General features: G+C 40.9%; 1 protein-coding gene across 1 annotated transcript; it reads left to right on the top strand.

The window, feature by feature from the left end:
* Positions 1-71,103: 71,103 nt before the first annotated feature.
* ALPK2 (alpha kinase 2) lies at positions 71,104-131,927 on the top strand. The gene is made up of 10 exons (XM_063453949.1): positions 71,104-72,503; positions 91,343-92,702; positions 97,391-97,538; positions 106,199-106,326; positions 106,422-106,457; positions 114,337-114,611; positions 115,860-115,948; positions 126,898-127,115; positions 130,940-130,988; positions 131,704-131,927. The coding sequence occupies exons 1-10, from the start codon at positions 71,160-71,162 to the stop codon at positions 131,915-131,917; spliced, it is 3,861 nt and encodes a 1,286-aa protein (XP_063310019.1). The 5' UTR covers positions 71,104-71,159; the 3' UTR covers positions 131,918-131,927.
* The last annotated feature ends 12,252 nt before the right edge of the window (positions 131,928-144,179 follow it).

The raw sequence follows: 144,179 nt of genomic DNA, 5'->3' as shown, positions 1-144,179 counted from the left end.
GTAATCTAATTGCAGTTGCCTGCCTGCCAGCGTGTGGGTCAGGCTCACAGCGTATACTGTGGCCACTTACCTAGTGCCACCACTCATATCTGGTGTCACAATAGCTTGCATTTAAAAAAAAACAAAAAACTTTTTTGACTGTAATATAATAGCAGTCAGTTTCCTCCACACGTGTGCGTTTCAGGGCCTGCCAGGACACAGTGTCACAACAGTAGTGTACATTTAAAAAAATATATATATTTTTGACTGTAATAGATTGAATAGCAGTTAGGCAGTTAGTTGTCTGCAAGCTTGTGTCAGGCCTACAGCGTCTACTCTGCCAACTTCTGCCAGTGCACAGTGCCACTCATATCTGTTGTCACAGTAGCTTGCACGCATAGTACCACTAATCGGAAAAAAAATGACAGGCATAGGCAGGCCACCCTGCAGGGGCCGTCGTGGTCGTGGTGCTGTGATTCCCTTTGGCCCTAGAATAATGCCCAGTGTTCAGAGACCACGTAACCTGAACTCGAAAAGTTCTGAGGACATAGTTGACTGGCTAACACAGGACACCCAATCTTCTACAGCTTCCGCTCGGAACCTTGACGCACCATCCTCCTCCAGCTTAGCTTCGGGAACCTCTCAAGTTACCACTCGCCCGCCTGCCGCCACCACCAACACTAGCACCACAGCCGTTTCACTTGATCTGTCAGAGGAGTTATTAACACATCAGTTGGAAGAAATGAGTGATGCACAACCATTATTGCCAGAGGATGTAGATAACAGGGATATGTCTCAGTCAGGCAGCATTACACACATGGACGTACGGTGTGATGATGATATGTCATCAGTGAGGACAAGGAACGGGACATGGCTAGCTTGGTATCCAACCTTGTGCAAATGGGGAATTTGCGGTTGTGCAAATGGACTTTTTGCGGTTGTTTGCGGTGCGTTAAACGGGGAGTTTGGTCTGTCACTGTGAAGCGGGAGCATAACCCTTACACTACCTGATCGATACAACATCATACCTGATGTTTTAAAGCACGTTATTCCAAACAATTTTGAAATGTTAGGTGATTTATGCCCTTTATGGATTAAAACCAGACTCTGCATCAACTATGTAATTTCCATGGGAGTTTTGCCATGGATCCCCCTCCGGCATGCCACAGTCCAGGTGTCAGTCCTCTTGAAACAACTTTTCCATCACTATTGTGGCCAGAAAGAGTCCCTGTGGGTTTTAAAATTCGCCTGCCTATTGAAGTCTATGGCGGTTCGCCCGGTTCGCGAACATTTGTGGAAGTTCGCGTTCGCCGTTTGCGAACGGAAAATGTTATGTTCGCGACATCTCTATTCACCATTACTCCATATTTCATAAATCACTATTTTGCTTTTTGTTTTTTTCCCATTTTATGTTTCAACGGAGGAGGAGTCTGGTACACTAGCTATATACATTGGATGGGAATAATACAGTTCTAAGCCCTTCATATTGAGCGAAAAATATCAAAAATGTCAATATCAATAATGTGAAAAAGGCCTCTGTCATGAAATGACAGCATTTGGGGTTAATAAACAGGTACTTAATACAGTGGCCAATTAGTGTATTTTTAGTATAACTTTCTGATTTAGACTTTACAGTAGATTTTTACTAATTACATGTGGTGAGGTATACATTTATTATTTTGTCTATAACACAAGATGTGTTACTATGTACAACACAAGAAATAAAATCAGAGTGGATATTAAGCAAAAGAGAATCTGAAAAAGAAAGACTGGATATGGTGAAATACGTAATGTGATATATATAGACTACAGAAGGTAGAAAACTTACAAGATGTCAAGTATAAATGGGCCTGTCTCCCCCAGGGGTATCTCCAGATGCTAGATATGTTAAGCAAACACAATATATATCCAAACCTTTATCTAAATCAATAATGTGATGGAAAAACACTTATCTTAATAGATAGTGGTAGCCTTCTCCAGGAATATCCCAGACTATATTCCTTTTTATATGGTACGAAAAAACAGCAAGTGTGTTGGAGAGAATGGCTGTAGATCTACAAACAAAATAAGGAAACACAAAAGGAACAAATATACACTGTTATATGAAATAATCACACGCGCAAACACAAATTGCACTCTCGAGATGAAGTTGAATAAATCGCAGAAGGGTGCCTCCCCCAATAGTATTGGGGAGCTTAACCAGGACGCCTTTTCCTGTAGCAATATGCTGCAAATATGGAGAGCCGGACTCAGGATTCAGGTGAAAAAAAAATGCTGTTTATTAGATCAGGTGTATATAAAAAAATAAAAATAAAAAAATAAAGCTAAAAAGCAAATAGATAAAATAAGTTGCTTAGGAGTAATCCTACATGTTTCGCCCCAAAGGACTTCCTCAGGAAACCTCCAGATAATTACAGCAACAATTTACAAAGAATAAAAAATAAAATGAACAAGCAAAGTGGCAAGATAAAATCAAACACTATGCAGTAGAAAGCAGTATACAACCCTCCCCCAGGGCCGGATTAACATAGGGGCTGATGGAGCTGCAGCTCCAGGCCCAGGCCCATGAAATAGGCCCACTTATTAAAAAAAAAAAAAAAAAATGTTGTTTACATTTTTTTTTTCACACACTACTCTTAGGGATTCCACCTGGCTTTTATTTTATTGGCACAGCCAGTATTTGAGACTGCCTGGCTGGTGCCAATATTGCAGTGATACTTGCAATACAAATGCTGGTATTTTTCTCAGTATAAATAAGAGATTACTATGCAATACCAGCACTGGCCAGTAGGTCACTGTGTGTGGAGACAGGCAGGGATAGGAAGTTCCAGCATATCCCTCCCTGCCTATCTATACTCACTGATCTGCAGGGGTGCAGCTACAGAGAGTCCAGACAGCAACTCCCACCCTGCAGAGACAGCCTACAGCTCAGGGAAGTAAGGGATGGGGGTAAAGGCTGCAAGGAGACATACACTGAGACACTAAGGGACATTGGGAGACATTATGGCACAGACACATGGGGACACAGTGTCCCCATGTCTCTCAGTGTCCCCATGTATTCCAGCCAGTGTCCCTGGTGTCTTAGTGCCCCCTAGTCTCCCAGTGCCCCCAGTCTGCCAGTGTCTCACTGTCCCCATGTCTCCTAGTGCCTCCATGTCTCCCAGTGCCTCAAGTGTCTCAATGTCTCCATGTCTCCAAGCTAGTGTCCCTAGTGTCTGTGGCCCTGGTGTCTCAGTGTCCCCATGTCTCCCAGTGCCCCCATGTCTCAATGTCCCCATGTCCCCCAGCCAGTGTCTCTAGTGTCTGTGTCCCTGGTGCCTGTGTCCTCATGTCTTCAAGTGTCCCCTATTTTCCCAGTGTGCCCATGTGTCCCAGCCAGAGTCCCCTAGTCTCCCAGTGTCACTGGTGTCTCCGTTTCCCCAGGTCTCCCCGTCTTCTTAGTGTCCTAGTGACATGGGGACCCTGGGATACATGGGGACACAGGGAGACATGGGGCATTGAGACACTGTGATACATAGGATCACTTGGAGACCTGGGTACACGGCACTAGGGGACACTGGGAGACATGGGGGCACTGGGAGGAATCCATCTATACAGCAGAATCAAACTAAGTAGTTTTTTGGTGATTTTACAGCATTTTCTCTTATGTCACTCCTTGTGATTATCATCATGTGATGTCATCCATACATATTTAATTATGCAAATTAGCAAGGCCGGTATGTTTTTCCAAGAAAGGTGGCAACCCTAACTACTTTTCACATACTCGTACTTAAGTATGGAAACTTAAGAGGGATGTATGGGAACAAAACTTGTGTGGACTGGCTGACAATGAATATGGTTAAAGGGACACTATAGTCACCAGAACAACTACAGCTTATTGAATTTGTTCTGGTGAGTAGAATCATTACCGTCAGGCTTTTTGCTGTAAACACTGTCTTTTCAGAGAAAATGCAGTCTTTACATTACAGCCTAGTGATAGCTTCACTGGCCACTCCTTAGATGGCTGTTAGAGATCCTTCCTGGGTCATGGTTGCCTAAAATGCATCCAAACATTCAGTGTCTCCTCCCTCTGCATGCAGACACTGAACTTTCCTCATAGAGATTCATTGATTCAATTCATCTCTATGAGGAGATACTGATTGGCCAGGGCTGTGTTTGAATCATGCTGGCTCTGCCCCTGATCTGCCTCTTTGTCAGTCTCAGCCAATCCTATGGGGAAGCACTATGATTGGATCAGGCCACCACTTCTAATAATGTCAGCAGACTGCTTGTTTTTCTGAGTTTAACAGCATGCAGAGTTACAGATTCAGGCTTAAATACAGTAATATTTTGCTATATTTATGGAGGCATGAGGGGCCAGATGGTGGTGTTGACACTATAGGGTCATGAATTCATGTTTGTGTTCCTGACCCTATAGTGATCCTTTAAGGTAACGCTGACTTTGGTCTCTCTAACACTGTGGCATGTTCCCTTTCTTCTACACTCACTACATACAGCTTTTCTCTGTCCCTGACTATATACCAGGAGCTTCTGCCTGCTAGTAAGAAGGTAAGGAGACAAGTGGACCAGCGAGTGCTAGGGGACAGTCCTTAGAAAGCGTTGAGCGAGCGCATCATTAGATGCATTTATGCCAAACTCAGGGTGCTGTCTGCATAGTATGCCCTTAGTTGGCCAGCTGCATGATTGACAGGCAGCCTGACATGCATTCATGCCAGGCTGGCCTTCTAATTCTTTGGGCAGACATGTCCTCTTTTTGGGCATGTTCGCCCCTTTTGGCACGTTACGTGATTTGTGTCAGTGGCACACCCTTTTACCGTGCCCATTGACTTCCTGCTTGACTGTACACTGCTGTTAGGAGTTATGGATTTACGTGAAAGATGAAAACATAAATAGTGAGAGATTAGCCTAGGCCCTAGGGTATCTGTTTTCTTATAGCTGCTGTTTTCTTTCTCTCCAGCACCATCTCCATCAGATACATGACGCTTGGCAGTGTTTTATTGTTTTTGGTCGATAAGATTCTGTAATTAGGCCCGTCATAATTGTCAGCACCAGGCCCACTGGGCTCTTAATCTGGCCCTGCCCTCCCCCCTGAGTCTCTCTTTATAAATGGCTCTTGTTGATAGTTCATAGGGTGTTTCCTCAAATTTTTCAGCTGTCCGTTATCTCGTTTGATGATATTCCAATCTCCCGGTCTGATCAGCGTTTATTTTCTGTTTCCGCACGTCACTTCCTGGGCACATTGTAGTGACGTTTGCGTTCCATTTGGCTGTGATCTTGCGTTCCACCTACGGTTTTTCTTCCCTGTTGGATCTATGTAATAGTAAAGAACTAACAGAAAATAAACAGAAAATAACTTGTACACAGTATGTGTGTATTCAGTGTTTCTTTCTCTGCCTCTGCTTCTTCCCCCCAACTCCTCTCTGTTGGTGTCCCCCAAGGTTCAGTCCTTGGTCCCCTACTGTTCTCCATCTTTACTGCCTCCCTTGGTAAACTCATTAGCTCCTTTGGCTTCCAATATAATTTCTATGCAGATGACACGCAAATCTACCTGTCCTCTCCTGATCTCTCCCCGTCCCTCTTGACTAGTGTATCTGACTGCCTCTCTGCTGTTTCTAGCTGGATGGCTGCCCACTTCCTTAAACTAAACTTGACCAAAACTGAAATTCTGGTCTTTCCTCCCTCAAGTGTTGTTACTCCTGTGTCTGTCTCCCTCCAAGTCAACAGTGCTACCATCAGCTCCACCACGCAGGCTCGCTGCCTAGGTGTTCTCTTTGACTCCGACCTCTCCTTAAAGCCTCATGTTCAATCTATCGCTAAATCCTGTCATTTCCATCTCAAAAACATTGCGCGCATCCGCCCCTTCTTAATCTTAATGCCAGATGCGACTAAGGTGTTGGTCCATTCCACTGTCCTTTCTCGCCTTGACTACTCTAATCCGCTTCTCAGTGGTCTTACGTGCTCCCAACGTGCGCCGTTACAGTCCATAATGAATGTGACGGCGAGGCTCTTCTTCCTGTCCGCCCGCACCTCCCATGCTTCACCCTTCTGTCAGTCCCTACATTGGCTTCCTATAAAATATAGAACTCAATTTTAAAATTCTGGTTCTTGCTTTCAAATCTCTACATAATGCTGCTCCCACCAATCTATCCTCCCTTATACACAAGTATGTCCCGTCTTACGATCTGCTGAAGACTTACATCTATCTTCTGTCCGTACTTCCACCTCTGATGCTCGCCTTCAAGATTTCTCGAGGGCTGCACCGTTCCTGTTGAACTCACTTCCCTCCTCCATTAGATGATCACCCAGTCTCCACTCCTTCAGAAAATCGTTGAAAACTCACTTCTTCATAAAAGCGTATCAATTAAACTGTTAATAGCTCCCGAGTGATTCCTCTTCTGCAACTGTCACTAGTCTAATACTATCCTTACCTTTTTGTGTCATTTTACCCCACTCCCTCTAGCATGTAAGCTCATTGAGCAGGACCCTCAACCCCTCTGTTCCTGTGTGTCCAACTTGTCTGGTTACAACTACATGTCTGTTCGTCCACCCATTGCAAAGCGCTGCGGAATTTGACGGCGCTATATAAATATCATAATAATAATAATAATAAAGAAATTGTTTCTTGTATACCATATAATACTTTATATCTGGGGAGAGCTTCCAGTTTCGGGTCCCCCTATGTAACATAGACCTAATGCTCAAATAATTATAAAGTTTACAGGAGGATTAAAAAACTAAATTAAACAAGAAGCTATTCTTAAAGGTGTATAGGTGCAGGTAAATTCCATTTGGGGATGGGGAGTCTTTTACCCCCACATAAAAATACACATTGTAAAAATGAATTGCAATGGAAAAACAGTTCACTAGAAAATATGTATTAGGAGAAAAGAAAAATTGAATGAAAAAATAAAATTAAAATTAAAAATAAGATAAAAATAAATATAAATATATAAATATAAAATAAATATAAAAATAAAGAGGGGGCGGGGCTGGACCGTGGAGCTGAAAGGAAGCCATCTCATGCACCTCCGGTCCTAAGTTTGAATAAACACTGATTTTCTGTCCACAAACTGACTATTAACCCTTCAAAATAAGATATCTGAATAGAGTAACCTGCCAGCATCACAAAGAGACCAACCGGCGGCTGCAGATCTTACAAAAGTGAGGAAGCTGAAAACTCGGGCCTACATGATGGCATGAACCTGCGGCCTATTGCTGTGCCTGGAAGCACTCTGCACATGCTCAGTGAACGAGCATGATATGAAAGCACCTGTCTCTCCTAACATGCAAGAGGCGACCGGAGAGAACACGCTGCGGCCCCGCCCCCCCCCCCGCACCGGCCCCGCACCCCCCAGGACCGGGGGGGTCATCTCGGTCACCTTTTAAATTGTTTAAATTGTTTCCTGTTTTGAAGATGCAAGTTTCCATATACAGGCTTGCGGTTACCAGCCTGCAATTACGGGACGTTGGATGCAGCTCTGCCAGTATGTACTCAGCCACTACAGGGGAGACAAGACATACATTGTGGAGCCCCCTACTTGCCTTGTCACGGAACGGATTAAACGACTCCTAACACACTCACCCAGGAGTCCGCCCAGAAATCACTCAGGAGCTGGTCTGTGGGGGGCCGCATGGACTAAGCTTAGGAGCAGTGGCCGGCGATGGAGGGGGCCCATGGAGGCACCCTGTCTTACTTATTGAGACTCCACCGGGACAGTGAAGGTGCAGAGGCCGCCCAGTTAGTGTACTCTAGGAGAGGGGGGTCTCATGGACTGGGGGTACCTCGAGTGCCCGATATACCGAGAAGCTCGCGGGTGCCTGATGTTGATGCACTGGGCAGAGCCCCACAGAGGCTTCATACTACACCTCACATGTGACACACTCAGGCAGGGTTAGTTCCCACCTAAAGCAGGAAGTTATTTTTACTTACTTAATTTTATTTCCTTAATTACTTACTTGTGTTTTCTTTTCATTTTTGATTTATATAACCTGGCCGCACGTGCTTGGACCAAGATCCCTGGGGTTCACAAGAGGACCTAACCGGGGATCTTCACGTAGGGCCCTATCCCACAGGCCCCTCTACAACCCCGAGGGCACCCTTCCCATCTTTTTTATTTCCCCTTCTCTTATACGAACACATCATGAGTACCTGAAGCGCTAGAGGGAGTTATACTTGGTACAAACTGAATATGGAGTCTGGGCTATGGCTACATAAGCCTAACAGTAGAATGGAGTAGGCCATACGCCATAGTTAATGACACCGTTTTTGCCACAAGATAAATCATAAGAACCCAGGGACTCCCAGGTGGCGATAAACAGAAGAGCTGCTTCTTCTTTGCTGCATTCTTCTTCCCGCACGTTAAGGCACAATGTTCATAACTGTAACCCTGTAAACTGATTTAGTTTTTTGGAATATACCCTTTATAATTGCAGGAAAACACACAGGAAATAGGATAGAGCAAAGGAAAATGAACAATCAGACATACCGTATATACTCGAGTATAAGCCGAGTTTTTCAGCACATTTTTTGTGCTGAAAAACCCCAACTCGGCTTATACTCGAGTCAATAGTCTGTATTATGGCAATTTGCATTGCCATAATACAGACTGGGGCTGCAGAGATGTTACTTACCTGTCCTGCAGCTCCTGTCAGCTCCCTTCTCCTCTGCGCCGTCCGTTCAGCACCTCGGTCAGCTCCCAGTGTAAATCTCGCGAGAGAGACTTAAAGTGTGAGCTCACAGAAGAGCTGACCGGACGGCGCGGAGGAGGAGAGAGCTGACAGGAGCTGCAGGATAGGTAAGTAACATCTCTGCAGCCCCCACAGCCCCCACTGAACTACCAGGGAAGGAGAGCCCCCCTCCCTGGCCAGCTAGCAAGCAGGTAGGGGGGACGAAAATAATTATAAATAATAATACAATATAAATAATAAAGTAATATTAAAAATAGTAAAATAAAAAATAATAATATCAAAAATATTAATAAAACAAAAAAATTATTAAAATAATAAAAAAAATATATAATAAAAATGCCCACCCCCCACCAAGGCTCTGCAACACACACACTCACACTGCACTCATACACACACTGCATTCATACACACACTGCATTCATACACACACACTGCATTCATACACACACTGCATTCATACACACACACTGCATTCATACACACACACTGCATTCATACACACACACACACACTGCATTCATACACACACACACACACTGCACTCATACATACACACACACTGCACTCATACACACACACACTGCACTCATACACACACACACTGCACTCATACACACACACTGCACTCATACACACACTGCACTCATACACACACACTGCACTTATACACTGCACTCATACACACACTGCACTCACACACACACTGCATTCATACACACACTGCATTCATACACACACTGCACTCATACACACACACAGCACTTATACACTGCACTCATACACACACTGCATTCATACACACACTGCACTCATACACACACTGCACTCATACACACATACTGCATTCAGTATATACACACACACTGTAAATAAATATTCAATATAATTTTTTTAGGATCTAATTTTATTTAGAAATTTACCAGTAGCTGCTGCATTTCCCACCCTAGTCTTATACTCGAGTCAATAAGTTTTCCCAGTTTTTGGGGGTAAAATTAGGGGCCTCGGCTTATATTCGGGTCGGCTTATACTCGAGTATATACGGTACATAAGCGAAACACTGTGGGCTGACACTCGCCTTTAAAGGTTAACCTGAAAACTTACATAGCTCATACAACTTGGATAGCAGGTGGGCATGATGCACAGTTGCAACCATGCAATTTTTCTACATACTTCCCCATACCGACTATTAGTTATCTTTATAAGACATGAGCTACTAAGCCTGCTGTACTTATATTAGTATTAATTTAAATACTTAAAGTTAGCACTGATAGACTTACATATATATTAAATACTCGTTACTCTTGAGTTCATTAAGCACATCTTCATAAAAATGCCCACTTATTTTGTAATATCTGTCAACAATGTCACAGTATGTCATATTTAACTGCATTACATTCACACCCTTTATTATAAACGCGTGTATGCAGATATGACACCTGTAGTACTCTTCATGGATGCGTTGGTTTCCAGACTTGTAATGATATCATTGCTATCACAACTGACTTTACTGCACTGTAATGCTGCAATATTATAGTACAGCAGCTTATATCGAAACAAGCCCACTGTTTATGTATGCAAAATTATGTGAATAAAAGCCTTTCTTGAATAAAAAAAAAATTAAAAATTAAAAAATTAAAAAATTAACAATAAATAAATAAAAAGTAAGATATAAAAATGCTAAAATGAAAATAAAAATAAAAATAAAATAAAATAAAAATACAAAATAATAGAAATAAATATAAAAAAAAATGAAGAAAATGGAAACAATGAAAAAAATATATATAATGAAACAATAAAAATGAAAAAAATTACTCTTACAAATAATGGACCCCATGTAGTTTCTAAATGTTACTTTAACCCCTTAAGGACACATGACATGTGTGACATGTCATGATTCCCTTTTATTTCAGAAGTTTGGTCCTTAAGGGGTTAAAAAGACGGATGGTAATAGCTATGTCCGTAGACAAAGCTGCCGCAATTGTAGCAATTTGGCAGATTTCCAACAACAAGCCAATATTGTCAAAGATAAATTGATTTCCAAAGGGTATAATAAAAACCACCTTAAGAAAGAAATAAAAAGGGATGCGGATATAGATAGAAACTGTCTGCTTATGGACAAACAAAAAGGTACTAGTGGAGCAAATTATAAAACTAATACATTTGAATATGCTTTTCTAACAAAATTTAAAACAGACCATCATAAAATTAAGAGAACGCTGTCCAAACACTGGCACATTTTGAAAGAGGACAAGATTCTGGGTCCCTTCCTCACCCAATATCCTCCTGTGATTTTTAAGAAAAATAGAAATCTAAAAAACTCTCTGGCCCCAAGTTATAGTATCAAACCAAAAAATCAACTACCCACTAGACTATCAGTGTTGGGCTTCATAGGTTGTTTAGACTGTAAAACTTGCAACACCACTTCTATCAATATAGGAACGAAAAAGGATTTCATGAGTGCAACCACGGGCAAGAGCTGTAGGATAAAAGAAGCCATCAATTGCCACACGGACTATGTGGTATATTTATTACAATGTCCGTGTGGCAAACAATATGTGGGCAAAACCAAAAGGAAACTTAAAATCAGGTTAATGGAACATCTGAATAACATCAAGAGAAAGGTGATAAACCATACTGTCCCCGTACATTGTAATGGTTGCCCTTTGTTTGACTGGAAAAAGTTACTTTTCATTGGCATAGAACATATTAAACCACATTGGAGAGGGGGAAATTTGGATGATATGTTAGCCCAAAGAGAGACTTTTTGGATACACCAATTGGGTACACTTGAACCAGAAGGGTTAAACACGGATATTGATATAATTAGTTTTTTGTAATGCAATGGATAACAGTCCCACCTTACATCCTCATTTATTATTTTTATTTTTATCATTTATTCTTTATTCTTTATTTTTATTTTCATTTTTATCTTTATTTATATTTATATCTATTTTTATTTATATTTATTTTATTTTTATTTTTATTTTCATTTTTATTGTTTCATTACATATTTTTTTCATTGTTTTCATTTTCTTCATTTTATTTATTTTTATTTCATTTTTATTTTTTATTTTTTTTCATTTATTTCTATTATTTTGTACTTTTATTTTATTTCATTTTTTATCTTACTTTTTATTTATTTATTGTTTATTTTTTAGTTATTTTTTCATTTTTAATTTTAATTTTATTTCTTATTTTTTATTTTTCTATTTATTTTTATTTATATTTATTTTTATCTTATTTTTTATTTTTCTATTATTTTTCTATTCATTTTTCTGTTTTATATCTATTTCTTTTCTCCTAATACATATTTTCTAGTGAACTGTTTTTCCATTGCAATCAATTTTTACAATGTGTATTTTTATTTAGGGGTAAAAGACTCTATCCCCAAATGGAATTTTCCTGCACCTATACACCTTTAAGAATAGCTTCTTGTTTAATTTTATTTTTAATCCTCCTGTAAACTTTATAATTATTTGAGCATTAGGTCTATGTTCCATAGGGGGACTGGGAACTCGAAGCTCTCCCCAGATATAAAGTATTATATGGTCTACAAGAAACAATTTCTTTAGGTTGCTATATACACACATACTGTGTACAAGTTATTTTCTGTCAGTTTATTTTCTGTCAGTTTATTACTATTACATAGATCCAACAGGGAAGAAAAACCGTAGGTGGAACGCAAGATCACAGCCAAATTGAATGCAAACGTCACTACAACGCGCCCAGGAAGAACGGCGCACCGGAAGTGACGCGCGGAAACAGAAAATAAACGCTGATCAGACCGGCAGATTGGAACATCATCAAACGAGATAACGGACAGCTGAAGAATTTGAGGAAACACCCTTGGAACTATCAACAAGAGCCATTTATAAAGAGAGATTCAGGGGGGAGGGTTGCATACTGCTTTGTACTGCATCTCATGAGTGCAATTTGTGTTTGCGCGTGTGATTATTTCATATAACAGTGTTACGCTACATTTGTTCCTTTTGTGTTTCCTTATTTTGTTTGTAGATCTACAGCCATTCTCTCCAACACACTTGCTGTTTTTTCGTATCTCCAGATGACTGGTCCTCTTCAAAGTGAATCCTCAAAGAATAAAGGAGAACAAATAGTGCAATATGTATAAAAAGATTGACAATTTAATTCAAGGTGGCACTTACATATCAAAAGTGACAGCAAGCCTATCTCCACTGTCAAAGTGGAACAATAGATGTCCCTCCGATCCTGAGAGATCCTTGGAGATAGAGTGCTGATCACTGGACAGCCATACCAATAAATTTGCATAAATGAACACAAATAAAAACAATATAATAAATAAAAACAATGAATGAACAAAAGTCAGAAAAAAAAACTGCTCATCCAAATCGTTTCGCCATAAAGACTTCCTCAGGGATATACGTTTCCTTGTGCTTCTCCCGGTTTAAAAAGCAGTGTGTTAAAGACTTTCAGGTGTTTCTGATCCGTTGCGTGTGTTCCACTGTGGACCACAATGTCAAAATCTGGTTTCAATAGGGTCAGGTGCGTTCCTCCGTGAAACGCTACCCGGAACTTTCTGTTCATAAATGAGGATGGGGTTATCAGAGTGCATACACGTGGGATTTATTATTTTGTTAAGAAGGCTCGATTTCAAATAATTGCTGAATGTATATTCATTACTAATATATTTAGCATTATTCAAAACTGTGCATATGGATGAGAGCAACACTGTAAAAAACACTGTGTGAAGATCTTAACAGGTATTTTCAAGAAGGTATCACCTTTAATGTTTAAATTCTAATGAACAGAAATGGGTATTAACTGTGTGATTATAAACGTAGTTATTAAGCGTTTATTGTCAGAAGAATTGATATTTATTCATCTACTAGGTTTCAATAACATTTGTATGCAAGTTGAGACATCTGATGAAGTTTCAGTATTGTAAGTAAATTAGAATTGTTCATCTGAGGATAGGTTGTTTACATGCATCAAGGATCATGAATATTTGACATGGTGAAAACAAGCCTGCAACTCTCCCTTAGGCACATTATGGATGCCCTCGCTGTGTCTATAGTTCAAGGACAAAATGTTTTAGCACAAAGTGCTGTAACCCTGAAATTACAGAATTATACAGAAAGGGGAAACTAACAGAAGAAAGAAAATGAAAAGAAATGAATATTGCACTATTCATGGCATGTGGAAATAAATGTATTCTGCAGCTGGAATTAGTTTATAACTATGTTAGTGATGCATTTAATTCCATTCTTATGTCAGACTGTAAAAAAGTGTAAACAATCTTTTATATGTTAAAGGGACTTCATCTCATTGAACTTCTCTGAGTGCAGTGTCCCAGTCACACTTAGCCCTGCAATATAGAACATTGCAATTTTTGAGAAAGTTCAATAATTGCATTGCAGAACTAAGACTGCCTCTAGTGACGGTCAATCAGACAGCCATTAGAGGCACTTCCTGGTGACTTACTGACTGAAGCAATGTTTTCCTATGGGGAGGGCCTAATGCACTTGCAGTACTCCAGGGCTCGAGTCCTGCAGGAACGCGTGGGAACGGCGTTCCTGCACTTTTTTCACAGGAGGAACGCCGTTCCCCCTGCAGGCACTCAGGGGGCGGCAAAAAATGCCGCCCAAATGCCCTGTGTTCCCCCTGTCATGGGGGGGGCACCTGATTGCCCCCCCCCCCCGGCGGGCTGCTCTCCCCCTGTCACACGCGGCGAGCGAGGGAGCTGTGTCCTCTCTGCTCCCTCTCGCCGCGTGGGTTGTCTGCTGATGCAGGGAGCCGGAATATGACGTCATATTCCGACTCCCTGCATCAGAAAACGGCGCGCGGCGAGAGGGAGCAGAGAGGACACAGCTCCCTCGCCGCGTGTGACAGGGGGAGAGCAGCCCGCCGGGGGGGGCAATCAGGTGGCCCCCCCATGACAGGGGGAGAGCAGCCCGCCGGGGGGGGGGCAATCAGGTGGCCCCCCCATGACAGGGGGAGAGCAGCCCGCCGGGGGGGCAATCAGGTGGCCCCCCCATGACAGGGGGAGAGCAGCCGCCGGGGGGGGGCAATCAGGTGCCCCCCCACATGACAGAGAGAAAGCAGCCCGCCTCACTGCAGCCCCACTGGACCCCATAGACCCATCCATGCCAGCTTTCCTAAAAGGTAGGGAGGCTGGGTGGGTGGGTGGGCAATGTTAATTTTAATAATTTGTATATGTATGTCTGTTAGTGTATGTCTGTTAGTCTATGTATGTGTGTGTATGTCTGTTAGTGTATGTGTATGTATGTGTGTGTATGTCTGCTAGTGTATGTGTGTGTATGTCTGCTAGTGTATGTGTGTGTATGTCTGTTAGTGTATTTGTATGTATGTGTTTGTGTATGTCAGTCTATTTATGTGTGTGTATGTCTGTTTATGTCTGTTAGTTTATGTGTGTATGTCTGTTAGTGTATGTGTGTGTGTCTGTTAGTGTATGTATGTCTGTTAGTCTATGTATGTGTGTGTATGTTAGTTTATGTCTGTTAGTGTATGTGTGTGTTTGTGTCAGTGTGTGTGTGTATGAGTGTATTTACGTCTGTTAGCATATGTACGTGTGTGTGTATGAGTGTATGTGCTTCTGTTACTGTTTGCGCGTATGTGCTTCTGTTAGTGTATGCACGTGTGTGTGCGTATGAGTGTATGTGCTTCTGTTAGTGTATGCACATGTTTGCGTGTATGTGCTTCTGTTAGTGTATGTTTGTAAGTGTCTGTCAAATCAGTGAGAGTCTGTTTGTCATTTAGTGTGTGTGTGTGACTATTAGTGTGTGTCTGTCAGTGTGTTTGTGTGTGTCTCTCTGTCAATGAATGAGTGTGTCAGTGAATGTGTGTGTTTGTCACTGAGTGTATGTGTTACTGTCAGTGTGTTTCTGCCAGTGTGGGTGTCTGTTAGAGAGTGTGCTTAGAGGGACACTATAGGCACCCAGACAACTTCAGCTCATTGAAGTGGTCTGGGTGCAGCGTCCCAGTCTCCTTAAACATGCAAGTGTAATTATTGCGGTTTCTCAGAAACTGCAATAATTACCTTGAGGGGTAACTCGGGTGGTTAGGTGACCAAAAGTCGCCTAACTGATGCTGGACGTCCTCACCCTGTGCATGAGGACATCCAGCATCTGCTAAATACCCATAGGATTTTAACCCCATCCGTGTCGAGTGGGGGAGGGGAGGACATGAGGGAGGGGGGGCACTATAGGGAATTATAGTGCCAGGAAAACAGCTTTGTTTTCCTGGCACTATAGTATTTCTTTAAAAGGAGCAGGAAAAGGTGGAGTCTAAAGAGGATGGGGTGGGTTCTTAATCAGGAAGCGGTGCGCCCTTGACAGGAAGGGGTGGTATATTTAGATTAGGGGGTGCTCAGGTATAGTCATGCCTAGGGCAGCACAAAATTTAAATACACCACTGTGTGAGTGTCTGAGTATGTGTGTCTGTGAGTGTCTGATTGCATGTGTGTGTCTGAGTGTATGTGTGTGCACGCGTTTATATATGCATACGAGTGGGTTTTTTTTTTTTTTTTCTCCCCAGGACCCCTGCAGTACTCGCCACACATGTGCTTTAGCACCTCTCCCCCCTATTGAAGGAGGTGCAGTGCCGACCCAGTGCCCAGGGACGTCATTGCTGATGTCGGGTCAGTGACTAAAGGTTAAAAACCTTTAGCTGCTTGGGGTGTGGGCTTGAGGCAGGGTGGTTAAGAGGGCTCTGGAGTTTTAGGAATACATAATTGTATTCCTAACAATATAAATTCCCTTTACAGGGTTGGGTATAATCTGAAGGGTGATGTCCTACGTCAACAGTCATTTCAGTATTCCTTTAATTATTGCCTATTGTTTGTAGTTATTACTAATTTTTTAAATAATACTTTAACTGAAAGTACATTTTACAGGTGCTGGTTTGACAATGACAGAATGCAAAGGTACACACTGTTTCAGGCAACCACATCCTATCAATGTTTTTCTTTAATATTTAAAAAAATATATTTCTATAAATAAAAAACTCTATATACAATACTTCTGTTTAAATTTAGATTTAAAAAATAACTCTATTTGTTTTACTATTCATTTTGTACAAATAAGCATTCTCACATTTGTGTTGCTTTTGTTACTCGTGCTCTTTTGCATAAAGCACATTTTATGTTTTTTTTAGAGTGTTTAGTATTTTTATTGCATTGTTTTTATTATCTGGCATTATCCAGTCAACATCTGGTCTTTCCCAAAACTAATTTGACCATGTGTCATTCTGTCCATCAAATTGTTTAGAATATTATAAATTAAAAACAATAAAGCTTTATACAGTTTCTCTCGTTTATAGAAGAAGTACAATATTTTACGGTCACAGCTTGTTATTTAAAACCAAAAATAAAAACAGAACATATCATGATACTGTTTTGAAAGGTCACTCAAGTTAGTGATAATTGTACTCGTGAGATATCATGAATGTAAAGGGCTCACTGGTGCCTCCCCTCGATGTTGGTGAAATATGCCAGAATCAACACCTTGACCTTCTTTCACCTCCTACTTGTAAAATAAAAGGATTATATCACTTGACTCTGACACAGGTGTCAAGGTATAGTGGTATACATTTATTTAAAAGTTAATAGAAGACAACATGGGTCATACGCATTTCATCTATAACATAGACTTCCTCAAGGACATGTCCAGTAGAAACTGAAAAAAGGTACAATACCTCTTCCATCCCCTATGTCCGTATAAAGTGAGGTGCATTGGTCCTTCATTGGTGGATCCATCCGTGTGTGTTCCTCACCTGAAACAGATACTCCATCAGTACATACTCTATTTAACTGTGTATGTGTGCTAACAAGCTTTGTGCTACTCCTAAGGTGTGTTTACGTATTGGCCCCTTCCGATTTTTTTTCTCCAGACAGTGCTCCTGCTTTCAGGTGGCGATAGGTCACTAACCCTTTGAGCTTCTGGGGTCTTTGGTTGGATGAGAGACTGAAAGAATACAAGCCTCATGGGTAGCTTCCAAATATAGATTATCCCAACAACACATACATAGTTGACTATATATAAGTTGGCCATTGTTTATATATTGTATAGTCTCTCCAGATTACCACAATGCATTACCTTTTAAGTGTACATTCTATTATTATCACGTTACAGAGTCCATAAACCCCAGTCATCCTCAGGAGACACATTTGGGGCACAATAGAAACCCTATAGATTTTTTGTTTTACTCTTTTCTGTATGTTCTAAATTTAGCACACAATCTGCACAGGGTGAAAGGCCATCTATCACTACACCATATTTACCTATATTATATTACAAAAAAAAAAACACATTTTCATATGTGTATTTTTTAAACTGAACATTGAACAAAAAACTAAAAAACATAATATCTGACATGGGAATCAAGAATCAGAAAACAAGTTGAAGAATCCGAAGGTTGGAATGTTTGGTAGAAAGGAGCAGTGTGGGCGCGTAGGATGTAAGGACAGACAGTGTTTAAGTACAAGGCATTTTTGTAATGTTGCTAAATATTTTGATGAGGTTGTATGACAACACAAACATTCAGCTATACATAAACATGTTCAGTCCTTCTAAAGTTTCAATCAGATAGAATTATAGTGTTTTGGCACTAGTCAACTGCAAAACATCATATTTTCTTTTACTGAATAAAGAACTGAATATTTCCATAAAAATTACATCATACATAAAAAGGAAAACAATTGTATTTTGAAATCTTTGTCTGCTTGCTAAAATTTGATTCCAATGAAACCCCAATAATACTAGAAGAAGGCCAGTACAGGGCTGGATTAACCATTAGACAGCTAAGTCGGACGCTTAGGGCCCAGGCTCAGACAGGGCCCAATATGGTGGTGGACCTCCTACTACCAGCAGGGAGATCAGGGAGATCAAAAAGATATTGTTGCACAGCCCTGAGCCCTTGCTTTGGTTGAGGAAGAATTGTGGTGTGCACCGATATTGGGTGCAGACCCCTTTAAGATCTTGCTTGGGATTCCTCAGCACTTCTAAAAGGCTCAGACCACCACAACTGGTGTTCTGAGTAGCAGCACTGCAAGGGAACTCTTAAAGTGGTCTGCACGGGATATTGATGCAGACCACAATGCTTTCCTACTGGACAACCAGGTAAGGCTCTCCATTGGATCACCAGGGAAAAGTGAACAAGAGCAGGGCAGACACATACTCAGACAACACACACACACAACGCTCAGCCCCCACATACATCTTTCGCACACAACATTTAAACACTACACCTACTCCCACACATATACAGCACTTATTCACCAAACACACACACACTAACATAAACAGAACCCAGAGCTCTAGGAGGCAACCCCAGTCTGGTACTCTGCTTAGGGCCCTGGGCAACCTTAATCTTGCTCTGGGCCAGAGAGTAGGCTCCTGGAACTCTCTCCGTCCCATGGCGGTGAAGAATAAATATTGCCAGATTCCTGCTTTCTAACAGGTTAAGCTCTTCAGCATTACAGAAGCACAGTGGCACAACAGGCGTAAATCCCATCAATAATAATTGCATCATAAAGGAGGTAACCCATTCAATATTAATGTATCCCCAATAGAGTTTTGCCCCCTTATGACAAATCTAATTTACTCCAATGATTTACGAAGTAATATACTTATTGCACTTCATTTTTGCTATACTGTTCCTTTACTTTCCCCTCTTGAAGTGTGCTGCAGTTATCTGATTTAAAAGTGAGCAGCATTGAAATTCTAAGAAGGGCTTCATTACTAGCAAATGTATCCCAAAATCTTAAAGGAAAACAGTCATAATTTTTGTATTAATATTATTATTCACAATGAAATATTACTTATATTACAGTGTGCGTATTCATTTGCAGTGCGTGCGTTTAAACGAACATCTCTATTCAGGGCTCATCCTGGCATACATTGCTCTTTGGGGGTATGACAGTGATCACCTTTAAATCCTGTTTGGTCTGAAGCATGACTTATCCAACCTAAGGCCGTAAAGGTAAATGAGAGCTATGGCACAATCGATATGTGCAAGATATCTAAAAAAATACATGCATCCTATCACTGGCCACCTATTTGAGAGAAATAGAAAGGTACATACCAGCGGTGCCCAAAAGAAAAGCTTTTATATTAGTACCTGGACTGGAGGAGGCAAAGGGGATGAACAGACAGGTTCGGTGAAGAGAATTTTGGGGGTTAATTAGTTTGAAAATGGTTTATACCCCTATACGGTAAGACAAATGAAGTTGCTATAATGTCCAGAGCGGTCCTTTATTTAATTTAATATGCCCGCTCTGCTTGCTGCTAAGAACGAAAAATCCACCCACATATCTAAACTTTCTAAATGTGCACACTGCACCAGTCATTCTGTATTTCTAGAGGAACATGTGGGTTGCAGGGATGCTGTATATCGCATTCCCTTTAGTACCATATTTTGCATTTATGCATTAAGCCCCATGAATGATTTTAAATTATGACGGCACCCTACACTTTTTTTTTTTTTATTTGACAATTTTTTTTTTTAATTTGTAGTTAAATGTAAACATAAGTAAAATAGGGATACAGAAGAAAAGGGGGATTGGGAACATTCAACATCATGTTTGTCAGACCCCAGATAAGCAGTATACGTCACCAGATCTAGTCATACAGGCACATAGTAAATTTTGACAGTTCGACATTGTATTTATATATATTAATTCTGTTCCTGTTATCTGAAGGTATCGTGTATACCATTTTAAGTTTCAATGTACATGCATAGTGATGGTGGTGCCGGTGATATGTCACAGTGATTATGTTCCTTCTAATTTGAGGGGCTTCGAGTACAAATTATGTGAGAAGGGTAAAGAACTGTTAGGGGGTAGGGGAAAAAACAAAGGGTAAGGAAGAATCTGTTTAGTTTGGTCGCAGAGTTGGGGATCAATTCCGTCTAGACTGCGATGCACGTAGGTTATGATTATGAGGTTGTGGGATTGCTTATGTGGTGCCTATTCTTCAACTCCCATTTATTCCATGCCAGAACCCAGTTTTTCTTTGTTTGCGCTTTCCTTGCTGCTGTTTCATATCGTTTGGTAGTTTCCACCACCTCTATACAGTTTTTTATGCAGGAGGCTGTGTCTTTCAACCAGTTCCTACCTATGGCAGTTAAGGCTGTAATAATGATATGGTATTACAAGGTATGCGTCCGGTTTCTGTAGTGTTTTAGTAACAGATAAGATAGTGGGGTATGCGGTAGCTTTACGCCTGTGGTGTCCTCTATGAGGCCTGAAACGTCTAACCAGAATTTTGTCAATTTCATACATCCCCACCAGATATGGGTCATAGACCCAGGCTCCGCACCACATCTCCAACAGACATCCGGTTTGGTACGATCCATCTTGTGTAGCTTTGAGGGCCACCTATACCACCGGTATAGGAGCTTCCTACTTATTTCTATGTGTGCTGTGTTTAATGTGAGCGTTTTATGTGCTCTCTGTGTCTGAAGCCATTATTCAGGCGTCAGTGTGTGGTCAAGTTCCCTTTCCCATGTTTTAATAAAGTTGAGCTTTTCTGTGGTGATGCTGTGTTCATGCAATCTATATAGAGTGGACAGTAGTCGTGGTGGTGGTTTGTCTGCCATACATAAGTGTTCTATCTCGTTAAGCACATAGCCCCGTGTCTGGGAGTTGTCATAGTACTTGGTTACCCATGATTTCAATTGCAGGTATGAGAAGAAGAGTGTGGGAGGCAGATTATATTTGTTACATAGCGTACCATAATCGCTTATATGGCCCTTTGTTAGTACCTGTGATATGTAGGACACTCCAAGGGAGTTCCATGTTTTATATTCAAATCCTGGGATCAAAACATTTAGTTCCCGGAGTTGAAAGTTTTGGGAGAATTGCGCCTTTTTATTTTGTTTTTTAACCAGATTGTCCCATATTTTGAGTGTAGCTATTGTTGTTGGGCATATGTTTTTGTAGTGTGGCCTTTTGTCTACAGTGATCCAGGCTAGAGTGTGTAGCGGCATTCCCTCGGTGCATGCCGCTTCTATTTGGTTCCACGCCAGTGGTGTTTTGTGGTAGTGTATGTTTACAAGTGTGCTTATCATAGCTGTCTCGTAGTATCTTGAGATGTTTGGAACCCCCATTCCGCCAAGTTTGTATAAAATCTCTGCTGCTGTTCTGGCTTTTTTCCCACCCCATATAAATTTATTTAGAGAGCGCTGGGCATCCATGAGAAATAGTTTTGGGAGAGCTGTAGGGTTCTGAAAAGGTATTGCAGACGTGGCAACACCATAATTTTTGCCGCTGCAATTCTGCCTATCCACGACACATATTTCCCCTTCCAGCCCTGCATTTGATTTTTTATCTCCCGGAGGAGCTTCTCATAGTTGGCCTGGTACAATTTACGTGTGGTTGGCGTGAGTGATATGCCTAGAAAAGTGAGGTGGTCGCGTCTCCAATCATATGTGTATTTGATTTGCAGATTTTGGAGCCTTGGGATTTGTATGTTGACGCTTATGGCCTGGGTCTTGGTGACATTTAGTTTGTAATATGAGCAGTTGCTAAATTGCTGTATTACTGTTTGTAATGTTGGTAGTGATATTTCAGGTTTAGTCAGGGTCAGCATCACATCATCAGCAAACAACGTGATTTTGTGCGTTATATTGCCAATTGTTATCCCATGTATGTTTTGGTTTTCCCTGATGTGTTGAACTAGTGGTTCCAGAGCTAGGATATACAACAGTGGTGACAGTGGGCATCCCTGTCGGGATCCGTTCGATTTTTGGAATTAAAGAAAAGAAAAACGTTACCTGCGCTTTCTCCTTAATCCCTATGTATATTTAGACAAATGGAGGTCATTTAGTTGCTCCAATGGCCATTGGAGGGAATGCCCGCCTGCCAACGTCAAGGCAGACCCCCCTAAGCGGGTCCTAACACTGACCCTTCAGCCTGCTTCCTTGAGCTTCTGGCAAAGATATCTCTAATGAGACAGAAAGGGGTATTTTTTATATACACCCCTATACTTATTAACCCTTAATAGGGAACACATGGGATGGGTAGCAGCATTGTAACCAGGCTGTGTGATACAAAGTATTTACTTTGTATCACACAGCCTGGTTACAATGCTGCTACCCATCCCATGTGTTCCCTATTAAGGGTTAATAAGTATAGGGGTGTATATAAAAAATACCCCTTTCTGTCTCATTAGAGATATCTTTGCCAGAAGCTCAAGGAAGCAGATTAACCCTTAATAGGGAACACATGGGATGGGTAGCAGCATTGTAACCAGGCTGTGTGATACAAAGTATTTACTTTGTATCACACAGCCTGGTTACAATGCTGCTACCCATCCCATGTGTTCCCTATTAAGGGTTAATAAGTATAGGGGTGTATATAAAAAATACCCCTTTCTGTCTCATTAGAGATATCTTTGCCAGAAGCTCAAGGAAGCAGGCTGAAGGGTCAGTGTTAGGACCCGCTTAGGGGGGTCTGCCTTGACGTTGGCAGGCGGGCATTCCCTCCAATGGCCATTGGAGCAACTAAATGACCTCCATTTGTCTAAATATACATAGGGATTAAGGAGAAAGCGCAGGTAACGTTTTTCTTTTCTTTGGTTTTTACTATATATTGGGGCTGATGTGTGTTGTAGTCCTTGCTGCTTAAGCGCAGGACTTCGATTTTTGGAATTGTCTGGAAGCGAAGCCTCCATTTACCACCTTCGCAGTGGCCGAGACCAGTGTGAGAAAGCGTTGTGGGAAGCGATATTTCTCAAGTATGGCTTCAAGGTATCCCCAGTGCAGCCTGTCAAATGCTTTTTCAGCATCTAGTGACAGGGCTACACTAGGTTCCTGGGTTTGTTGGATGGTGTGAATGAGGTCAATTAGTTTTCTGGTTCCATCGGAACCCTGTCTGCCCCTGACGAATCCCACCTGGTCGTCTTTTATTAGAGATGGTAAAAAATTCCCCAATCTAGTTGCATATATTTTTGCCATTATTTTTAGGTCTGTATTCAATAATGAAATTGGGCGTAGGTTTTGGCATTTGTGTGGTGGTTTACCAGGTTTGGGTAAAGTTGTTATATGTGCAATCAACATCTCATGGGGAGGGATTCCGGTGGACAGTATATGATTGTATAAGTTCAGTCTTATAATATAGGTTCGTAAACCCATCTGGGCCTGGGGATTTTCCTTTAGGAAGCATTTTTATCGTCTGTTGTATTTTACTAAGTGTGATGGGTTTTTCTAGTTCTAGTTGGTCATCCGGTGTTAGATTATTTATTTTTACTTCCCTTAAGAAGTCCGCTATGTTAGATGTGAGAGGCTGGTGTGTATTGCCGTCGTTTTTTAGGTTATATAATCCTTCATAATAATCCGCCATCATATCGTTTATGTCATGTGGGTTATACATTTTGTTTCCCTGCTCGTTGAAGAGGAAAGGTATTTTGGCATTCTGTTGTTTTTGTCGGAGTGTTGATGCTAGTGCCTTCCCTGCCTTATTTCCTTGTGTATATGAGTTGAGTTTTAGTCTGCATGATGTTCACTGTCTTTAGTATATGTATTTCATTGATTTGTTTCTGTCTGTGTTGTACGTGTTGTTGTCTGTCCGGTGATGGCTGTGAGATTTGGGCTCTAGTTTCATCTCTAAGGGATCTAAGTAGGTGTACATACTCCTGATTTGACTTGCGCTTGAGATAGAATGCTCTACTTATGAGATGTCCGCGGATAACTGCCTTATGAGCCTGCCACACAGTGGCAGGTGAGATATCAGGGGTGGTGTTTTGTTCAAAGTATGATATTATTTCTGCGTTTAGCGTGTGGCTAAATTCTGGATTTTGTAAAAGAATGTCATTCAAACGCCAGGGCGTTGTTCCTCGGAAGGCAAAATTATCTTTGATTGTTAGCCAGACAGCAGCATGGTCTGACCAGGTTATATCGCCTATATCGCTATGGATTGCATGTGGTAGTAGATCACCTGTGATTAGTATGTAGTCAATTCTAGAGTATGTGTGATGGACAGGCGAGTAGAATGTAAATTCCTGGTCATCTGGGTGTTGTGTCCTCCAGATGTGATAGAGTCCATATTCCGAGAGTAGTCGTGTTAATGCTGCTGTTTGTTTGCATACGCTTTTATATCTAGGTGATGTATGTGGTAAAGTGGTGTCTAATTTGGGCTGTAGTATATGGTTGACGTCACCACATATAATTTGGGGAATGTGGGTCATAGTCGGCAGTTTCGCTAGGATCCTGTGGAGAAAATTCTTCTGATTATCGTTTGGCCCATAGAAACTCGCTATGAGATATTGTATGTTGTTTATTTTGCAATGCAGTATGATAAACCTGCCCTGTGTATCTCTTTTAAGTTGAAGGAGTTCAAATGTTAGGGATTTATGAATGAGTATGGAGACTCCCCTAGATTTGGAGGAGTATGTTGAATGATATTGTGTTGGGTAATCTCTGTAGGCGAATGTTGGGACTCTGTTGTGTACAAAATGCATCTCCTGCACACATTGTATATCCATTTTGTATTTTTGTGCTTCTTCCAGCAGTAGTCTGCGTTTATGCGGTGTATTTAACCCGCGGGTATTAATTGATTGTACTTTCATCTACTAAGTGCGGATGTGAGATGATTGCTAGGCATTGAAGCATACAATTTATTGGTCTATTGTTCATGGCAGGATGTGGTGTCGTGGGAGCTTGCATTAGTGAAGTAACAATTATGTGGTATTGCAATGTTATGATATGGGGTCTCATTTTTTGTTGCATGTTATATCTTGTGCGTGCGCTATCTAGTTCTGCGTTGGCATAGATGTTTCCTATGTTTTTTGTTGATCCGATGGAGGTATTTACAAGGGATTTAAAACTTGGTGGGGGAGGGATAACTATGTACATTATGTCTCGTTGTGAGACAAGGTGTGGATTTGCCACACCATGGGGGTTGGAGTTGATTTTTATATCCATTAACGTGGTCCATGGGCTGTATTTAGAAGTCACTGCATGATGCGCTATGTTTGGTTTGGTTGTATATAACTGAGTAGTACAGTTATGGAGTCGGTTCTCTACCCACATGTACATTTCAAATGTAGACCCTCGCAGGATATCTACGTTCTGGACAGAGGGCGGCCGCGTCAGGCCCGTTGCCAACGGACCCCAGCAGGACACCCCTATGGTTTGGGCGTGCTTGTCATCAGTTAGGGTGTCATGGAAGTTATCTTCTTGTTGGAGGCCACTGTGTATATAGCGAAATTATAGCTAGTCAGTGTGTTACGGCGTCCCTATAGTTGCTGTTCGGGAAGGGGTCAGTCAAAGGGGACATTCCTCACTAGTAGCGTGTTCATGTTAGGTTGTGTCAATGTCTATAGAGAATATATACCTACATTAAAGCCTGAGCATTCTCTTATCTAATGGCATATTACATTACAGCTCCCCAGTCCCTCCCCCTCCCTTCCGGCCATTCCATATTACTTCCCTTCCGCCACCCTCTTCCCCCCCTCTTCTCTCTTTTTTAGAAAATTTTAATAAAATTAAAATTAAATTGAAGCAAAATTTGAGAGAAAAGTTAAGAGAGAAGCAGAAATAAAGCCAAGTCTCTCAGTCTGTATGTCTTTGTGGGTTTCCATGTGGTTTGTCATGGTACTTGGTCCTCCATGTAGGAGTGCCTGAAATAGTGTATATTGCTTACCCAAGATGGTCTCCTACTAGAGATGCAGCCCTGGACCCGGGTCTCCCGCATCGGTTCCACTGCTCTGCATTGCTTCGCCACAGGGGATGTTGGGAGCCCCGGATCCAACAGTCCAACCAGACTCGCACAGAAGCCATTCCCAGCCGGAGATGCGGCTCCAGACCCGGCCCTCCCGCACCAACAACCCTGCTCTGCACCGCTTCGTCAGAGGGGGCTGGCGGAAGTCCCAGATCCGGCGGTCCACATCGTTCAGTGGGCTCATCTAGTCTTGGACCAGGCCAAAGCAGGTTTGTGGCTGTTTTAAGAAGAGTAGTTCCTTATGGGTCGTGTTCGTTGTGGGTGTAAGCTACATAGAGTATTTTGTCAGATTTTGCCGTTAAACTAGGGATCGTCCGGTATTTAATGTTTCTTTTGGTTCATTGTCCATTCTGCTTTAAGCTTTCTGTTTGTCTTTGGTATGTTCTGGGGGTCGGGTGTTAGTTGTATGTCCCAGCCTTGTAATTTCTGCTCACCATCTTCTGGTGTTTGTTTCACCGTCGTTTTTCCTTCTTTTGTTATGATGAGTTTAGTGGGGAAACCCCACTTATAACGAATGCCATGCGCTCTCAGTGCCCCTGTTACCTGGGAGAACTCCTTCCTTCTCCGGAGCGTGGCTGCAGAGAGATCCGCGTATATCCGGACCGCGGCATAATTCTCTGGCGGCCTGGCTCGTGTTTTACAGCTTCTGAGTATATGCTCTTTAACATGGAAATAGTGAGCTCTCAGTAATATATCTCTTGGGACCGTAGGAGGGAGATGGCGCAGTTTTGGGATGCGGTGCATCCTATCTATTAACAGCACATCTGTTGGTATCTCGGGTGCATGGGCTTTCAAGCAGCCCCTAATGTAGGAAGGCAAGTCATCGTTGGTAATTTCTTCAGGGACTCCCCTTAGTCGGAGGTTGTTCCGGCGGGAACGATCCTCCATGTCTGTTAATTTCTCTTGCATATTCTTTAATTGTGTGGATAGTTGTTCCACATTGGTAGCTAAATCATTATGTGCTGTAGCAAATTCGTCATATTTATCCTCCATGTTTGTTGTCCTCCTCCCCAGTTCCTGTATATCTTTTTTCAAGGAATCTGCGGTATGTTGCCATGTTGTTATCAACTTGTTTGATAATATTTCCAGAGCAGCTGAAAGATGTGCCTTTGTGATTTGTGTGTCGTTTCTTTGTGTGCTGAGTCTTGAGCACTGCTTGCCGTCGTTGGATTCAGGATCCTCGGTGTCAATTGAGGCCGGTTCCGCCGGAGCCGCAGACGTCGTTTTCTGACTGAAAAAATTGAGTTTTTCGGGTTTTGCCAAACCCCTTTTGTTTTTATGTTGTCACATCCTTGTTGAGGGTCGCTGGATGCAGTTTCTGTTAGTAGGATTATCGCGGATCAGGTGCCCATATGGCGGAGCAGATTTTTATGCAGCCATCTTGCTCCACGTAGGCCACGCCCCCCGGCAACCTACACTTTTAATGTTATGTATCCTAACCTTGTCTCGTGTAAAACTGATTCTTGTTTTTCATCTCTAGTTTCTAGTACAGATTTTTAGGTGTGTTTGTGTTACATCTTTTATCTTAGGATGAGAGTTACAAACATTATGTGTTGATATTAAAAGATTGGAAAAATGTTACAGGAGAGGGAATGGAAGAGGCCACCTGCAACACAGGTACTGTGCGAGTCAAGCTTTTGAAATTCTACATGAAAAGAATATATCTCCTGGAACAGAACACCGTGCGTGCAAAGAGAAGATTAAAATAAATAGTGAGAATAGATGCTAATTGAAATATCCACTAATATATCAAGCAGATTTTATAGCATAAAGAAGCTTAGGGTTAGCAGCTGTCAGCCCAGATCAACAACCTCTATCCCATCATATACTTTCCATATGGTGCTTTTCATGCCAGACTCTCAGCTGAAATGTTTGCTTACAGATGAGCCATTTCAAGAATTTAATTCTTAGATTCGTGTTAAATTAGCATGCCAACTGTCCCTGGAGTCATTTTGATTACAACAGATTAGAATATTTTTGATAGGCCGCTAAAGTTATTATTGTTCAGTGACTAAGCTCATCTCATTTAGAAATCCATGTATATTGATGATTCTATGCTGCATACTACCATCTATGTTTGCAGACAATTATTGTATTTGCATCATATCTGATATTTATCGACATCTTAATTCTGTTGATGAACTGGTAATGATGTCCAAACAGGGCCGGACTGGGAGAAAAATTCGGCCCGGGCATTTTTTTATCCCAGCGGCCCACTAAGAAGGGGGTGGGTCAGAGGAGGTGTGTTTTGTCATCACTAATGACAAGCACGCCCCCTCTCAAAGTGAGCATGTTGGTTCAATGCTCTTCCAGGGCAGACCATGCGCAGAGCTCTGCTGAAGAGCTCTAGCATGAGAAAAAAAAAAACTGTATTTGTTCTGCACAGTGCAAGCAAATTTAATAACATGCTTGCACTGTGTTTCCTTGCAACTTGTCTCTGGTGTCTCTATAACTGGATACCAGGAGACAAAAATGCCAGGAAAGAGTATTGTGCATGTGTTTGGAGTCTGCTTGTGGTATTGCGTGTGTGTAGAGTGAGCTGATTGTGGTGTGGTATTGTGTAATAAGGTTAGTTTTAGACATGTTGTGCCTGTGGTGTAATGTGATGCATATGTGGCTAGGGGCTGTAGAGAATGTATGTGAAGGGGATGTAGCATGTGTGCAAACAGGCTATAGAGTGTGTGTATAGGTGATGTAGTGTTTGTAGAAAGTGTGTGTTTAGGGGTGTAGTATGTGTTTGCTTACAAGGAATCTAGTGTGTGTGTGTGTGTGTGTGTATAGGGGATTCAGAGTGTATATGTTAAGAGTGTAGTGTGTGTGTGTGTGTGTGTGTGTGTATAGGAGTCTAGTGTGTGTTTGAAGGACCCAGAATGTGTAGGAGATCTAGTGAGTGTGTATTTATAACGGATTCAGAGTGTATATAGGGATCTAGTGTTTATATGTGTGTAGATGATCCAGAGTTGGGTAAGGGATCTAGTGTGTGTCTGGAATGTAATGTGTTTAGGGGTGCAGTATGTGTGAGGGGTGCTGTGTGTGTGTGTGTATGTATATATATGTGTGTGTTTGGAACTATTGTGTATGTGTGTGGTGCAGTGTGTTGGGGGGGTTCTGTGTGTATGTGAGGGGTGCAGTATGTGTGCGTGATGGATGCTGTGTGTGAGGGGTGCTGTGTGTGAGGGTGCGGTAAGTGGTATGTGAGGGTGCGGTAAGTGGTGTGTGTGAGAATGCTGTGTGTGATGTGTGTAAGAATGTGGTGTGTGAGAGTGCTGTGTGTGACAGTGCTGTTTGTAATGTGTGTGAGAGTGCTGTGTATGATAGTGCTGTGTATGATGGGTGTGAGAGTGCTGAGTGTAATAGTGCTGTGTGTGATGTGTGTAAGAGTACTGTGTGTGATGTGGGTGAGAGTGCTGAGTGTGATGGGTGTGAGAGTGCTGAGTGTGATGGGTGTGAGAGTGCTGAGTGTGATGGGTGTGAGAGTGCTGAGTGTGATGGGTGTGAGAGTGCTGTGTGTTATGTGGGTGAGAGTGCTGAGTGTAAGAGTGCTGAGTGTGATGGGTGTGAGTGCTGAGTGTGATGGGTGTGAGTGCTGTGTGTGATGGGTGTGAGAGTGCTGTGTATGATGTGGGTGAGAGTGCTGTGTGTGATGGGTGTGAGAGTGCTGTGTGTGATGGGTGTGAGAGTGCTGTGTATGCTGTGGGTGAGAGTGCTGTGGGTGAGAGTGCTGGGGGTGAGAGTGCTGGGGGTGATGGGTGTGAGAGTGCTGGGTGTGAGAGTGCTGAGTGTGATGGGTGTGAGAGTGCTGAGTGTGATGGGTGTGAGAGTGCTGAGTGTGATGGGTGTGAGTGATGGGTGTGAGAGTGCTGAGTGTGATGGGTGTGAGTGATGTATAAATGTTAGAATGGATTTTGTGTGTAAAATAACAGGCATTATGTCCCCCCCTCCCTTCTTACCTTTAGCCTGGGAGGGGGGGACTGGTTCCTGGGACTGGGAGGCAGAGTGGCAGTGTTCCCTTGTGGTCCTCGTGGTGAGTGAACTCTAGCCTGCGGGCTAGAGCTCACTCTCGCGAGATCCGGTCGTTGCCATGGCAACGCTCCGGATCTCGCGAGAGGAACCCGGCGGAGCTGCAAGTTAGAGCTCCGCCGGGTCCTCTCTCCGGGCAGGCTGTCTCCCTCCCTCTCTCCCCGCCGGCGGCCGCATTGGATAGCATGTGGGCCGGTGAGGGAGATCTTTGATCTCCCCACCGGCCCGACATGGAATACACCGGGGCCGGCGCTCGGATAGTGCCGGCCCTGCATAAACCGGCAGGGGAAGTCCTGGGACCTTCCCCTGCCGGCCTCGGCCCCACGGCCATCGCGGCCCACCGGGCATTTGCCCGGTGTGCCCGATGGCCAGTCCGGGCCTGTGTCCAAATGATCACAACACAACCATTCTGATACTTTTCCACCAATTTAACTATTATCTATATAAAAAGAACTTTATTCTTCATGTAAAGTACATACGTTTCAGCAGTCCTGATCTTGCGAAGAGACACTATTGACACTTTAACCATTGAAAACTAGAAGAATTCAGCACCTCATACAACTTGAAAATTAAATCGATCAACCGAATATATGCATGATTTGACCATGTGAACACAATGTTAACTGATGATTCCACATCAATCAACTAGACCAGGGGTAGTCAACCTTTTATTACCAACCGCCCACTTTTATATTTTTGTTAATGGTAAAATTTCCTTACCGCCCACCAGTGCCACAGTAACAAATTTTATAGCGCAAGTGCAATTATTTTGTAATTTTACTACATATGTACTTAAATTTATCTCCCCCCCCCTTTTTTCTATTTTCTATTCTACTTTTTTTTCTATGTGTGTCTGTAAGGTGCTCTGTGTGTGTAAAGGATGTGAAGGGTGTAGTGTGCCCTGCGGACCTCTGCGACTGGGTGCCCGCCATTTGTTGCGGCCCCGGCACGCACGGTAGAACCGCTCGGGCCACATGTTAAGGGGCCCATCGGGTGACCTCTGTCAGAGTGCCGTCTGGAGCCGTGGTGTATAATCCTTCTGAAAGAGGTCACTGCCATCAGGGAAACCATTTCTATGAATGGGTGTACGTGGTCTGCAACAATTTCTAGGTAGGTGATACATGTTAAAGTAACATCCATATGAATGTCAGGACCCAATATTTCCCAGCAGAACATTACCAATAGCATAACACTGCCTCTGCCAGCCTGCCTTCTTCCCAAAGGTAATTCTGCTGCCATCACTTCCCCGGGTAAATGGCGCACACAATCTCGGCCACTCACCTGATCTAAAAGAAAACATGATTCATTAGACCAGGCAAACTTCTCCCATTGCTCCATGGTCCAGTTGTCAAGCTAACATCCCCAGCACTAGGTGTGCAATATCTGGGCTCCATGTGACTAGCAGGAGGACAGTGCACAGCAAGATCCCTCTTGCCAGTCACTTTATGTAGTGTGGCCAAGCAGACAGCAGTATGGGATCTTATCCATCCTCTACTTAATGTGTCAGGATGTGCTCACTGGGAACAATTGACAGCTTCCTGTTAGACCATGACACAGAATATCCTCTACAGTGGTCTGCTCTCCTTGCTAAAAAAATAGGAGGGAGGAGAGACCACAAAAGAGGGTGTGAAAAAAGAGACACACAAAAGGGGTTGTAAGGTAAAAACCCGTAGAGGGGCTGGGGGAGAAAGAGACACACAAAGGGGCTGGGGGAGAGATACACCTAGGAGCTGGAGGGAGAAAGATACACACAAAGATGCTGGGGAGAAAGCAAAACACAGATAAGAAGGAGGGAAAGAGAGACACACAAATGGGCTGGGGGGAGAAAGAGACACACAACCAGGATGGGGTAAGAAAGAGACACCCACAGGGGCTGGGGAGAAGACACACAAATGAGCTGGGGGAAGAGACACAAAAAAAGAGCTGAAGGGAGAAAGAGACACACCAAGGGGCTAGGGAAAAGAGACACACAAAGTGTAAGGAGAGAAAGTGACATGCACAGGGGCTAAGTGGAAAAAGAGACACACAAAACGGCTGGGGAGGAGAGACACACAAAAGACGATGGCAGGAGAAAGTGACACACAAAGGAGAGGGAGTAGAAAGACACACACAGGATCTGGGGGAAGACACACACAAAGGGGCAGAAAGGAGAAAGAGACAAACAAAGGAGCTGGGGGAAGAAAGACAAATGAGCTGGGGGGATAAATATACACACGCAGGGGTTTGGGGAGATAGACACATGCAAAGGGACAGGGGGGAAAACACACAAAGAAAATGGGGGGAGAAAGAGACACACAAATGTGCAGGTGGAAGAAAAAGACACACAAGAGGGCTGAGGGTAGTAAAAGACATACAAAGGGTCTGAGGGCAGTAAGAGATCCACAATGGATCTGGTGGAAGAAAAATATGCACAATGGTAGTGTGAGACAAACAAATGGGAAAATGTTGGATACGATACACTACAGGGTGTAAGAAGTAAAAAAAAAAGGTACCGTATATACTTGAGTATAAGCCAACACGAATATAAGCCGAGGCCCCTAATTTTACCACAAAAAAAATGGGAAAACTTATTGACTCAAGAATAAGCCTAGGGTGGGAAATGCAGCAGCTACTGATAAATTTCTAAATAAAATTATCCCCCAAAATTACATTAATTGAATATTTATTTACAGTGTGTGTATATAATGAATGCAGAATGTGTGTGTTTGTATGAATGCAGTGTGTGTATATAATTCAGAGTGTGTGTTTGTATGAATTCAGTGTGTGTATATAATTCAGAGTGTGTGTTTGTATGAATGCAGTCTGTGTATATAATTCAGTGTGTGTGTGTATGAATGCAGTGTGTGTGTATATAATGCAGAGAGTGTGTGTTTATGAATGCAGTTTGTGTGTATATATATATAATGCAGAGTGTGTGTGTGTGTATATAATGCAGTGTGTGTGTATATAATGCCGAGTGTGATTTTGTGTGAATGCAGTGTTTGTGTACATGATGCAGAGTGTGTGTGTGTTTGTGTAGTGTGTGTAATCTTGGTGTGTAACCTTGGTGGGGGGAGGGCATTTTTATTTTTTTAAAATTTTATATTATTAAATATATTTATTTTATTATAATATTATTTTAATATTTTAGGCATTTCATTATTTTTGTCCCCCCCTCCCTGCTTGATACATGGCCAGGGAGGGGAGCTATCTCAATCCCTGGTGGTCCAGTGGATGGGCTGTGCAGTGGGGGGAACGGAGCAAGCTGTTACTTACCTTTGCAGCAGCTGCTCCAGCTTCCTTCACCTCCGTTCCGTTCAGCTCCCCCGTTCAGCTCCCCAGTCTAAATCTCACAGTCTGCGTGCCGCGCGGAGCGTTGCCACGGTAAGCCGTGGCAACTCTCTGACAGCCGCGGCTCTCGCGAGACTTACACTGGAGCTGAACGGAACGGAGGTGAAGGGAGCTGACCGGAGCTGCTGCAAAGGTAAGTAACAGCTTTCTCGAAGCCCCTAACAGGACCGCCATACTTGTAATGAGCCCGCCAGACATAATAAAGACAGTGACTCGAGTATAAGCCGAGTGGGGCTTTTTCAGCACAAGAAAATGTGCCAAAAACTCAGCTTATACTCGAGTATATACGGTATTAAAGGGATACTATAAGTGCCAGGAATCAGGGCCGGTGCCAGGATTTTTGGGTACATAGGCGAAGATGCATTTTTCCGCCCCCCCTCTAAAATTAACATCTTCACCTATGTGCCTCCTAACCAGCCCCTCCCTCTTCCCCGTCCCTTAGTGTTCCTCTCCCCTCCCCCCTCCTTTCCCTGTCCCTTGGTTTTTCTCTCCCCTCCCCTCTCTGTCCCTCTTAGCGGTCACACTCCCCTTCCTGGTATGCCTCCTACCTGTCTTGTAGCATTGCGGAGCAGACCCTCTACAGGAGCTTCAGTTTTCTGTAGCTGGCTGGACTGACAGGAAGTGCTCTCTCAGTGACCAGGTACAGGAAACAGAAGCTCCTGTACTGCGCTCCGCTCCGCCACGCTACACTCACTAACAGCCACACACACTCAATGACAAACACACAGACGTCACTGACAGACACAGACTCACTGATCTGACACACACTCATTCATTGACAGGCATACACTCAATCACAAACATAATCTCACTGATTTGACAGACACTCACAAACACACACTCATACACTGACAGACACACACATTCATACAATCATTCACAGACACACACACACATACACAGACACACACATACACAGACACACACACAGAAACACTCACAGACAAACACATACACAGACACACACTCACAGACAAACACATACACACACAGACACATACACACACTCACACATACACTCACAGACAAACACATACAGACACACATATACAGACACACACTCACAGACAAACACATACACACACAGACACATACACACACTCACACATACACAGACACACACTCACAGACAAACACATACAGACACACATATACAGACACACATATACAGACACACACTCACAGACAAACACATACACACACAGACACATACACACACTCACACAGACACACACACACTCACAGACAAACACATACAGACACACATATACAGACACACACTCACAGACAAACACATACACACACATACACACACACACTGACAAACACATACACACACACTCACAGACAAACACACACTCACACATACACTTTCAGACACACACTCACAGACACACACACTCAGACACATACACACACACTCACAGACACACACTCACAGACAAACACATACACAGCCACACACACACACACTCACACATACACTTTCAGACACACACACACAGACACACACAAACACATACACACACACTCAGACAAACACACACTCAGACAAACACACACTCACACATACACTTTCAGACACACACACACTCACACATACACTTTCAGACACACACAAATTAATAATAAATATCCACCCAGCCTCCCTACCTGGAGAGAGCTGGTGTGGATGTGTCCCTGGGGTCCAGGGGGCTTCAGTGCAGCGAGCGGCAGCAGTTCTAATGAGAGGCGGCGAGGGAGCTCTAACCTGTCTGCTCTGCTCCCTCGCGGGCTGTCTGCTGATGACGGGAGCCGGAATATGACGTCATATTCCGGCTCCCACAGAATCAGCACACAGCGCGCGAGGGAGCAGAGCAGACATGTTAGAGCTCCCTCGCCGCCTCTCATTAGAACTGCTGCCGCCCGCCGGGGGTCCAGAAGGTGACCTGGCAGGAGGGAGCGCTTCCCTCCTGCCGGTCACCGAAATCTTGCGCCCCCAGAGCCGGTGCGCCCTAAGGCGGCCGCCTGTGCCGCCTTATGGACGCGCCGGCCCTGCCAGGAATACAAAGCTGCATTCCTGCCACTATAGCTTCCTCTGCCTCCCTCATGCCCCCCCACCGCAGTCAGTAAAGGGTTAAAAAAAACTTTATTACCTTAACTTATCCCAGCATCGATGTCCCTCGTCGTTGGGTCACTGCTACACTTCCTCCAATGTCCCGCAACGAACAGGCACTAATGCACATGCGCAGCGAATGCCACTCGTGCATTAGACCTCCCCACAGTAAAGCGTTAAATCAATGCTTTCCTATGGGGAAAATCTGACGCCGGATTTCCTCATGCAGAGCGTAAGGACGTCCAGTGTCAGTTACCGGGCCATAGGTCCGTTAGGATCAAGGAAGCACATTCAGTGCCTATCTGGTAGACAGCTACTGGAGGCAGACTTAGTGCTGCAATGTAAACATTGCAGTTTCTCTGGAACTGCAATGTTTAACATTGCAACACTAAGTACAATAGGGACAATGTACCGAGACCACATCAATGAGCTGAAGTGGTATGGGTGCCTGTAGTGTCCCTTTAAGTGATTAAGAGGTGAAGATACAATTTTTTGAGGGGAGAAATGGCAAAACGCATCTCTGCCTGTATAGCCCAAACTCCTTGCACCAGCCTTGTTTACGAGTGCATGGCTAACATGCCCCTAGCTTTTCCTAGAACATATATTGTGGTCTCTGGAAATATCTGTCTAATTTCCTATTACACATGATTTGCAGATTTCCTAGTATATGGTTTGCTGGTTTCTGTGATTTCATGAAACATGCCTAGCAGGCTATTGTAACCTTGTTTGAGCAGGGTCCTTATCAACCGTTTGTTCCTGTAACATTCTGTAATTATCTAATTTATTGTTAAATTTCCCCCTTTATAATATTGTAAAGCGCTGCGGAATAAGGTGGCGCTATATAAATGCCAATAATAATAATTACCTGGACATGGCTAATAGTAGCCTTGTTCGACACAGTCATTATATACAGACCTCCTCTGTTCAAAAGAACAAACAAGGTTGTCTGCAAGCTTTTTGAAAATGAAAGAAGGACAACGAAGACAAGTTATATGTAGTAAAGTTTTGCTCTGTTAATTGCAAAAAAAAAAAAACACAAAAACAGAATTTTAACTTGTAGAAAACAATATTCCTTTAAATATGTATCACTAAGCAGAGTAAAATGCATTCAATATTTCAATCATTTTCTGTGTAAGTTTACACTCAGGGAAGCACGCATGTTAAAGGTGTCAATTACATTTACTTGGCAAATAGATAAAAATAGATCAAGGCACAGCATTAAAGGTTGTATCCTCCATCAGATATCTTTATCAAAGTCTGCTCTGATACAAGGTAAGTATAAACAACACTTAACTGCTGGAGATAGAGCCCTGATATCAGCAATATGATGCATGCTATTCCAAATGTCATGGTTGAAAATGGAATTAATCAACAAGTGCTTCACTTGTACTCATTTGTAAAATGGATAGAAATTTTATGACCTGTTAGGAAATGTGAACTGGGAGTAAGGATGTAAGGGAATGCATGAATTCATTAATATATTTGTTAAGTCATTGGAAAGTTACCTTTGTTATTTTTGTTTTTTAAATATTGAATTTGTACGGTTACGTTTTTTTTTTTTTACCTTTAAAAGAGTTTAGAAAAAAGATTTTGCAAAGACAATTTGTGGATTTGTATTGCAAAACCCTATTCACAAGTTTCTATCACTGACGATATTAGAATGATTATAACATGATGTTATTACGTTTAAGTTAATATTGTTTTTCAAATGAAGATTTTATTTCTTCAGATATTATGTTATGCGTATATAGATAGTATATATCCAAATATATAAATGCTGACTGTAATGTACTAGCATTCATTTATTGGGCTTTTAGATGATAGATAGATAGATAGATAGATAGATAGATAGATAGATAGATAGATAGATAGATAGAAAAATTCAGTAAGCGGATCCTTTTTTTGTAGCACTTTTGAATTTTTTTTCAAACCCCTTCAGCACAGAGGATGATGTTATCAGTGTATTAAACTCAGTTTGATTGACATGGTGCAGTGTAGGGGCCCCTAATCTCAGAACAGCGTCAGGACATATATGTTCCAGTCTGACCTAGATCAGCTGGCTAGCATCTGCTGTTTGTAGCTGCTACCATTTAATTCAGCATTCTCAAAATGGTGATATGATGGGAAAGGAGCTGAGGAAACAGAAAAGGTACAGTTTTCACTCCCCAGGTCCTCTCCCAGCCTTTCATTATTGGGTGAGCGCTGAACTAACGGTGACAACTGTCGGTCTGCAACTTGGACCAAAGGTGGGGAGATATACATTTTACTCTGTAAAATGGTCTAGGTCTAACCACCTTCTCTATAAACACCATAGGCAATGACAACCCATGGCAGTGTCACCTCGCTATGTCACTCAGCGTTAGTAAGTTCCAGTGATATATAGTGCTAATAAAACACTCTACATGTCTCTATGTGTATTTCCATCTTCCTGTTATCAGACCTATTTACTACTCAGTGGATTTTGCACAAATGGACCTAAGGATTATTAATTATTTGCCCGCTGGCTATTAGTGCTGCCAGTGGGCAAATAGTTTTGGATTTTTAATTCTAGGCCCAGATTTGAAGCAAAATGAACTTAATTCGGGCAATATACAGACCCATTCAGGGCTGACTTACCAAATCCAGACATTGTTAAATAGCATGAACAATTACCGTATTTTGCAGTCCGAACGGCTATTCGGACTTAAGTTAATGATCCTGTATACACTGGTCCTATTTTATCTTGCCCTCTGTTTTGCAATTTAGGTCAGTCTCATCCTATATTCAGCACTGTGATAGTCTATGGCTGGCATTTCACTCTACACAACTTATGTTTCATGTTGTTATTCTATGTGTCTATTCAATATTGTGCTTTATTTTGTTCTTGATCTTGCAAGGAATATCACCACAGACGTTTTTTCACTATGTGAGTATTATACTGCCCTACATATGGTTTTGTTATATGAATGCTAGCCTATGCTTGGTTTAGAATTACTAAGAATTACTAAGATTGGCTAGTTCACACAACTCTTTTCACTATAGGAATGTCAGTAACTTTATGAATGCTAGTTCACTCTATGTATCGTATCATTATATGATCTCTCTAGGCATCGCATCAATACATAAATATCTTCTCTTGATGTATCATATGATATCAGTATATATGAATGGCACCTCACTCTATATATTGTACCCTATGAATTTCACTTCACTCTATGAATCGTATCATCATATGAATGTCTCTTCTTTAACTTTCTTATATCAATATAAAAGGAGATAATCATGTAAATAAAAGTATATACATACATATATGCACCAGAATCTTGTTTGTAGATGAATATCTTAAAAAAAGAGACAGAGATAACAGAGATAACAAACAATCTAAGAGTAGTATATAGATTTAAAGTTGGAATAATATGTTTCTATAGACAGCTCACTCACACTTTCAAGAGCTATATAGAGCTCTGACGTTGCTCTTGAAAGTGTGAGTGATCTGTCCATAGAAACATATTATTCCAACTTTAAGTCTATATACTACTCTTAGATTGTTTGTTATCTATTTGTTAAGATATTCATCTACAAACAAGATTCTGGTGCATATATGTATGTATATACTTTCATTTACATGAGGTTGTATTAAACCATAGGCGCAGATTATCTCTTTTTTGCTTGTTTTTTTGTTCCTATATTTTCATAAAGTTGGGGAAATTTTGTGTGACGATCTGCAGCACCTATCCATCATTTAAGAAATATTGAGCACCTACACCATACTTTCTGTATCATCATATGTATGTCTCTTCTTTTGTTGCATCATATCAATATATGAATGTTTCTTCTTTCCTTCATTCTATCGTATCATCATATGTATGTTTCTTCTTTTGTTGTATCGTATCAAAATATGAATATTGTCACGAATGTACCCTACTCCAAGTTTTCTCATGTCTCAATTCTGGCAGTGAAAGTGGTGCTATATGTCTGCACTCGACACCAGAAATAATGATAAAAATCTCCCTTAACAATAACCACAATTAATTATAACAATATAAATATCATAACACTGCCACCATCAAGACAGTTTATAAATGGGGTGCCTTGGTCCCCCAAGCAAAATAGACTTACAACCCACAAAATACAATTTAGCACAAAATCTATGCAATTTAAAATTACCAATAATTTGGTCTAATTAGGTAATTTGAGTCTTTACCAGACAAAAGCAGGACCTAATAATAGAATATGTATTATGAACAAAACAATAGTCACAGTGCATACAAAAAACAGTTGACAAATTGATTCCACCAAAACAGATAAAAACAAAAAGGAGAATTAACAGAAAACCCAACAAGTCACTTGTATATAGGGACTCTGGCCATTGTTGTCATTTCCCCAAGGAGAAAAGGAGATAATCCTAAATTGGTCTTTCAGACAAATTTACTAATACTAAGTAAAAACTACTTAGTATTAGTAAATTCTGCCCCTACTCGATATACCGTGAGTAGGTGCATGTCTAGTAAACAGCGAGCAGCCTGTGACTGCTCACTGTTAAAAAAAACAAACAAGTGTCCCCCCTCCCAAGCCCCCATCCATACCGCGCAAGTGGGGGCTTTTAAACTGAAGGGGGGACCTATTGCCCCCCCGGGCCCCACCAGTGGCGTCTCTAGGATTCATTTTTAGGGGGGGCACAGGGACAAAAGTAGGGGGGCACATTCAACCCCGCCCTCGCCGCAGTTTGACCCCGCCCCTGCTGCATGAAAAGCCTCACCCCCGACAAAATGTGTTTTTGTTTTTTTTATAATCCCTGGTGGAGGATTCATTATTTTCCACCAGGGATTATTAAAAAACCAAACACATTTCCTTTGATACAGAAAACAGTATAGATGTGGCGCTCAAGGGTCAAATAGGTGGATGGTGCAGCCAAAACCAAGTATATCACCACTATATATACTTAAAGAAACATGCACAACCAAAAAGAGGTAAAAGCGCACACACACACCAACCAGGAGTGATTACCTTAAATCGGACAGATAGGTATCTCCTCCTTTATATACAACAATAAGTTTCTCTATTGGAAAATCCCTATACAAGAAATATAAACACAGAGAAGAACATAGTGCAACCTGTATATTATATATAAAACAAAGGGAAATTCTGAGATGAAATCACTCACACTTTTATGAGCCGTTTAGAAGTAGGCTCAGGACTTATGCAACTTTCATGTCACTTAAATGGGACATGTGCATTTCCTTGAATCCTCAGGCCAGTTCCCCTTAGGTCTCAATGATCATCTAGTTTGGAGTCAGGAGTCAGGAGCCAGGAGCCAGGAGCCAGGAGTATCAGGATAAGTAGTTTTATTTTAACAAAATTGTTAAAAAGATAAATAATAAAAAGCAGTATTGCAACACAACGCGTTTCAACCAACTGTTTGTGGTCTTCCTCAGGTGCTCTTCCAAATCACAATGGATGTATCACAGTTTATATAGGGGGTAATATTACATGCTTAATTGTTAAATCAGAAACATATGTATAGGTAATTACCCATATATGGTCCGGACCGGATGTGGTCTGCCACCTCCAATATGGCTGCACATCCGGTTCGGAGGAACACACAAAATCAAATACAACAATGCATAAGTAGCAATAAAGCACAGTATTCATAGTAAAAGCCATCTCCCATCGTAATCAACATCCATGATATAGTAAAATCATGTGTGACTACGAAAAGGGAGGTATTGGGAGTCATATCGGTATTTCGTTGCCCCACTTCCGGTCACGTGTCCAAAGATGGAGTCCGTCCGTCGCGTCACTTCCGGTGACGTGTATAGCAGCTGAAACCGTCCGTGTCACTTCCGGTTTCACAATTCAATAGCGAAAGGAGCTCTCTTTCTTCCTCTAAGGGTATAGTCATGTCCATTCTTAAATTGAGGATAAGGTGGCCATCTTAAGAGTGGGCAAACAGTCCTCATGCAAATATATGCGTTGCAAGTGGCAAGTATTGCATACAAAGAAAAAGCAAAATAAAAAACACATATTAGTTACATAATTAAACATAAATAACTATATCCCTAATGATACTCATTAATGTAAATAATAGGGAAACTCCAATATAAACTCAAAAATGGTACATAAACCCAATGCAAAATCACTATGCAAGGGCAACTTCAATCCTATATATATATATAAAAAACAGCTGTCCAGCAGATTCTTGATCCCCAACTAGACAGAACAGAAAATCGAATTGTCTCCAATAAATAGATAAAAACTATAAAACCCAATAAAAAATAAAAAGGGCCATAGAGATAAAAACTATATAAAAAATAATAAAAATATTAGATGACGTCAGTTATAGCAGCTTGTTGATCTCAAAATCGATATTTAGACCTTTTGGAGCCAGGGAACGCAATTCAAAAATCCATTTTGATTCCTTTAAACTAAGGGCTTTGGATATGTCCCCACCTCTCCAGTGCCCTACTACTTTTTCAATAGCGAAAAAACTTAGAAACTTGGGATCCGAGTTATGGTGTTGTGAGAAGTGTCTAGATACACTATGGTTCGGAAACCCTTTCTGAATATTTCTAAGATGTTCGCTAATCCTTATCTTAAGTTGGCGGGACGTCTTCCCCACATACTGGTATCCACAACTACATTGTAGGAGATAAATTACATAGGTGGAGTGGCAGGTAATTAGAGTTTTAATCCGATACTCTTTTTTAGTGACTGCAGAATGGAATTTTTCCACTTTCTTATTATTACGTCTTTGGGTGTTGCAGCAAGCTCTGCAAGATCCACAGTGGAAAAACCCTTTCTGTTCTTGTGTCCAGTCACTCAGAAAGTTTCTCGGTACTTCTGTTTTAATAAAACTAGATGTAACCATTTGTTTGAGGTTTCTCGCACCCCTGAATATAAATTTCGGCTTATTCCCTACATATTGTTTAATGTCTTCTTCATGTTGTAGGATATGCCAGTTCTTGTTAATAATTTTCTTAATTGCACCTATGTTACTAGAAAAGTTAAAAATAAAAGGAATCTGTTTGTCCTGTTCTCCTAAATTATTTTTCCTTTTGTATTGTAACAGAGGGGACCTATCCATATCACCAACTTGATCTATTTTTTCTTGTAGATCGTCACCATCATACCCTTTTTGTGTTAATTGGTTTTTCAGTGACATAGCTTGACTGGTATAGTCTTCTTTTTTGGTACAGTTCCTGCGTATCCGGAGGAACTGTCCTTTCGGTATATTGTCCAACCAGGGACGATGGTGGCAGCTATCAAGTTCAATAAAACTGTTCACGTCTACCTTTTTAAAAAAAGTTTTGGTCATTAAGACCTGGTCTTGAATAAAAATGTTAAGATCTAAAAAATCCACACTCTTTCTACTCACGTTCTGAGTAAGAGAGATCCCCCACTCATTGTCATTAAGATAAGTAAAAAACTCTGAAAAAGAATTTTCAGGTCCTTTCCAAATAATAAAAATGTCATCAATATACCTCTTATAGAGGACCAAGTTTGCGCCAAAATCATGTCCCCCGAAGACGAAAGTACGTTCCCAAAAGGACATAAATAGATTCGCGTAACTTGGCGCAAACTTGGTCCTCATGGCAGTACCCTTGATTTGCATAAAAAACTCCTCCTCAAACCAAAAATAGTTATTGTGCAAAATCATACCTATTCCCTCTAAGATAAAAGTTTTCTGAAGTTCTCCATATATCTCTGCAGCCTCAAGATAAAATTCAACAGCTTTACATCCTATATCATGTTGAATGATTGTATAAAGACTAGCTACGTCACACGTTGCAAGTAAATAGTCATCTTGCCAGCTAAAGTCTTTTAGGATGTTAAGTAGACTCATAGAGTCTTGTAAAAAGGCTGGAGTTTTTTTCACTAGAGGTTGAAGGTGGTAATCAATATATTGGGATAATGCTGATAAAACTGAGTCGATCCCGGAGACAATAGGGCGTCCTGGGGGGTTGGACACATCCTTGTGAATTTTGGGCAATATATATATAACCGGGACTCTCGGATGTTCAGGGAGAAGGAAGGAAAATTCTTTTTGATCTAAAATACTATCCTCTAAACCCTTCTCCAAGAATATTCTCAAATTATTTTTAATTCCTTCTAGGGGGTCTTTCTTGAGTTTCACGTATGTCGTTATATCGTTTAATTGCCTATATATTTCCTGTATGTACCAACTTTTTTCAAGGATGACTACTCCTCCCCCCTTGTCTGCCGGTTTGACAACTATCGATTTATCCTTTTTAATTGAATCTATAGCGGTTCTCTCTTGAAAAGAGATATTTTGTTCAAATTTGGTGAGGGGCTTGATGTTATGTATATCTGCAAGACATGAGTTCTCAAAAACCTTAATGGTATCTGTTTTGAGAAAAGTGGGAAAAAAATCTGATTTTTTCTTCAGATCAGTGTGGATAATTCCCGAATTCACACTCACTGAAGCAGAATCAATCATTACTTCTGGTGTGATGGAATTTTGTCTGTTAAAAAATTTTTTAAGACATAATTTTCTGGTGTACCGGTTGAGGTCAAGAAATACTTCAAATTTATTTGCTGGACAGCTGGGTACAAATTTAAAACTTTTAGATAAAATCCTTTCTTCAACTTTAGAAAGGACTCTATTAGATAAATTAAAAATCTTTATCTCACATCCCTCTGCCTCCTTTTTCCCGGCATAATCTCTCCCTCCTCTCTTTCCTCTTCTGATTTTCTGGTTCGTTTTCTTGGGGTTTCTTTTATCAGGGTTTCTCTCCCCATTCTGTTCCCTAAAAAAACATCCTCCCTAGGTTCTGTTCTAAGGGCCTCAAAGCGATTTTTCAGAGGTATGTATGGAGAAATATCTCTAGGTGGACTTCTCCTCCTATTGAGAGAGGTCTTCCTCTCCCTGAACCTGTTCCATCTCTGTGGGAGTGGCGCATGCTCAGGGAAGTCGGACCTCAATCTTTCAGATTGTGAGGTCCTCCTAGGTTTCAGGGATGTATTTTCCCGAAAATGGGGCTTGTTTTTATAAGGCCTACGAGTGTCCTCAATTGGAGAATGAGGAACCTCGTTTCTGGATCTATAATTCCCATAAGGCCTAGAATGCTGTTGGGTATCGTTATGCCGATGTTGAAAGGAGGGTTTCCCCCTGGCTCCTGGGGTCCTTAAACTCTCCTTTTGTCTCTGATGATTATTCTCTTTTCTAGGTTTGGGTAACACCCTGACCTCATTATTAGCATAATGTTTTTTTAGGGAACAGAATGGGGAGAGAAACCCTGATAAAAGAAACCCCAAGAAAACGAACCAGAAAATCAGAAGAGGAAAGAGAGGAGGGAGAGATTATGCCGGGAAAAAGGAGGCAGAGGGATGTGAGATAAAGATTTTTAATTTATCTAATAGAGTCCTTTCTAAAGTTGAAGAAAGGATTTTATCTAAAAGTTTTAAATTTGTACCCAGCTGTCCAGCAAATAAATTTGAAGTATTTCTTGACCTCAACCGGTACACCAGAAAATTATGTCTTAAAAAATTTTTTAACAGACAAAATTCCATCACACCAGAAGTAATGATTGATTCTGCTTCAGTGAGTGTGAATTCGGGAATTATCCACACTGATCTGAAGAAAAAATCAGATTTTTTTCCCACTTTTCTCAAAACAGATACCATTAAGGTTTTTGAGAACTCATGTCTTGCAGATATACATAACATCAAGCCCCTCACCAAATTTGAACAAAATATCTCTTTTCAAGAGAGAACCGCTATAGATTCAATTAAAAAGGATAAATCGATAGTTGTCAAACCGGCAGACAAGGGGGGAGGAGTAGTCATCCTTGAAAAAAGTTGGTACATACAGGAAATATATAGGCAATTAAACGATATAACGACATACGTGAAACTCAAGAAAGACCCCCTAGAAGGAATTAAAAATAATTTGAGAATATTCTTGGAGAAGGGTTTAGAGGATAGTATTTTAGATCAAAAAGAATTTTCCTTCCTTCTCCCTGAACATCCGAGAGTCCCGGTTATATATATATTGCCCAAAATTCACAAGGATGTGTCCAACCCCCCAGGACGCCCTATTGTCTCCGGGATCGACTCAGTTTTATCAGCATTATCCCAATATATTGATTACCACCTTCAACCTCTAGTGAAAAAAACTCCAGCCTTTTTACAAGACTCTATGAGTCTACTTAACATCCTAAAAGACTTTAGCTGGCAAGATGACTATTTACTTGCAACGTGTGACGTAGCTAGTCTTTATACAATCATTCAACATGATATAGGATGTAAAGCTGTTGAATTTTATCTTGAGGCTGCAGAGATATATGGAGAACTTCAGAAAACTTTTATCTTAGAGGGAATAGGTATGATTTTGCACAATAACTATTTTTGGTTTGAGGAGGAGTTTTTTATGCAAATCAAGGGTACTGCCATGAGGACCAAGTTTGCGCCAAGTTACGCGAATCTATTTATGTCCTTTTGGGAACGTACTTTCGTCTTCGGGGGACATGATTTTGGCGCAAACTTGGTCCTCTATAAGAGGTATATTGATGACATTTTTATTATTTGGAAAGGACCTGAAAATTCTTTTTCAGAGTTTTTTACTTATCTTAATGACAATGAGTGGGGGATCTCTCTTACTCAGAACGTGAGTAGAAAGAGTGTGGATTTTTTAGATCTTAACATTTTTATTCAAGACCAGGTCTTAATGACCAAAACTTTTTTTAAAAAGGTAGACGTGAACAGTTTTATTGAACTTGATAGCTGCCACCATCGTCCCTGGTTGGACAATATACCGAAAGGACAGTTCCTCCGGATACGCAGGAACTGTACCAAAAAAGAAGACTATACCAGTCAAGCTATGTCACTGAAAAACCAATTAACACAAAAAGGGTATGATGGTGACGATCTACAAGAAAAAATAGATCAAGTTGGTGATATGGATAGGTCCCCTCTGTTACAATACAAAAGGAAAAATAATTTAGGAGAACAGGACAAACAGATTCCTTTTATTTTTAACTTTTCTAGTAACATAGGTGCAATTAAGAAAATTATTAACAAGAACTGGCATATCCTACAACATGAAGAAGACATTAAACAATATGTAGGGAATAAGCCGAAATTTATATTCAGGGGTGCGAGAAACCTCAAACAAATGGTTACATCTAGTTTTATTAAAACAGAAGTACCGAGAAACTTTCTGAGTGACTGGACACAAGAACAGAAAGGGTTTTTCCACTGTGGATCTTGCAGAGCTTGCTGCAACACCCAAAGACGTAATAATAAGAAAGTGGAAAAATTCCATTCTGCAGTCACTAAAAAAGAGTATCGGATTAAAACTCTAATTACCTGCCACTCCACCTATGTAATTTATCTCCTACAATGTAGTTGTGGATACCAGTATGTGGGGAAGACGTCCCGCCAACTTAAGATAAGGATTAGCGAACATCTTAGAAATATTCAGAAAGGGTTTCCGAACCATAGTGTATCTAGACACTTCTCACAACACCATAACTCGGATCCCAAGTTTCTAAGTTTTTTCGCTATTGAAAAAGTAGTAGGGCACTGGAGAGGTGGGGACATATCCAAAGCCCTTAGTTTAAAGGAATCAAAATGGATTTTTGAATTGCGTTCCCTGGCTCCAAAAGGTCTAAATATCGATTTTGAGATCAACAAGCTGCTATAACTGACGTCATCTAATATTTTTATTATTTTTTATATAGTTTTTATCTCTATGGCCCTTTTTATTTTTTATTGGGTTTTATAGTTTTTATCTATTTATTGGAGACAATTCGATTTTCTGTTCTGTCTAGTTGGGGATCAAGAATCTGCTGGACAGCTGTTTTTTATATATATATATAGGATTGAAGTTGCCCTTGCATAGTGATTTTGCATTGGGTTTATGTACCATTTTTGAGTTTATATTGGAGTTTCCCTATTATTTACATTAATGAGTATCATTAGGGATATAGTTATTTATGTTTAATTATGTAACTAATATGTGTTTTTTATTTTGCTTTTTCTTTGTATGCAATACTTGCCACTTGCAACGCATATATTTGCATGAGGACTGTTTGCCCACTCTTAAGATGGCCACCTTATCCTCAATTTAAGAATGGACATGACTATACCCTTAGAGGAAGAAAGAGAGCTCCTTTCGCTATTGAATTGTGAAACCGGAAGTGACACGGACGGTTTCAGCTGCTATACACGTCACCGGAAGTGACGCGACGGACGGACTCCATCTTTGGACACGTGACCGGAAGTGGGGCAACGAAATACCGATATGACTCCCAATACCTCCCTTTTCGTAGTCACACATGATTTTACTATATCATGGATGTTGATTACGATGGGAGATGGCTTTTACTATGAATACTGTGCTTTATTGCTACTTATGCATTGTTGTATTTGATTTTGTGTGTTCCTCCGAACCGGATGTGCAGCCATATTGGAGGTGGCAGACCACATCCGGTCCGGACCATATATGGGTAATTACCTATACATATGTTTCTGATTTAACAATTAAGCATGTAATATTACCCCCTATATAAACTGTGATACATCCATTGTGATTTGGAAGAGCACCTGAGGAAGACCACAAACAGTTGGTTGAAACGCGTTGTGTTGCAATACTGCTTTTTATTATTTATCTTTTTAACAATTTTGTTAAAATAAAACTACTTATCCTGATACTCCTGGCTCCTGGCTCCTGGCTCCTGACTCCTGACTCCAAACTAGATGATCATTGAGACCTAAGGGGAACTGGCCTGAGGATTCAAGGAAATGCACATGTCCCATTTAAGTGACATGAAAGTTGCATAAGTCCTGAGCCTACTTCTAAACGGCTCATAAAAGTGTGAGTGATTTCATCTCAGAATTTCCCTTTGTTTTATATATAATATACAGGTTGCACTATGTTCTTCTCTGTGTTTATATTTCTTGTATAGGGATTTTCCAATAGAGAAACTTATTGTTGTATATAAAGGAGGAGATACCTATCTGTCCGATTTAAGGTAATCACTCCTGGTTGGTGTGTGTGTGCGCTTTTACCTCTTTTTGGTTGTGCACATTTCCTTTGATACAGTGCCATAGTTGCGAACATTTGAAAAAAAATTTCCAAGGACATTTTGCAGCACAGCTAGCAATTACTGTCTGTGTATAATATCCCTGGGCAGTCAGTGCTCTCTGTATAATACAGGGTTGTGTGTATAATAAATTGGGACAGTCAGTGCTCCCCGTATAGTGCTGCTCTCTGTATAATACATGGCTGTGTGTATAATATCCCAGGACAGTCAGTATTCCCTGTATAGTGCTGCTCTCTGTATAATACAGGTCTGTTTGTGTATAATATCCCAGGACAGTCAGTGCTCCCAGTATAGTGCTGCTCTCTGTATAATACAGGTCTGTTTGTGTATAATATCCCAAGACAGAGAGCAGCACTATACAGGAACACTGACTATCTCGGGATAATATACACACACAGATCTGTATTATACAGAGAACAGCACTATAGTATTATCCAGATAGCTGAGCATATACCCCATGTCCCAATCTCTAGACTACTAGTACCTGTCAACAGCAGCTCCCAGTCGTGTGTAACAGGGCTAAAGTGTGCGGCAGCTCACACAGATGATTCAGCTGTAAAACGCACTTGCTGGCAGAGCCAAACTGAGAATCCAAAGCAGCCCTGGAAAAAATGTATGCCATTTCTACAAGTCAATATGTATATATTGTACAGTAAGCACACAAGCTCACTGACATGCGCAAATAGGCTCACTGACAGACAAAACTCTCTGACTCACACACAAGCTTACTACAGACAAACTCACTTGTTTAAACACAAGGCTCACTACAAAGAAGTTCAGGGAGACACACAAGCTCACTAAAGACAAGCTCACTGACACACACATGCTCACTAAATAGAAGCTCACTGACACACACAAGCAGTACCATCTTAAGCTTGATATGGTGTGTGGATAACCACACCTTGTCACCCGGTAAATAGACAGGATTGGCACCCCGTCTCTTGACAGCTTGGACTTTCGTACGTATTGAAGCATTTTGCAGAGCTGAATGAACGGAATCCCAAGTATCATGAATAGATTCCAAACAGGTGTTTAAAGCAGGAATATCCGTGTCTGAGAATTCAGAAGGGAAAACCATGGGGTGATAACCCTGATTTACAAAAAATGGACTATGGTTAGAAGATTCATGAGTCGCGTTGTTCCTGGCGAACTCAGCCATGGGTAAGAGCTCACACCAGTCAGTTAGACTGATTGGCATTGATAAAACAGCGTAAATAGGATTCTAAAGACTGATTGGCTCTTTCTGCTGCTCCATTTGTTTGAGGGTGATATGCTGCCGAAAAGGAGAGTTTGATACCCAATTGTTTGCAAAAGGAACGCCAAAACCTAGAAATAAATTGGGTACCTCTGTCAGACACTATGTTTTTGGGCACTCCATGCAACCGAAAGATCTCTCTCAAGAATATCTGAACGAGATCTTGAGCAGATGGTAATTTTTTAAGAGGAATAAAATGTGCCATCTTTGAGAATCTATCGATGACCATAAGGATTGTGTTAAACCCGTTTGAACTGAGTAGGTCCACAATAAAATCCATTGCTAAATGGGTCCATGGAGCATTAGGTATGGGCAGTGGTTGTAACAGTCCAGGAGGTGATCTAGGAGGAACTTTAGAAACGGCACATATTTGACATGCCCCCACATAATCTTTGATATCGTAGGCCACCAAAACCTCCTGGAGATAGCAGAGAGGGTTTTATGGACTCCAGGATGACCTGCTGTGAGATTATCATGGGATAAATCAAGTACCTTTTTTCTTAATGGAGGTGACACATACAGTTTATCCGGTGGTTTTCCCACTGGTGCCTGAGTTTGATCTGCTGTTATGGCACTGAAGAGTGAAGAAGACACTTTGGAAACTGTGGTGGCAATGAGGCATTCTGGAGGTATGATAGGAAATACCTCCTGTTCAGGAGCTTCATCTGTCTCAATCTGCCTTCGTGTTCTTGGTCCCAGGTCTATAAGTAAATACGAAATTGAATCGGGAAAGGAACAATGAACATCTAGCCTGACGAGAGGACAATCTCTTAGCGTCCCCAATATAAGCCAAATTCTTATGATCGGTAAAGATCAAAAGTGGCTCTTTGGAACCTTCCAAGAGATGTCTCCATTCCTTAAGGGCAAGTACAATGGACAAAAGTTCCCCATTCCCTATGTCATAATTTCTCTCTGCAGGTGTGAGTTTGCGAGAGAAAAATCCACAGGGATGTAAAGGCGCATCAGGACTTTCTCTTTGAGACAGAATGGCTCCTACTCCTGTTTCTGACGCATCTACTTCTAGAATAAATGGCTTGGCTGGATCAGGATGGGTCAGGACAGGTGCTGAGGAAAATAAAGATTTTAACTGTTCAAATGCCTCTCTTGCTTCTTTGCGCCATGATTTGCAATTTGCTCCTTTTTTGGTTAGGTTGGTTATAGGAGAAATTACAGAAGAAAACCCTTTAATAAATTTGCGGTAGTAATTCGCAAAACCTATGAAGCGTTGTGTAGGTTTAAGGCCCTTGGGCAACGGCCACTGTAAGACTGCTTCCAGCTTGCGGGGGTCCATCTTGAAACTGGACGGAGATATAACATATCCAAGAAATTGTATCTCCGTTTGGTCAAACTGGCATTTCTCCAGTTTACAGTAGAGATCGTTTTTCAACAGGGTTTTGAGTACTATTCTCACATGTTCGTGATGTGTCTCTAGGTCTGGGGAATAGATGAGAATGTCGTCTAGGTACACTAAAACAAACATGTGGAGGTACTCTCTTAGGACATCGTTAATAAAATCCTGGAATACCACTGGGGCATTGCATAATCCAAACGGCATAACCAGGTATTCGTAATGTCCCATTCTAGTATTAAATGCGGCCATCCACTCGTGACCGTCCTTAATCCTGACTAGGTTGTACGCACTTCTGAGATCGAGCTTAGTGAAGACTCGAGCTCCTTTCAACCTCTCGAATAACTCTAATTTAAGGGGAATAGGATAGGCGTTTTTTATCGTAATCCTATTCAAACCCCTATAGTCTATACAGGGGCGTAGGTCTCCTTTTTTAGAAACGAAGAAGAACCCAGCCCCGGCGGGTGAGGAGGACCTATGGATATGACCCTTTCTGAGAGCATCCTTTATATTCTCCTCTAAACAAAGGTTTTCTTGGGGGGATAGAGCATACACTCCTCCCTTAGGAGGCATAGTACCTGGTAATAAATGTATGGCACAGTCATAGGGTCTATGTGGTGGTAACCCCTCCGACTTGGCCTTGTTGAACACCTCCTTTAAGTCCAAATACTGCGGTGGAATTTGTGTGGTATGGGGAGGTGCAATGGGAACATTGATGGTACCAATTGGTTGTGGCATCTGCTTTAAGCAAACACCTCTGCATCTCTCACCCCAACTCACAATCTCTCCTTCAACCCAATCTAATTGTGGATTGTGTTTCTGGAGCCAAGGGAAACCGAGTATTATCTGACATGTAGGTGAAGATATGATTTGAAAAACCATCTCTTCAGAGTGTAGAATACCCACTGAGACAGTGATTGGCAGAGTTTTGTGTGTGATGAGAGGCTGGGTAAGAGGTCTTCCATCAATAGCCTCTACTGCTATGGGTCTCTATTTCTGTCTTAAGGGCAGGAGAAACTTTGCAGAAAATTCTTTGTCTAGGAAATTCTCTGCTGCCACAGAGTCAATCATAGCCTCACACTGTACAGCTGTTTTCTTAAAAGACAAGGTAACTCTGACAAGGAAACGGTTCTTAGTCAATTTAGGGGACATATACATCACACCTAAGGTCGGTCCCCGTACGTGCCTTAGGTGCGCAAGTTTTCCGGCCGAACTGGACATGAAAATCTTTGATGTCCCTTCTTGCCGCAATACATACATAACCCTTCATTATGTCTGTGTTGTCTCTCTGCCTCAGTGAGTTTAGCAATACCCAATTGCATGGGTTCAGGATCTGGAGGTAGAGCTTGGCTAATCATCACTGGGTTAGAGAAACGAGGGGCTATGGACAAGTTAGGACGTCTATTACGTTGTTTGTTTTTCTTTCTTTCTCTGAGCCTGTTGTCGATATCTATCATATAAGCAATAAAGTCATTGAGGTTAACCGGACGGTCTTTGGCTGTGGTCTCATCCTGTATATTCTCAGCTAAACCTTCTGAGAAAGCAGCCACCAAACCACTATTGGTCCAGTCAACCTCGGACGCCAATGTTCTGAACTCTATGGCGTAATCAGCTACAGAGTGACTGCCTTGTTTTATTCTCATTAGGGCTTTGGAAGCGTTCTTTTCTCTCCCTTTAGGTTCAAAAGTAGCCTTAAATGTTGTTAGGAAGACACTGTAATCACCGGCTACGGTGTCTCCACTCTCCCATAAGGGGTTAGCCCAGGTTAAAGCCTTTCCTGTTAATTGGTTCATCAGATAGCCAATTTTCGATCTATCTGTAGGGAATGAACCGGGGGAAGCTTCGAAGTGGTACTCAATTTGGTTTAAAAAAACTCTAAATTCTTTAGAATCACCTCAATAACGAGGGGGAGGTGAAAGGGTTATGGACGGTGGTTTATGTGGCACAGGAGCCACTACAGGTGGCGGAACCACAGGTGGTACAGGAGGTGCCTCTAAATAGGCAGTTCTCTGGAGCAAGGTCTGAAATGCCTGGGCAAATTGATCAAGCCTCTGGTCCAAATCCTCCACCCTTTTCTCACAGGCAATCATATGTTTGCATAGTTCTGCAGGATCCATGGCTCTGTCGTAATGTGACAACTACTAGTGTGGTCCAGCACGCAGAAACTATGTAAACATATACATATAAAAGGAAAGGAAATAAAAGGACAGAGCGTAAACCGGACCTTAGAATGGCCGGACTAATACGCTAGAGACAGAGAATGGTCAAAGGGAAAGCCGAGGTCAAGGAAACCAGAAAATACACAATACCGTTTACCTAAGCCAAGTCAGGGAAACCAGAATTCAGAAAAAACAGGGAAAAGCCAAGATCAGGATACCAGGAAATCAGATTCACAAAGATAAAGCATTCTCAGGAAACCAGGAACAGAAAACCACGACTGGGGTACTGGGGTGAGTTAGGGATTTAAATATCCCTCTCTAGGTGTCAGGATCGGGACAGGGATCCAACACGCAGAGTACAGACAGTAGAAAGGTATGTATACCGGACCTTAGAATGGCCGGACTAACGTACGGAGATAGAGAGAATGGTCAAAGGCAAGCCGAGGTCGAGGGAACGAGAAGACAGGTAAGCGAGGAAACAAGCCGAGTCAAAGGGTAACAGAGATAAGCAGAGTAATACAAACAAGCCGGGTCGGAACCAAAAGGATAACTGGAATACAAGAGCGCTGAGTGACTAGACAGGCTAGAACCACGACAGGGCAATGAGCAAATGGAAGAAGCACTGTTAAATACCCTGGCTCAGGAGAGTAGACACGCCTCCGACGAGTCCTGATTAGTTTCCAGACAATTGAGTGACAGGTCGGTCCGGGTTGGCGTCATGACGTCGACTGCTGGGCGTCGTGTTACAAAAGGAAGTGGATCCCTCGCGGCCGGCGTGTAAATGACCGGGAGGACCGCGAGGGACGGAGGAAACAGCCCTTCTGGACGGATAAACTTCTAAGTCTCTACCTCTCTCAGAGGTAGAGACTTCAGGTACCCTGACACTAGGCTCTGATTGGTCAGAGGGTGACCTCTGACCCCAAAACGTGCGTGCGCGTTGATGTTGTGATGTCACGCGCACGTCATTATAAACTTCGGGGGCGGAGCTAGGTTTAGACGCGACCACGCGGTCAGCGCAATTTTGGATTCCGGCGCGACGGGCGGAAGACGTGGGGAAGCAGTTGTCGGCTCGCCAACAAGCAGGTAAGCTCGTGCTGTCGGCGAGGCTGTGCCGGTCGGGCACAGCCGTGCCACGCGGTGGGCCGGCAACCGCGACACCCTATAGTGTTAAAACCACCATATAGCCCCCCCCCTGCCCCTCATACCTCCATAAATATAGCAAAATCTTACTGTATTCAAGCCAGAAGCTGTAGATCTGCATGCTGTTTGCCTTAAAAACAAGCCATCCGCTGACATCATCAGAAGTGGTGGCCTGATCCAATCACAATGCTTCCCCATAGGATTGGCTGAGACTGACAAAGAGGCAGATCAGGGGCAGAGCCAGTATGATTTAAACACAGCCCTGGCCAATCAGCATCTCCTCATAGAGATGAACTCAATCAACAAATCTCTATGAGGAAAGTTCAGTGTCTGCATGCAGAGGGAGGAGACACTGAATGTTTGGATGCATTTTAGGCAGCCATGACCCAGGAAGGATCTCTAACAGCTCTCTGAGGAGTGGCCAGTGAAGTTATCACTAGGCTGTAATGTAAACACTGCATTTTCTCCGAAAAGACAGTGTTTACAGCAAAAAGCCTGAAGGTAATGATTCTACTTACCAGAACAAATTAATTACGCTGTAGTTGTTCTGGTGACTATAGTGTCCCTTTAACTGTGGGATGCAAAAATATGCCAAACTGAAGATAGGCCAAGCATACCTAAATATCAAGTTGAAAAGCTGACATGTACAAGTCTCGATCATGGCCTTTTAGCCCCCAAACAACCCAGCAAACCTATGCATGGGAGATATTACTGTACTCATGAGATGTTGCTGAACACATATTGGGGTGTTCATTGGCAGTGATACATAACAGAATATTTTAATTCATGCCTAAAGTACAATGTGTGTGCAAAAAAACACAAATAAAATTACTACCCAAAAGTTTGACAAAGGCTGGTGGTAGAATTCAGTGCATGAAAAGTGTTAAACACCCCCATTTAAAATACCCTGGGGTGTCTACTTTTCAAAAATATATGGTTTGATGGGGGTAAAATACATTGGCCCAAATAGGACAGGGGTACAGGTTTACTAAATGTCAAAATTCCAAGTTGTAAAGTGGATATGCACACCTGCCAAATGTGGCCTTTTAGCCCCCAAACAACCCGACAAGACTATGCAGGGGTAGTATCACTGTACTTGGGAGATGTTGCTGAACACATATTAGTGTGTTTTTTGGCAGCAACACATAACAGGATCTGTGAATTTATACCTGAATTGCAATGTATGTGGAAAAAAAAATTGTCAGAGAGTAGAGAAACGGGGAGACCACCGAAAGGTTAAGCTTCATCCCCTACCCATTATTAAGGAACCGATTGGCTGAGTAGCCGTCGACCTAATAGGGTCCTTAGCCAAGCCTAGTCCCTCCAGGAAAAAGTATATTTTAACCATTGTGGAGTACGCAACCAGGTACTTAGAGGCGGTAGTGCTGACTAATATCCATGCAGAAACAGTAGTGGAGGCCCTGGTGCAAATATTCTCTCGAATAGGAGATTGTTTTGGATCAGGATACTCGGTTTCCCACAGAACTCATCCCATCATTTATAGAGGTTCTGTGGCATAAAACCGATACAGAGCTCTCCCTACCACTTCCAGATTGACAGTCTGTAGGAGCGCTTTAATGACACGTTGAGGCAGATTCTCTGGTTACCAGCAAGAACTGGGAAAGAGTCTTACCGCACCTCCTGTTTGCATATCGGGAGGTGCCACAATAATCTACGGGGTTCTCTCCGTTCAAACTATTGTTCATCCATAGGGTCAGGGGACTCCTAGACTTGATTAGAGGGACATCAGCCATGGAGTTCAGGGACCGCCTGGAAGAACTAACACAGGCTTTCCGAGATACGTTATGGCTGGTGCAGGGACCCCAGTGCATCTGGTACGATAGGGGAGCCAGGAACAGCAGCTTTTAATAAGGCAGAAAGTGATGGTACTGAAGCCCGTTTGCAATGACAAGCTGCAGACTGCCTGGCAGCCATACGATTTCACAATCCACTACTGCCCCGGAAACAGAATGGCAATGCTGATGAGTCATTACCCCACAATGAACTTGAAAAGTTATCCGTGAGTCCCCGGATCGTGGGGGAACATACTGGCTAATCAGGCTAATGGTTATGTGTGGCGGATACCACCAAACCATTGCTAAATCAAACTAAAATACTATAATGCTCCCCTGGCTATCTGTTCCCCCCTTTCATCCATATGTTTTCAGAGAGTGCCTCTCTCTGTCCTATCCCCAGACCATACAAAGAACCAGAGTATCCAGTACCTTCAGATTGACTTGTCTATGTTTCTCCTGGAATTCCGACTCAGAAGAGAGCAGCACCCTGGTTTGGAGCACTGCAGATGAGAACCATGGGAAATATGTAATGAAGAATATGAGCATCTGCAGTCCCATGGTTAGCCATCACTGTGCTATATATAAACCATGATTGTAGGTTCCATCCTATTTAATAGGCCTTAAATTAAATGTTTAATTTGACACGGCCTGAATTTTACAGGAAGAATGTTACCGCAATGAGTCTTAGTTGAAAGGTTAGCTACTTGCACAGTAGCGCTGGGTAAGAAATAATTTTAATACCACAGTGACTGATATATCTAGGAATAAACATATCAGCAAATGGTTTGCATTGAGAATAAGATTTTTGCCAGTCCAGGATCGCTGTTATATTTCTTGTACCAAACCGACCAGAATTGTTTCTTACTCATCCTGGTCATTGTATTTACATTGTGTATATCAAGGTTTGACCTTTACGATTTATATTTAGCCAAATATAAATCAAATGGAAAGTTTATCTGGATTGCACAATGGGCTCTTATAAATAGGTTCATGGGATTATGTGGATCACACAAGGTATCATTGTGAATTTCCACTGTATCATTTGTAAGGGGCATTGAATCTGCAAAGTGGTTTATTTCTTATTTACATAAATTTTTTTCAAATATATTTTTTAATTACTTTAATATACTAATTTAATTCTCAAATACATGTTCTGGGACAAGTAGCATTCTAAACTAGGGGCAGTGAGCACGGCCCACGCCTGGTGACATATGGCACCTCTCCAGAGCAGGGCGCCTACTGGTGGTGGTTGCCGAGCTGGGAGTGTCTGCTCTGTATGCACAGTCAGACCTTGCAAGTAGAATTCACTGGCGACAGAGAGATGCTGCCCCCAAGTTTGTGCATTGGCTGCACAGCACCCCCGCCACATCTACTAATGCAGCGATGGCTAACCTTGACACCATAAATAGTTTCTGGACTACATTTCCCATGATGCTCAGCTTTTAGAGTCTAAAAGTCTAAAAGCTAGCTGAGCATCATGGGAAATGTAGTCCAGAAACTATTCATGGTGTCAAGGTTAGCCATCACTGTACTAATGCCAAAAACAGAGATGTAACATAGTTCCTGCACTAGAATTAATGCAGGGCTACAATGAGCTGGGCACAACCTGATTCCAGCAGCAAGCCACAGGACACCATGGATCTAAATAAAAATTGTGTGTGAGTGTACAAATGTGAGTATGTATATAAAATTGTGTGTGAATATGTGGGTTTACGCATATAAATTTGTATGTGAATATTTCTGTGTGTATATGAATATGAGTATGTGCGCATAAGAATGTGTGTGTGTGTGTGTATGAATGTGAGCATGCATCTGTATACATGCTAGTGTATGTATATGAATGTGAGTGTATATAAATTTGAGTGCGTGCTTGTAATTTCCCTAAAAAGGGTGTTAGGCAATAAAAAACAAAATTCTACAACTGGGGTGTGGGGGTGGGCTTGCTCAGTACAAATACAATGCCCAGTAATATCCAGATGGGTGGACATTTAATGAACATTCACAGCTGTCACATAAAATCTGGGCACTAATAAATACTGTGAATAGTGTTTGGATTTTTGCCTCCAAATGCTCTGTAATATAGACATATACTTCATTTCAAAAACAATTCTAAAGCATGACATTTACATAAATAGTGAGCTTAAATCATGGTGATCCTTAGGTAATTGAATAATAAATTGGGAAACTCAATTCAAATTTCATTTGCCAGTGAATCTACTCCCGATTAGTTGTGGACCCAGTGACTTTTGGAAACTGTAACATACACATCCCAAATTCAGCCCCAAATTCCCAAATAAATGTGAGGTGATCATGTGACAATTGTCAGTGAAATATATGCTGGTATTTGATCTTAGATTGGTATATTTTGTATTAGACTTGTGCAAAGTGAGAAAATTTGGCTTGGCTGAATAAATTATTCCAAAAATAGAAATTATTTTGGGCAAATTAATTTTGGACACATGTCGAGATTTGGTACCTAAAAACTGATTTGGGAACCGAGTCAGTCAAACTAAGAAGTCTTGAAAATGGGCCAATCAGTGCACTGCAATATAATATTCTGCATGTTTTTACAGTACGCTGGTAGGAGCATTTTCCCTCCATTTGGTTTGCAGATCAACTGAGAAAAAGTAACCAATACAGGGAAAACAGAACAATCAGTATTTATTAAAGGTATTTTTTTTTTTTTACTGCTTCTCCTTTTTCCCCTCTTTTGGTCACTTTCCATTTGGATAAAATTAACATTTTGTAAATATCCACTAGCCATCAATCATCTATTTTTCCCATCTGTGGCAAAAACCACTTCGCCACTGGGGTTTGGAGGCAGGGCCGGACTGGGGATACAAAGCAGCCCTGGAAAAAAAAATCTATGCCAGCCCTATAAGTCATTGCGCCACGTATTGTCACATGTAATACGTACGGCTATGTCTTGCCACCCCAGATGATTGAGTCATACATAAATACATATTATATGTGTGTGTGCGCGTGTGTGTGTGTGCATTCTAGTGAGTGAGCTTGTGTGTGTGTGTGTGTGAGCTTGTCTGTAGTAAGCTTGTGCGTGTCAGAGCTTGTCTGTAGTAAGCTTGTGCGTGTCAGAGTTTGTCTGTACTACATTTGAGTGTGTGTATGCCAATTTGTGTGCATCTGTAAACTTGTGTATTTATGTCAATGAGCTTATATATATATCAGTGAGATTTTTTGTCTATGACGCTGTGTATCAATGAGCTTGCGTATGTCAGTGAGATTGTCTGTGTCTGCATGTGAGTATGCTTACTGTATAATTAAATGTTTGACTCTGAAAGGAATATTTTATATTAGAAAAAACAAATATATACATTGACCAATAATATGTATTTATATATGACTCAATCATCTGGGGTGGCAAGACATAGCCCATTAGATATTATTGGTCAATATATATATTTGTTTTTTCTAATATAAAATATTCCTTTCAGAGTCAAACATTTAATTATACGGTAAGCATACTCACATGCAGACACAGCAATCTCATTGATACACAGCATCATAGACAAACAATCTCACTGATATATATAAGCTCATTGACATAAATACACAAGTTTACAGATGCACACAAATAGGCTCACTGACAGACAATCTCACTGACCTGCACAGACAAACTTATTGGCATACACACACACAAATGTAGTACAGACAAACTCTGACACGCACAAGCTTACTACAGACAAGCTCTGACACGCACAAGCTTACTACAGACAAGCTCACACACACACACAAGCTCACTCACTAGAATGCACACACACACACACACACACACAGACAAGCTCACTCACTAGCAGGCACACACACAAGCTCCCTCACTAGCAGACATATACACACAGACAAGCTCACTCACTAGCAGACACACACACACACACAATCTCTTTCACTAGCAGACACACACAAGCTTTCTCACTAGCAGACACACACACACAGACAAGCTCACTCACTAGCAGGCACACACACACACAAGCTCTCTCACTAGCAGGCACACACACACACACACACAAGCTCTCTCACTAGCAGACACACACACACAGACAAGCTCACTCACTAGCCGGCACACACACACACAGACAGGGCTAGCGCCACCGTTAGTTGAACTAGGCATTTGCCTAGGGCGCCAGCCTGCTGGGGGGTGCCCACTGGAAATTTCCTGGTGGGCTCACCCCGTCTTCGGCCTGTCACAGTATGGCAGAGCAGGCACCTTCTTACCTTGATGACAGGTGCCTGCTCTGCCATAAAATCCTGGTGACCGGAGGAGAGGGGGAAGGAGAAGGCGGCGAGGGAGGCTTTTCTTGCAGCCTCTCACTCCTCCCTCACGTGCCCTCTGTGATTCCGTGAGCCAGAATATTACGTCATTGCGGCCCCAGCATACTAAACGGCGGGCGGGAGGAGTGAGGAGCTGCCCCACACTGGATCCTAGGGAGGTGAGTGGTTAAGTGTCTGTCAGTAAGTGAGTGTATGTCTGTCACTTCGTGTCTGTCTGTGTGTGTGTGTCTCTCAGTGAGTGAGTATATGTCTGTCAGTGAGTGTGTGTGTGTCTCTCAGTGAGTGAGTATATGTCTGTCAGTGAATGTGTGTGTATGTCAGTGACTGTGTGCCTGTCTGTCACTAAGGGAGTGTATATCTGTCAGTGAGTGAGTGTATGTCTGTCAGTGAGTGTCTGTCTGTGTGTGTGTGTGTGTGTCTGTCTGTCTCTCAGTGAGTGAGTATATGTCTGTCAGTGAGTGTGTGTGTGTGTCAGTGTGTGAGTATATGTCTGTCAGTAAATCTGTGTGTCTATCAGTGACTGAGTGAGTGTATATCTGTCAGTGAGTGTGTGTGTCAGTGAGTGAGTGTATGTCTGTCAGTGAGTGTCGGTATGAGTGTGTATGTCAGTGAGTGAATGTCTGTCAGTGAGTGCGTGTGTATGTCTCTCAGTAAGTGTCTGTGTGTTTGTCAGTGAGTGAGTACATGCATGTCAGTGTGTGTGTGTTTGTCTGTCATTGAGTATGTTTGTCAGTGAGTGTGTGTGTATGCATGTCAGTGAGTCTGTGTGTATGTATGTCAGTGAGTGTCTGTGTCTGTGTGTCTGTCAGTGAATGGGTGTATGTCTGTCGGTGAGTTTCTGTGTGTATGTGTGTGTCTTTAAGTGAATGTATGTGTGTCAGTGTGTGTGTGTCTGTCAGTGAGTGACATCAAGGGGCAAAATGGATCTTTGCCTAGGACGGCAGAAATCCTTGCAACGGCCCTGCACACAGACAAGCTCACTCACTAGCAGGCATACACACACACACAAGCTAATTTACACACACACATAGACAAGCTCACTCACTAGCAGGCATACACACACACACAAGCTCATTTACACACACACACACACACACACACACACACACACACACACACACACACAGACAAGCTCACTCACTAGCAGGCACACACACAGCCAAGCTCACTCACTAGCAGGAACACACAACACACACACACACACAGACAAGCTCACTCACTAGCAGGCACACACACACACACAAGCTCACTCATTAGCAGGCACACACACACACACACACACACAGACAAGCTCACTCACTAGCAGGCACACACACACAGTCAAGCTCACTCACTAGCAGGCACACACACACAGACAAGCTCACTCACTAGCAGGCACACACACACAGACAAGCTCACTCACTAGCAGGCACACACACACACACACACAGACAAGCTCACTCACTAGCAGGCACACACACACACACACACACACAGACACGCTCACTCACTAGCAGGCACACACACACACACACACACAGACAAGCTCACTCACTAGCAGGCACACACACACACACACACACAGACAAGCTCACTCACTAGCAGGCACACACACACAGACAAGCTCACTCACTAGCAGGCACACACACAAAGACAAGCTCACTCACCAGCAGGCACACACACACACACAATCACTGTCATAGCTGAAGCTTACCTGGTAGGTGAAGCTTCGAGTTTTTAGCCTCTTCCTTCCGGTGAGCAACGTGTGGGGGTGGGGCTTATGAGAGGGAGGCGGAGCTATGTTCAGGAGGCTAGGCTTGTGTGCGGAGGCGGGGCATGCGGCCGAAATTAAGGTTAATTGTGAGTGTATATCTGTCAGTGAGTGTGTGTGTCAGTGAGTGAGTGTATGTCTGTCAGTGAGTGTCGGTATGAGTGTGTATGTCAGTGAGTGAATGTCTGTCAGTGAGTGCGTGTGTATGTCTCTCAGTAAGTGTCTGTGTGTTTGTCAGTGAGTGAGTACATGCATGTCAGTGTGTGTGTTTGTCTGTCATTGAGTATGTTTGTCAGTGAGTGTGTGTATGCATGTCAGTGAGTCTGTGTGTATGTCTGTCAGTGAGTGTCTGTGTCTGTGTGTCTGTCAGTGATTGGGTGTATGTCTGTCGGTGAGTTTCTGTGTGTATGTGTGTGTCTTTAAGTGAATGTATGTGTGTCAGTGTGTGTGTGTCTGTCAGTGAGTGACATCAAGGGGCAAAATGGATCTTTGCCTAGGACGGCAGAAATCCTTGCAACGGCCCTGCACACAGACAAGCTCACTCACTAGCAGGCATACACACACACACAAGCTCATTTACACACACACACAGACAAGCTCACTCACTAGCAGGCGCACACACGCACACAGACAAGCTCACTCACTAGCAGGCACACACACAGCCAAGCTCACTCACTAGCAGGCACACACACACACACACACACACAAGCTCACTCACTAGCAGGCACACACACACACACACACAAGCTCACTCATTAGCAGGCACACACACACACACACACACAGACACGCTCACTCACTAGCAGGCGCACACACACACACACACAGTCAAGCTCACTCACTAGCAGGCACACACACACAGACAAGCTCACTCACTAGCAGGCACACACACACAGACAAGCTCACTCACTAGCAGGCACACACACACACAGACAAGCTCACTCACTAGCAGGCACACACACACACACACACAGACAAGCTCACTCACTAGCAGGCACACACACACACACACACACACAGACAAGCTCACTCACTAGCAGGCACACACACACACACACACAGACAAGCTCACTCACTAGCAGGCACACACACACAGACAAGCTCACTCACTAGCAGGCACACACACAAAGACAAGCTCACTCACCAGCAGGCACACACACACACACACACACACACAATCACTGTCATAGCTGAAGCTTACCTGGTAGGTGAAGCTTCGAGTTTTTAGCCTCTTCCTTCCGGTGAGCAATGTGTGGGGGTGGGGCTTATGAGAGGGAGGCGGAGCTATGTTCAGGCTAGGCTTGTGTGCGGAGGCGGGGCATGCGGCCGAAATTAAGGTTAATTGTGCTAGGAGACTGACAGGACTGATCAGGGCTGTCAGACCGGCCCCAGGTGCCGCGGCTCACCGGGAATATTCCTGGTATCCCGGTGGGCCAGTCTGGCCCTGTTTGGAGGGTACTACTTGCCAGCCTTTTACCCTGTGACTATGGCCCCTTTAATTTATTATGGTTAAAAACCCTATTTGTACCTATTATGACTTTGGATAATAATTTTTCAACTTTTAAAAAAAATTGTGTTTTTCTGCCTGGAGATACTTGACTTGACTCAATTATCTCCCAGGCTGAGGGGATCGTGTGTAATGTGTGGGAGTGTCACCTTCTGTACTGCATTATCATTGGCTTGCAACAATTGTCATTCTGTTCCCCACAAGATCCAGGTGGGTGTTCCCTTGCATGGGGACTTGCACATGTAACGGATCACCTGGCACCCCGACTGGGTACCTCCATTGAAGGATGCTCCTAGCGCTTCCTGAGGACTCCAAGCACTGCAGCAGACACCACAATCACCGAACCGGAGAAGCATACGAATGCTCTCAAGCATATGAATGCTGTAAACAGCTGAACAGGAAAAGCATACAATCAGCTTACACTCCTGGCAATCAGCATACAATCCAATTCCCCCAATAACGAGACAACACTTTGTTTTGAGGGTCAAGCAGAACTGACTGTACTGGCACATATAGCCTCTTTTATTCACAATCTACAAACATAGTACGGCCCACAGGGTTTTGAAATACAACCAATCAATCCGTACAATACACACAGACACTCCCACACAAAATCCTCCCCTCTGCCTGTGATATGATTTCTGAACACAATGGTTAATATAATTATCACAGGCAGAGAAATACAGTATTATAAAACATAGTATTATAAAACAGGGACCCCAAAACATGCAATAACCCCATATAAGCGGGGGATCTGGGTGAACCACATATCCAAAATTCACCCAGATCCGTTCAGTAGTTTGGAAGATACAGTTTAATGCAGATTTCTCAGAACATATACAGGCTATATGAAAAATAATTACTGTATAATGTGTCCCCTGTTGTATAGTTTAAAACTACTGCACGATGTCTTTGTGCACCAAATAACGGCAAGATGGCACCATGTAGAAAAGTCCAAACAGTGTTTGTGAGTTAAAATGGCCGCCATCCATTGTTCTCACCATGTGCTTCATCCATTGTTCTCACCATGTGCCTCTGATACATGAAATGGTGGCCACCCAGTAACTCCACAGTATGTCCCCAGATGGTTCTTAAAGGGCCAGCAGCAGCATAATAAAATACAATATGCCCAAATACTGTATTTAAAGGGCCGAATCTCCCCGGGTCCATAGTCAGCAGGCAGGAGGCGGGCAAACAGGCTTCTCCAATGCGCAGTGGTGAGGTTGGTTTCGCCACAGCACATAAGACCAGCTGTGGCACCATTAAAATAGAGTCCTGCTTAACCCTCAACACATAGCTTGGTCTCGTGATTGGAGGGGAACTGCTATATCACTAGCTCTTATAAGAGCTATACTCTCCTGAAGGAAAGGTCTTTCCCACACGTCATTGATATCAGAGGTTGATCCAGGGTGGGAGGAAGACAGCGAGATCCCAGCTAAGCGGTTGTGGAGTCTGTGGCGCTTGTGGGGTCTGGTGCGGTGCTTACGGTCCTAAGAATCACGGTCCCAGAGTGCAAGGTCATCCGTCACACCAATTTTTGTTTGGACCATGGTGGAATTCAGAAGCAGACATACTTGGCCATTGTGTGATTCATATACATTTTGGCTCAGAGTTTGAGAATTTGATATGTCACAAACGCACTCTACTCCAAGAGTGTGCGTAACTTAGTTCTAGAGGTGAAAGGGTTATAGTTCACTATTAGTCAGCACTAGACCGGGAAGAATGATAAACCCCCCCCCCACACACACTTAACTATAATAATATAAGTATAAGTATTACTATTTTAATGCTGCCATCACCAAGACGATTTATAAATGGGGTGCCTTGGTCTTCCAGGTAACTTAATAATAAAAACCCACTAAGTACAATATCTATGCAATTGCAAAACACTAATTAGTGTCTTCAGGTAACGTGATTCTTTACCAGACAAAGGCAGAACTTAATCAAGGAATATTTATGAATAGTGATGTACCGAACTGTTAGCCGGCGAATAGTGCCTGGCGAACATAGCGTGTTCGTGTTCGCCACGGCGGGCGAACACATGCGCGGTTCGATCCGCCCCCTATTCGTCATCATTGAGTAAACTTTGACCCTGTGCCTCACAGTCAGCAGACACATTCCAGCCAATCAGCAGCAGACCCTCCCTTCCAGATCCTCCCACCTCCTGTACAGCATCCATTTTAGATTCATTCTGAAGCTCCATTCTTAGATAGAGGAGGGAAAGTGTAGCTGCTGCTCATTTGATAGGGAAATGTATAGCTAGGCTAGTGTATTCAGTGTCCACTACAGTCCTGAAGGACTCATCTGATCTCTGCTGTAAGGACAGCACCCCAAAAAGCCCTTTTTAGGGCTAGAACATCAGTCTGCTTTTTTTCCTGTGTAATCTAATTGCAGTTGCCTGCCTGCCAGCTTCTGTGTCAGGCTCACAGTGGATACTGTGCCCACTTGCCCAGTGCCACCACTCATATCTGGTGTCACAATAGCTTGCATTTAAAAACGAAAAAAAATGTTTCACTGTAATAGATTGAATAGCAGTTAGTTGTCTGCAAGCGTCTGTGTGTCAGGCCTACAGCGTGTACTCTGCCAACCTCTGCCAGTGCACAGTGCCACTCATATCTGGTGTCACAATAGCGTGCATTTAAAAACCCCAAAACTTTTTTTCACTGTAATGGATTAAATAGCAGTTAGTTGTCTGCAAGCGTCTGTGTGTCAGGCCAACAGCGTGTACTCTGCAACCTCTGCCAGTGCACATTGCCACTCATATCTGGTGTCACAATAGCGTGCATTTAAAACCCAAAAACATTTTTCACTGTTATAGATTGAATAGCAGTTGTCTTCAAGCGGGTGTCAGGCCTACAGCGTGTACTCTGCCAACCTCTGCCAGTACACATTGTCACTCATATCTGGTGTCACAATAGCGTGCATTTAAAACCCAAAAACTTTTTTCACTGTTATAGATTGAATAGCAGTTAGTTGTCTTCAAGCGGGTGTCAGGCCTACAGCGTGTACTCTGCTAACCTCTGCCAGTGCACATTGCCACTCATATCTGGTGTCACAATAGCGTGCATTTAAAACCAAAAAACGTTTTTCACTGTTATAGATTGAATAGCAGTTAGTTGTCTTCAAGCGGGTGTCAGGCCTACAGCGTGTACTCTGCCAACCTCTGCCAGTGCACATTGCCACTTATATCTGGTGTCACAATAGCGTCTGAGGACAGGTGTCAATCCATATCTGCCAAGTGACCCTATGTAGGGGGAACAGTCCCTATTCTGCTCTGTGTCAGTGTGCATCAGGGATCCTTAGGATAGGTGTCAATCCATATCTGCCAAGTGACCCTATGTAGGGGGAACAGTCCCTATTATGCTCTGTCAGTGTGTATCAGGGTCTCTTAGGACAGGTGTCAATCCATATCTGCCAAGTGACCCTATTTAGGGGGAACAGTCCCTATTCTGCTCTGTGTCAGTGTGTATCAGGGATCCTTAGGATAGGTGTCAATCCATATCTGCCAAGTGACCCTATGTAGGGGGGAACAGTCCCTTTTCTGCTCTGTGTCAGTGTGTATCAGGGTCCCTGAGGACAGGTGTCAATCCATATCTGCCAAGTGACCCTATGTAGGGGGAACAGTCCCTATTCTTTTCTGTGTCAGTGTGTATCAGGGATCCTTAGGATAGGTGTCAATCCATATCTGCCAAGTGACCCTATGTAGGGGGAACAGTCCCTATTCTGTTCTGTGTCAGTGTGTATCAGGGATCCTTAGGATAGGTGTCAATCCACAGTCCAGGTGTTAGTCACCTTGAAACAACTTTTCCATCACAATTTTGGCCAGAAAGAGTCTCTGTGGGTTTTAAAATTCGCCTGCCCATTGAAGTCTATGGCGGTTCGCCCGGTTCGCAAACGTTTGCGTTCGCCAACTGAAAATTTTATGTTCGCGACATCACTATTTATGAACAAAAATAGTCGCAGTGCATATAAAAATATAGATGATAAATAAATTTCACCAATATAATAAATAAAATAGATAAAACAGAAGTCATAATTACTCACCTACGTTTTAAAAGTAAAACTTCTGCCCAGGGGGTCTCTGACAAGGAAAGATTGTGACTCACTCAAAATTAGATTTTGGCCCCAAGCAAGTACAATAGAAATTTACATGTCATTGTAAATATACACCCTCTGGATTAATCTCAAGTTTCCATGCCTGGCCCAAAGGTGGAGAGAAGGTGTAAACAATAAGTAATCACCCCCTTGTGTTCCAGACCAACATCAGTCCAAATATAAAAACTTTTGGTTTTACCTCTTCTTTGTAGCTTGCCACAGAAATAATAATTTGTCAGAACTACGAATGTGTTAAAATTTTTCCATTCTCTCTCTCTCTTATATTACACTTCTTACTTGTGACCTAATATAGCGGACATCACAATCCATTCCAAACAGCTTAAGTCCATGTATCCATGTCTAGACTTGTTTAGAAGAGTGTGCATGTGTCATGATCTTGTGCAGGTCAGATAGGAGGCTTTGGCTAGAGTTAACAAAATAGGCTTTATTTGCAGGTTTTGACATATCAGCAGGTTAACCTTTACAATTAAATAGGGAGAAGGGAAGTGAGAGAAATAAACATTAAGGCAATATGCCCTATCAAGATAATAAACAGGTTTGCAAATAATAAGGAAGCTAGAGATAACAGTTTAGCAAGTATAACAAGACAGGTATAAAGAATAAGGTTTCAGGGTAGAAAAATAACACCTTGTTAATAAGAGTAAGCAATGTCCAGATAGGGGTTATGCAGGTTTGTATAAATCAGAAACGCAGGATAAAGCAGAGTTGTAAGCAATCCAGGTTGGTATGGAGCAGGGTTGGAAGTAATCCAGGTTGGCAGGATAAAGCAGAGTTTCAGGCAACCCAGGTAGGTATGGAGCAGGGTTGGAAGTGAATCAGGTTTAAAGCAATGAAGGCAAGTCACAGGTTGCTTCTCGGGAGCCAGGATCTGAAGTCTTTCAGTAAGAACATCAACTTCAATGTAAAGGCCACTGGTATTCTCGGGTGTGGCCTTTTGTAGGATCAGTAATTAGTCCTAGGCAGGTGAGGACTGAGGTGACTGGTGGCTAGGGAGGCCACTAGTGGTTGAGTGCTAGAACTTGATTTAAAGGAATGGAAATACATTAACACAGAACGTATCTGTAAGGATAGGATCCTGACAGCATGTCCCATCCTAAATACGCACAAAATGAGGCTTAATTATTAATTTATGGGTAATTATTCATGTTTCTTTTGGATATGACACTGGGACACAAGGGTCCTTTGATATGCCAATTAACAGGCCATATGGTGAAAGTCAGTTAGTTACATTAAAGCTAGACATAAAGGCAGCTCAAGTTTAAAATGTCACACCTTTTGATCAAAGGAGCAATTCATGTGGTAAACCATCTGACCTTTTACATTCCTATATAATTTGCATTAACCCTTTCTGACATTTGTCCTCTACCAAGTGGCCAAATCATGTAAGCTCTACACAATTACATTAAATAGTAATATTCTATAGTGCAACAATAAATGATGTACCGTTGTCGTGACATTCGGCTCAAATTTGGATTGAATGCACTTTGAACTGAAACGAATATTCACATTCATATTATATATTCTATTTTAACAAATTCCTAATAGTAGGTACAGGAATGTCAGGTTTACTTGTCCTTTTCTAATGGATATTGGAAATCAGTATTTGTGTTGAGGATAAATCACACTTTACATTTGTCACATATTTTTCAAGTGCCTTATTATTATTATTATTATTATTATGATGATGATATTTATAGAGCGCCGTCAAATTCTGCAGCGCTTTACAGTGGGTGGACGAACAGACATGTTGTTGTAACCAGACAAGTTGGACACACAGGAGCAGAGGGATTGAGGGCCCTGCTCAATGAGCTTACATGCTAGAGGGAGTGGGATAAAATGACACAAAACGGTAAGGATAGCATTAGACTAGTGACAGTTGCAGAAGAGGAATCAGTTGGGAACTATTAACAGTTTAATTATATCAGAACTATTTGAGATACCCTTTGATAAGGATATTTACAGCTGTTGTCTCAAAGCATACGCTGTATTTTCGACTGGTTATTGAAGATGTGGTGGGACAATGTGTGGGATACTGCAGCACATTTGTTGCCAAACATTGTTTGTATATTTTCATATGAATTATTCAAAAATATGTAGGCATGTGAGAGCACACATTATTTATCAATAATGTTGCAAATTATATATAAATAAAACCCTGCTATTTATATATATATTATTTTATCTAAATCTTTTCTTATGCCAGGCCAAAACGTAAAAGGACACTTTAGGCACCCAGACCACTTCAGCTCATTGAAGTGGTCTGGATACAGTGTCCCTATTGCACTTAGTGCTGCAATGTTAAACATTGAAGTTCCAGAGAAACTGCAATGTTTACATTGCAGCACTAAGGCAGCCTCCTAGTCTACCAAACAGCCACTTGAGGCACTTTCTGGATGTTAACGGACTTTTGGTCTGGTAACCTCATGCAGGGTGTGAGGACATCCAGCGTCAGCTATTTTCCCATAGGGAAACATTGATTCAATGCTTTCCTACAGGGGGTTGCCTAATGCACACGTGGCACTTGGACGCCGATGGACGTCAGGTGAGGCGGAGCTGCGGCACAGCTCCATGGGACTTTAACCCTTTATTCACAGTGGTGGGAGAGGGGGGCAGCACAAGGAAGGGGGGAGGCAGAGGTAGCTATAGTGCCAGGAATACAGCTGTTATGACATCATATATTTGCAATTCTAGAAATGTTGAAATGACGCTCGGTAGTACATTACTTCCACTGATTCTCTTGAAGAAAATTATTAGATAAAATGTACTAAAATATTCATGAACAAATAATTATTTTTGTTTTATATTTTTTTTCACAGGAAGGCTACCTAAAAAACAAAACAAAAAAAACAGAACTCTTTAAAAGCCAAACAAGCTATAAAAGAGATCAAAGCAAGCCTATGTTGTGATAGCCAAATATTCCATTACGTATGGCTGGCCTTTCAGACTTGGTTGACGGTTATTCTCTCTGCACATCTTTAGAACCTAAAAAAGAAATTGAGGAATTAGCAATATTGCATATAGATGAAGAAAATGCACATAATTCAAAAGATGATGCACTGCTAGATAATATTTTTGAATTAAGGGAGCAAAATGAGTTTAAAATGGCCCAAGAAGAAAACTGCTTAGTTCTGAATGAAGAAACCATTGCAAAAGAACATTCCACGCCAGCTATACAGCAAACAGAATCTCGGGGATTCATGGATTTAAAATCCAACATAATTAAAAATTCCTATAAAAATGGGGACTTGAAAATGTCTAATAACCTAAAAGGCATATTCACCTGCCACACAAGCTCAGTAGAACAAGTTTACTGTTTGTGGAACAAGTCAAAATATTGCTGCTGCAATACGGAGACAAACAGGGATGCTAGACTGACTTCAGAAGATGAACCTTTTGACGATTGTCTCAACTATTTGGAATGTTCAGATGTAATGACGGATTATACCAATGAGGTTTGGCAGCATGCTCTGCTAGTTGATGATCCTGTATTTTTACTGGAAAATTACCAGGCTGATGAGCTAAATGAGACAAAAGTAAGCCAGGATTGCCTAAATGGGTGTGATCCATTCCACTGTGGTGTGTCTTGTGTGAAGGAAGTGTCAGATGACACACTGCCAATGGAAGTATTTACTGACCTCCCTGACAGTCACTCACAATCATCAGAAGAAGTTGTAAAAAAAGATCTCTCCAGGGACTGTCTGAAAGCTTTTCAGCCAGAGATGGTAATTACTGTGGAACACAAACAGGATGAAATGCCCAGAGTTAAAAGTAAAGAGAGGTGTAAGCTAGCCTTGGCTGCAGCAGCAATTCAAAATGACCAAGCCGGGATTGAAGAGGAGAACAAGGAAAATAGCAGAAGAGGAGATGTATCTACTTCTAGTAAAGCGAGCAATATCAATGCATTTAATAAACTGTTTCCAACTAATGGAATAGATCAAAAAGATTTAAACTTAAGGACGGACGAGTCAATAGAAAATCCTCGAATCCATGTGTGTTCACAAGACATTCGAGAAAGTGGAGTACCCATTTCACAAGAGGATAAACCAGCCCTTCTTGATGAGGAAACTCATGGAGTAAGGACAGACCAGTGTCAGAAGGACAGGTTAAACAATACCCACAACAAACTCAGTAATGAGGAAATTAAAGGTTTAATAGAGGAGGGAGCACCGGAATGCCCAGAACAGATGGATACAAAGTATAAATGTGCAATGGAAAGTGAAGGAAGAATCTGCAAAGAAAACAAGGATTTCTCTGGAAATACAACACTTACAGTAAGATCATATTTATAATCAGTTAACCCCGTAATAATGTATTATTGTGAAAGAGTGTTCAATAGAAAAAAATAATTCTTAAAAAACAGTCTAGGCACTAATGAGTGACAGTTACTTCTGTGAAGGAATAACTGTTTTTTTTTTTTAAAGTCTAATAAATAGAAATGGCTACTAATTATAGAAAAAAGACTATTATAGCCTTCAGACCCTAACGGGGCTTAGGACAGCTGTATAGAGAAATGTGATCTTTACATGTACAGATATTGCTGCACATAGACATTTAACTCTAACAGATGAATGAAATGAAACAAAACACTTCAATGCTGGCTCTTGTTTAAAGGAACACACACACTAGTTAGACAGTCGTCTTTTCTGTATTGTGTTAAAATGTAGACTGACAAAATCTAGAGCAGAAGATGAAAGCACACATTGGAAAAGCTTTCAAATTTTGCCTCAACATTGGACAAAACATTTCATTGTGACACTAAAATGGCAATGAGAATTCTACTTGGATTAGCAACATGCTACTCAACATAATAACTGCTATACCTTTGGATATTCTGTTTTTCCAAAGCAAATTATCCAGACATTATTTAACGGACATTGGAGGAGATTGAAAGAGGCAAAACAGGTTTTATTTTGGGCGAAAGTGCTAAATTAACTTTTATTGGTTTCCATGGTGATCACTCCTAATTTAGTTCTTTGCCCCATTATACCACCTGTTTTTGCCTTGATGAATTCAGTCCATTGTTTTGGTAGTTTTACTGTGAGTAGAGAGACATAGTGACATTTCTACAGCTGCCCTTGCATAGAATTTATTCACCATACCAAGAATTGCTAAAAACTTTGAAGGGAATTGCAAATTCAAGGCGAAAAAAGCCAAGCAGTAAAATATTTCCAGTTTGGTGATGTTTTGCCATTCAGCTATCAGTTGTCCATAATTCCTGGTACACTACCTCTTAGTTTCTCCTGTCAGCAGTAAGACCCTTCCAAACTGGAAAAAAGGTCATGTGATATGTATTTTCCACCACGTCGTCTTCCATAAATCAGTGATTACAGTGCACCTCGCATGCTAGGAAGGTATTCACAGTGACAAGATCAAGATTGGTGAACAGTAAGTCAACACATTTCAACTGATCCACGATTTTCCTATGTTTTCCTATATTAGCTCACCCAGCAAATACACGTGCATGCACACCCAACCATATGATCATTACAGAATGACACTCAGCTGTCCTTTTATTTATACATGTATTTACAAATTATGCTTGTAGTAAGCCATGCCTCCCAAGTGTCACTATTCAGGAGAGACAGCCCCTACTGTAAGCCCAAATCCCTTTTTTTGTACTCTAATGTCCTTTTTTTCTAGCAGATCTATATTGTTGTTGTGTCTGAGTGTATAACAGAGCTCCACAGCAATAATACTCTCAGTAATGTGTCTTTAAACTGCAATAAATGGACTGAGAAATCGGAGTGTGTAAAAAAAAAAATCCTTGCTCTTAATTACATTTTAGTTGAATGAATCATTACTGATAAGTTACCTAAAATGGCTCAGAACAGCCCCATCCCTGGCCACACCCCCACTCACACCACTAAAATAAAGGTGTCCCTCTCTATGTCCTCCATTTTAAATGCTGGGGGAAATGCGTTAATCCAACAGATTACACATTTTATTTATTTAGAAAATAAAGTTTGCACGGTTCTTCCCTCTTTGCAAACTTCCAGTGTACTGTTAACCAATCTATTATATATGAGGAAACAGATTAGAGGAACGACGTGTAGTAAGAATACACAATTAATTATTTAAATTGATTCTACTTAACATACACATGAAAAATTATTTTAAACAATATTCAAACAAATTGGGATTTATCCTTTGCATATACTTGTGTAATGTATTTTCCTACATAGTATTACACATAAAAATCAAGATCATTTGTACCAAATCACTGTTATTATTAAATGCATAGGCTGACAATTATGTATTTCATATTTCGTCTAGGACACACATACAAACATGTACGCAATTTGTATTTGATATTCTATTTGATATACATACTAAGACATCATCACATATGATACCGGAGAAACTGACGGAAGCCGAGCACATAGAGATGGACACAGGTTTCTTCAGGAAGGAAGAGATTCTTTATTCTGTTCACCGATCGGGACTCAGAGGGACTAATGTCACCAAAATACAACAAGTTCTGGACAATAGAGTAGGCTCCTTATATAAGCATGTAACTCCTCCCATAAGTAGCTCCACCCACACATTCTCTAACCCAATCGATCGAATAAGAACTAACTTCCTGTTTGACCGCATGGCTTGCCCAGCACAATGGAGGAGGGGAATACTACATCCGGTATTCTCGCACATGCTCCGTACACTACTGATCGTATCTTTGCCACGTGCAACCAACCGACCGATACACCAGTATATGCACGTACACATGCCACGTGGTAATCTCGGCCTACTAAATTTATTTTTACCGAGATTCCACCACATTCCCCCCTTTGATGCCTCTGATATTTTCACAATTACGGAGGCATCACTTAACCTTAGTTTGCATATACCTCAGGTTGCCACGAACCAGACCAGACTCTGCGACTAATGACGTGAATCCCTCAACATTCTTCTTCCTGCACTAGTTCTCCCTGATTTAGAGCCTCATATCTATATATGGCCATTATCTGTGCAGCAGCCTTTCTTTCTGCTATATTTTCTATAATGCCCTGCACAGACCTAACTACCAAAGGAACAAGACATGGTAGGAGAAGGCACAGCATTAAGATTAGCATGACTCCACCTACCAATGCCTTAAGTCCTCCAAACTGCTCATACCAATTACCAAACCAACTACTTGGATTATACCCTTTCCATACCTGAGAAGGCACATGCGCTAGTTTAACCATATGGCTAGTAAGCTCAGCTATTGCTTGCCCTTCATCATCTATTTGAAGACAGCAATTTCTTAGGTTAAACTTCCCACATACACCTCCCTCTACTGCCAATAGATAATCCAAAGCTAATCTATTTTGGAAAACGGCTGTCCTCATCCTAGTATTATGCTTCGCTAGGAGATTGAGCGCTTGTGATGTCTCATTGGTAATTATCTCAACCACCGCCTGTAACCTTATAATGCGGTTGAGCATATATATTGGGGTTCTATATCCGAAAGTACCATCTTCTGCCCAAGTGGCTGGCCCATAATAATCTATAATACGCTGGGGAGGCCATTCATTATCTTCCCAGGTACCTATCTCTAGGGGTCCCCTTTTCTTCCTATGATTCACATCATATACTTTAACTCCCAAAGTCTCTCCTGTTTCAATAGGCAACAAGAAGAAGGATGGTTTGAGCATACCTAACACACATGCCCCTTCCCAGTCCTGTGGTAACTCCGAATAGGCCTTCTTACCACAGATCCAGTACAGATTTGCTGGGGCTTTCCAACTAGATGTGATAGATAGATCAAACCACACGTCCTTTAAATTGGCATAACTTGCAAACGGGTTAGGTGGTTCTGAGACATTTGAAGCCGACCACCGGGTTGTATTCTTTGTATTATCATCATAAGCTTTTTGCCCTAGACAAGTTAGTTCTCCTACAGATGTGTTAAACATTATTCCTTTTCTTGCTATGCAAACATAACCTATGATGGAGGTCTTTAATCGCCACTCAGATTTACCTCTAACACTCATTTGATAATCGGCTTGAGAAGATATTATTTGTTCAATTGTCTCCTTTGCTTCCCAGGGCCATTGGTCTCCCATGTTAGTACCTCCACATACATAGCAGTTGGTCACATTAAGACTACCAGCAATACTTTCAGCTAAATCTATAAACAGGTTTTTAGCATTATGGGGGATCTTATTTTCTACACTCATCTCTTCATAAAAAGAATGGAAAACCTGATGAGTTTGGGATGCTACGGTATCGGTCTCTATCCCTATAAATAATATTGTCCCAGGATCTAAACCCGTCCCATATATCTGGAACCCAAATAAGTTACCAAACCTATCTAAAAATTGTTCAGGATTATTAATAAGTATATGGACTGGGTTACACTCCATAGACTTACAATACGGTTTGGTAGGCAACTTAGTAACAATCATATCCTTATCTACTGTCTGTCCCCAAGTTGCCCACCCCACACAAGACCAATATGGGCAATAATTATAATCCCTATCTGGGCATTTTGGACTTACGTACTTATTTTTACTACTAGGACAAATATACTTATCGTTAGACCCATACGTTCTCTCCCATTTAAGATCCCCACATACATTCCACGGCTTTCTACCACTTGATATCGCTTTACATGCATCAAATAGCAGAACACCTGAAGAATGTACAGTTTCTAATACTGTTTTATTTATTAGGGTCCCCTGTGGATCTCCATTCCGGAGGGTCAACCAAATTGTAAGGGGTTGATACTCTGGATTGAAGCACTTAGGGTCTCCTACTCCTAAATGGCATACACTATATTCTATACCCAAGTATCTACACCTAGACACATATCCTTTACACTCATATTGTGAATGCCAAATTAGGGTCTGGGAAATATGATTACCTGTTATAGTAGTCTTAATGCAAACCTCACAGCTAGGTGTGTCGGTACCTCTACCTTCCTGAATATTTAAAAACACAAAAATACACATTATCAAAAACACTTCTTTCGACGTCTTCATCCTCAGTCTTCGTCCGTGCGATGGCACCTCAGCTTCCAGGATGTAAGGGCTGCAAGGAATGGAGTTCTGCTCTTCCGTTCACAGAGGTCCCTTCGATACACCCTGGCTATGACACGTGGGTAAGTGGTCAGGCTTTATTATGGCCGTCAAAACACTCACTTACTGATCTCTTTAAATACAATTGTAATCCCAATATCTCCTCGTCACTCCGACTGAGTCGTGCGCTTTAACCGGATCTTGCAGGGATTCTCTAGATCTGGTGTAGCTTGCCAAGAATCTACTGCTGCTGGTTTAACCCTGGAGTGATGAATCCACGGAGTCACTTCAGCCACCTTTATTGCTGTAGGGGTAGACAAAAGAACAACATAAGGACCCCTCCACTTAGGCCCTAACGGTATACTGTTCCACTCTTTAATCCACACTTGATCTCCTGGATGATAGCTATGAACAGGGGGATAAATATTCACAGGTAATCTGTCTTGTACCCATTTCTGTACCTCCTCCATAGTTTTACCCAACTCTACAACCTGCTGCCGGGTAATTCCTTCTCCCAACTGACTCAAATCCCCCCTTAAGTTACCAAGTACGGGAGGTGGACGCCCATACATGATTTCAAAAGGTGAGAGACCCATCCTTCTGGTAGGTGTACTACGAATACGTAACAGAGCTATAGGCAAAAGAACATTCCACTTAAGCTGAGTCTCTTGACACATCTTTGCCAACTGGTTCTTAATAGTTCTATTCATTCTTTCTACTTTACCAGAGCTCTGAGGTCTATATGCCGTATGAAGCTTCCACTTAATACCAAGCATATGAGTCAGTTGTTGTAGGCACTGATGAACAAAGGCTGGACCATTATCCGATCCTATAGAGCATGGTAGTCCATATCGGGGTATTATTTCTCGTAACAGTAATCGTACAACTTCAGTCTAGCGCCAGTCTAGCGATCTAATAGTGTTATCAAAGAGATTTTCCTCTCATCATTAAGTACTATTATCGCTAACTGTATTTGTCATCAGACATCCTTTCCTCTACTGTACCACTGTGCATTAGCATTGGTTAAACGTTGTCTCTTTTCCTTTCCCTATGGAAGTCTGTGCCTCTCACTGTTACACTTATAGACGGCACGACCTATATCTTTAAGAGACTATACTGCCTAGGGGTTGATTGTCATTCACTTCCCCGGGAATAGCACTCTGAACAAAGTATTCATTTGCATACCAGGGACAGACTTTCCATTCATTCATAGGTTACAGAAGTATGTATGGATACACAGTGGCAAGTGTATCTCTCTCTATAAGCAGTCAATAAAGTTTCAGTGTAACACGGTTGATGAAGAGATATTTTCTCTTACACTGTATCCATTACTTCCAGCACCATCTATTGCTGCTTTTTCCTATATATATTTTTGTTCCCCTAGCTTACCCCTATCCACTGGACTCCTAATCTTAAGATAGATCAGGCTCATACTAATAATCATCTGTCATCTTACCAGCTTGCTGGGTAGTCTCCCTCTTTCTTAAGGGGCACTACCACAGCATACAGTGCGCTTTCATTATATCTACAATTAAGGGTACATGCCCATTAGGTGGAGCTGGTACCACCCACTCTGACCCATTTCCCTAACCACAGATTGAACCTTGTCGATCTAGGGCTAAGGGGAATTTTTTCGTTTCCTATATTATCGTACAACTTCTCCTGCTTTCTCTGTACGAGTAGGACATGCTTCTACCCAGCCTGAATAAGTACACACAACTACTAGTAGGTAGCGATGACCACCGGATTTAGGCATTACTGTATAGTCTATTTGAAGATCGGACATAGGGAGTCCCCCCATATACTGGACTCCCGGTGGTTTCACTGGTCCTTGCCTTGCGTTGTTCTTAGCACATATTACACATCTTCGTACAATGGCTTGAGTCAAGTTGGACAATCTTGGTATGTAGAAATGTTTTCTGAGAGATTCTTCCATACTATCTCTTCCAGAATGTGTCCCGTTGTGATAGTTCTGGACAATTTCTACAGCTAGTGATGCTGGAATAACTATTCTTCCATCTTCTAACTGATACCATTTGTTCTCCAGGAACTTCCCAGCTTCAGTCTTTAACCACTCTTCTTCTTGAGCTGTATAAACTGGAGTCCATTGAGACAGTGGAGTCGGTATAAGTGCAGCTATATGTTCCACATATTCCTGTCTTCCTGATTCAGCGGCACGCTTAGCTGCATTATCTGCCATCCGATTTCCTTTGGTTACATCACCATCTCCTTTCAGATGCGCCCGACAATGTATAATACCAACTTCTTTTGGTTCCCACACGGCTTCCAGTAGTTGTAATATTTCAGCTGCGTACTTAATTTCTTTACCCTCTGAATTCAATAGTCCTCTTTCTTTATACAAAGCTCCGTGGGCATGAGTGGTTAAAAACGCATACTTGGAGTCCGTGTAGATGTTCACTCTTAAACCTTCAGCCAATTGTAACGCTCGTGTTAGTGCAATTAGTTCTGCCTTCTGTGCCGATGTTCCTTTTGACAATGGCCGAGCTTCTATCACCTTGTCTATGGTTGTTACTGCATATCCTGCATAGCGAATCCCTTCTTTCACATAACTACTGCCGTCCGTATAGTACTGGACATCAGGGTTCTGGATGGGAAAGTCACGAAGATCTGGTCTACTTGAAAATACATCATCCATCACCTCAAGGCAATCATGTTGACTTTCAGTAGGTTGTGGCAAAAGGGTAGCTGGATTTAAAGTGTTAACAGTCTCTAAATGCACTCTTGGGTTTTCACACAACATAGCCTGATACTTAGTCATGCGGCTGTTACTAAACCAATGATTGCCTTTATAGTCTAGCAACGTCTGTACTGCGTGCGGGACTCGCACATAGAGTTCTTGACCCAGAGTGAGTTTATCGGCTTCAGCTACCAGCAGGGCGGCGGCAGCTACGGCTCTTAGACAAGGTGGAAGACCACTGGCCACTGCATCCAGTTGTTTTGACATATATGCAACAGGTCTTTGCCATGATCCCAAGTACTGTGTCAATACTCCCACAGCCATTCTTCTTTGCTCGTGTACATATAAGTAGAATGGACGTGTATGATCAGGTAGACCTAATGCTGGGGCACTCATCAAAGCCTTCTTCACATCTTCAAATGCCTTTTGCTGTTCAGGTGTCCACAGGAAGGGATCGTGTTCTGTACCTTTTATAGCTGCATAAAGAGGTTTCGCCAATATCGCATAACTGGGAATCCATATCTTACAGAAACCTGCTGCCCCCAAGAATTCCCGCACTTGTCTTCTATTCTTGGGTATTGGTATTTGGCATACAGCTTCTTTTCTCTCTGGCCCCATTATTCTTTGACCTTCAGAGATATGGAATCCCAGATACTTGACAGTTGGCTGACACAACTGAGCTTTCTTCCTGGACACCTTGTATCCTGCCTTCCAGAGAATAGTATATCATGTGTTGATTGCTGACATATTTCTCTAGTAACTGCCGCTATCAACAAATCATCTACATATTGCAATAGTACACACTCTTCTGGGATGGACTTGAAATCCAGTAAGTCTTGACTTAAAGCTGATCCAAATAGGGTAGGTGAATTTTTAAACCCTTGGGGCAGTCTTGTCCAAGTCATCTGGCGTTTCGAGCCCGTTACAGCATTTTCCCATTGGAATGCGAAGATACACTGGCTTTCCGCAGCAATTCGAAGGCAAAAGAAGGCATCTTTGAGATCTAAGACAGTGAAATAGGTAGCCCCGCCCGGAATTAAAGCAAGCAGGTTATATGGATTGGGCACAACTGGATGTATACTTACTACCGCATCATTGACTGCTCTCAAGTCCTGCACAGGGCGATACTCATCTGTACCGGGCTTTTGAACAGGCAGCAATGGGGTGTTCCAGGGGGAAGTACAGAATTTTAGGATACCATACCTTATGAACTTATCCAAATATGATTGTATATTCTTCTTGGCCTTTTGTGGGATATGATATTGCCTTAAGCTCACTGGATAGACCCCAAGTTTCAGTTCGATTCGAATCGGTGGGATATTGCGAGCAAGTCCTGGTGGGTTGTTCTCTGCCCACACTCCTGGTATATTAGACAAGGATTCATCACTCTTAGGGTTTTGGCTAGTCAACGCTGTATAAAGTCACCACTCTTCTTCCTTTGGTACAGATATTGTCATTATACCTGAAGGTCCATTGAACTTTAAAGATGTTGTTCCATTTGGTAGAAACGTTATCTGCGCTTGTAGTTTTGACAACAAATCACGTCCTAGCAGTTGGACTGGACATTCAGGCATATAAAGGAATTGATGTTTTACTACGTGGCCTCCCAATGTACAGAGTCGACTTTTAAGAACCGGTTTAGGAGCACTCCTTCCAGTTGCTCCTATTACGGTGATGGTTCTTCCATATGGAGGAGCAACTAGGTCAGTCACCACCGAATGTTCAGCACCAGTATCGATCATGAACGCACTCCTTTTTCCCCCTATTGATACAGCGACCATAGGCTCCGCTCGGCCAAGGGGGATAGAGCCCGGTCGGTATCAATAGTCCTCCATGACCGTGTCAGCCAATCCTACAAAGTCCCTATCTTCTCTATCGCGGGATCTCTGCGCTGCTGGATAATACCTGTCTTCTCTAACACTTCCTCTATTGCTACCATTATTCCCTCCAGGACCTCCTCTACCTCTCGCTCTGATATAATTACCATATCCTACCCTAGGTCTGTCTCTCTCATACTGTTCCCTTTGTGGACACTCACTTCTCCAATGCCCTTCTTCCCTACAGTACGCGCACTGATTCCTACTCAGGGGCTCCCTATTCCACTTACTATCGCCTTTATCTGCTCCCCTATACACCTCTTTCTCCCTTCTGTCTACACCTGTGATCGCTACCGCTAGCATATCTGCCTTTCTACGCATCTTGCGCTCTTCCTCTTTCTTCGTCTCTGTTTCCCTGTTCATATACACCTTATTCGCTACCTCCATTAGTTGGGTTATGGACATCCCTACGAACCCTTCAAACTTTTGAAGCTTGCGCTTTATATCCCTGTAGGCTTGGCTGACAAAGGCAGAGTTAACCATCCGGGAATTCTCAGGGGCCTCCGGATTAAAGGGGGTATACAAGCGGTATGCCTCCAATAATTGGTCATAAAAGACACTGGGCGATTCATCACATTTCTGCAATACCTCAGCCGTCTTAGACATGTTAATCGCCTTCTTTCCTCCAGCTTTCATGCCAGCAATAATGGCGTCCCTATAAGCTTTTAAATGAACCAAGTCTGCGCCATTGACATTCCAATTTGGATCGGCATTTGGATAATGTGCTGTGGCCCATGCTGCTGGGTTGGCCTGATTTTGTGTACGGGCCTCTTCTTCCAGCGCTTTAATTGCTGCTTGATTTATCTATCTTGATTTATTTATATTTATTTTTAATGTCATTAATAATTGCTGGCAATCAGCCCAAGTGGGATTATGTGTCTGGACTATTGAAGTAAACAGATCCGTCATGGCTTGAGGCTTTTCGGTGTAAGAGGAGTTATGGGTCTTCCAATTAAAGAGATCGGTGGTCGTGAAAGGGACATAGACGTAGACTGGATCAGCATATTGTATCTGGCCGTCATCGTTAATGTGTGTCGGGCCAGGAGTCAATCGAAGTGGCATTTGATAATGTCGGGGTTGGAGAGTACCGGTCAGGTGTCGGGTTAATTTAGGGCTTCGTAGGGATGCGTCAGTTAGGGGTTCCGGTCGAGGGGTAGTAAGGCATGGGGATGGGGAAGCTTTACTATGGGGAAGGTTGGTGAGTAAAATATTCCGGGCCGGGCTAGGGGAAGCCTGACCGGAAGCTAGATATGGCACCAAATCTGGGTATGTGGAGTTAACGGAAGCAGGTATCGGAAGGGGAGGGTTTGAAACAAAGGGGCTGGGCTCTGAGCTAGAGGAGGAAGTAGGTGGGGACAACGGGGCAAGGGGAGGAGCGTTTCCAGCAGCACCTCCTCTTCCTCTTCCTGTGGAGGAGGAGTAAGGGGGCGGCATAGGGATCTCAGACTCAGGGGGCGTGTCCAAAATGGGCGTAATTACGGCCCTAGTGGACAAGCGAGTCCTGGCCACCATGAGGCGACATTGTTCATAGTGGCATACTCGGATCCATTTTGGCGAGTCTTTTACGGCCTGCCTCCAACAATCAATATAGGGAAACTGGCCGTAAATTCAGGCCTACATGATACAGCCACGTGTACACGCTGTACCAGATTAGGATCCAAACTGCCACGTGGTGGCCATGCGGCAACCAAAGTAGGCCATTCCCTACTACACAAAGTAATCAGGAGTGCTGGAGACATCTTTACCCCAAAATCACATGCTTTATATCCCTTTTTAAAATTCTTTATCATACATCCTAAGGGATCCAAAATCGTCGAATCCGACGCGCCCATACTTAACAATGGAGCGTCGTTTCCAACAGAAACTATACAAACACTCTACCAACGGTCACACCCGTTCCCTCGGCAACAGCACCACGTGGTACAGTTACTAAGTGAAACGCACACAACAAAACACTCAGGGAATTCCCGTACACACACAGCTGTTACACCAGTCACTAAGTAACTAATACTGTGCCCTTTGGCGAAACTATACGGTCACCCACGCTATAATTCCCTATATTTGAATTACCCGTCTATAACATACCCCAGTAACATCGTCTTTACAAACAGTAGCTACAGTGCGGTTAGCATAGGTTAAAGTACAATTTAAAGTCACAGTACAATTAGTAGTGGTTATGGTGTTAAACATGCAACATAGACGACAATTATTAGTACTTATTTACAGTGTCAGTAATTATACATGGTTATGGTACTGTGCGCTATAATACAATTACACACTATTCACACTCTCGCTAGACGGCAGAGCTCACGCTATCTAGCAAGATATACACGCTACTACAACAATCTTTAACACATATACAATTCCCAACTAATCTATTGGCCAGTACCTTGATGGACTACCTAAAACTATCTACATACGTTTTGGTTAGCCACACTGCCCAAGCACCACATATAGCGAACTAGAGGGCGGAATTTACAACAGTACCCTCTTAGTCTATCTACTCTATCAATAGTCTAGTGGGTTCCAAATTTACACGCCTTCCCATTTAGCCAAGATAGGTTGAGATCTAGCGAACCGAATTTACACAGGCGCCGCTTAGTCTCCCGGTCCCTCCGACCTAGCGAACGTAATATACACCCTAGAACGCTAGTCTAGACAAGACACCGGTGTCCGGCTAGGGCTATTTACACCAGAACCCCGCCTGACTCCAAACCAAAATTAAACGGGCTTACTAAAGGGCGTTTAATTGAGCGGTGCGCCTTCGCTCCTTCCCTCCACTGGAGGGGGCAGATTCCAAATAACCCCTTATGGGCCTACCGCACAATCGGTATCCAATACCCCTAGTGGGTCCGCCGTCTAAAACAGCGGTCGTCTTACCTCCTCGTTCCTGAACCTGAGTTCACACTCATCGACGGGGACACCCCAGCACTTACTAGAGGCCGATGATCTCCTGGACAACAAACCAGTGGCGCCGAGACGAAGGGAGGTCCACGCAGAAGTTCAGACCGTCTCACGCCTTTGCTTCTCAGCTACCGTTGAACGATGAGCTTCCCGGCCAATGCACCAAATGATACCGGAGAAACTGACGGAAGCCAAGCACAGCGAGATGGACACAGGTTTCTTCAGGAAGGAAGAGATTCTTTATTCGGTTCACCGATCGGGACTCAGAGGGACTAATGTCACCAAAATACAACAAGTTCTGAGCCCCGGACAATAGTGTAGGCTCCTTATATAAGCATGTAACTCCTCCCATAAGTAGCTCCACCCACACATTCTCTTACCCAATCAATCGAATAAGAACTAACTTCCTGTTTGACCGCATGGCTTGCCCAGCACAATGGAGGAGGGGAATACTACATCCGGTATTCTCGCACATGCCCCGTACACTACTGATCGTATCTTTGCCACGTGCAACCAACCGACCGATACACCAGTATATGCACGTACACATGCCACGTGGTAATCTCGGCCTACTAAATTTATTTTTACCGAGATTCCACCACACATATAAACCCCAAGATTTAATTTAGCTGATACAGAGATACAGCTAAGCTTGATTTTACATAGATGCATATTAATGCATATTCAATCAAGTCCATCATGTTGCTGTAATAAATGTATACCAATATTCAATCCATCCTGTACACTCCAGGATTTATCCCACCCGACCCAATGTGGATTCATTCCACCCATATTGTACATGTACGAACAAAATCTGGCTTTTCACAGCATTACTGTAAGGGAAGAGCACATGGTGACATTTTCAAAAGCTTTAAAACTGAGGTATTTAACTGTACAGCTGTCCTCAGGGCCGCCATCAGAAATTGTGGGGCCACTAACACAGCTCAAGGTCTGGGCCCCCGTGTGCCCGCCTCCAAGCCCTGCCTCCAAATCCCGCCTCCAAATCATGCCCACAGGAATACACCCACAGACACAAAAGGACACAGACACACACACACAGAAAGATACACACATACTAACAGACACAAACACTGAAACAGACAAACAGACATACACATACATATATATAGACACATACACAGATACAGATACACACACACACACACTGTTGTACATACATAATCACATACTGACACACACACATACATACAGACAGACATACATACTGACAGACATACATACAAACTGACATAGACATAAATACATACTGACATACATACATAATGGCATACATACACATACACACTGATATACATACATACAGACATACACACACACACATAGATAGATAGATATATACATACATACACACATACATACTGACATACACACACATACATACATACATACAGACATATATACATACTGACATACACAAACATACACACATACATACAGACATACTGACATACACACACAGACATACATGCATACTGACATACATACATGCATACTGACATACATACATACTTGCAGACACACACACAGACATACATACATACTTGCAGACACACACACAGACATACATACAACCAGACATACTGACATACACATACACATACAGATAGATAGACACATACACACATACATACTGACATACATGCATACTGACATACATACATACATACACACATACACACACAGACATACATACTGACATACACACACACAGACATAGATACTGACATACACACAGACATACATACTGACATACATACTGACACACACACACACAGACATACATACTGACATACACACACACAGACATACACACAGACATACACACACAGACATACATACTGACATACACACACACACACACACAGACATACTGACATACACACAGACATACATACTGACATACACACAGACATACATACTGACATACACACAGACATACATACTGACATACACACACACACAGACATACACACAGACATACACACACACAGACATATATACTGACATGCACACACACACACAGACATACTGACATACACACACACACACACACACACTGACATACACACAGACATACATACTGACATACACACACACACACACACACACACAGACAGACATACTGATATACACACAGACATACATACTGACATACACACATACTTGCAGACACACACACACACCTCATTTATCAGCCACCCTCCTCTTACCTTTAAGTTGCAGGAGGGTGGCTGGGGATGATGGGAGTGGATGCCTCTTGTCTCCCTGTTCTGTCCTCTCCTCCACTCTCCCTCTCCCCCCGCTCGGAGTAAGCTGGGAGGAAGTGACCGGCCATCACTTCCTCCCAGCAGAACTTGCGGTATAGCCGCAATTTTTTTTAAAGAGGCCTGGTCGCGCAATTACCCATCCGCAGTGCTGACCGGGCCCCTGAAGATATAGGGCCCATTGGGTGGCCCTAAATGCTTGGGCCACCTGATGGGCCCCGATGCAGATGCACCTGCGGCAGCTTCGCCGCTCCACGTGGGGCCCGGGAGGCCAGGCCCCCAAGGGCCGCCAGGCCCGTGACAACCATTATGGTTGTCACCCCCTGATGGCGGCCCCTGTCCTCATATACTATTTACTTACTATTCTATCCTCCTGTGTACATATGTACAAATCAATATTAATTGCACCCTATCATTGAGGCATGGAAGCTTTCAGATTAGGATAAAATTCTCTGTATCTCTGAAATGTTATCCTTAGTCTTTATAAATAAGTATTTATTTCAATTTTAGTTTTGTTAAATAAGCAAAAGTTTGAAGGGGTTAATGGGAAAATTGCTTAATTGAGAATTTATTCTTTGGTGGTTAACCAGTTATATGTATGAAGGACAGACAATCATGCCCTGACACACCCAATGCAGCAGGAGTAGAGGGGCACAGCTTCGTGCATTGGTAGGGAGATCAAAAAATCTCCCCCACCAGCCCTTAGCTACCACATTGCTTCAAAAAGGCTTTATGTGTGCCTCTTGAGAGGATGCAGATCAATGTTAATGCCCCTTTGTGGTACTGGGACCGGAAAGACCAATTACAATTATCTGCACCCATTAGTGGTGCATACAAAAATTCCTCCCTCAGAGTCACCAGGGGCAGAACCCACTGGACCACCAGGAAGTGAAACTGTGATCACAACCCCACCAGATCTCCAGGGCCGCGCAATAAGGAACTCCCCTGCCAGCCCATGCAGAGCCGCCACTTGCCAGCGATATCGAAGTACAGACCTTGCTGGGTGCCTTAAAGGGCTGGTGGGGGGATCAGCAATTCCCCTCAGCGGCCCATCTGGCACTTTACTACAGTTTGTTTAGTTTGTGTTTTTATAATAACAGAATAATCTAACCATTTTGCTCCCAATCCCATTTCACCAATGCCCCAAAACACACACAATATAGGCCTTACACCACCTAGCACAGTTACACACACTGGACCCCTCACACACTGCACCTTTCTCACACACTGCACCCCTATACACACACACACACTGCACCCCTACACACACACACTGGACCCCTACACACACTGGATCCCTACACACTGCACCCCTATGCATGCACTACATCTCTCACTCACTGCACCCCTCACACACACTGTGCCCTTCACGGGCTGCACCTCTACACTTATGAGATTCCATAGAGACAGTCATTCCCTATACACACACACCGCATCACCTACACACACTTGATCCCCTATACACACTAGATCTTCTATAGACACACACTACATTTCAGTCATACACACTATGTCCCCTAAATACACTGTGCTTCTTCTATGTATGCACTAGATCCCCTATACACAAACACAGACGACTAAAGACACTCTCTACTCTCTCTACTGCCCATACACACACTGCAGCCCCATTGCACATACTCACTGCATTCCCTAAATACACACACTACAGCCCCTATACACACACACTGTCTACAGCCGCTAGCTACACACACTATAGGCACTAGCCACACATATTACACCACAAACACAACACAACTCAAACTGAAATTTTTACACAAAACACCACACCACAATCAGCTCACTCTACACACATGCAATCCCACAACCAGTATCCAAACTTACAAAAACACCATAGACAAGTCACAAGCCAACCCAGAACAAGCATATCATTAAATGTGTCTGCTCTGTACAGAACAAATACAGGGCCTTTTTCTCATGTGAGAGCTCTTCAGCAGCGATCTGCACATGGGCGTGACACAACACTTCCTGGCCCCGCCCCTTTCCCACTGGGCCGATGTGATCTAAAAATGCCACGGCCAAAACTTTTTCCCAGTCCAGCCTTCTATTCAACACTCAACACTGGGGAATCTTAATCCAACTGTGATCCTTCATAAACAGTATGTATAGATGAATTCCAATCTAAGGGAAAAATAGCAGAATTGAAAGCATAGCTGACTTTGGAGATTTTTTCCCAGGTCAGCATTTTCACCTCCTTAAGTGTGAAATAAACTTGTAATACTTTAATAAATAGCTCTGATAAAGACATTTTCATTCCACCCAGTATTTACACAGAGGCCAGAATTCACATTACTCAGTACATGCATACATACCAGAATACATGTTACAAACAATGAGAACACCATCCATTTCACTCAATTCTTATATAGCAAATGACATACAAAAACAAAATGGCCGCTGACAACCACTCGTGCATTGCAGGAACAACAATGTTTTCATTGCAGGGTTAACACGGCTCTAGTGTATGCCAGAGATGCTTCTGGAGCTATAACCAAGTTTAACTTAGCTATAGCTCAAATGGCTCTCAACAAGAGCATTTGATTGACGCAGAGCAACGTTTTGCTGCACATGCACACTAGCCTTCCAATGTTTCCCTATGGGGAAGCATTAAATTGTCTGGGTTCATCAAGACTGATGATCTCAGCCAGCGAGGCAGGGCACCAGCAAACTGACATGTTAAACCTCTGCAAGTGGGGATCAACACCTACATAGGTAGGAGAACACTCTAGCTTTAGAAATACATGTTTACATTTCTTGAATCGATAGTGGTGATCTATATTAGTTGCAGTAAAAAGATCAAAGGCAAGTTTTAAGGCTGGAAACCTGTTGCTAATTTCTTCCAGCTATTATTAACAACTGCTTATGGCAGATATTTAGTGACAAGATTAGACATGAGCCCTAAATTGTTATCAGTTGACAGTCGACTTACAAAATGTAGACCACATTTTTAAGAGATCAAAATCTCAAGAAAAAACTCTATACCACCTTGGAATAGAGGTGAGATTGGAAATATTTTCTTCCAACTGGGATATCACACCCAAACATTTGCAAGTGAATTGCAAGCTTACCACCAGAAACCAATGTTTACAGAATATAAACCCATTTAAACATCTGTTTAATCATTATACCTACTCAGAATTTAAAGTAATATGCCAGTGCTATGAATAAAGATGCTGCCAAGGAGCTTGTTTATGCTCTGGTAATTTCTCGCATGGATTACTGGAATTCTCTCCTAGTTGGTCTCCGCAGAAGTCGAACAGCTCCGCTACAATTTGTAAAGAATGTTGCATCCATTCTGATCTTTCTCACCCATCGTTCCTCCCATACCTCGCCCCTCTGTCGATCCTTACACTAGCTTCCTGTATCCTGTAGGTGTCAATTCAAAATACTAACCCTTACCTATAAAGATTTAAACAACTCTAGCCCCTGTAACATTTCTTCACTATTTCATAGATATGCATCTTCTCAGTCTCTCCGCTCTGCCGGTGACCTTCTCCTGTCCATTGCTTGCCCCCTTACTGCTAACTCGAGCTTGCGAGACTTCTCGCGGGCAGCTCCCTTCCTTTGGAACAGCCTGCCTAACCCCATCAGAGTCTCCCCTCGTATTCAATTGTTTAAGAAGTCCCTCCTCTACCTATTGTTCCTGTGTCATTGTCTTATTTATTGTAAATTTCCCCCCTTTCATAATATTGTAAAGTGCTGCGGAATTAGTTGCCACTATATAAATACCAAAATAATAATAATAATATTAATAATAATGTATTCCTAATGCTACAGTGTTAATATAGTCATTTAGATTATTGAGCCCCCTCAGAAGTAAGTCAATAAATAGTTTTACTGACCTATTTTCCCAGTGGTGCTGGTCTTGTCACAGTCGCCCCGCTGGCTCAGATCATCAGTACTGATGATCACAGCCAATCCAATACTTGCCCATAGAGAAGCATTGGAAGATGTGTGCGCATGGGCGGTAATCGCTGTGCCAATCAGCATCTCTTCATGAAGATGGATTGAGTCAGTTCATCTCTATAGGGAGTGTACAGCATCTCGATACAAAGCGTTAAAAATATTGAATGTTGGTCCTGCGACCTTTGCATGACTGCAGCCAGGAAGTCCATCTAGTGGCTGTCCAAGTGACAGCCACTAGAGGTAGCCTAACACCGCAATTTAAACACTGTCTTTTATCAGAAAAGACAATATTTAAACTGCTAAGTCTAACTGTGTAGAATATTAAACTGTAGTGGTTCCGATTCTTAGATTGTCTCTTTAATCATTATTAATTAAATTAAGTACTACTTGACATTTATCTCTTACTTTATATCTTGTTCCCAGGAAATAGTTCATCCAATGCCTGATGGCTTTTGCTGCAAAACTATTGACCAATGTATTGAACCTGGCCAAAGTCAAGAGAAAGGAATTTGTACAAACAAAAAGAAAATTGAACAGATAAGTATTCTGGAGGATGAAAATAAACAAAAATCAGATAACTCAGCTGCAACATTAAGTGAGTCTGATAAAGAAAAAGGAGACATAATAAGCTGTTTCACAGAGATGGCTCAATCAAAAAATGATAATTCAGCCAAATTAATGATAGTTTGTCCTGCACATAAAATGAAGCATAAGAAAAAACATAACTGTCTGAAAAATGCTGAAGACTCTTTCAGCAAAAATAAAGAGCGTGAAGGTTTTCACAAGAATTCCATGGATCTATCTCCAACTGCTGGAAAGGGTAAAACACATGAAACCATAGAAAATATTCCATGCGCTACAACTCTTCTTGGTAACAAATGTCCTGAGGGAAAAATTACGAGGTCTGAGAAACCTAAGGAAAGTGTGGACTGCAGACTTGTGGAATTACAAAAAATGCTCAACACAGGTTCAGTGGATAATACAAGCACACTTAACAATGGTTGTGGTCAAGTAATACAAGATAACTCAGTGGATACGACAGAGATACCTACAAACCTTCATGTCCTAAAAGACAATGTTATATGTTTAGGAACTGATGAACAAGCTGAACGTTTGGACCTCGATAGTGGAAGTGTGCTTGTTGATAGAACTATTAATACATCACAATGTAAAAGCAATAGAAAAGAAACACATTTATCAAAAACTGATTCACAAACCAAAAAGAAACCAAGAAACTCTTCTTCATGGAATAACAGCTGCATTTTAAATAGAGACGTAGATCATGTAAATGGCAACAAAACCTTAAAATGTAATCCAAACCATAGTCCTAAAACCCAGCTGAACAAATGTTTTGAGCAAAGAGAACTTTTTAGCCCCAAGGAGTTAAATGCCAAGGCATCTGTAAGTGGTTCCCTTGCTAGTAATTCCGCGGGAGTTGATGGTACCTGTTCACCAAATACAAAGGATTATATTCTGAGTGCTCCGGAGTTCATACTTGTTTGCAAAGTTTCTGATACAGTGAGTGGAACAGGAGACCTTGCTAACCTTGATCCACAATATTCAACAAATGTGGCAAGCGTGACAGATAACAAAATATCAACACATGGTACAGAAAATAAAGTGGCCAAAAAAAAGTTAAAAGCTCAGGAAAAAGGGCTATCCAAAAATTCAAAATGTATTGAAAGGCAGTCGTCACTGGTGGTTACTGAGTTATTGCCAGGAGGTGAAGAACAAAGAGACAAGAAAGAGAGTGCTACAGCATCTATAAATGACAATAAAAAAGGTAAGAGCTCATTAATATTAATATATTTTACATAATATGCATCGAAACATGCAAACAATGCCTACATGTAATCAGTGACAAACATATATAGGTATGTGGAAAAATAGGTGACAAGGCCCTGCTCAAATTAAGTTACAATCTAAAGAAAGTGTGGGGGTGTTTATGCACAATGTGCAATGTACCCAGAAAGTAAGATAAATTATCAGATGTATAATTCATATTTAATCCTATATCACTTGTTTTATGTCGGCATTGAAATGATAGCCAGAAGGTTGTGTGTAGTGATGCAAGTATATACGGCTGACCAAAATACCAAGTCTTCCCCAATCAATATAGAATCAAAATATGCCCAATGCCCTTATTGCAACTCTTGCCCCCATTATATTTGTAGCAAGATGGAAAGGGTCCAGGTAAATATACCTATAACTTATTGCTCATGACATCCTTAATGTCCCACATTACCTCTCCATCCAGTAGGATATATAAGTTGGGACATTAAGAAAAGACTCACTGGTGTTGTAGATGTAAGCTCTCCTTGTCTTCTTTCTAAGGTCAGATTTACATGTCAGGTGCTTGTAGAATTCTAAAGTGGCCCACTACTCCCACCAAAATTAGGCAGATAACGTGAATTGGAAGTAAATTTGATCAATTTAACTGGACATTCCAGACAGAACATTTTTTTAAAGGACACTACAGACCCCTAAAGCACTTTCGCTTTCTGAAAAGCTTTATGTGTGACAAGTGTGTTCTATTTTTTTTTAATTTAGAAAAAAGTGCAGATTTCAACAAAAATTGACACTTTAAAAATTATACTGGTTATACCCTGATGCCTTTTCAAGCAGACAACAGGTCATGTTACTTCCTGGTTTTGATAGCTTATTTGCACTGAATTCAAGAGGCAGCAATTGGCCAGAGCACATGTCTTGCCCAGAGCACATGTCTTGCCCAGACTTCTCATTAAACAGCATTGGAAAGTCTATGATTGGACAGCCACAGAAAGTCTGAGCATGGGTTAGGAGAGAAGGGCTTGCAAAGGCAGCAGACAAGAGAACTACAGCTTTTGCAAGCTGTTTTTAGATATATCCTCAATAAAAAAAATGCATAATTAAATCTTTGTGGATATGTATACTAAACAGTAACTTTTATTTATTTTGTATTTAGGCATATAAAAATCATATATTGGTATTTGATAACAGTATTTGTATATGCGTGTGTGTGTATCTATTCTACTTTTAATGCATTGTGTTTGAATCTGTGTAACAAGTGTTTCTAAGTGTGCAAAGATAATGTTGGAGGTGGTTAGGGTAAAAGTGAGTTTGAGGTTTAATAAGGATTAACATCTGTATTACAGAGAGTGTTAAGTGTTAAAAAGATTAAACGTTTAAGAGGAGTTATAGTTATGGTTTAAGGGGTGTTTAGAATTATTCAGTTTATGGTAAGAGTTGAGTATTGGGGTGAGTCGGGTTTAGGATTTGTGTGCTTGAGTGTCCAGCCTTTCACACAGACACTAGTGTACATGGGGCAGCACTAAGTTTTACACCATCTATAACTGTTTCTGCAGTTTTTCAAGTATATGATGCTGACTGGGCTACAGAGAACACTGGTTAGGGCTAACCATTACCTCACTTGAGCTCCAAAAAGAGTATTCTAAGTGCTGAAAACAGGTGTCACCTAAAGGACAGGTGCCTGTATACTCTGCCTAATTAGAAATCCTCTTGCAGCAACTGGAAAGCTCATCAGAAAGCCAAAATGCGTCCCCCGCAGACTAACAGTGTGCTTCAGATGTTAGCATGATGGCCTGATCCGCACTCTGTTTCACACTCAAAAAGTAAGTCTGTGTGCAGGAGTTAGCATCACACTATTCAGGAACTGCCCAAAATGATTACCTAAGATAATAAACCTAAACTGCGTAGTTGTCTCAATCCAGCAAAAAAACAAAACAAAGGTTTTACACAAAAGATGTAAATTGTGATTGAATGTTTAGCACCATGAAGCCACTGGCGGATCCAGAGCCTTATCTCGGGAGGGGCACTTATAGATTATTTAAAGAAACAATCCAGGCGCAATAAGCACTACAGCTCTCTGTAGTGGTTATGGTGCCAGGAGTGCCGTGGTGCCCTCCTAGAGTAAATAGTCAAACCATTTAAGAACAGTTTGATAATGTACCTGTGGTCTGCCAGGATAGGGGCTATAGTATGGGGATAGGGCCTCTAGGTAGGTAGGTAGGTGTGTGTGTGTGTGTGTGTGTGAGACAGTGTGTGTAGGATGGGCAGTGTGTGTTTGTGTGAGTGGTGTAGTGGGTGCATGGGAGTGCAGTGTATATATGGGGTGCAGTGGGAACACTGTGTGTATGGGGCCAGTGTATGTATGAGGGTGTAGTGGGGGCAGTATGTGTATGGGAGTTTAGTAATTTGGGCATTGTGTATGGGGGAGAAGTGTGTGTATGGGTGTACAGTGGGGGCAATGTGTGTATGGGGGTGCAGTGGGGGTAGTGTGTGTATGGGTGTACAGTGGGGGCAGTGTGTGTATGGGGAAAAGTGTGTGTATGGGGGTACAGTGGGGGCATTATGTGTATGGGGGTGCAGTGGGGGTAGTGTGTGTATGGGTGTACAGTGGGGGCAGTGTGTGTATCGGGGTGCAGTTTGAGCAGTGTGTGTATGGAGGAGAAGTGTGTGTACAGTGGGGGCATTATGTGTATGGGGGTGCAGTGGGGGCCGTGTGTGTGTAGTTGGGGGAGGTGGCTGATTAAAACAAATAAGTGTTTTATTTTTTTAAATAAAAAAAATATGCTTTATATCCCCTCTCCCTTCTTACCTTTGCCCAGGGAGGGGGGATATCCATTCTGTGAAGCCCTGGTGGTCCGCGTGGATAATCCCTCGCGGTTCTAGTGCTGAGTGAACTCTAGCCTGCAGCTCCTGGGCTAGATTTCACTCTAGCGAGAACGGAGCGTTGCCATGGTAACGTGAGAGGAGACCCGGCGGAGCTGCAGGTCAGAGCTCCCGGGTTTCCTCTTCCTCCTCTCTCTGTGCTGGCCACCCAGCAATGTGCCTGTGGACCAGTGAAGGAGATCTCTGATCTCCCCTCTGGTCCGTGAGGGCACTGAGCAGAGCCGGCACTTGGATAGCACCGGCCCAACAGGAGAGAGCATCGGATCTCGGGGGAGAGTGGGGGCGGGGGGGGGGGGCAATTGCCTTGTTGCTCCCCCCTGGATCCACCACTGCATGAATCTAATAATCACAAAGTATAGGAGTATTAATTGCATTAGGTCAGGCAAGGTTATCAACATTACTGAGTAGAGGACTAGTGATAGACAGGTTTAGGGTCTCTATAAAACTTTCACCAACAGATCTATTACATACTGTGAAACAAGAGTCTTTTGAAACGTTGCAAATCAAATTAGCTCCCCAGTTTACTTATTCTTTACATTAATTTTCTAATATGCTCCCCTATATAAGTAATAATATATAGGGTGTCACGTGAGTTTATATCAGCACAGACAGATATGCATGTCAAGCTTGGAACTTTGGAATAGATGTAGAATGATGATTTATGGGTTTCTGTGCCCAAGACGAGAGACCCTTCATGCCCCACCTGATATGCAGGTGATACATAAAACAATAATTAAAAAAACAAAAAAAACATATAGAATTTTTTCAGACAGTTGTCTGGGTAATTTAAGCAAAATATATGCATCTTTTAATTTTCATTGGCAGTGATTTGGATGGGAGTATTTGGGGCAATGTTTACAATTGATGGGTAACATCTTATAGTCAAAAGGAGATCCAGAAGAGTGCTGGTATTTTGTGCACTGCATGCCGTTTTTTATTTAAAGGAATAATCACACCTCATTGCAGTGGTTATAGTGTCTGTAGTCCCTTGGTACCATCATGTCATTCAGTGTTTAACTGTTCTTTAGTGGTTTAATTTGAAATGAGAATTCTTAACAGCTTGTCCTGTTTTTGCTACTGGGTTGAAGAATGAACCTGAGAATTAATGACGGCTGTCCGGTTTCATCGTATGAGAGCTGCTCGTTTCTGCTATGTATTTGTATGGACCCGGATTAGTGTAATCACTGCCTTAGCCATTCCTAAAGTGGGGGTTGGGCTGTGGGCAGTAAGGGACCCTCATTCAATGTAAAACATATAAAAAAATGGTTTAAGCTGAATGGGGATGGAAGGTGCGGAGAGGGGACAAAAACAAGGGGCTTGAGTAACTATAACTAATTTAATGAGATTAAACAGTTAAAGTACCTTAAGTGTTGTTTTAGTTTTAAATTCGTCATGACCCATTTTACTGATAGGAAATCTCAAAGAAATACTTAAAAAAAGGCCTCTGCCCCAATTAATGTTCTTTTATGACTAAGTAAGCATATGGGGGGATATCAGGGCAAAAGCAGGTGCTTTTGTCAGGCAAAGTCATAAGTAGCGATCTCCACGTAAACCAAGAGACAGCTTCTCAACATTTAGCATCTTGACCCAGAATAGGAATTGTTTTTAATTAATAAATATATCCCATTAACTTTGTTACACCGCACTGACAAAAAGAAAGAATTGTAAAATATCTCCCATTGTATATGTACAACGGTTTTTATTGTCACCGCTATTATTTATTGATCTCCTAACAAAGAAATGTAGCACCAACCAGCGATTTAGGAATGCTAATTAGACATATGTATATATCCAACGCAGCTCCCCAATTAATTTGCACAATCCATGCGGAGGTGTTTCCTGACTCATCTGGAAACTTGAAATTACATTGTTGCTTTGGTGAAATCCATGCGGACTCCACGGTTACATGGACTAAGGATTCCAAGCTACTTGCTCGAATACACAGAAGGTAAGTCTAATTTAACCTACATGTACTATGTCTTACAGTTTCAGATATTTTGCTTATGGATGTTAAGCAAATTCAATTCATCATGGAATCCCTTCCTTAACTCTGCTGCTAGCAAACACAATCACCAGAAATGCACTACTCCAGTGGGAAAGAACATGTCATTATCATTTAATTTGGAAACATATTAAAGGTCCCTGAGTGTTAATAAAAGCTACAAAATGCAGCTAATAACTGCGAGTCAATCAGGCATTGCATTTAGAGAGAATACATTATATTCATTCGATTTAAATGTCAAAACTGATGGCTTGTTTTTCAAGAATAAATTAATGGGCAGGAATAATGTAGGACCCATTGTGAAGGCTAAAAATCTCATTACGTGCTATAACTGATATAAGATATACACAGACTTTACACAAGATTTGATGCTCAGGCTGTTTTCATATTTGCAGTGTGAAGTTTATATATTGCTTCTGTATAAATAGAATGTTTTAATTCCTGCGGCATTCTGATGTGTACACTGCCAGTTGGCATCTTTTATTGACATTATTCTCAGGCAGGACTAAGACAGGTTACTCACAATACTTTGTTAACTTACCTTATCCCTAACCTAAAAATATCTTGCAATATAAAAGGTACAACATGGCAAAGACATCTATCTTTGATTATTCTCAAGGTTTGTTATGATGTCTCCAGAATCCTCCCCCCTCCAATGGAATTATTTTCCATAGATAGAAACGGGCATTTAGACAGGCAGACAAACAAAGATAGATGGATGGATAGATAGATAGATAGATCATATTGAGGTTCGGAAACTTTTTTCTTTTTGCTAATTTTTTTTTTTTTTTTTTTTTTATTAAAATGGCAAAATAGTTCAACTGTTTACAAATTATATTAAATGATACATCTTCATTTACCTGCCTTGGAGCTCTTTATGCTACTGTGCCTAGTGTTCTTCACATCTCATTATGCACCTTCTCTCTTTTCTTGGTTAATCAGTTTGCATCTTTTGCATCTCTTGTTAAATCTCTCTAACTTGTTTCATTATTAGTGCACGGCTCAGGAGAGAGGAGCTCTTTCAAGAGAGTAGAAGGGTTAATTAGATGTGTGCCATCTATGTCCCTAGCATATTGAGTTCCCAAGCAGGTAAGGAGAAATATGTTGAAAATATGAAAACATTCTAAATTTATTTGAAATATACTACACTGTTTTCTTGTTTTGTTTTTGTTTATATGTATGTTGTCAATGTAAACATTGGTTTTCTTGGTGAAGAGTTTTATTTTATATTTTAAATAGTATATATGCTATTATTGAGCTGCATCTTTAACTTTAGATAAAGGTTCTCAGATTCTTGGGACCATAAGGAGCCATAAAGACCACCAATTCAAGTGTATCTATGCCAACAACTAGAGGAAAAACAAACCTCTTTAGGTAGAACCTTTATTTCCCAATTATACAGTTGGAATCCATGTGGTTAATTCTAGGTTTTAAATGTTAGTATGTATCCATCTAGTTCTTGGATACCTGTATTGAATTATTAGTTTTTATGATCAAGCACCACTTTGAAAAAGTCTCTTAGTAAAATAAAGCAAATTAATGGTAAACCATAATTCAATGCATAGATTGTTTTCCAATGGATAGAAAAACAAAATAAGAAAAAATAAGAAAAGACAGACATACTGCAATATACTTTTAAGCACATTGAGAAATACTGACCATGATGAAAGTATTTTATACTGTCCCTTACACCTTGTCTATCAATGTCTAGCAATCCCCCAAAAGGTTCTGAAAATATTTGGAAAACGAAAGTATAGTAGAGCGCATTGGTAGAATTCCTTTGGAATCTAATATTTTGTAGAGGGAAATTGACAGTGTTCCAAAGTTAGTATGTATAATAGTAATATACAGCAAAAGGCAAGACAAACTCGCCTATAGTCTTCACAAATAATAAAACTAAAGCCCTAGGAACTTTTCGAGCAAAAATGCATTGTTAAAAGTGACTGAAGCAGTTACTATTGTTTCCCCCTTTTAAAATCTTCTTAAATGTATAACTCAGACATATCTTTAGAACTGGACTTCATAAAGTATACAGTAACAATAAATTATTTTCTTGGAAACACCTTTAAACTAGTGCTCTAGACAACCTACTACAGCTTATTGTAGTGGTTGGGATGCGATGGGTCTATGAGTTTGTCTCCTAGCTTTTTGTCAATTTATTTTGATACAGATTGACCAAAACCAGGGTTCCCACAAATAACCTGCTGTCTCTGCAGGTGCAGTGAAAATGGCAATATTACACTTTTTCTTTAAGTATAAATTTACCCAACTGTGGTAAACCTATGATAGACTTTAAGAGCTGCGATAACCAGTTTTATTTTACTAAATAAGGTATTTTCTTTCTCAAACGAATCTACTGCCCATTTGAAATAAATTACCTGTAGTTTAGAATGTTCGCAGTGTTAATATTCCAGATAGGCTTTTTATCGAAATGTTCTACATTCTTGTATGTGATATTTTCTGCAAGAATTATGGTAACAAACCTGAACTTCATTACACGTATATCTTACAGTAGAACCTTATGCAAGAAATCCAGACAGACAAATGCTTCAAAATGCACACTTAAAACGATACACCAGGATGTTCCTATTAAAGTCTGCTTTTTGAAGGATTTACATGTCCGAATTCTTTGCAAATGGTTCTAACATATATTTGAAGGCTCACCACCTACGAATCCTGGAAGACCAATAAATAATCGCAGGTTTACAGTCGGGCACTAATGCAGTCCCTAGCTTCCCCAGATTTGTTTACGTGAGAGATACGTGATTTCAAGTAGCCTTGTAAAAATTTAAACTGGAGTTTTGTGTGTGCTTCATAATACGAATCGCCTGAAGATATGTGAGTTGTGCCTGAAAATCAAGCACAGCAACTAGAACAACCACATAATCAAGCAAGGACCCGGGGCATATTCACTAAATAGCGGCAACACATAAGAAACACAATTAAATATATTAAACACATAACATACAAAGTAAAAAGAAAAATCTTTAACAATATTATAATAATGGGCATAAGCAACAGGGCACACACAAAGTAAACACCACAATACAAAATATATACATAAATTGAAATAAAAACATAGTTAGTAAATCTAGACAAGAAGAGGTCTTGGCGCTATTTAGTGCTTCGTATTATGCAGCCAGTAAGGAGCATTGTGGGTCTCGGTCTGTGGATTTAAGTTCTGTGTGCGTATATTACTCCAGCGTTTGGGGATAATTGATTATATTTGGAGACTGTTATTTCGTTGCAACGAGTGACTGTTTCCGATCAGACCACCCTGCATGCTTTGAGAATGAAGCAAATGAAAACTTTGTGATCTAGCTTTGACAAAACAAATAAACAATGACACCTGCCATTGTTAAGCCAACATTTGAAGCATTTATAAAATGAATCCGTATAAATATGCTTTCATCACAATCCTAAATCCAGTTTAAGAATACCTTGTGTTTCTATATTTAAAAAAAAAAAGAAAAGTTTTTTTAAGTTTACAGCGTCTTTAAACATGATATGCTTTGGTTAAAATGAATGGTGCCAGATGATTGATAGCAAACAGGATGCATATGTAACTGAAGAGGAGCTAACCAGCTGCTAGAACGGCTCACTGAGTGATCTCTTAACCATGGTGTCGTACACAGCAATGTCAGCAGCAGAAACACAGCTTAGTGCTGTTCTCCTGCTTTAGATACTAACCAGCAATATTTATTTTATGCTTGTTGTATATTGTTCATCTATGACCATCTCATAAGCTATTCTTCCCACAGACCATTCAACGTCTAATAATGGAAATGCATCACACGGCTCCTAAGTAACTTGTATCAACTCTCTCAATGCTTTCTATGAAAAAAACTAGAGGTGTCCCTAGGCCAGTGATGGCTAACCATGACACCATAAATCGTTTCTGGACTACATTCCCCATGATGCTCAGCTAGCTTTTAGATACATTAAGCTGTAGTTGTTCTGGTGACTATAGTGTCCCTTTAGATCATTATAAGCAGAAAACATAGAAACATAGACTGTGACGGCAGATCAGAACCATTCGGCCCATCTAGTCTGCCCAATTTTCTAAATATTTTAATTTGTCCCTGGCCTTATCTTATAGTTAGGATAGCCTTATGCCTATCCCAAGCATGCTTAAACTCCTTCACTGTGTTAACCTCTACCACTTCAGCTGGAAGACTATTCCATGCATCCACTACCCTCTCAGTAAAGTAATATTTCCTGATATTATTTTTAAATCTTTGCCCCTCTAATTTAAGACTACGTCCTCTTGTTGTGGTAGTTTTTCTTCTTTTAAATATAGTCTCCTCCTTTACTGTGTGGATCCCTTTATGTATTTAAATGTTTCTATCATATCCCCCCTGTCTCGTCTTTCCTCCAAGCTATACAGGTTAAGATCCTTTAAAGGGACACTACAGTCACCAGAACAACTACAGCTTATTGAATTTGTTCTGGTGAGTAGAATCATTACCATCAGGCTTTTTGCTGTAAGCACTATCTTTTCAGAGAAAATGCAGTGTTTACATTACAGCCTAGTGATAACTTCACTGGCCACTCCTCAGATGACTGTTAGAGATCCTTCCTGGGTTATGGCTGCCTAAAATGCATCCAAACATTCAGTGTCTCCTCCCTCTGCATGCAGACAGTGAACTTTCCTCATAGAGATTCATTGATTCAATTGGCCAGGGCTGCTCATTGGCCAGGGCTGTGTTTGAATCATGCTGGCTCTGCCCCTGATCTGCCTCCTTGTCATTCTCTGCCAATCCTATGGGGAAGCATTGTGATTGGATCAGGCCACCACTTCTGCTGATGTCAGCAGGCCGTGGGCAGGTCAAAAGGAAACAGGGACAAGCAAGCAGCTCCAGACTTGAATACAAGTAAGATTTTACTATATTTAGGGAGGCATGAGGTGACCAGGGTGGCTAGATGGTGGTTTTAACCCTATAGGGTGAGGAATACATGTTTGTGTTCCTGACCCTATAGTGCTCCTATAACCTTTCCTTGTAAGTTTTATCCTGCAATCCATGAACCAGTTTAGTAGCCCTTCTCTGAACTCTCTCTAAAGTATCAATAACCTTCTGGAGATACGGTCTCCAGTACTGTGTACAATACTCCAAGTGAGGTCTCACCAGTTTAGAAACATAGAAACTACATTTCCTATAAAACATTAAAAATCAAATGGGTTGCTGAAATAAAATCTAGAACCTTATATGATCATCAGGCAATATCCACAAGGGGTTAACCCTTAAAATTGAATTGAATCAAAAATGTGTACTGCAAGTGTGCCCCAAATACAGGGGAGCAACATAAAGCAATTGCCTATCAAAAATAAAGTATACATACATGTAAAATGTTTCATTTTATGTAGACACTATAAATTACCCAAAATAATATATAATAGGTGAAAACAGCATACACTCTTGAACAAATGTGGCAATGAATTAGTGGCAATTGCACTATGTGTTGGAGTGATAGGAGATATACTTACCTCCTTCAAAATATATTTAATGTGGGTTTCAGCACCAACGCATTTGTTTATTTATTTTGCTCTTTGTTGGTGGAGTGCCAAGCTATTGTTATTTTTATATATATCTATATATATTGATCATTGCCCAGCTTGTCTGGTCACTTGGTTTCCATTGTGTTTTTCTACCTGTAGAAATCTTTTTGTAACAATGTTCTATTTTGAATCCAATTATGTTATATGGTTCTAGCAGCTTGCCTATGTCAGCCAACTTTTTTAAATATATCTCCTATTCTTTACTGCCAGTTTAGACACTACTACTCCCTTCAGTCATATTTACTGGCTGTCAATGTGTTACCAGTGTAACAATGTATGCTATTTTTAACCTATTATTTGTAGTTTTTTTACAATGTCTAAATAAAAGGATAAGTTTATTGTTTATGTATACTTTACTTTCGATAGGCAATTTCGTTGTGGTGTTTCACTGTATTAGGGGCACACTTTCAATACACATTTTTGTTCAATTACATGTCCTATAAACAGGCTTGACAAAGAACTCATAGCAGTTTAAAACATCGCTCCTCTCTTTTTTGTTTTATTAAAACTGCCTGCGGCTTTAACACCTTGAGTGCCTGGAGAATTTCTTGCGCTGCTTTGTCGTTGTGAGATTGCTGGTCCTGCTCCGGAGCACCGGGTGGCTGCCGGCATTGAGTGTGGCTCCAAACAAAAGTCCCGAATTGCATCCTAACACGGTCAAAGCTGGTCAAGCGTAGGAAAAATACAGAAGACAAAATAGTCCCTACTTTGTTTTATGTTTTAAAGAAAACTAGAGCAGACAGGAAGAAATGAAGAACAGATCCTGACAGAGGGAGAGAAGAGGAAGCGATTAAAGAAAGGTAAGTTCAGCATGATAGTGCCGCTTTAAATAGGATAACATTTCCTCCATGATGCTGTTACCCAACGACAGCCCTGGAATACACGAGGATAACCGTGCCTGCCTTTTAGGGTGCCCAGGATCTGACAGCCCAATGCAAAGCTAATGAGTGATGTCAGACATCCTGTAATTGCAGACGACGGTGTGGTTGCTTCAAAAATGCCCCATCATTTTGACATGATTGGCTGCTCATCCTCTCGTCAGCCCTCCAGTCATCAGTACAGAAGATGGGAAGGAACTGCAGAACTATTTATTACACATAGAATATTGTTGTTGTTTTTAAAGACATTTGTTAGTCTTTACCAGATTGCAACAAAAACTGAAGGTAGCACCACTGAGTGACTGAGTAATCATGTAGTCTCCTAGTTTGTGATAATTACCCTTTGGGGTGCTGCTAACTCTTTACTTAAACTACAACAAATTAGCAGTTAATCATGTTGTAAGGTAGTACTTTTCACATCGTGGAACATATATTTAAATTTTCACAAGTTTCATGTCCAAAACAAAAAATTGCATGATGTTAGGGGAAACCAATGTAGAGGAGGATATGCCAAATGACTTAATTGAAAAGTGCAAAAGGGGAGAGTGGGGATGAGAACAGGACTATCGCCACAGGAGGAGACAAGAACAACAAAAAATTGAGAGAAGAAAGAAGTAAAAATAAGGTGTCCCCATTAGTGCCAAAACTAAAATGACTATTATAGCCAGACACACCACGCTTTACAGAGTTTCATATCATGAATATTGTCTATCTCTGGAGGACATCAAATCATCAATAATATGTAATGTCTTCCTATATGTTAGTTATTTGTTATTTATTTACTGGATTATATTAGTAAAAATATTGTAGGGTTGAGGAGGGATGCGTTTAGCAAGTTTTTCAAATATTAGTGCACAAACTTGCATTGATAGGGAATCGGATTTGGAGAATGTCCACCATTTTTAAAAATAAATGCAAGATTTCTAACAATTGCCAATCTTGGTCAGCATATGAATGCATTTGAAACACGTTCCTTAACCCCTTAAGGACCAAACTTCTGGAATAAAAGGGAATCATGACATGTCACACATGTCATGTGTCCTTAAGGGGTTAAAGAGAGAGACACCATTCTTTTATAAGCCTGTTCGTTATGGTTTGCATAAATTCAAAAGTGTAAATTGTATCGCAAATATCTTCCCAAGAAGTTTTATCAATAGTTTGCCAAATCTGCATTCTACTAGGCCATGCTAGCTAAGCTAGGATATGTTTTGTCAGTATACTAACCATGGAATTATACAGGGTCGAATTTTGAACTTTTTGTATCAGATGACATGGCTACTCAAGTTTGAGTTAGAGTGAGGTTTCATCAGACTCTTTGTGGTATGGAGTGGAATAGTGTGTTCCAAGTCCAATCACGTTTTTGTAGAATAATATTAGTGCAATGCTATATTTTATATGTTATAGTGCTATATGTCGTGTTTGTGTTTTGAATATCACAGATTTCGATATGGCAGGAAATGTGGTGAACCCAGTTGTTATGTTTATCATTAATGTAGAATTAATTACCCTTTTCAAGTTTTCATATATATTTTATCTACTTTTCTCCTTTGTCAATTAAAGGAAAACTATCATAACTTTTATTATTTCTGAAAACGTGAGCTAACATGTAATATAGCCTTCCTGTGTATTGTTTAGTAATGGAGACATATAATTCAATAACTATTCTAGTGCATCTTCAGGCTTACACTTGCTCCAGGGCAGCCATATTTAGACCTGTTTGATCTGATGACACATATCTCCTAATGCTATGCATATTTTGAATGTCTGAAACTGTTCCAGACTGCATTTTTGAGCTGCCAAGTGCTTGGGCAGGATGTTAGAATTTGTAAATACACACTAGCTCTTAATTATCAATTAGCATGGGTATGGCTGGATAATGAGTGCTCCCAACCAAACATGACTTAAGATGGCCACCCCCACCACGACGTAAAGGGTAATCCAGAGAAACACTGAGATGAGGTATTTACTTATGTATGTTCACTACACAGTAATAAACATTGTGTCTAACATACTACCTATATTAATAATCTTTTATTTCAAATAATGATAAAAATCGATGACAGTTTTTGTGTCAAGTTTTAAAAACAATGTCATTAACATGCAGTTAAATAATTATAAATAATAGTAAAAATAATATATTATTTAACCAGAAATATCCTCTCTCTTTCTAGTGCAAATGATGACTCGCCGGTATCTCTGGCAATTAGCCAAACCAGTCAAAGGGACCAGGGGTTGTATCAATGTAGTCTGAAAAACGTGTATGGGAAAGCAAGTGCTGAATTCCAGTTGACTTCTGAAGGTACTATTGTGTACTCGATCAACATGCTGTTTATTTTTAATGTCACTGTATAAACTCAAACACTGACTTTTTCTGTTTGCTCTTTTCTTTTCTAGTGTTGGAACAGCTGTCACGCTCTCAGGATATTGAAGGTAACTCATATTACTTACCATGGTGGGGTAACAATATAACTATATTCTCTGAAAGTATATATTAGGCCAACTTACTGTAAAATGGATTCACATTTAAATTTCATTTCATACTGCCAAAATAAACATTTAGAAAAGCAGCAAACAACGTACAGCAATATGCTGTAAGCCGTACCAATGTGAGTCAGTTTTTTGGAGTGGTATATGACTTATAAATTTGGTAAATATTTTGGATTTTTCTATATTTTTCTAAGAGGCATTCAGATGTAGGACTACATGTGCCATGCCTTCTGCTGGGTAGAAAAATGAATACATAAGCATAGAGCATAATATAAGAAAATAATTTCTTTGTGCAAGGCCATCAAAGTACCAGCTCATAGTCTGTTTCTGAGTCTGACATTGCGTTATGCAGGCACCCTCCCCAATTTGAGCAGGATAGTTCTAGAATTTAGAGATATGTCTGAATCCATGCTTCTCTACTCGCTAGATGCAAATATTCTGGTCCAACTAAAGGCTGTGATCAATCTATTTGTATTGTGTTTAAAAAAAGTGGTTGGCTGAAGAGCAGTGTTTGTATCTGCCATATGTTCCTTAGTACTAAAAGTGCGGCACTTGGCAGTCCTGGGACGTTGGGGATGATCATGGCTGATAGGTGCACACAGCACAAAAAAGCAACCTCCACCAAGAGGTTGGCCTCATTACAAGTGCTGATGCAGAGAGGAGAGTGTTAATCACATGTGTGAATTTGTATGTGTGTATCTGTGTGTATGGGAGGGTTTGTGTGTGTATGTGGCAGTGTGTGTGTCTGGGAGCGTGTAACTTTGTCGGTGAAACTGATTTTCTGTATAAATCAACATGAGGTGGAGGGCTAGGAAAGAAAAGAAAATAGAAAGGCGCTGCAGTCTTAAAATAGGAAAACCTATTAAATATAGCATTTTATGTGTAACTTTGTGTGTGGGAGTGTGTAGCTATATGTTTGAGTCAGAGTGAATGGATCTGATATTCCCATGGGAAAAGATGAGTTGGTCAGGGCTCCCCAGGAAAGCTGACTGAAAGCACCTGTCTTAGTGAATGTAAGGAAGAAGCAGTGATATAATTAGTGGATCTTAAGAAAAGGTTGAGAGGAAGAAAATACACTACAGGAGGAGGTGGAAAATCAGCACTAACTAAGCCTTGGGAAACATTGACCTTGACAATTATCTCCTGTAACTCTCATAATTGTATGAGAAGTTGTCACGGTGCTGGGTTGGTCCAAGTCCCATACCGATAACCCTTAATGGAGAGCTAACCAAACATTAATCCCAGTTCACAACAATGAAATGTCTTGAAAGAATGTTCCTAAAGTATGTGTCCATTTAATGTTTACGTATTGTCATTATTTGAATGACAAAAGACAGTAATAAAGCCAAGTTAGAAGAAGTCATGGTACAAAGAAGCCACGACACAATTAGTTACATAATATAACTGTGTAATAAATCATTTTTTAAAAAATCAATGTGTGATTGCAAAAGGCTGCTCTCGGTGCCAAGACAGTAGCATAAAAACAAAAAGAGAGTAAAACATGAGACCTGCTAATCTTAAATCATAGAAGCACGAGTACCAGGAATCCTGGCAGGCAGAGCTATATCCAGTACCAGGAGTCCTGCCGACCAGAGCTATATACGGTACCAGGAAACCTGCCAGTCAGTTATGTCCAGTAGAATTGTGTGCGGCAAAAAAATTGGTTTCAGCCAAACCACTTCGTCCGAAGATCGGAAAAAAATATTACTGTATGGGGAAATTTCGGACATATGACAGTCCGGCACGTCTAAATTTCGTTAACAAAAAAACCTTATCAGATGAACGAAAAGGGCACAGAAATGGACCAATCGGTAAACTACAAAATATATACACAATATAGATATTATATTTCTATTTTCCACTTCACGGATAGCAGTATTTGACTCACAGAACTAGTGAGAAAAAAATGAAATAATAGATCGAAAAAGAGGAGGAGCAGTAAACAGTCTTGACATTGATAATTATATATTTATTACATATATAATATATAAATATAGACTTGTTTTACTGCTTCTACTTTTTTCCTTCTATGGTCCCTTCTCACTTTATCTGATAATAAAATGAACATTTAGTGGCTCTTCCCTAGCCATCAATCATCTTTTTTTTCCAACAATCATCTCTTTTTATTGTGCAATGAGCGAAATTAAGAATCAAAACAAACAAGTATGTTTTTTTTGTAAGATTTGTTTGATTCGTTGCAGCTACATTTTGACTCAGAGTTTGGGAAGTCGTACAATCATGCAATTGACCCAGGTTCATGTGAATTTCAGTTTATAACGAAACAAATTTCCAAGTCTAATGTCCAGTAATAGGACCCAATTAGTTATACCCTGTACCAGGAAACCTGCCAATCAGTAGTGCCCAGTCCAATGTGGTGATAATAACAATTCTATGGTTTATAATCTATATTAGCCACTAATTGATAGAGATGTCTTTTGAGGTGAATTCCCAGTAAAGCAATTGGATCCCTTTTAAGGAGAAATGGTTTTATAATAAGTAAAGGGCCTTCAGACCCTTGTGTCCCTGTTTGTTTGTTTTTTTAACTAAAAAAATTATAGATTTCTTTAAATAAACATTATCAACAAGAACCTCACTCATTACCTGACCACATGTTTTTTTGCACCATCACAAGTGTAGTACACAACTTCATTCTGGCACATAATTTCTGCTCATGCGCAGGTAACTGCCCCAGGCACGCAGAAGGTGAAAAATCATCCTTACGGAATGGTCATGACATGATCTTGCCATTTCAGGAAAGGAGGACCATGGATAGCCCTATCGTAGTATTCTTCATTGATACTTTAAATAAACAAGTTCATCACTAATTTCTTATTTCCCAAAACATGGTTGATTACATTATATATGCAAATTATCACAATCAGAAACCCAGCATGATTAAATAAAACCTTGCATTCAAAGTCATAGTTAGATTTGACATGATTAATCGCCACCGCAGTCAATCACAAATAATTAGATAAAAAATTTAACTTCAAAAGAATGCACAATCAAAGTAATGTAAAGATTATTCTGAAAGATTAGTAACTGCAATATTGCAGAACAATTAGGTCCCTTCTTTATTAAAACAAATGTGGCATAACCCGGCATATATAGTTGACACAATACCACCCTTTTCTTAGATAGCTTGGTTAGTTGTATTATTTTCCAATGCCCTAAAAAAGGATAAATGTTGTACAGTGTTTGAAAGGAGGATGTCGGCCAGCTATATTGGATATGTCATTAACTTAACCTTCTTTCCTTAAGCCTTCTAAGAGAGAAGCCGTCCTTTCCAAATGGATTATTGTCTTTCATCTTTCCATCATGCATGGCGAAATGTATAATCTAATAATAGGTGATGCTTAGTACATTTCTCTAATAGAGAACATGATGTGCTTTCCACTTTAAAGGGACACTATAGTCACCTGAACAACTTTAGCTTAATTAAGCAGTTTTGGTGTATAGAACATGCTCCTGCAGCCTCAGTGCTCAATCCTCTGCCATTTAGGAGTTAAATCCCTTTGTTTATGAACCTCCCTGCATGTGACTTGCACAGCCTTCCATAAACACTTCCTGTAAAGAGAGCCCTATTTAGGCTCTCCTTATTGCAATTTCTGTTTAATTAAGATTTTCTTATCCCCTGCTATGTTAATAGCTTGCTAGACCCTGCAAGAGCCTCCTGTATGTGATTAAAATTCAATTTAGAGATTGAGATACAATTATTTAAGGTAAATTACATCTGTTTGAAAGTGAAACCAGTTTTTTTTTCATGCAGGCTCTGTCAATCATAGCCAGGGGAGGTGTGGCTAGGAATGCATAAACAGAAACAAAGTGATTTAACTCCTAAATGACAGTGAATTGAGCAGTGAAATTGCAAGGGAATGATCTATACACTAAAACTGCTTTATTTAGCTAAAGTAATTTAGGTGACTATAGTGTTCCTTTAAGGTTCTTTCTCTTTTTATTCCTGAAAATCACAAGCGCATCATTGATACTAAATTTAACAACGGACCAACTGGACAGATAACATTGATTGTAAACTGCGTAGTCTATATTTCTGTATTTTTTATTTTTTTAATTAATGTATGTCTGTATTTTTTGAGTGTAAATTGAAATCATTTTGTACATTGACAGATATATATTGACACAGATATATAGATATATATTGACACAGATATATAGAAGGGAACATTAGGGTTTTTTTTTTTTTATTGAAAACAAATAATGTGTTATTTGATTCAGTTCCATCGATCGTGTGTTGTTCAGTGTGCGTGTTGGCTATTTTCTGTAACAAACCAATATCTTGTGAATGCTTTCTATGCGATCCCAATCCAAATATGACTCAACTGGTAAGTCTGCCAAACATGTCAAAAATTATTACAGAATAGATTGTAATCTACTCCCCAAATCTGGCTATCCTTAAAACAGTACCAGTGATAACATTTAACAGGGAAGCTTATTGGCAGGCGTAACTCCTGACTACTGTCAAAACACTGTATTCATCCTTGGCAGTGCAATAAAGTCAGATGCTAAAGTGAGAGACTATAGTTTGTTGGGGTTTTCTTAGTTTTTTGTTTTTTTTCATGTTAAAAATAGATTAACAATGAATTTCTCACATTTTGATTAATGTAAAATTAATCTCACAGAGTGAGAATGTCAAAAAAAAATGGACTCAAACAAGGTGGCAATGTATATTATTACATCTGTTTGTGTTTCAACACTAGTCATTGTTTCCTTTAGTATATATAGGTACAGTGTAACTAGTTTTAAAAAGAATATGCTGGGGGGCAAGGCCTGGCCATCATGGCGGAAAGACGTGTCTAATATGGGCTCCCACACAATCTTGAACAAAATAGCTATCTACAGACTTTATATGCCCTATCTGGAAAAACAGTGACATCCAACTTACCCCTTACGACAGAGGGCATACGGCGTGTCTATCAACGGCTTGCTAGGTGACATCCAACTTACCCCTCACGATAGAGGGCATACAGCGTGTCGATCAACGGCTTGATAGTGTCAGGGTGGTGGTCCGGTGCCCGGGACCCAGACACTATCCAGGCGGCGGTGCAGGACCGGGACCCAGTATGCCTGATGTTCAGAGTAGGAGTCACAGTGTGGAGGTGGATTAGCAGGGTCTGGTGCAGGGTAACCGCACGCCCCCTGGTGTTGAGCACCAGCGTTTGTGCAGCCACATACCAAGACCCTGAATCAGCTTCAGCGGATACCAGGAACTAGGAGCATGGAAATTAGCAGACCTCCCAGGAGCTGAATAGGGAGGCTCTGCAGCAAGATTGTATCCAGTACTAGAAACAAGGCAAGACTAGAGATAGGCACCAAACATGAAAACAAGACAGAACTAATAGAACCCAGAACCAGAGAAGGATAGTAAGCTAAACCCAGAACATATACACAAGACATGAGGAAAACATGAACATAACATGGGCATGACTGGACAGGACTGTACATGGACTGGGTATACAAACTAAAACAAGACAAGATAACATAGGCAAAACAAAAGGAGAAATAACTAAGTACTACATATGGAAATATGGGGATTTAGTCACACTATATGTTCATACATTGCATAAGCCTGCCAACAACGCCAATGTACCCCATATCTGGCAGGTCCTACACTGCCTAATATATGCTAAAACAACCAAAATACAAATATAGCACTTACCTGCAAGAAAGTGCAGAAGCCTTGAGGAGCTGCCTGCAGGAACACTGAAACAGAGTGAATGATGGAAAACAAACGGGTGTGGCAACATAAAACAAACATTTAAATGAAACCTGGAGACTGGGAATCCCAGGGATGGATTACAGGAATGAACCCAGAAATACGAGCATAAAGAAAACCAGACATAGAATAGAAAACCAAAAATCAAGAAAAACTAAACAAGAATTGTAACAAGAGTACTGGATGCTAGAAGCCAAGGCCAGACATCTCCACAGAACAGAGCAGGACGTGACAGATAGGAGCCTACTTACCTGTTGCCAATCCTTGCGGCCTGGTGAGCCTTAGGGCGGGCGAAATGGCTGATCTCTTGTCTCAGAGGTGCCCAGCAACAGTCAAAGGCAGACGCATGGCCGTTATCACCCCTGGACCGGTGGGGGTGATTCTAGTTCCCCTGTGGGAGTCTATCCAGATGTTGTTGGATCGCACGGGGGAGCAGCACGAGCGGAGAAACCAAAGATTGCAGATACCACATGCATCAACATACCCAGCAAGATTCAACTCGATGTCCAGGTCAAACTGGACAAAATATTTGCGGAGTTCTGGCGCAAGATGGAAAACAAATTGTACAAACCTGATCCACTAGAGTCGAGCAGCATTTTCTAGTCGACGCACTGTTCAGGGAAACTTTGCTCCATCAACTCAGAAACGCCCAAGGTGGCAGAGAGCACAGAGCACATCCCTCCTGGTTAAGGTGACACAGGGGCAGTCTGCGGCTGCAGCCTGGGCACTGTCAAGAGAACCAAAGGGAGGTCAATTCTTGTTCTGGGTCTGTTCTAGCCCTCACACTACTGGAAATGGAGGCAACTCACCTAAGAGTACATTGCAAGAAGCTGAGCGGATGCAGTCTTATCAGGGCAGACGGTGGGTGTCGGTGAAAAGAACATCCACATGGAGCATAGCTGCCTGAGATCAGCTCACAGGATCCTCGGAGCAACTCTACGGGCGTACTCCAGTCCCACCTATCTAGGGATCAAGCATGGGCTTCCAAGAGGTCTATATTGCCCAAACAGGAGAACACCAGAGCGGGACTTTGCATGGCCCCTACAGGGCGTATGTTGATTAGAAGAGAGACTCCCCCTGGCACAGTGCCCCATCTTGACCTACCTTATTGACATCAGTTGGACACTTGCCCTACTACAGGGGTGCATGTTTATTTTGCAGCAAAATCCCAACTCTCATTTTTGTTGTTTCTTGTGGAGCACTAGCTTTCTGACCTCATAGGGGGCTCCCTAAGAGGCTTTACTTCTTAGTTAAGCATTGATCCTCACTATGCAGTTTCCTGTTTACTTCTTACTCCTCCATTTTATGTCAGCCTCTCACTGACCCACACATATAAGCTTCTTGTGCGTGCCTATCTTTCACATAAGATGTTGTATTTCTTGTTAGTTCTTCCTTTTCTTTTTATTATCATCTTTTCCTTCAAACTTTCTATGTCTAGACTAGCTAATATGTCTACTAACATAAATATTATCTAGTGATAGACATGTCAACCTTACCTCGCTGTGTTAAAGCCTTAAAAAAATTAATGTCACAGTTAGTCATGCAGGTGTATGCTTTTCAATCTTGATGTGATATGAGCCTATACTTAATGACTGTAAGCCTTGACGATCTTTTCCTGTGAAGTGAACCAAAAATAAAGAATAACAAAAAAAGAATATGATGTCTCTGTATATACCTCTAATCGATTCTAAAAAAAGTTGACTTACATTCTATATTACTATTTTTGTGTTGGAATGTGAAGTCTTGCTAAGTAAGGCGTACAACACTTATTCCACAATCTTGCCAGTGGCAAATAAAAATGTATGCAAATTTGTACCAGCATAGATGATATCAGAGCTAATATTCTTTTTGAATGTAAATATGCTGAGCAATTCCCTTTAATCTTGTAAAATTGCAATCACCTGACAGTCTGACAGTAAGGAACATACGTGCCATTAGTATAATTATGTGATCATCGGCGATTGCCCTGCAGGTGTCTGCAATGAATATCTGTGAATTATCATCACCAGGTACCAGCTAGAATTGATAACCATGTCTGACTTTTTCGAATTATATTTCTCAGTGTGATAAGCATTGCTAATCTTTTAGGTGGCGAGGAGATTGAATTCAATCAGCTTTTGTTCAGAGAAGACTTTATCACCGATATGTACTTTGGAGGAAACCTACAGGGAAAAATAGTGACAGAGGATTTGCATTTTGGAGAAGGAGTTCACCGGAAGGCATTCAGGAGTAAAGTTATGTGCGGCCTGCTGCCTGTTTTTAACCCTGGTCACCTCTGTGTCCTTAAAGTCCACAATGCGATAGCATATGGCACCAAGACTAATGATGAACTTGTCCAACGGAATTACAAGCTTGCTGTACAGGTGAAATTTATTTTTACTACTAAAAGAATTGAATTTCAATCATAAAACTCCATATTGAGAAGCATGTGTGTAGATATATTGTAACTACTTTTTAAAATAATATTTTCTGAAAAGTCTAGCTATATTATAGCCACATACTCATTGTCATTTTATCAGAGCCTCATATGAGCCAGCAGTAAGGTAATCTTGGTCCATACCACTCTGAGCTCAGTGGTGAAACATGATCATATTAAAAGTTTGACTTCATGGAACACTCTGGTCACCAATAGAAAATAAGTGCATCTCATATTCAAGCTGTCTTATTCTTCACATTTAAATCAAAACAATAACACAAATATAAAAACTGCGACTAGGCCCAAATAACTGACCTTCTTTTCAGTTCTGCTATTTTGAAATAAAATTTAGAATTTTCTTGCAATTCTCAAAATGATTGGTTTAGGGAATAACTCTGAATGTTCCTAAATGTTCCATCTCCGTTTCTTTATCGCACCATTCTTCTTCTAATATCTCCAGCACAATCTTCTTCATTCTTACTCCAGACCCACCTTCTCTTCACATTTAGAGAACCTCTGGTAAAGAAGGGGGGCTTACACCAAAATACTCCCCTTTCCCTCTTTTACTATCTGACATTTGAGGTGTAAATAATACAGTGGATGAGTATCTGTCTCTTAACCCCACAAATGAATGACTACACATAGACCTTTGTAGTTAATGTGAGCAGACATTTAAAAGTCTGCTCATGTGTAAAAGTCATCAATTGTACAGTGCTATGGAATCTGATTGCGCTATATGAATAATAAAATAATGATAATAATAATAAGAAGAATCAATGGCCAATAAAAAGTCAGCAAGTTTGAGTTTTAAATGTCCCTTTTTTGCTTGAAGGTAGGACCAACCTAGTGGTTCCTTATTCCTCCACACACATGCACATTAGGTGAGGGGTTAGGATATAATTATGGGGATCGAATGGGATATTGGGATAGTAGTCCCAGAAGATTGGAAATGAGGGAATGTTGTGCCCATTCACAAGAAAGGTAGTAGGGAGGAGTTGGGCAACTATAGGACAGTAAGCCTTACTTCAGTAGTGGGGAAGGTAATGGAAACCATGTTAAAGGATAGGATTGTTGAACATCTAAAAACACATGGATTTCAAGATCAGAGACAATATGGGTTTACTTCAGGGAGATTTCCTAAAATGCCATTGCTATTTTGTTATGCATTGTATAAAATGCTGTGTTGTCTTTACAGGAATGCTATGTTCAAAATACTGCTCGAGAATACGCAAAGATTTACGCAGCAGAAGCAGAACAGCTGGAGGAGTTTGGAAAAGTACCTGAGTAAGTGATACTTCTAAATGAATTACATTTGTGTGATTGAGGATAGCTGACTCATTCTGGCTGATTTCAAAGTAAGCTTCTTACAACACAATGTTTCTTTCCTGTGCTCCCTCACGGTCATCCAATTCTCCACTCACGGCTGAACACAGCCTCTCTGTCATCAGTAGGGATCAAGGGGGACAAGAGATATCTCTGCTGAACACGGCAGAGCTTTCACTTTTTCTATGGGCTAATTTCATAGAAATGGTGCTGTAGCACCTACCTGCCATCTTCGTTTTCATTTCATAGGTAACCTGAAAGAATCACCTTAGTGAGAAAATGTATTAAGAAATGTCCAATTATGTAGTTATCTTCCTAATGTGCAACTAGTGCAAGAGTTGTAATAATGTCTGCTCACATTTACTACAAAGGCCTAGGACTCTAGATTAACGGATTAACTCAGAACCATTACATTATTTATTCAAAAACATGCTTTACGAAAGTTTTTTTTTCTTTTATGGAAGTTTTTTGTTCCCTTCCTGCTGCTGTGGAATTAACTTCACATACACACAGACGCAGGCGCACACACACAGGCATACAAAGACAAACATAAAGATAAGTACACACATCAGCTTCATAAATCGTCACTCACCTACATATACATACAGCCAGATACACATAAACATACACACACAAAGACACACACATACACAGACACACAGGCAGACACACCCACAGATAATATTACACGTACCCAGAAATACACTGGCTGCTGCTACAGCTACCTACTACCTGTCACATATGTACAGGTGATGCAGTAAGGATTAACACCCCTGCAATTCACAATGTCATGTACATTTTACTGCATTTACAATATCTTCTTTTTATATCTCGGTCTATAAATATTGATTATCATAATAATATTGACTACAGTTGCCAACACATGCCCCATACATTATACATTTCACTTCTTAAATGTTCTTTTCTACACTGAACAGTATATCCTCTTCCCTCCAGCCTCCCAGTATTCCCTTGAGTCACCTTTAAATGTCTATGCATGGCAAAGCCCCCAGTGAGTTCTTTGCATTGACCTTGAGCGTACTGGTATTTAGTAATTATATCTCCTCAAGGCATCTCTCTCCCGAGTAAATAAATCCTACATGCTCCTATTAAATTGCACATACTTTATAAAGTAAAATAAACCGATCATACAATAGAAGCAGTGTTTTATTAATTGATTGATCCCTTGTTTTTTTCTCCCCTGCGTTCAAATGCATGCTGATCAGCTGGTGTAGCTATAGAGGGGAGGTTTTCTTACGCCTGAAGCTCATGCTAGATTTTCTGTTCTTACACATCAGACGTTGAAAGGCTGGTTGAAACTCTGTCTGTCTCTAACTCGCCTGTGGGATACCCACCTGTCCTTGTCTATCAGCAGCAGGAGACTACTTTAAATTCTTCTAGGGCTGTGGAATACATTTCTAACATTTCAATAGCTGAAAACAAAATCTGTTTGTTCAGAAGCAAGCACGCTTGTTGTGTCAAGGGAAATGAGTTGGTTTGCTAATATACAGATTCGCAATACTAAACTGGAATCGATTTAAATTTAAATGGACTTTAATTTATTTTACAAGTAAGTGGACACTCATATCTTACTTGATATTGAGCAACGTTTGGTACAGTGAAATCACATGCCCATAATTGTGACCATGCAGAGACGAGTTATCTATTAATAGATATAACGAGAGACAAGTGGCCCTCAGAAATGGATTGAAAACTTCTTAAAGCAAAATCAGCCTCGTCAAAGTAATCTGTTTGTGTTTAGTCCTCTTTGTCTCTCACTAGCTAGAAAAAAAATCAAGTCCTTCTCTGGGTACATTGATTTAAACTTTAGTATACCTTGTTCTAAACAAATATTCCTCCATTTATCTATTTACCTCTGTGTTATGACCTTTTGAAATCAAATTGCTATTGTTCTTTCTTGCCTTGATTTAAAGGAACACTATAGTCACCTAAATTACTTTAGCTAAATAAAGCAGTTTTAGTGTATAGATCATTCCCCTGCAATTTCACTGCTCAATTCACTGTCATTTAGGAGTTAAATCACTTTGTTTCTGTTTATGCAGCCCTAGCCACACCTCCCCTGGCTATGATTGACAGAGCCTGCATGAAAAAAACAAACTGGTTTCACTTTCAAACAGATGTAATTTACCTTAAATAATTGTATCTCAATCTCTAAATTAAACTTTAATCACATACAGGAGGCTCTTGCAGGGTCAAGCAAGCTATTAACATAGCAGGGGATAAGAAAATCTTAATTAAACAGAAGTTGCAATAAAGAAAGCCTAAATAGGGCTCTCTTTACAGGAAGTGTTTATGGAAGGATGTGCAAGTCACATGCAGGGAGGTGTGACTAGGGTTCATAAACAAAGGGATTTAACTCCTAAATGGCAGAGGATTGAGTAGTGAGGCTGCAGGGGCATGTCCTATACACCAAAACTGCTTCATTAAGCTAAAGTTGTTCAGGGGACTATAGGGTCCCTTTAAGGAAGAAAAGTAACATAAAACAATGCATAGTGTTGTATTGCATGATTAGACAATACATTCCAGCTCTTTAAATAGTTGCACTCACGAGAAAATTGGATATTATAGTGACATATATATATATATAAATCAAGATATGAAAATATTGAAATGCTAAAATATTTTTCAAAATACTAAATCATTTGAAAAGCCTATCCTTTGTTATTAAGATATATTGCTGAATGAACGTGATTGCAGGAGTGCATTGTAAACACAGAGCCCACTCCTGTAATAAGGAGTTTAGACAATACATTGATTGATGAGTTTACACTGTTTCCAGTTAGCAGTAACTGATAAATCGTACAGGATAACTAACCGGTGGGAACAAAGAGGTACATCCAGAGCCATTTATTTTTAAATTCTTAGTAAGTTCCAAAAGTTCAGCAGAACGGAGCTGTCAAACACATGGAAGAGGCAGCTGATATGACTTAAATAAAGAAGTTGTGTTTGGACAGAATTAACACATATGTTTAGAGAAAGAAATTATCAATAAGAATCGTAGGGCTTTCAGTACAGACAAAGTTCCAGTTCTGTGTAATCATTCAAGAGGTTAGTAGCGGGAAACAGGGCAGCCACAAATACTACAAGATAAAAGGATATATACGTAGAAGGGGATTTCTATAAAAAAAGGCACCTTCTGATGGTAAACTGTGAAACCATAACTCTCTCTGGTCTGACCTGGTATGATATTTAAATCGTTTCATGGTTTACCTTTGTATAACTCCAGGGGACTCCTGGCACCATAATCACTGCAGGGCTTTAAGAGTGTCTGTTTAGTTATTTAATTATTTATAAAAATACAAAAAAGCATAGTGGAACACAAGAAGGGACAGAGATATTTATAACACCAGTCTAAAACAAAGTAGAGCATGGGAGGATTCACAGAGAATCCCAGATTTATTTCCCACAGCGGGGGTTTTTAAATCTTGGTCAGGATCCCAAAACGGATTCCTGTGTCGTTTTAGTGGTTCCTACTGATTGGAAAATAACTAAAAAGTAAAAATACTTTTTACAAGCAAATGACGTAGCACAACATAGAAAAGTTATATAGAGTTTGTTTCCATGCCTTACGCAATCATTCAAAGACAAGTCGGATATTATTAAAATGGCTGTCACTGTTGTTAATGATTACTGACAGTTTCCATGCAACAAACTGGAACATTTAATGACTTTCAGTTTGTGAGTGATGTGAATTTTAACGTCTCCCACAAAGACAGGAGTTGCTGAAAACTTTGGCATTAATGACACTGCATCTTGTCTGGATGGACAAAATTCTGTAAAAATGACCAAATTCGGACCGCAGTGGCAATTCTCATATTTACTAAAATACGGTCTGTACAAATCTGTTGCAATAGCACAGATGCATTTCATGTCCAGATTAAAATCAATGCCATCCCTCATTATTTAAAAACAACAATATTCTTGAAGTACCTTTAACCCCTTAAGGACACATGACATGTGTGACATGTCATGATTCTCTTTTATTCCAGAAGTTTGGTCCTTAAGGGGTTAAACACCAAAATAAACATGTATACACCTGTGATATTTTGCAAACCATGTCAACCTGGAAGTAAAATTTAATCAATATTTGAGGTGAAATGACTCATTCAAATAAGCCATGAACAGGCAATTGCCAGTAATTGGCCAAGATATTACTGGTTTAAGAGCAAATTAGGCTAACTCGCTGATAGGTTCTTGGCAATTACTAGACATCAATGCTTTTCATCTTTTCATATTAAGTGCACCCACACTTATTATATATCATTTTGTTCAGGAGAAACAAGTTTTCATCTCACATCAAATATTTATATATGAAACATAATTTAATATGAGTAAAATGCAAAAAAAAATATGAATTGTTATTTTCCAAGTTCTGCATGACATTTTAACTGTGAATTTCATACTAATGTTATGCATATGTATATTTATATTTTATTCTAAGTGTGTGTGTATATATATATATATATATATATATATATATATATATATATGTGTGTATATGTAGACCACCCAGGTGCAGCAATAAATACACAATAAAGGTAATTACTTCCCTTATGTATCAGGTTGTAACAAGAGGATTCCTCAAAAGTCCTCAAAATGCAAATATAAAATATAAGATACACCTAAAAAATAAAGGCAGAGAGAAAATTCATAGGGCAACACTATATAGTCAAAATGTGGCCCCTCTGTATTAATAATGCACTCACAAGGTATCAGAATATTAAGAGCCCATCAAGGTTCCTTTAAAAGCTCAGCCACAGGCCTCCTCAGTGTACCAGGGTACATGTCAAAAGGAAGAAACTGAACATAGTACAGTAATGCTTGAAATATAAATAGACACTTTAATTAAATGCACTTACAAAAAGTGAAAGATAAAAATGCCCATCAGTTAGTCTCTGTGTCCCTATATTTCAACTGGATAAAAGACCGAAGTAAGCAGTTGCAAAGCTCAGCTCAACGCGTTTCATCTCTTAATAGAGACTTCCTCAGGAGAAAATAAAATAAAATACAATAAAATTGTTTAGGTGTTGTCAGGATCGGGACAGGGATCCAACACGCAGAGTACAGACAGTAGAAAGGTACGTATACCAGACCTTAGAATGGCCGGACTAACGTACGGAGATAGAGAGAATGGTCAAAGACAAGCCGAGGTCGAGGGAACGAGAAGACAGGTAAGCGCGAGAAGACAGGTAAGCGAGGAACAAGCCGAGTCAAAGGGTAACAGAGAAAAGCAGAGTAATACAAACAAGCCGGGTCGGAACCAAAAGGATAACTGGAATACAAGAGCGCTGAGTGACTAGACAGGCTAGAACCACGACAGGGCAATGAGCAAATGGAAGAAGCACTGTTAAATACCCTGGCTCAGGAGAGTAGACACGCCTCCGACGAGTCCTGATTAGTTTTCAGACAATTGAGTGACAGGTCGGTCCGGGTTGGCGTCATGACGTCGACTGCTGGGCGTCGTGTTACAAAAGGAAGTGGATCCCTCGCGGCCGGCGTGTAAATGACCGGGAGGACCGCGAGGGACGGAGGAAACAACCCTTCTGGACGGATAAACTTCTAAGTCTCTACCTCTCTCAGAGGTAGAGACTTCAGGTACCCTGACAGTACCCCCCCTCTCAGATACGCCCACCGGGCGGAAGGAACCGGGACGAGATGGGAAGCGGGAGTGAAACGCCCTGCGGAGGCGAGGAGCATGAACATCCTCTTGAGGTACCCAACTCCTCTCTTCAGGACCATATCCCTTCCAGTCGACCAGATATTGTACTCTCCCCCGGGAGATTCGAGAATCGATGATAGAGTTGACCTCAAACTCCTCCTGACCCTCCACCTGAACAGAGCGAGGAGAAGATACCGTGGAGGAAAATCTGTTGCAGACTAGCGGTTTCAGCAATGAAACATGAAAGGAGTTAGGGATGCGTAAGGCAGATGGGAGAGCTAGACGATACGCAACTGGGTTAATCCGAGTCAGAACCCTGTAAGGTCCAATATAACGAGGAGCGAACTTCATGGAAGGTACTTTTAAACGAATGTTTCTAGTACTCAACCATACTCTATCGCCTGGAACAAAAACCGGAGCCGGCCTTCTACGTTTATCAGCGTGTTTCTTAACCAGCATAGAATTGTGCAGAAGAATTTGTCGAGTCTGATCCCACAACTTCCTCAAATTGGCAACATGAACATCAACCGACGGTACCCCTTGGGAAGGAGAAACCGAGGGAAGAATGGATGGATGAAAGCCATAATTCATGAAGAAGGGGCTTGAATGAGTAGAATCACAAACGAGATTGTTGTGCGCGAACTCCGCCCAAGGAATCAAACCGACCCAATCGTCCTGGTGTTCGGAAACAAAACAACGTAAATATTGTTCAATCTTTTGGTTGGTGCGTTCAGCAGCTCCGTTAGACTGAGGATGATAGGCGGAAGAGAAATTCAATTTGATACCCAGTTGAGAGCAGAAGGATCTCCAAAAACGAGAAACAAATTGGGAACCTCTGTCAGATACAATTTGGGAGGGTATCCCATGTAAACGAAAAATCTCCCTTGCAAATATCTCTGCCAACTCGGGAGAAGACGGAAGTTTAGGCAGAGGAACGAAGTGAGCCATCTTGGTGAATCTGTCAACCACGGTGAGGATAACAGTCTGTTTTTTAGATATAGGTAAATTGACAATAAAGTCCATAGCCAAACAGGACCATGGCTTTTCTGGAACCTCTAAGGGATGCAGAAATCCACATGGAAGCGTATGAGGTTGCTTGGTCTTAGTACAAACCTCACACGCACCGATGAAATCTTTAATATCCCTACGTAAAGCAGGCCACCAGAAGTCTTTAGAGATCAAAGCGCACGTCTTGCGAATGCCAGGATGTCCAGCCACCTTGCTGTTGTGGAAACATTGTAACAGTTCCAGTTGAAGAGCAGGAGGAACGAAATGTCGACCCCCGGGAGCCTGTTTAGGGGCTAGATGTTGCAGCTTTAAGATCTCGGCAAGTAACGGAGAGTGAATCCTGAGATTCGTGTTAGCGATAATATTGCATTTCGGAACTATAGAGGAAAGAACAGGTTCAGATATAGTAGAAGGTTCATATTGGCGAGACAAAGCATCGGCTTTAGAGTTCTTAGAACCAGGTCTATAAGTAAGCACATAATTGAAGTGGGTCAGGAATAAGGACCAACGAGCTTGTCTGGCGGACAGTCGCTTAGCCTCCCCAATATAGGACAAGTTCTTGTGATCCGTTAAAATGGTAACAGGATGTAAGGTCCCCTCCAATAAATGTCTCCACTCCTTTAAAGCCATAATGACCGCTAATAATTCCCTGTCACCGATGTCATATCTGCTCTCAGGCCCAGACAGTTTCTTGGAAAAAAAACCACAAGGGTGTAGTGGTTTGTCCACCCCTAACCTTTGTGACAGAATAGCACCTACGCCTGTCTCAGAGGCATCGACCTCGAGTAGGAACGGCAGAGTCATATCAGGATGGACTAAAATTGGAGCAGAAGCAAAAAGTTCCTTGAGAGTCTTGAAAGCAACGAGAGCTTCAGTAGACCAAGTCTTAGTGTCAGCCCCCTGTCTGGTCATATTGGTAATAGGCGCAATAATAGAGGAGTATCCCTTAATGAAGCACCTATAATAATTGGAGAAACCAATAAACCTCTGAATAGCCTTGAGTCCCTTAGGCAATGGCCAATCTAAAATAGACTGGAGTTTGTCGGGATCCATCTTAAAGCCTTCCCCAGAAATCACGTAACCAAGAAAGTCTATCTGAGACTGGTCAAAACTACATTTCTCCAATTTGCAGTATAACCCATGTTGAAGAAGTTTGTGTAATACCTTTCTGACTTGTCTGTGGTGGGTCTCAATCTCTCTAGAGTGTATAAGTATGTCGTCCAGGTACACAATAACACAATCATGTTGAAATTCCCTAAGAACTTTATTAATCAAATCCTGAAATACTGCCGGTGCGTTACAAAGACCAAAAGGCATGACCGTGTATTCATAATGTCCATAACGGGTATTGAACGCTGTCATCCACTCGTGTCCTTGCTGGATTCTCACCAAGTTATATGCCCCTCTGAGATCCAACTTGGTGAAAATTTTAGAGCCCTTTAGGCGATCAAACAGCTCGGTAATCAAGGGGATCGGATAGGCATTTCTGATGGTTATTTTATTCAAACCTCGGTAATCAATGCAAGGTCTTAGGGAACCATCCTTCTTTTTAACAAAAAAAAACCAGCCCCGGCAGGAGAAGAAGATCTCCAAATGAATCCTTTGTCTAGATTCTCCCGAATATATTCCTCTAGAACTGAATTCTCTTTGGTGGATAGAGGATATACATTGCCCCTCGGAGGCATGGTACCAGGTAGTAGATTAATTTTACAATCAAAAGTCCTGTGTGGAGGTAGAGTATCAGCATTCTTTTTGTCGAATACTGCTTTTAAATCCAGGTACAGAGGCGGTATCTGTATATCTGTAGACTGGGTAGAACTACCTGGTGTGTTAATTACACCCAATGGAGAAACCCTCCGTAAACACCTCTCCTGGCAACCCTGGCCCCATGAGAGTATCTCCCCTAACTCCCAATCAATAATAGGGTTATGTCTCTTTAACCATGGGTAACCCAGGACTATGGGAACAGAAGGGGACGAAATAAGCATAAGCGATAAGTTTTCCTCGTGTAAGATACCAACAGTTAAGTTAACGGGTATGGTTTCACGAAAGATAACAGGCTCAAGTAAAGGTCTACCATCTATGGCCTCAACGGCCAAGGGTGTATCCCTTAACTGGGATGGGATAGTGTGTTTAGTAGCAAAGGCCTGGTCGATAAAATTCTCAGCAGCTCCGGAATCTATCAAAGCCATGGTCTTTAGTACTCCCTTCTCCCAAGTTAAAGAAACTGGTAGCAGAAGCCTGTGATCTTTATAATTATGAGTAGAGGACAAAATAGAAACACCCAAGGCCTGTCCTCTAGAGAAACTTAGGTGCGGGCGTTTCCCGAGCGATTAGGGCAATTCAGGCGTAAGTGACCTCTGACTCCACAATACATACACAATCCCTCCCTTCTCCTGTACTGTCTCTCCTCTTCTGAGAGGCGAGTATTGCCTATCTGCATAGGTTCAGGAAACAGTGAGGTAGTGGAATCAGGGCTTTGAAATGCGGGAGCTAATTTAAAGGAAGGTCTAAAGTTCCTCTCTCGAGTGTTCTGTCTCTCTCTTAAACGCTCATCAATACGAGAAATGAACGAAATTAAATCCTCCAAATTTTCAGGAAGCTCTCTAGTAGCAACCTCGTCAAGGATTACATCTGATAGCCCGTTCAAAAATACATCTATATAAGCCTGCTCATTCCACTTAACTTCTGCCGCCAAAGACCTGAACTCTAGTGCATAATCCACAAGTGTTCGGTTCTCTTGTCTCAGGCGCAAAAGTAATCTAGCTGCATTGACCTTTCTACCAGGAGGGTCAAAAGTTCTTCTAAAGGCAGCTACAAAGGCATTATAATTATATACTAACGGGTTATCATTCTCCCATAATGGGTTGGCCCATCTCAGAGCTATCTCAATGAGTAAGGTGATAATAAACCCAACCTTCGCCCTATCTGTAGGATAGGAGCGAGGTTGTAATTCAAAGTGGATACTGATCTGGTTTAAAAAACCACGACACTTCTCAGGTGAACCACCATAACGTACTGGTGGGGTAATACGGGAGGAGGCACCTACAGTGGCTACCTCTAGGCCTGAACTCACAGGGAAAACAGAAGTAGTACGCGTCTCCTCTGGTGGGTTATCAGCACGAGACAATAACGCCTGTAGTGCTAGGGCCATCTGATCCATTCTGTGTTCCATGGCTTCAAACCTAGGATCGGAAGGACCAAGCTGACTGTTTGTACTTGCAGGATCCATTGGCCCTGTCGTAATGTCAGGATCGGGACAGGGATCCAACTTGCAGAGTACAGACAGTAGAAAGTATAGAATGGCCGGACTAACGTACGGAGAGAGAGAGAATGGTCAAAGACAAGCCGAGGTCGAGGGAACGAGAAGACAGGTAAGCGAGGAACAAGCCGAGTCAAAGGGTAACAGAGAAAAGCAGAGTAATACAAACAAGCCGGGTCGGAACCAAAAGGATAACTGGAATACAAGAGCGCTGAGTGACTAGACAGGCTAGAACCACGACAGGGCAATGAGCAAATGGAAGAAGCACTGTTAAATACCCTGGCTCAGGAGAGTAGACACGCCTCCGACGAGTCCTGATTAGTTTCCAGACAATTGAGTGACAGGTCGGTCCGGGTTGGCGTCATGACGTCGACTGCTGGGCGTCGTGTTACAAAAGGAAGTGGATCCCTCGCGGCCGGCGTGTAAATGACCGGGAGGACCGCGAGGGACGGAGGAAACAACCCTTCTGGACGGATAAACTTCTAAGTCTCTACCTCTCTCAGAGGTAGAGACTTCAGGTACCCTGACAGGTGTATCTTATGTTTTATATTGTCAGGCAGGTCCCCTGATCAGGATCTGAGCGGATGGTAAGTGTTTGGGCTGGATGGAGGACCCTCAAAGCCCTCTTTTTGTAGGACAGCATAGCACATCCTAACTTTCAGATGGGGTTAATCTACACTCAGACAAATGTATTCAATTAATCAGATTCCACAGGTAAATCCTGGACCGATTTGGTCAGGCTTAGATTAAAAGGAGTTTTATTAGTTCATACCAGCTGAAAATAACAATCTGCACAAGTCTAACAATTACCTGTTTAATAATTAACCTGATTAGATTAGAAACCAGCCTACATTTTGTGAGTATTCAAAAGTTCTAACAATCAGTCTGAATTTCACATGGAATCAGTTTGAACATACAGATATTTTTCCCTTTTAACTTGATTTCAATTTTACTCCACAGGATAATTCCTATATTTCTCATTCATCGACCAGCAAACAATATCCCGTATGCAACAGTTGAAGAAGAGCTTATTGGAGATTTTGTGAAATATTCTGTTAGGGACGGGAAGGAAATCAATGTCTTGAGAAGAGATTCCGAAGCCGGGCAGAAATGTTGTACTTTCCAGCACTGGGTATATGAGAAGACAAATGGCAACTTGCTGGTCACTGATATGCAAGGTAATTGTTAATGCAATGCCGTATACATCCTATGTTTTTAAAGTATTTGATAGTGACCAGGCATAGGCAACCTTTGGCACTCCAGATGTTTTGGACTATTATTATTATTATTATTATTGCCATTTATATAGCGCCAACAGATTCCGTAGCGCTTTACAATATTTTGAGAGGGGGGATGTAACAATAAATAAGACAATTACAAGAAAACTTACAGGAACAACAGGTTGAAGAGAACCCTGCTCAAATGAGCTTACAGTCTATAGGAGGTGGGGTATTAGAAACATTAGGATAGGAAATATCAGGTAGGAGTGAAGCAGAGCTGGAGAAGAGAGCAAAGCACTATCCCATAGGAGAGAGCAAGAGACAGGTATGTAAGGGAGAGATTACTCTGGGAGGCCATATGCTTTCCTGAAGAGATGGGTTTTAAGGCCCTTCTTAAATGATTGAAGACTAGGGGAGAGTCTGATGGCAGTAGGCAAGTTATTCCAAAGGAGAGGAGCCGCCCGTGAGAGGTCCTGCAAGCGCGAGTTGGCCGTACGGGTGCGAGCAGCGGTCAGGAGGTGGTCGCGGGCAGAGCAGAGGGTACGAGGAGGGGCATACCTCTGGATCAGTGAAGAGATATAAGAGGGGCTGGAATTGTTCAGTGCTTTAAATGTATGGGTTAGCACTTTGAATTGACTCCGATAGGATACAGGGAGCCAATGTAAGGACTGGCAGAGGGGCGAGGTGTGAGAGGACCGACTGGATAGGAAAATCAGTCTAGCTGCAGCATTCATTACAGACTGTAGCGGGGCAGTACAGCTTTTGGGGAGCCCAATCAGGAGAGAGTTACAGTAATCCATGCGGGAAATTACTAGAGCATGAACAAGCTCCTTGGTAGCATCTTGCGTAAGAAAGGGGCGGATGCGGGCTATGTTTTTGAGTTGGAACCTACAGGACTTGGCAACAAACTGGATGTGAGACTCAAAGGTGAGACCAGAGTCAAGTATGACGCCAAGACAGCGCGCTTGTAGGGATGGACTTATGTGGATATCACTGACTTGAAGGGAGAGTGAGAGAGGAGGATCAGTATTAGGAGGAGGAAAGACAAGGAGTTCAGTTTTAGAGAGGTTAAGTTTGAGAAAGCGTGACGACATCCAGTCAGAGATGGAAGAGAGGCAAGCAGTGACACGTTGCAGGACGGCCGGGGAGAGGTCCGGTGAGGAGAGGTTTATCTGAGTGTCATCAGCGTACAGGTGGTAGTTGAATCCAAAAGAGGCAATAAGTTTTCCAAGAGAGGCAGTATAAAGAGAAAATAGAAGGGGACCAAGGACAGAGCCTTGGGGAACTCCAACCGAGACAGGGCGAGGGGAGGAGGTATCCTTGGAAAAGGAGACACTAAATGAGCGTTGGGAGAGATAGGAGGAAAACCAAGAGAGGACAGAGTCACAGAGACCGAGTGATTGAAGAGTTTGAAGGAGGAGAGCATGATCAACTGTGTCAAAGGCAGCAGAGAGGTCAAGGAGAATTAATATGGAGTAGTGACCTTTGGATTTAGCAGAGATTAGGTCATTAGTCACTTTGATAAGAGCGGTCTCAGTAGAGTGGAGAGGGCGGAAGCCAGACTGAAGAGGGTCAAGGGTCAAGGGTCAAGGGTCACTACACCTCCCATGATGCTTTGCCAGCATTACGGGTGTAAGAGCATTATGGGGGATGTAGTCCAAAACATCTGGAGTGCCGAAGGTTGCCTATCCATGTCAGATAGTCTATTAAGTCATAGTGCTGCACACGCTCAAATAATCATATCACTGATCAGTCATAATAGAGAGTTTATTATGAGACACACTTCTGGTTGGAGTTGATCTATTATTATTTTTACTTGCTTAGATGGATAATGCATATTAAACATAATCAAAATAAAATGTAAAATAAAAATAATTTTAAAAAAGATACTAGCATTTGAAATTCATACTTCCATAACTGAAAAGACACAGGCGTCTATCAAGTTCATCCTTACTCACATCTGTTTTTCCTGTTGATCCAAAAGAAAGCAAAAAAAAAAGGTTGAAATGCTTCCAATTTTGCAACAAACTAGGAAATATTGCTTTCTTGACCCCAGAACGGTAGTCAGATATTTACTTGGATCTAGAAGCTATTACCTGACAAATGAAAAATGGTATCCTGAATATTAAGTTTTTGCAAGTATGCATCCAATCGGTATAGTTTCTGATAAAACCACCTCTTCAGACAGATAATTCCACATTCTTATTGTTCTTGCTGTAAAAAAAACAAAGCTTTATTTTGATTTAGACTAAATCTCATGCATTTGATAAAGACACAGATTTGCATCTTCTGAAAGGGGTTCTGCTTAGACAAGTAATTTACTGAGCCTTACATAATTCTCGCAAAACATATTTTATGGCAGGGATGAGCATATCCCCTATATCACTGCACAGTAGTGCTTTAGGATGGAGTTTGTTCTAGCTATGGTCTAAGGCCTAAGGCAACCTGTGTAATAATCATGCTGTCTAATCAGCATCTTGATATGCCACACCTGTGAGGTGGATGGATTTTATCGGCAAAGGAGAAGTGCTCACTAACACAGATTTAGACAGATTTGGGAACAATATTTGAGAGAAATATGCCTTTTGTGTACATAGAAAAAGTCTTTGAGTTCAGCTCGTGAAAAATGGGGGCAAAAACTAAAGTGTTGCGTTTATAATTTTGTTCAGTGTAGCTGGTAGTAATTAGCAACCCCTAAAATAGACAGCCAGAAGAAAATCTTTCTGTAGGATAGCAAAGAAACTGTAACCAATTTCATTGTCAGTAGATGGCACTATGGCTTTCCCAAAATAACATCTGGTATATCAAACTGCAAGGCAATGAGCTCTGCTCAGACAACGCTCTCTATGCATACAGACTGAAAATGTCTTATTTGTAGACAAACACCTGGATCCCATCATAAATCAACCTGATGTAAAACCCAGCTCTTTACTGTAGAATTGGCCAGGTATTGAGGTCCCTCTATTTGGTCTAACGATTGCTTCTTCCATTGTAGTTTTTTGTCCCTCCAGTGTTCTGTGCTTCACTCTTCTAGTCCATAAATTGTTTGGATTTCCCATTATGGATACTTGGACAGATTAGCAATCCCCTTGCACGGCGCCTGACTCTGCTGACTTCTTAACCCTGTACCCTAGCAGTTGGATACCCCAACATATCCCTCCTTAGGTGCCCAGCCCCCGGGATAGAAAGGATACTGTGTTATATAGGCTGCTTTATGCAAATACCCATGTCTCTTTCTACCATTTCCATGCCCCCAGTGGTTGCACCTTTTTTGGAGCCCTCTCCACACACAGCTAAAATAGAATATATATACTACTATCACACAGCGAGACTCGCTGGCACCAGACCTATCACGGTACCATCTGCCTGCTATTAGCTTTCACTAGCAGCATTCATTTAATAAATTAGAAAGTCTTTATGTGTGGTGCCAACTAGAATCATTATCAGCCTATCCACATCTATTTATCTGTTAGATAAATGTTTGTGACCCTAAGTGTCCGTTTCACTCCCATTGATTCATAAAGACAGATGATCTTTCCATTTGTCTCATCAACTAACATTCTGGTACCTGATGTGTCACCCTTTTGGGGTTTTTTGTTTCTGTAGCAGATTAACCCTGTCATTCTATAAAAGGTTATATATTTTTAAACCAGTAGCGTTAAAGGATTTTGATAAAGCAGAAACCTGTTGTAGATTCTGGCCATTTGCTATTTGACTTTCACTGTGTGGATGGGCTTTGCAAGAGCTAAACATTCTTATTTTTTTTATTATTTATTCTGCAGGTGTTGGAATGAAGTTAACAGATGTTGGCATAGCAACAATAGCCAAAGGGTAAGAAACCGTGTAATATATTTCTTATCTTCTTTTTCTTCTTTGGAAGTGGAGCAATAGGCTCCTCATAGCTCTGCAATCCATACAGTTAAGGGCATAAAATGGTAAATAGATATATATTTTTAATATTGCTGTCCTCAATGAGATATTGCTATCACTATGTGAAGAGGCAGAACCAAAAAAATAATAATCAGAACTATACATGTGGAAAAGTGAACACTCCGGTGTTATAAAAAAATACATTGTTGATTACGTTGGAGTGTTGTAAAGTGCATTTAAATTAATGCTGTAAAATAAATGGGTTACTTACATTTAATCTAGCGGTGAGAATCTGACCTCATTGCACCATTGCTCTATTCCTGGGAGATTACCATACAGTACAATCATACTGAAAAAGGAAAGAGTTAAACTGTTGCTACAAAGTTGGAAGCATCCAATTGCCTAAAATGTCGTTGTATCCTACTTCATGACGATGATCCTTCGCTTGAAGGATTGAACAGGTGAGGCGGAAACACCTGAACTCAATAATGAATAAGGCCATATAGTCTATCTACAGTCAGCAATGGGTGTTAGAACAAGCCACAGTGTTTTTAATTGAAAAGAATATATAAAACTCTGTATAAATAGGATTGTTTTGTGGTTTTGTTTGTTTACAATAAAGTTTATTTCATGGTTTTAATATGTATATATGCACTTGTGTTTTTCTCCAAATCAGATACAAGGGGTTCAAAGGAAACTGCTCTGGATCTTTTATTGATCAGTTTAAAGCCTTGCATCTGTGCAACAAGTATTGTGAAATCCTGGGTTTATGCTCCCTAAAAGTGAGCCAAAAACAAAAGAAGCCAGCTCAGGTCAAAGAGAAATCGCAGCCAAACCCACCCAGCTCCAAAAAATCAAAGCATGGTACAAAGGCAAAAACCAAGATGTAGTGTTCAGCTCAACCGTCTAATCCTTGAGACTTTGCATTTCTTGCATAATCCACATCTACAATCTGATCCTTGATATCTGTGCACTTCCCGAGTTACAGTCAATTATATTTGTGGTACATGTAGCATTATGTTAAGTAATAATTACTGTTAAGCTCTGAGAAAAGAATAAAATAGTATTTGTAGGCGGCATGGTACTTGTAATAAACATAAGTAACAGAGGTTAACAAGGAATATGTGTCCATCAGGTTATTACAGTTGACTATACCATTTTTTTATTGCTGGTCAAAGTCAGAAAAACAATTAATTTTTTTAATTCAAAGTATGTCAATGAGATTTTTCCTTGGATCAACATTCAACCTGCATTGACATTTTAACTGGAGAAATAACTGCTGTGCCTAAAAAATCCACAAGCGTTTTCCTAAAGATATCAACTTTATATGACAACAGTCTTTCAAGGCCGTGCAACGCATGCCAAATACTGTACTCGAACTGTAAAGAGGCATTTCTACGGCAGAAGCAAAATTGCTTTATTCAAACGTCACAAGCCTTCTATAGAAGAGACAAATATTGTGTTAAGTTAATGTTTAACTGATATGACAAAAAAAAAAATCATCTTTTAAATTGTGTTATTGTTGATACTTCTAGCTAATGTAGCCGTGTTTAATTATTTTCAATCTCTTGGTATATCCATCAATTTATTACTTCAAAAAGTAGCTAATGTGATAACACTAACAGGGTTATTTACTTAAGTGAGAATTCAGGGTAGAGATCAAGTGAATTTCAAATTAAAGTCCAGAGTAGCCAAACTGAAAGCATAGCTGAGTTAGAAAATGTTTATCTTCAGTTTGGATTCTTACTAGTGATTAACCCTGTAATTTTTGTTGATGTAGGAAAGCAGCGCCTTCAGTAATGTCCTCAAATCCAATTGATTACAGGGTGATATGAAATGATAAGAAAAGAAAAAAAAATAAATCTAGTGCAGTATTTTCATTGCTGGTGATATTAGTTGAAAAGAAAGAAATACACTTACAGTGTCCTTACAATTACAATTGTACAGTTGCAAGTTTATTTCTTTCTTTTCATCTAATATCACATGCATTGAAAATACTGCACTAGATTTCATTTCATTGTCTTCTTATCATTTCATATCACCCTATTCTCAATTGGATTTGAGGACATTACTGAAGGCGCTGCTTCTCTACATCACCTTTTCACATTTATCTACAGCCAGGAGGAAGAGACTCTGGTTTGGGAAGTCCTAGCAGCCATTGCAAAAGCGCTAGAAATCCAATTTCTTCTATCCATGTAACCCTGTAAATTACCCTGTCTCTGTATTACAAATAAACTACAGATCTCCCTGGGTAACACCATATAGGAGATGATACTGTTTCTAATGAAAGAAATCCTTAGATTTCATTAAAGGATCACAAGAGGGTCAGGAACACAAACATGTATTCCTGACCCTATAGTGAAAACCCACCATTTAGGTGGCTTGACCTCCCCTTAGCCCCCTCAGAATGGGTTAAAACTTACCTTATTTTCAGCTCTCCACGGGTATGGCTGTGCTGACCCCGCCCCCTTGGTGACATCATCAAAATGCAGATTTTGGGAAAGCATTGGATTGGCTAAAATCTGCAAGGGGACAGGGCCAAACACCATTTTGGCCAATCAGCACCTCCTCATAGAATCAATGCATCTTTATGAGGAAAATTCAGCGGCCCCATGCAAAGTGTGGGGACGCTGAATGGCAGGACTGCTTACTGGGCAGCCCTGAACCAGGAAGCCCCTCCAGTGGCCATCTGAGGAGAGGCCACTTGGAGTTGTCTATGAAAAGGCAGTGTTTACATGAACATGCCTAAAGGGAGCTATTATACTCACCAGATCAACTACATTAAGCTGTAGTTGTTCTGGTGACTATAATGTCTCTTTAAAATTCCAAATTGATCTCATGCAGTTCTTATAGAGCAGTGTTTCGTAAACCCTGCATTAAGACTGAAAAACTGGGCCCTAACATCATTTTAGGCCTAGACACATCACACAGCTTCTTACCATAGATTTATATTTGATGGTATTTATACACTAGAACAAGTCACTGAGCTTAATTCTCAAAAAAAAAATCACGAATCTAATTTTAAACGAAGAATGATTTGCCAAGCTATTGCCACAAAGGGGAATGTTGCCGTGTTTACTTCCACTTGCATCCTAGGAATTTATGTTTTTATTAACGGTATCACCATTTTAATATCTAAAAACAATAACTGATTTAGACAAGCTGAGTTCATACTGTACGTTTATGTACATGATATCTGCATCTGTATAATATTGTACTAAGAATCATTTTGTATTCATTGATTATTTTTTTCTGGTGTATCCTGTATGCATTGGTTTTGCTCGTCTAACAAATATCTGTAACATAGTAACATAATGGGAAATATTTTCAATATTATATGAGTTCTATTGAGACTTTAATTTGTTAAGATCCTGAGGGGACCATATCCTCTCCCCTGAGTTTGGTACTTAAAAGGATGATATGTTAGATCTGTTATTACATGTTAGATATATTAGATAATTTGTGCGTGTTGTTGCAGAATTTGTTTAAACACTGGATACTCACATTATCATGTATTTATTTATTTAATATTTATTATACAATGTTCTTATTTTACCAAAAGTGGTTGTTTAAAAATGCCAGAAAACCTTCCCAATGAACTGGGATACTGAACATGTGGTATTACAATATTATTTAAACCTGGTTATATTAGCGTATGTATTGTAGACATAGCTGCCAATACTATTTGCACCTAAAGCAATACAAAAAGCAATATTTATTATAATAATGTTGTTTTAATGCTATTTTGTTGGTTTAAAAACTCTATAAAGTAAATAAATAGATTATATAATTAGTCCCACACATTTAAATAAATGTTAAATTGGTTTAATCTATATTGTGCTAATTAAAAGGATACTATAGGCATCAAAACAACTTTAGCTAACAATGTAGTTTTGATGTATAGATCATGCCCCTGCAATTTTACTGCTCAATTCTCTATCATTCAGGACTTAAATCACGTTTGTTCCTGTTTATGCACTTACACAGTTAAAGATGGTTTAATTTACAATCAGATGTTAACTTGCTTTATAAGTTTGTATCTCCTGCTCTATAAATTGAATTTTAATCATACACGAGACTCCTGTAGGGTCTAGGCTCTATTAACAGAGCAGGAGATTGGAAATTCTAGATTAAACATATCTAGATAAAGTGATTTAACTCCTAAATGGCAGATAATTGAGCAGTAAGAATTCAAGAGCATGATCTACACCAACATTGTTTTTTTTAATCAAAAGTTAAGTCCCTTCAGTTATTTGCAAATGTAAAGGTTTAGGGGATACATCACGATTGGGTCCTCCTAGCTTTGTCATAGGGAATTGATGGGGCATCTGCAAGTGTAGCTACTCCATGCCTAAATGATACACATAGCATGCCAAAATTCCTAGCATGTCAAAAGAACAATAGAGGCACCTAGACAACTCAAGAAAATAGTCTGACTGCCATGCCCCCTTTCTTTTATCAATGCAGTGTAAAATATTGTTGTTCTGCAGGAATAACAATATTTAAATTGCAGGATTTAAATTCCTCTGGTGGCTGTCACTCTGATAGTCACTAGAGGCACTTCCAATGATATAGCTGAGTAAAACTCAATTCTCTATTTCAATCATATGGTCTCATAGAGATGTCTTGCCACATTTGTGCTCTGGCCTCCCAATGGTTTGTTATGGGAAAGCATTGGATTAGCTGAGATCATTAAGACTGATGATCTCAGCCACGGAGGCGGGGTCAGCTGCAGAGAACAGTCACAGTGTGGGAGAAAAGCTGAGTAAATTTAAATGTTGCTCTTTATGGGCATTAATGGTCTCAGTGCCTAAGACATTATACACATTATACACATTAGTATTCCTAACTCTATAGTGTTTGTTTACAGGTGTGTGTATGTGTTTGTGTTGTTTACTTCTAAATTTATTTCTATCAGTTTGTTTAGTACAATGTATAGATAAGTCATATCTGTCTGAAGAGATACATACATACATACATACATACGGGGTGGGCCAAAATTCAGAGTAGTGTTTTATGACTCAATAACTTTGTTTATTAATGATTCAATGTCAATGATATTGCATATAATGAATACTTAACATATGGAGATTTGTTTGGCTATGTATGGAAGATTACATCTTTTAAATTACATCCATTTGACACCTTGCAAAGTTGGGCTCTTTCGATTGCATTGTTCATAATTGTTAGTTAATATTTGAGGCTCTTGCACTCGAATTTCTGCACGGATATTCTCCTTGAGCTGCTCAAGTGTACGCGGTTTGTTCACATACATCCACTCCTTCAGGTATCCCCACAGGAAATAATCCGGAGCTGAAAGGTTGGTCGAACAGGGCAGCCAGTTGATCTGGGAATTTCTTAAATTATCCACAATTATCTCAAGATCCATTGTGGCCCTGGCTGCATGGGGAGTTGCCCCATCCTGTTGAAATATTATCACATTTTAGGATCATTTTCCAATACAAGATGTAAAAATCTTTCAAACATATCACGCTATATAATTAATTTTTTTTACATTTATTTTTACTGGTTCCTTCATGAAATTACCCATGATGAATCTCGTTATATAATGCAGCTGCAACAAAAAAAATAACTAGTTACAAAGCTATTTACCTGTCAAATCCTACTCTGAATTTTGTTTTTTTGTGTCTGTCTGTCTGTCTGTCTCTCTCTCTCTCTCTATATATATATATATATATAAAATACAAATTCATGATATTATAGTTGAAATCAAAGCTTTTATAGGAGAGAAGCATACCATGATTTTGTGCACTCAACGAGTCAATTGATTTGACAACAATTGATTTTAGAAAACAGCCAAAATATATAATTCAAGAGAAGCACATTTAGCTGGATTTATGCTCCAGAGGTAAGTACATTTTATTTACATAATCCTAAATGGCATCAATGTTTCTGTCCACGCAGGGACTTTTACTGATGAAAGGAGGAGGAGAGGACTAAATTGTTGACACAGTTATGTAAATAAAAATTACTTGCCTCTAAAACATACATTGCCTTTAGAGTGTTCCCCTCTTGGATTATATATATATATAGTCTAATGCAATGTATGATTATATACTGTAACTAAACCCTCATTGTTTTAGCCTAGGTTAGGTGTTTTAGAAAAAAACAAAACTATTACATTCTACGAGCTTTGAATTTGCTGTATAGTGAATGAGTGAGTGCACTGGATCTTGTATGTTATATATCTTACTAGACATTAGTCAATAATTACCTCTGGAATAGACACAAACGTGTACAGAAATGCCAACCACCATGCGAAATTCCCTATGAAAGAAGTAAACCCAAATAAAGTCACGTACCACTATCATGTTGTTACATTATTAAGACAGTAGATATTGCCTTTTATGTTTTACTAGCTGACTTTACAATGCCTTACGTTATTTTTAACTTAGAAGTAACTATGATATATTTTTGTTTGCTGGTTGTGGCTAATTTATTAGGTTGTACATATATTTATCCCGAACTGCAAATGAAGGAAACAAGAAACACATTTTAGACTGACAGTGTTCAGCCAATAACAGATGGCAATGATATGCATCTATCATTTTATTGGTAAAAAATTAAATTAAAACGAGACACACCCATTTCCCGTTCTTGAGAAAACATTAACATGGCATGTTGTGTTTTACATCTGTTATAAATAATAATAAAATAAAAACGTCTTTGCACTTTATATTGAGTTCTGGAAATGTTTACTTATTTACTATATATTTCTGGTAGCTGAGAAATGTATTTTCATGTAAGAGTAAAAGATAGTTTGGTCATTGTTTGCCTGTAAGCTAGCCTATTTTTTTCTGTTTCCTTTAATAAATATATCTGAAACTAATAAATATACTACATGTTTGAAAAGTTTACAAGTCATCTTTGTGATATATATCTTATAAATTAAAACTTTTTTGATCCCTGCCTTGTGTATTCTGCATATTTGTATGTGCATGTGTGATAAAAGGAGGTGCAGATACACATATACACACTGACCGCATATAGATACACACAATGAGAACATACAGATACACACTGACACACATGCCGATACAAAGATACACACACTGACTACAAATAGATACACTGATACACGCAATGAGAACATACAGAAACAAACTAACACACATACAGATACACAGACAGACACAAACAATGATACACAGATACACAATCTGACACACATACACACACATACAGATGCCATCACTGACACACATGCAGATACAGACAAACAGATACAAACAATGACACGCAGATACACACCCTGACACATGCTAATACACAGATACACACTGACTGCATATAGATACACACATACATACAATGCATACAGATACACACACGCAGATACAAAGATACATACACTGACTACATATAGATACACACAAACAGACACACAAATACACAACCTGACACACATGCAGATACCCACTGACTCGATATAGATACACACTCACACACACACACACAAAGAGAACATACATATACACACAGTCTACATATAGATACACTGACACACATAGACACACAAACAGATACACAACCTGATACACAGATACAACCAATGACTACATATAGATACACCAACACACACTGACACACATGCAGATACACAGATACAAACACTGACACACATACACACACTGACTATATACAGATACTCACACACACAGACACACTGACACACATACACACAGACAGACATACTGAAACACATACACACAGACATAGTGAACAACACAGACACTGACAGACTCACACACACAGACATACTGACAGACATACTGGCACACATACACACAGACAGACATACTGGCGCACACACACACAGTGACATACTGACACACTGACAGACATTCTGGCACACATACACATAGACAGACAGACATACTGAAACACACAGACACAGACATATTGACACACACAGCCAGCCAGACATGCTGACACACATACATACATACTGACACACACACACACACACACACTCAAACACTCATGCAAAATTTGATAACTACCCTCCAGTTTCTTACTTTTTCCTGGAGGGTGGCTTCCCTGGGGTCCAGTGGGCTGGCTGGGGTGGGTGGGAGTTAAGCTCTCGCTCTCTCCCGGCCTGGCCCCCTCGGGAACAGCTGGTCCTCCTTCATCCTGCGCGGCTCCTGTTCCTGTGGGAGGAAGTGATGGGCGGCTCTCACTTCCTCCCAGCCGGCTGCCGAAAAGCAAGGGGCCTGGTCGCGCCCTTAAAGCGCCAGGGCGCCAGACCGTGCCCCTGATGACACCCATAGTGTGCGGACCCGCTGTCCACAACAATTTATTTTGGGATCAGCGATCCCAAAAGACATTGTTGCGGGCAGAGGGCAAACGGGGCAGCTGCCTTGTGCCCCCCCAGCAGTGACAGGGCCCGGGGCAGCTGACCCTTTTGTCCCGCATTAAAGACGGCCCTACATATCACGAAACGCAAAGAGAGTTGAGCCTTCTGCAGAGTTTTGCAACTATATCTTCTAGAAACAGTCAACATTTACAAAATCCCTACACTCCAACCTAAATGTAACTGCAATACTTGTTAAACTTGAATTGAGCAGTGTTGTCCTTGTTTAAACTGTTCCAGGACATATCGGGTAACAATAGAACGCCTTGTGTATTCATTGTATAAACATTTAACAATAAATAAAAATGCTGCCTTTTTACTTTTTATTTTTGGAAAAAAGAGAACTATAGCTGGTATCTATTTTAGCCATAATCACAAAGAAATCTGTACAGCTTGCATTTTATGAATTACATACTTATCATTGAAAAAAATGCTCAGTCATGCCGAGTGTCTAAACCATCTGTGCTTTCTGTAAGAACAGATATAACAAAAAAATGCATGTAATCACACTAGAAAAAAAAAGCACAATGTTACAGGACCCATATAAATTATTTAAAGGGATACCCTCAGCACCAAAGCAACATTAGCTTGATGAAACAGTTTTGGTGTATAGATCATTTCCCTGCAGTCTCACTGCTTAATTCTCTGCCATTTAGGCATTAAATCACTTGCTTTCTCATAATGGAGCCCTAACCACACATTACCTGGTTTTATTTTCAATCAGATCTTACAGCACAGTGTGTTTACTTTAGAAGTTCGTACTCCTGTTCTGTTAATAGAACTTTTAATCACACACATAAGCACTGTAGCGGGTGCTAGCCAGTTATTAACATAGCAGAATATATATAAGGAATATCGTTGTGCAATGAGATAAGTTAAACTTGTCGACTCTTTTTTTCAGGAACTTTGTAGGGAGGCTGTGTGAGTCTCAGCCTGGGGAGGTGTGCCTAGGGCTGCATAAACAAAGTGACTTAACTACTAAATGGCAAAGAATTTAGAAGTGAGAGTGCAGGGCATGATCTATACACCAAGACCACAGCGTTAGGACATTTCAGTATGTCCTAAGTATAATGGGCTTTAATGGACTTCGGGCGTACTGACACATCCTGCAGTTTTGGTGTGATTAAGGTTAAATCAATGTTCACACCAGGGTCCTAAGAGATATCCTATCAGCTAGAACTATTTTAGGGGATCCAGACAGCTCTGCAAGTAGCTCTTCAAATGCTTATAAAGAGATTGCAGTGTGACAAGGGTTAACTCACCGCTCACACCAGGAGACCCAAGTTTTAATGGATACCCGGGGCTGTCCTCTGTCCATTTTGTCGATTTTAGTGGCCCCAAACGGACCAATGAGCTCTAAGAAGCACTGCGAGTCAGTGCTTAGAGTACTTTAAATCCATTCATAAAATTGCTGCTGAGCGATCGCTGCTTCAGGGATACCCCCACGGTCTGATTAGGCTCTCACAGGGTCTCCCTGCGTATTCCAACCCAATTGTGATCAGTGCTGTGCATTGCCGGCTGTCAAGCACCAATCAAAGAATTATCACCTGGGAAGCCGGCTCCATTCATAATTACATATAATTTAATGAAAACAGCTGGTAGATGGCAGTCACAGATCACTATCTACCATTTTGACTAGCTACCCATGTATATCAGAATAGAGATTAGCAGAATATTTCCTTAGGGTTAGGAATAGTGGTGGGGTTAGGGTTAGATTTAAGGGTAAGAGTAGAGTAGTATTAGAGTTAGTGTTATGAACAGTTTTAGCTGTAATGTTAGAGTTAGGTGAAAGGAAAACTATAGTGTCAGGAATACAAAAGTGTATTCCAGACATTAAAGTTCTAAAAGAACAGTTTAGCCCCCTGGCACTCCTTACTTCTGGTTAAAAAGGGGGATTTTAATCATCTTTTTCCAGTGGTGCACGACTGACCTTGCTCCCACTCTACCCCATTTGGTTGAGATCATCAAACGTGATAATCTCAGCCAATCCAATGCTTTCCCATAGGAAAGCATTGTGAGACTATGTGCAAGCGCGGCAAAATACCACACTGCACCAATCAGCTTCTCCTCATAGAGATGGGTTGAATCAATGCATCTGTATGTGGTGCATTCAGCATCTCCATGCAGAGCATAAAGACGCTGGCCGTCAATGCTGCATGTCTGAGTGACTGCCAGTAGAGATGTCCCTCGACAGTAATGTAAATATTGTCTTTTCTCTGAACAAGCAGTGCTGATAAAGGATAAAGGAAGCTATATATTTTTCTTTAGTTGAACTGGATGTATAAAAATTATTATATGCAATATTGTGAAAAAATGCATTTGTTGAATTTTTTCAATGGTTAACATTTTATTCACACTTAATGTTTGTATATATGTATGTAGGATATTAAATTAAAGTCATTTTGGTCCTTTAACCCCATAAGGACACATGACATGTGTGACATGTCATGATTCCCTTTTATAAATAGAGTAAGGAGCACAACCATAAATCTTTATATATATGAAAAAAATCTTTATTAAATGGGTATATACTATAAGAATGTATCTTTAAATATTCTCAATAAGAATACAAAGTCATGTTATTGTAAAGTATCTAACAGAAAAAAAAAATTCTGGACATATATAAACACGCAATGCGTGATATGTAAATGAAAGAAATATCATGCAAACAGACCACTGTAATACTAGTATAAACAAAACCCAAAGAATAAACAAAATGCAAAAAACCATACCAAGTTCAGTGAGAAGCAGGGACAGAGTCAATCAAAAAAACCCAAACGTTTCGGCTAAGAAGCCTTTATCAAGGGAGCATGATTCCCTTTTATTCCAGAAGTTTGGTCCTTAAAGGGTTAAAAAATTAGCATATAATATGTATGGGGGCACTTAAAAAGAAAAGCTTAAATTATGGTAGATCAAATACGTAGGGTAAATTCAAGGTTTTGTTTTGGTTCTGAACTTGCACAATTGCCTCTGTCCTGAAATTGTAGCGAATCTCTGGTTCTCACAAGAACATTTCTCCACTGGATCCGTGGTAACTAGAACTCAGGAAGTGAATGAATAGCTCTCCACCTCCCCAGTAACTGGACAACACACACTTCTGGGAGTACAACTGACTTTATTGAGCCACTCGGCTTTTTATGCACAGACCCCCAGCATGGATTTCCATTCAACATTACACTAACCCCTCCCAGGCATCCCTGTGTCTGGGAGATAATTGAGTCAAAAACTGGTAACTCAATTATCTCTCAGTTACAGGGAACCATACATAAAATATAAAAAAAAACACTCTGAAAATACAGTCAAACTACACAGGAACTTCTCAAGTCTTATATCCCCAAATAGCTGGGATCTGAGTGCCCAAGTTGTACCATAGTGCTCAAATTAATTTGGTAGAACGGAATTGCCATTCGGGTAAAGTTCTGACCAGCCGGCCACGAGGTGATAGCCCAAAACTGTTCCGGAGAAAAAAAGGCAATGGCTGGTCAACTTTTGAGAGTTTCTGTGCGAACACCAACGAATGCTCCCCCAGTCAGTAGTTTCATTCTCCTGAACGGTGTTCTCCTAACTTGTCTGGGAGCAGAACAGGCAGCCGTACAGTTATTCACAGAGTTTACGGTATAGCATAGCCCAAAAGAGTTCCACACATTCGACGACCATGTACTGCTGCCTGCATTCGGTAGACACCCAGGGAAAGCACTTAAGCTAATAACGCTTTTGAAGTTAAAAAGCCAAGGGGTGGTCAGTGTTCGGGGGGTATAAAAGGGGAACACTCATCTTTATTCAGAATACGAACAAGGGGGGTACGGACAACCGAAGAGAGAGGGAGCAAGTCTGGTTACATTAGTTAAAGTTGTTTTTGTGTCTAGAGTGTTTAGAGTGTCTATTTTACCCTTTATTGATAGAATGGAAAAGGTAATAAGATAATTCTGGGGATAGATACACTGTAGTTAAATAATTAAAGTTAAATCATTCATCCTTCGCAGAAATATTTAGATAATATAACGTATTAAAATGTGTACAGTCTACTGGTAAACTACTATGTCGATTTACAAGCATGATACAGAATAAGCAAAAATCAAATAATGTTTTCAAGAACAGGATTTGACCCATTGTGTTATGAGCAGATAAATAGCAGATTCTCATTTTAGAAGTGCCTGTTTGAAAAACACATCTGTCAAATGTTTATCTACCTACCTACTTCATGTCATTATTACTACAAAAGCAACAGATAGCAGATATTCTTTATATTAAGTTGATTTGTCACGTTGTGTGATATGATCACAGTGAACATATTAAACCGAGATTCTTTCCATCCTGTAAATAAGTGACCTTAAACCTTGCTTATGAGATGTACACACCTCTAGATTGAATCTTTGGAATCTATGCCATGTGCCTGGAACATAATCTGAACTTCAAGAAACGAGTTAAATGCCTTCGCTGTCAGATCTCTACATTTCATGTTTTAGATAATCCCCAAAGATTAAAGATAAAAAGGCTTCATAAAATGTGTGTTTTTTCATTGTATATTGGTTTCATTGATATGTAATTCCATTCTGTAGTCTTTTATAACTGAACATATCTGAATGCTTTGACACACACATATTTTTCATCTTCAATTAGTTGTCACAATGGCTGAGAAATGAAGCCATCAGTCTAATATACCACAGTATATCAGCTCAGGGCTTCCATGAATACTGATAGTACAAAAAGGTAAACATCACTAAATATCAGAGGAAGTTGTCAGTATCACAACAATAAACAAATAGTGCAAAAATATT

This window comes from Pelobates fuscus, chromosome 5, assembly GCF_036172605.1.
Source record: "Pelobates fuscus isolate aPelFus1 chromosome 5, aPelFus1.pri, whole genome shotgun sequence".
Classification (NCBI taxonomy): domain Eukaryota; kingdom Metazoa; phylum Chordata; class Amphibia; order Anura; family Pelobatidae; genus Pelobates; species Pelobates fuscus.
Note: the sequence above shows the minus strand (reverse complement) of the source record. Positions and strands in the feature narration are given on the sequence as shown.

What these genes read in the sequence shown, in the direction of transcription:
- ALPK2 (XM_063453949.1), top strand. Translation starts at nt 71,160, where the DNA reads ATGGCTGGCCTTTCAGACTTGGTTGACGGTTATTCTCTCTGCACATCT. An exon ending in CTTGCTCGAATACACAGAAG is followed by an intron (nt 97,539 to 106,198) that starts GTAAGTCTAATT and finishes CTCTCTTTCTAG; the next exon opens with TGCAAATGATGACTCGCCGG. An exon ending in ACGCTCTCAGGATATTGAAG is followed by an intron (nt 106,458 to 114,336) that starts GTAACTCATATT and finishes CTAATCTTTTAG; the next exon opens with GTGGCGAGGAGATTGAATTC.